This window comes from Camarhynchus parvulus, chromosome 1 (assembly GCF_901933205.1).
Source record: "Camarhynchus parvulus chromosome 1, STF_HiC, whole genome shotgun sequence".
NCBI classification, from domain to species: Eukaryota; Metazoa; Chordata; class Aves; order Passeriformes; family Thraupidae; genus Camarhynchus; species Camarhynchus parvulus.
In genome coordinates, this window is record NC_044571.1 from 63,905,683 (window position 1) to 64,040,852 (window position 135,170).

Consider the following 135,170-nt stretch of genomic DNA (forward strand, 5'->3'; position numbering starts at 1 on the left):
CAGCATCACAGCAGGTGTATTATGTGCAAACATAATCCACTGCGCTTCAAAGGGTTTAATAAAGTAGCCTGTCTATTTATCCTGTGCTCATCCTCCTGTTATCTGGGGTCTTTACAATTTCCACCATACAATCATAGGGGCGACTTGTGATTTCTAATCACCAGTTTTTGGACTCTGTCCCCTTTTGGAAGTGTTGACACAAAGGCAATATGGGTCTGAAAGAAGGCACTGAGGGGGAGTGCAGTGACCTGAGCTGCTGTCTTGGCTTTGTTTCTGACTTTACAATTTGAGCATAATGTCAGCAAATCCATTTAGGAAAAAAAATAAGGCAAAGCTTTTTTCATCAGCATAGGGAAACAAAAGATCAAAGATCACTCGTAACTCATAAAATACTGCAAGGCCATTGGATCAAAGGCACTATAATAAGTGCAAAATACTGTGATGCAAGTAAAACATCTTGCCATGTATTCCAGACTCTTTCCTGCTGCATGGATTTCTTTACTTTCTCCTCTCCATTACAACAGAGGAAAGAGATTTTTTTTCCTCAATTCTTTTTTTCTACTTTTGAAGGTTAAATCGTCAAAAGATTGTGCTCATAGTGGAAAAAAGCCTGGCAATAGATCCACCAATGTAAGGTTTTTCAGATGTTAAATACAGGCAGCAGGTGAGACTGGAGTTTCAGTCTTCGATTGAGCAGACATTTCAGAGCAGACATTTCATCCACCTCACTCTTTTTCTTCTCCATCATTTGGAACATACTTACAGTATTGTTTTCTTTGTTACCATGTGTGATTTATTTCCTGGTTCATTCAAACCAGACCCAGTGCCACAATGCATTCACTTGTGCCAGCTGGTACCTTCCATGATCAGTGTGAAAGATGCTGCTGGCAAGACTGCACACCTCTGCACTTAGCCCCTCTACAGTGGCACTGCCTGAAGCTGAATGCTTGCTGTCAGAGTCATACAGACCAGGACCAGACATGGACACAGGAAGCTCCTCAGCATTCAAAGGAAGCATTGCCCGGTCTCACCACAAGAAATGTAACAGGTCATGTAAGCTGCAAGTGTCTGGTGAAAAAATGAAGCATCTTTCATTTATTAGACTGAATACACACGTGACTGTATCCTCCAGAACATCAAAAAAAATCTTACCTACAATAAAAATTGCCCCAATTACCCCAATTGTACACACTTCTATTAAAACAAACAAGGAGAATATTTAGAGTTTGGATTGTTCAAAATAAAATGTTTAAAAACAGCCCAGAAAATCTTTATGTCACACAAATAGTTCCCTTTTTGCTGTCCAGAACACAGTCTGATTTCCTGAGCAAGGGTTTGTCTTGCTCTCCCAAAGGCTTTGTCACTACTCCAGATGGCAGTGTGGCTGTGAAGCATTAACCATCGCAGACCCCAGCTAGCATATGGAAAAGAGGTTTAGCAGCAGGTTGATCAGAGCCCAGCCACAGTGGCGGGCAATAACTCTAAGCAGCTGGTTGTTCTCAACACTCAACATGGGTGCAGAGATACCCACGCTGTGTGGAAATTGTCTTTCCTCAGTCATATAGATGATACAAGTTAACTAGGAGGGACCTTTTAGTCAGTTTTTAATTCTGAACACGAAAAACTGACAATTCCTTTCTCTTGGGCCCTTATGTCATGACCACACTTACCATAAATGAATAAGGGAAAGCAGGAAAATTCATTACATGTAACACTGTCTGATGTAAATGCTCCATAAAATCCTTTCCTATCTTTGTCGGCATGTAGGTATCCACCATTTAAATCACAGACTTTATGTCATGCAAATAAATATAACAACAGTCTGAGATAAATTAGTCTGTTGCATAAAAATGGATAGAAAGGGCTTTTCTTAATGCAGTTTCTGCACAAGGATAGATTCATCATGTAACAACAGTCCCTGAACATTATCCATGAACACTGGGCATGACATGACATCTATGGGGCTCTCAGCTGCTGACGGGCACATTAAGGAGCTGGTGCTGCTCTTCGCTGTTTGATGCTCCGTCTCCACTGCTCTCAAGCTGACTCGCTGACTCTGGAGAGCGGCCTCCTGCCTGCCCGCCGCTATCCTCTCTAGTCATCAGCCAGGACGTGCTGGCCCGTGCCTGGGCAGGTTGCCCTGACCAACGCCCAGCGGAAGGGGAGTGATTTTCGCGGAGTGTGCTGAGTTGGAAAATCCACAATGGTCCACAAGAATCGAGTCCAGCTCCTGGCCCTGCACAGGGCCATGCCCAGGAGTCACACCATGTGCCTGACAGCATTGTCCGAACGCTCCTGAGCTCCGTCAGGCTGGGGCTGTGTCCGCTTCCCTGGGGAGCTGTTCCGGGGCCCAACCACCCTCGGGACGAACTTTTTCCTGACATCCTACCTAAACCTCCCCTGCCACTACCTCAAGCCATTCCCACGGGTCCCATCACTGGTCACCACAGAGAAGAGATCAGTGTCTGCCCCTCTGCATCCCACCCTGAGTACGCTGTAACTGCGATGAGCTCTTCCCACAGTCTCCTCCAGGCTGAACAGACCAAGTGACCTCGGCCGCTCCTCGTAGGGCTGCCATACAAACCGTACGCACCCTGAGGGGAGCTGCCGGGCTGCCCCAGCGCCTTCACCGGGGCTGGCCCAGCGCGGGGGCGCACACGGGTGGGGCGCGCCCCTCACGTGTCTCCCCTCCCGCAGGGCCCCCCCAGCCCGGCGGGCGGGCGGGCGTGTGAGGGCGGCGCGGCCGCGGCGGGGCAGGGCCGGGCCGGGAGCGCCTCACGGCCAGGGGCGCGGGCTGCCCTCGCTCGGCGCCCGCCGCCGCCGCCCCGCGCCCGCTGACAGCCGCCCGCAGCCGCCATTTAACCCTCCTGCCGCCACTCCCGCCGCCGCCGGGCAGCGAGCGCCCGCCCGTCCGGCAGTGCCGGCGGCGTCTCCTCCACGGGAAGGACCGCGCCCTATCCCCGACCCGCCGGCCGCTCCGCCCGCGGTGTGGAGGTGAGCGCGGGGTGGGAGCCGAGCCCGGGGGTGCCGGGGCGCGGGCGGGTCGCTGTGTGCCGCGGGGTGGGGCGGTGCGGAGCCCCGGCCGCCCCGGGCTCGGAGCCGGCCGGGGGTGGCTGTCGGCGCGGAGCCGGCGGGCACGGGCGGGGAGAGCCGTCGGTCGGAGCGAGCGGTGCCGTGGGATCGCGCCGTGATCGCCGTGACGCGCGGTCCCGGAGATGTTTTAAAACACCCGTGTGCCGGCAGGTCCCGGGTTTGCCCCCGCTCCGTATCCTCTGTGGTCGCCTCTGCCCCGGAGGCAGCGGCCGTCCTGCCCGGAGCCCCGGCGCTGCAGCGCTCTCGGAGTGCCGGGAGCATCGGCACGGGGAGCGACTGCCCGGCTTCCTCGCCCGAGTCCGTGATAGGTAGGAATAATTTTAGTGTTTTTGAATATGTTTGCTGATTTCTACTTTATATCAGTCGCTAGACCGGTCGAAGCCGTGTGAGTGCCCGGCAAACCCAGGGTAAAGCGTAGGGGAAAGCTTCGCAATTCTCTTTTTAATACTGATACTTCACGGTATTTCAGACCTACTTCTCTGACAAACTTCTGATTATATCAGCTGTGCCATGTATGTTCTCCATACGAGGATCTTCATTATAAACTCCACCGAAAGAGGAATTCCAGTAATAGTGGACAGTATATATATATTTTTTTTTGTTGTTGTTAAAGAAACTCTGAAGGGGAAAGGAAAGAATGGATGACTGCATTCCTTCCCTTATGCCATGAGCTCTCATCTAATGTATATAATTCTTTGCATTCTTTATTTATTATTGCTCGAACATCTTCCCAAATCTCCTTTGCTGAGTAAACTTGTTTTCATTGTACATTTTCCAAAGTAAATATCATCCCTATACGCTGTTTATTGTAAGCCCTATAGTTTCAAAGGTCAGATGTTGCTGGCCAGTCTGCTCTTGAATTGCTATGTTAATATCAAAAAGAGCTGAGAAATCCCAGGATTTTGTGAGATCTGACCCCAAATATTAATGAAAATAGGCTTTACCAGCTAATTATTGGTTTTTTGTTGCACATGGAGGATCTGGTGCTGTCAGTTTCAGCCTAGTGAATTTAGATGCATAATTTTAATAAAGTCATTATCTGATAACAATGTAAAATTGTTGGATGTGTAAATAAGAATGAAAGATGCCTTTGAGGATGTCAGCTCCAGCCCCCTGCTGTGGCAGACATCACATAGACACTTTCCTGGCTAAACTAAATATCTTCCAAGAAGTGGCATATTTTTGGCCCTGACCACTCTGGCTGGTCAGCAGTGATTAGATTTTGATAAAATGTGATGAATAGTTGAGGTGTTCTCTTTTTACTGTCAAAGTGAAGAGATTATATGGAAGGTTCTGAAATTCCCAGCAGGTGGTAACACTTCAATAGCTGCCTAATCCCATTGCAATAAGCATATGATGGTTGAAAATAATTAATCTCTTTTCCAGCGTACAGATAAAATATGAAGAAATCCATTTGAGGAAATGTTGCAGATACACATTTCTTTTTGCTGGTAGTGCTGCTTGTGAAATGTAGGGAGGATTTAGGGACTTTCAGGCTTTTCTGTCTGTAGCCTATTTTGCCATGAGCCTCTTATACATAGCCAGAACTGTGCAGATTTTAGGCTGCAAATACAACTGAAAAATGTTTACTAGTGAACAGCTAAAAAGGATTTTTTTTCCTCCTCAATTCTAATAAATACCCAGACTGTGACTGGTTGCTGGGTCCATCAGAGTGCCTGGGGTAGGTGCTGCTTCTTGGGGCAGGTTGGTTCCAAAAGGATCACTCCTCAGCCTGACGTCATACTGCCCCCACACACACCCACTCCTTCTCCAAGCCCTTCTCCCACCTTGCTCTCCTGTGTGCCCTAAGTCAGGGGCGTTTCTGTGCCATGGATGGGTCCATTTTCACCTGCAGCTGTGGGGCTGGTGGGACAAGCAGAGAGCAGGGCTGTGCTCAGAGGAGAGATGAGCAAGAACAACCCTGTCACTGAAGGAGGACGGGAGCTAGGGCAGGGGAGGGCTCAGCTCTTGGTGAGGATTTGCAAATAGGAAGGGGACTGAGGGTATTTGTGGGTAGGTGAAATATGGGATCCATCAGTGGCACTTCTCTGCATTACTGAGGCTCCAGAGCACAGAGGTTTTGACTGCCATGGATTTGTGTTCTCATTAAACTCCATGCTTGGTCATGGAGTGTCTGATTAATTCCTGATGGCCCTTTCTTAACTACAAGGCTTATTTGCCTCTCATCTCCCTAATGAACGGGGAGTAGGCACTGAATGCAGTGCCATTGCACTTGGTGAAGGTGGTTACTGCCAAATCAGCAGGTGACAGCTCTCAGAAGAGGTAGCTGGTGTCTGAAATGTCATGTCTGTGCTGCAGCCTTGGATACTGCTGCAAAAATACCGGGAGTCATAAATCCAGTGGGCTTGGAGTTTTTTATTTATTTGGTTTATTTTAGTGGTGGTTTTTTTGGTGGTTTTTTTTTTGTTTTGTTTTGTTTGTTTGTTTTTTTTGTAAAACCAAAATGATCCCAATATATTTTATGGTTTTAACAATGTAGGGAAATAGGGACATTTTTTAAATAGATTAATACATATGATTCTAATAGGCAGTATTATAGCCTATTCTGTTACTTACTTGCAAAAGATATTGTAGGTACAATTTCAGATTTCGTGTCTGGCTCTTACCTGGTTAGTGACACTGTGTGCTTGCAAACCACACAGCTGATGAGGATTTACTCTTGTAGCCCCCATACCAGATAGTGAGATACAGTCTCCAGTGGAGAGCTGTGCCACAGGAAGAGATGTGACCAAGATAGCACAGGAAATCTGCTGCAGAGCAGGGACTCAAAGTTTTCCTGTGTCATTTGCGTTGCACACAAGCCTCTTGGTCTTTGCTTCCAAAGCGCTTTATGGCTTCTGCCCTCCTCATCTGTCATTTCAAATTCCCTTTGGAGAGGAAGTCTTCCACTTCCAGTCAGCCCATTACACTGTCTCTTGGAAGAAGAAAGCATCTTTTTATGTTGCTGTGCTTCTGCTGCATTTTGCACAATAGAGCCTCAGTTCATGCTTGTCCACGAGAGCAATAAATTAAAAAAGCCAATTATTTGAAGTCTGATAGCCTTCTCCGTTCCATCATTTTTCATCTCATTAAGTTAATGAACTTGAGGTAGAAGATCTGAATAGAGTAAAAACCATTTAAATGTACTGTCTGCTTCAAAAACCAATTTTATAGGAGTGTGAAAAGAGGAAAAATATTTGAGCAGGGGGAAAATATATGAGAATTTGGAAGAAGACCTAAAAATGAGGTGAAATCTAGAAAGAAATTGGCTTAGAGAAGATAGGCAAGGAGACAATTCTGAACTGAACTTAGAGGTCAGTGTAAGGCCTCATAACTGAGATGAGGCAAAAGGAAGGAAAAGTGAAGGAGGGGAGAGGAACAAACCTGTGCAAAAAGAGAGGAGTACGAGGGCACTACTACACCAGAAATGGGCCAGCATTGCATTTAGAGGTGCTATTGGAATTGAGCTAGCAAAGGTGCAAAAGCTCAGGGAGGCTTCATGGAGCACTTTAATTGGAGCTTTGGTCAAAGGTAGGGCTGCACTGCAGCTGGTAGCCTGAAGTAGCTGTGTGTGTGTGAGGTGGGAGGGCTCCTGCTGCAATCCGGTGCTGCAGAGGCGTGCAGAGGGTGAAGTAGCCCTGGGCTAGGCTTCCAGAGGTACCTGATCTCACTAATTGGAAGTTAGTTTTGGTACAGTTTCAAACACTCCAGTTCTAGCCTGGGTGTTACCCACACTGCACACCACAATCTTTTCCCAAGAGAGCCAAGATAACACAGGAGGAAGGGTGAGAGGGAAGGAGGTTTTGGTGTGACAAATGATTGGTGTTACCGAAACACCCAGGGGCTCTGGCGCTGGGCTCCATCTCCGGCTTGGTTAGAAAGAATCTCTGTCCTGAAAAGTCTTTACTATAAATACAGAGCGTGAAAGATGGGGTGGAGAGGAGGGGAGCAGATTAATGCTGCAGTTTGCTGACATTATGTCTGGCAGTGGCAGGAATAGGAACAGAAGTCAGGTCTGGTCCCTGTGCCTCCCGCTGGCACCCTGTCTCATGAACCATGCTGCTTTTTGCTTGGTTGGGCTGATGTGCAAATTAAGATGTAAGGCGGGTACCTCAAGAGTGCTCTCCTACACAGACTTTTTTCTTTTTTCCTGAGCATTTATTCTCCTTTCCATAGCTTCATTTCCTCTGTGCAGTGTGTTGCTCATTAGACTGAGATTAGGATTATTTGAATTTCATCTGTCAATGTGTGACTTTCTGAAAGAAGTATTTGTAAAAGCCATTTGAAGAATCTGCAGCTAGAAAAGCTAGGAATGGAAAGGACCCGTTAAAGTCATCCAGCACAATTATGGTAGTGGCCCACAAAGCAATTTTCCCCCACTTTATTTCAGGGCAGTTTACAGTGATGCCACATATCTTCAGATTTTCTTTGAGGAGTTAACTCTAGATGCCAAGACATCTATCACAATTAAATTTTTTAAACAAAGCCTGCTTTTTCTTCTTTGGACTACTTTGATTCCTTGTTTCGATTAACTGATTAGTGATCAGTAAAGATACAGGCAAGAAATTATGTTCCTGCTGTGATGCTGCTCCTGCTGCCGGCAGCTGGAGGAGCTCGGGAGCGGCCGTCCCTGGAGGCGGGCTGGCTCCTCGCCGCCCTCCGTCAGCAGCCGCCCCTCTCCTGAGGCACAAGGTTTGTCTTCCTGTAATTTACAGCGTATCAAGTGAAATTGAGGGTGGTGGCGGTATCACTGTCCCTATCTAATGTTTTCTGGAGCCCTGTCAAGTTCCTGGGCCAGATGATGATTATTCCTTTCAGATATGTGCAGCTATTATTATAATGGGCTTTTACTGAGCAAGGCTGTGCCGCTAGTCTCTTCTTAGAAATTATTCTCTCCAGCCACTTGGCACAGACAGCAGTTCAAAAAGCTTTCAAGTAACACGTCTGCTGCATCTTAGTTCAACAAGCAGAGCAGTGTAATTGCTGAAATATCTTGTGATTTCTGAAGACATACGTGATCTTTGCCGTACTTGGTTCCTGTGTTTCACCATTATCCTCCACAGTTTTGTTCATTCCGAACTTCTGCCTGCTCCAGTGCCAGATTTCTCTCATAAAATAGGTTGTAAACTTAATGGATCAAGACCTTTCTTGCATGTTTGTGTGATGGTGAGCACAGTGACACTGACCTGTAGGTGCTCTGTGAAACGCAGGAGAGCAATTATTATATTTTGAAATGGCCTCTGAGTAGAATTTCTCTTTTTAGAATCCCTTCTACTTACATTTCTGAAAGAAACTGTTTGGTTTTGCTGCTATCATTGTGCTTCCAACCTCTTTTATCTAATTGTTACGAGACTCATAAAGACTAGTTTAAACCACGTGGACATAAAACTGGGAAGCTTGCCAAAAGAAGTCTATTTCTATTGGCTTAGCAAAGGCTGTAGTGATTGTAAACTTAAAAAATTATGGAGGAAAAAGTGGAAGTTGGCACCTTTTCCATCTGATCAGTCAGAATGACATAAAAGGCAGTTATAGATCTCTTATAAATCTGGTAAGATCACTAAGTGTATTACTAGACCTGAATAACAGAGGGAGTTCGATGACCAAAAAGTTGTTTCGATGACCAATTAGTTTGCTGCTGAACTGCTTTCATACTTGAAAGCAGCTGACAAATGATGTGAATTGTGCACCAGCAATAAATCTCCAATATCAATATGTCCTATGTCCTGAGCTCAGAGTTGTATTTTGTATAAAATACTCATTATTTTGCTATTATGAGCCTTGGTCATATTATATGATATCCATAGCAGCAGTTCCTGCAGTGCAAAGATAAAATTGTTATCTGTCTTTTGTTGTTCTGGCTCAGGAGCTGCATTTCAGGATGGAAAATTATTGTACAGCGAGTTGTAGCTGTCCTTATTCAGATATATTAATAAGTGTTAGTAGTTGTTAAGTAAATGAGAGAAATGTTAATTAATAGTTAATTAATAGTTTTTTACTTATTAATGATATGTCTTTCTTCTTGTATTTTATGAAGCAAAGTTGACACAGCTGTAATTTTTTAACTTTTAGGTGTTCTTGGAAAGTGTGCTGGCACTTTGGAGCTGAAAAAGGACATGAGGAGTAAAAGGACCCAGGATCTCACTGGTCAGAATGAAACATATGTTGAAAGATTTTTCAAATCTATTGTTAGTAGTGCTCTGTGACTACGGTGAGTATTAGAGCTGTCAAGGGAAAACTGTGATGTGCATCCACAAGGTGGTTTTGAATGGTGGTGTTTCCAGGTGATCTGTGGAAATGAAATGCTACAGAAGCCACCACTGATAGGCACAGAATTTAGTCTAGATCTTATGCAATAGTTAAATGCAACTTGCATAAACTGTCCCTTTAGATCAGTGTCAGGATTCTTTCCTGATGTAAATTTGCTCAGGGAAATGAACAAGACAAATTAACAAATTTCCATGAGCATCAAGGGACTGGCTGTGCTAGAAGCAGTAACTGGAACTCTGCTCTCTTGTAAGACTTATATTTCATAATATTTAATGAACATCATGGGATATAGGCCTGGTTTAGGTATCCATAGTTGGATGGGTGGAAATATGTACAGAACTACCTGTTTCTCTCTGTTACTAGGAAAGGCACCTGGGTGGTTGGATCATATGTAAGCATCTACAGTACAGCCAACCTCCTGTGGCTGAGTGAGCCCCCATCTGAGCCCCCCATCTGCCACCCAGAGAACTTTTGAGTACAACAGAGGTGTTCTTTACTCTGACTGTATAAGAAGCCAAAGGATGAGGTTCAGACTCATTCAATCTTAGTCAGATAAAATTAGACAGGTAGTCAGAGACAGTCAGTCTTGTTTGATTAGTCCATACATATTGAAAGCAGCTCTTACCCATCTGCAGCTGAGATGTGTAGAATGAAAAAGCCTCCTTTTCACCATCAGCTGCCAAGGAGGGAAGTTAGACATCCTAAGTTCAAGTCAGAAACCTGCAAGATGCCTACAAGCTGAGGGGCATCATATGTATGGTGTCTTATCCTTTCCAAGAATGTACTAAGTAGGAAGTAGGTTTGCAAATTACTTTCTTATTGCAGAGTGAATTAGAAATTTTGAAAATGGGACTCTTAATTCCTAAGCAATTCATATGTTTTAGAAAATTTCATTCCTAGTTTAAAAGCCAAGATTGTTTTGACAGCTGCAGTACATTGTCAAACCATGCTGAAGGATTAAGCTGTGCACTGCAGAAATAAGTACAGCGTGGAAAACATGGGAAAAGAAGTGGTTAATCCCCACTTATGGAATGAGCTGTAGCAGGTAGTTCTTGCATCAAACAGCTGAAGTTGTCTTACAAAAGAGAGAAATGGACAAAAACATATGCAGTATGCTGTCCTTGTATAAGTGAGAAAAATGATTATAAGTAATGACTGGTATGCTACTTATTCCTCTATATAGCCTCTATATCTGCTGCAGAACAAAGGATCCCTGAAAGATCCTAGGTAGAGAACCTAGAATTGCTATCTTTTAGATGAACTTGGTTCTAGTAGAAGTAAAGACTCTTATCTATAGCTTTTAGTACAACTCCTTTTTTAAATAAGACAGCTAACCAGCCCAGATAGAAACACTGCACTGAGTGCGTAACACAGTGAAGGTAAGTAATAAATTCACTGGAGCCAAGATGTGAGATGAATGATTACAATATCCACTGGTTCTTGGTGAGCCAGTCCTGTAGACATTCACAACTGATTGACTCAGAGGTAAAAGCTATTATTCATGAACTTTATAGAGTGTGGTGCAGCAAGTAATTATGAGGTGCAGTTAATGAGCTAAATCTCTGCTACAAACCTTAGGTGCATCAACTTTCACCTTATTTCCAGTTAAAGGGCAGCCCATAATTCAGAAAATTGCTTCCAAACAGTTCTGCATATACATATTTTTGAATTTTACTGTGTACATCAATTTTAGATAACTATTTCATTTATATAGTTCTCTGTTTCAGGCAAGACTATTTTTAAGTGATCCAGTATGCTCTGGAAAATTACTGAAGTGCTATAAAAAGCTCTAACATCCAACTAAACTGTATTCTCATTTCTTATCAGTTTTACTGATGTTTTTGTTCTACTTAGCTCTGTGTTACCGATGGCTGACAAGGCAACAGCACAACCCAAGCTGGCTTAAAAATACTTAAACATAAATAACTATCTGAATAGCACCTTCAAGTAATTCTTCTTGCTCTTCAGTGAAATCAAAGACTTTTAATCTTTTAAAGTGTGAATTCTTACAAAGACTCCTCTGGCAGGTTGTTGGTACCACAGCCAGACTTCTTTCAATGGGAGACCATTGTAATGGCAATGAAAATGATAAACGATTAGGATGAATTTTGGCATGTGGCAGAGTCATGGGCACATAGTAGGCTGGAGGGCAGCTGAAGGAGCTTGCAGTGGAAGCTGTCTCCTGACTAGTGTCTTTTGGAGCATTGTGAAAAACTGCTATGTGGGCTGTCCAAAAGTGCAAATTTCTTATTTACCAAATTGGGGGAAAGGATGCTGCGAGCTGGGGTGCACCAGCCAGAGCTCTGCGGTGCTGTAACAGCATCCTCCAGCAGTGCTCACTTTCCTCACATGTGCACTTAGGGTTGATGGACTGCTCCACAGCAGTCCCCTGCTCTCCTGTCCTTCTTCCCTACATACAGAGTGGTGTTACTCCTCATCTCAGCCATTCCAAATGACAAACAGTGCAAGAAGGTCAAGACAGTTGTAAAAGAGAGTAAGGACAATAAAGCAGTAGGTAGAAACATCAGTGCTTTTCATTACTATTGCTTGAATGTTTTTGTTGTAAGTTTAAAGCTTAAAATTGAAATTTTTCATGCTGGGTTTTTGCCATGGGCTGATTTCCTTTTCCTTTAATGTTTCAGCACATTGATTCTAGCTGATTCCCATGTAGAGAAATGCATCATTTTGCCCACTATCAAAGAGAAAAAATCCCCGCAACTCACAGCCATTTCACTGGGAAACTCACCAGCTGTGGGAACTTCATCTTTGTTAGAGTTTTCACAGTGGCCTGGGACATGCTTTCTGCTGTCCCTATGAAGACCCTAGATCTGGTCCAGATCTAAATCCTTGCAGGTGACTTAGAGATGAGATTCTCTGAAAGGTCGAGTGTGCCCCAACTCCCCCTGGCTCCTCTTGCCAACCTCATACAACACTGTGCATGCTCTAGCTCAGGGCAAGAATTCCCCATTATCGGACACAAGAGTTGATTGTCCTGTGCTCCCTTATGGAATGCTAGCACTGAGCAAGGAAGGTGGGAATGTGCTGGAGTTAATTGCAGGCCCAAGGAACAGCAGAAGATAAAAGAGCTATAAGGTAAAGAGATGAGTGCAGGAGTTTGAAGAACTGTGGTAACAGTAATGGAGTTGGGTTAGTACCCAAGAAATACTGAAAGCAGATGGTGGTGGAAACAGGACTGTAAAATATGGGCAGGCACACATGACAGAGCCAAAATATGAAAAACAAGGATAGTGTGTTGCTGGGCAGTTCAGAGGGACACTTTTCACAGGTGTTTAGGGTCTGCCTCTTACTCTCTGGGCGTCCAAGTTGAGATCAGGTTTGCCATGTGCTTACCACAGCTGCAATGAACGGGATCCTGCTTTCGATGTCTGAAGGACCATTGTATTTAAAATCAGGTCCTGGCTTTCAGAGGGCACCACAATTAGTTGATACTTGACATGTTTTACCTTCATGCCTGTGCCTTGGTTCCTAACACACTAAACAAGAATAGTGACCTCCTCTCATTTTTCAGAGATTTTAGAAGGATAAAGTAATTTATATTACTAATGCACTACAATAAGGGCACAACAGAAGAGTCCATGGGGGAAATGAATAATTCTGTATTATCAGAATGGATTTTGGACGGTGTGCAGTCAATAATACATAGGACCACCAACAGAAGACTGAGAACAAAAGAACCCTCTGATAATGAGCACTGTCAATCTGCCAAATGAAGCAGTGTCTTGTGGAAATGCAAATGAAAGGCTGGAGTTATAGCACATACATGTAAGAGTATGTGTATGATTTATATGTGTAAGGCTGTACGTGCCACCTTTACTCAGACTTTATGTATGTATGTATGTGGTTGGAGCTGGTTATTTAAAGGACATGTTATAGCTAGTGGCAAGTAATAGGCTCTTTTTTCCCAGTGCACACTGCACCCTGCCCAGATGTAAATGTCTATACCCAGTCAGATGAATTTCTTCCTGAAAACCTTTCCTGCTGAGAAGAAAGTGAATCCAAGGTGACTAACTCAAATTGAAGCTTAGAGTAGTAGGCGTCTAATATTATGTGAGATGAGTCCTGCTACTCCTGACTGCTAAATGCTTGCCTTGGCAGTTGCAGTGTTTTTCCAGCAAAGCTTTCTTTGAGGTAATCTTAAGACATGTGTAACAGATTTAACAAGTCAAAGTATTGTTACTTGATACTACTTATGAAAGGATTGCTTTAACCAAAGTTTTACACTTCCATCTAAGACTTAGAAGCCTTTCCCCAGACAATTAATTTAATAAAGATGTCTCACAGTACATTCTGTATCTGGAATAGATATATGCAGTTCCCATTTTTCAGATAACCTTTCTGTGTTTGAAATCCTTAAGGTTCAAGCAATGCAGAGAAGGTAGCTGAGCTAAGAACGGAAATGTGATCTTCCAATTTATTGCTTTAGATATCATCACTAGTTACAGCATGTCTCAGGATAATTTGGCAACTTGCACAAACATGGTCATGCAAGAAGTGAATTTGAAAAGACTGCACCATTTATAATGAAATGATGTCATTTAGACATGTTGCACCACATCTGAGACAAGAAAAGTGCTGCAGTCACCATCACTGTTATTTTCAGCTCTTTCACTCAAGTGTCTGCGATGCAAATGAGCAAAATGAAAGATTCATAAGACAGAGCAAGAGAAAAGGCTTCAAAAAGCATCATGCAGACTTCCTATTCTATTTAACTTGGGGGACATTTTTCATCTGTCTGTATAAGAAACCACTGTCCTTTTTTTGCTAAATTACGGCTGAAGCTGAAAAACAGCTGGCCTCTGTGGAGTTTAAAAATCTGTAAGTCGAAGTTGAAAAGTTTGAGAATCTATTCTGATAAATTAAGGTTTCTGTTCATCTTTTGGGTTGTTTGTGGTTTGCTTTAAAATACTCATTTTTACCTTCCTGAATGTGTTACTGCAGTGGATTTTGAGCTGCTCCAAATCACATCCCTGCACAGAACAAAGCTGGTGAGATCTAACTGCTATTGCTAGGACCTTTTCTTTTTTTGTCACCTGGTTCACTTGAAAAAGATTGAGAACCACTTTTAATATCCATTTTTAAAATATTTGTTTTCTTCCATAGGAACAATCACTTGTCTGTTTCTTAATACTGTTGTGGAACTTTTCCTTTCAGTTCTCGGCGAAGTGGAGTATCTCCTGTTGGAGCACCCGGATCATGTAGCTTTCAGCAATGACACAGTGTCTGTGGAATATCAGTACTACAGTGGTGGTAATGTGACAGCAGAGCATGTGTCCATCCTTTTATTGGATGCCAGCACCAGTGAGATAATTGCAAGAAAACAGCTTCCTGCAAATCAGTCCCAGGGGATGGTGGTGTTTGAGTGTTTCCATTTCAAGAGTGCTGGTGATTTCTTGTTCAGTATGGTCTCTCCCAGTGACAACAGCAGTGCTGCCCAGTGGAGCAGAAGCAGCATGTCCACCCTCCATGTGGAATGGCCTGTATTTCACATTGATTTGAACAGGAGTTCAGAGGTGCTTGGAAGCTCTCTTCAGGTTGGACTTTTTACAAATGAGCAGTTATGTGCCATGAACAGGACTGTGATTTCACTGGATGTGATATTCACCAATACCCTTTACGAATTCAGAAGAGTATGCTCTGATGAGACTCTGGGCATTAGAACTAGCAAAGGAATCCCCCTGTCTAGGTCCCAGTGGGTAGAGTTTGATTGCCCACCTCTCAGTCAAGAAATATACATCACTGTGTTACTGAAATCATTAGAAACACATTCCATCATTGCCTCCATAGGACCTGTAGATCTCCTCCACAAGTTTGGATACAGACTAGTTGTGGCAGCAGAAGACATATGCAAAACTTTGGTTCAGGTCTTTGTAATCTCTCCACCATGCACTTCTATCAGTGGAAAAGTTATTGTTTATAAAGAGGCTCTCAAGCATCCAAATCAAAGAACAACTTGGCTGTATGAAAACATCCTTCACCCAGGAGACAACAGGACAGAATTTAACTGCACTTTGTTTGATGTGGGGAAGAACAAATACTGCTTTGACCTCCTCAACTTCTCAAACCGAAGCTATTTTCCAGCAAGAGTTAAGGAGTGTATACTGATCCAAAGGAATATGGGTTTGTACTGATTTTTTTTCACTTTTAGCCAAAATCAGGGCTCTTTCAGCCAACATGGGTAATGATTTTGGGTCTCCTGCATCAGACAAAATAGTTGTAATGCCATACTCAGGTGGGAACAAGATAGACTGTTATGTAGAGGACACAAGGACTTTGATAACAAGTGCAACTGTGGTAGCTTAAGGCTGCACTAAGTTAATGCTAGGCACCAACTAGAATCACTTAGGGCATTCTGAATGATGTACCTATCTCATTGGGCTGAAAATGAAACTTGTCCCTCTCAGTGAGGTAAGAAGCTACTGCAGTAGATCTGGCCCACTGGAGACTCTAAAGGTAAGATTAGTCTTACCTGCATTTAAGTGTGTAAAAGCCAGGGGCCCAACATTAAGTAGTTGTGTAGCTTTTTAGTTGAGAGGCATCTTGCAAGGGTGATTCATGGGTGTTGAACATACAGAGGCTGAGTCCTCACATGCGTGTCTTTTTCTCTACCTATTTGGTGTAGAAGTTTAGAGCTCTTCCTGTTAGATGCATTAACTCTGGTGAGATGAGTCAGGATTTAGCTACAGTGAAGGGCACAGCTGTGTCACTTGGACAGTTGGCAAGTTTTCTAAATCAGTGTTTTGAGAGATGTGTCTGCTTAGAACAGACCAGGATGCATTTTCTGACCCATTTTGAGAGATGGGTCTGCTTAGAACAGGCCAGGGTGCATTTTCTGACCCATGAGGCCTTCTGGCAGATCATGGGCCATGTTCACATAGCTGAACCTTTCCTTATAGGAAAGATTAGAATAGTACAATCTGCCAACTGGGAACAGTTGGTGGTCTATATAATCCTTTGGATCATGATCAGGCATGGTCAAGCCAAAACCATGTATATGTATTACAGCCATAGCGTTAGAAGTGGCAGTCCATGGTTTGACAGTCTACAAACCACAGTTGCATGGCAGAGGAAGCAGATGAGCCAAATACCCTTCTCATCGCTCATTTGTGGAAGGCAGCCACAGAGAGGGATGGGCCGTGTGTGCACGAGGGAATTGGGATTGGGTTGGGTTGTGTTGCCTACACCCTGGAAGGTAAATGTTCTCATTTGAAGCAGCTTGTGTCTATAGGTAATGAAGTACTCTTTTCCAACTGCACACTTCAAAGAGTTTGGATTGAAAGGTTTAAGATGTGCATCATTTTCCTCACCTTCCCATCTTGGTTGTCCTGAAAAGAAAGTGCAGAATCTCTAGCTAAAAAATGGCTGTTGAGGTTCATGGACAGGTATCTGAGAGGGATAATGAGAAGACCAGGAGTGTAGGACATGCTCCTGAGCACACAGTCTCAGACACAGCCTACCTTAATGACGTTCCTAGCATCATGTGGTCTTATTTTGTGCTATTTCACAAATTCTAAAACTATTAGCTATTTAATTAACTCTCTGTACTAAAAAATACCTCTATTTTCAGCACATGCCAAACCCAGTGCATAGTTCTCTTCATCTTAACTTCCTGTCTACATTCCCTGTTGGCACTCCCTCTCTTCCTCTGGCATAAGAAAGTCTATCTAAAAATGAAAGCATATTATTTTCTCAATGGAGGTAATTCACAAGGAAAAAGGAAGACAGAATCCTAGTTTTTCATCTGTACCTGGGTGGTATGTTACATTGATATGATCTAGATAATTACACTAACAGATAAATCATTAACATATGGTATAGATATGATACTGTGCCCAATATTTAACTGTTCTAATTGATGAGATCTCCATTGAGCAATGGTTCCTTGCAGTCTGCTCTGTTTCCCCAGCAGCCCCATCCTTACAATCACATTGGAAAGAATCAGGCTATGCCTCTTGAAGAGCAGAGTTACGTCAATAGCTGCCAAGTGAAGAGTATTGCATCTACAAAGCCGATGAAAGCAAAGCCACACCATGTAGTTGTAAATAAAATGTCAACCTGAAATTAATTAGGCTGCAGCACATCTGACTTTGTGCCTGTGTCTGTGAGACTTCAAAGCCTGCAGGCAGCATTTGAAAGGAGCAGGGTGTTCTGGGAGGGGCACATCAGCCTGAAGCCATGACAGACAGAGCAAACCTGCACTGTCTGTGATGGCCATCAGCCTTCTGGCTCCTTTGGGAGGGGCTCCCCTGAGCTCCCTCCCCCTGCTGCAGGGCAATGAGAGGTGCCCTGCTTACAGCAGACCCCCAATAGCTGTTTATGTCAAACACACAACTGCTGCAAGTCTCCTAATTTTTGCTTTGGTCTACCTGAAGTTTAAGGCCAGGAGAGGTGATAAATCTCTAGTGTGGGCTCTTGTGCAATGTGGGCCATCATTTTTCATTCAGTTACCCTGGTGTTGAGCCCCACAGCTAGTCTTTGCCTCTGACTGCCACTTACCCTCCAGGGAGTTATCCAGTCTTCTGCTGAAGACACCACAAAACAGACTTACCTGGTAATTTGTCTCAATACTATGCTCTGATTTATTTATTCTTTTGAAAAGGGAACCTTTGAATGTTTCATAACTAAAGTTAATCTAGCTTCATCCTCTGGTGACTGAATTTTACTCTGCTGCTTTCTGATAGCTGTTTCCTGTCTACTGTCTTTGCCTCACAAAGACATTTGCACATCCAGGTCATCTCACTTCTACCAGATTTTCTCAGTGATCTTTTTAACAAACTGAAAAGATTAAGTCTTTAATTGGAAGACATTTTCTTCAGGGTTTGATTAATCTACTGATTCTTTTTCGCTGCCTTTCTGTTATTTTAAACACTCATGTTTTTTTGACAGCCAGGGTACCAGCTTTGTGTGCTGCCTTCAGACATCCTTCTCACTGATGCTGCCTGATCAGTAGCACTCTCTCTACCCCTACCTCTGCTTTCATTCCACTGATTGCATTTGCAATTTTCCATAAAAAACTTTACTTTTGCCCTGTAAACTCCTCTTGAGCTGTTTTAGTATGGAGTCTGCCATCCTGCAGTTGCAATTTTCATTCCTTCTTCCTACACTTCTTTTTTGCTTTGCTGAATTAGGATCTATTTTCCTTTAATTATCCTAACTTAGCAAGTACCCTATGTTGCTCCATACAACTGCACTGTCTGCTTGTGTCATTACAGGAGGGACATATTTTCTCAGTAATGGTTTATATTTATTTTCATGTCAACCAGGGAAGCACTGAGCCTTATACTGATCCCTCTGGAATCTCTCCAAATGCATTCTCACTCAGTGATGGTTTTCTGTTGACAGTTGCATATCCAATCTGTCACTCAGCCAGTTCTTACTTCATTTAGCATATGCTCTATTGTTATGAAGCAGAGATCCTGTTTTGTAAATGATCAAAGTTCCTAAATCATTAAAATGATCTTCATCCAAACCACAGATGATGAGATAAAATATGATTTTGCCACATCTCTTTTCCATAAATCAGACATGAGTTATATTCCTGGTGCTTTGTCAGTCCTGCTGTTTTCTTGTCATTCAGGCCAAGCTTAGTACAGCCTTTTGGAACAGGAATCTGACTTGTGCTTGGATTAGGAAGCAGAAAGCTGCCAGTGGCCCTGAGTGGGCCAGGTCAGCAGCTCTTCGAGCCCAGGTGATCAGTTTCAGAATAAGTATCACAAAAAACTTATGCTATCCAAGACTGTGAATACATCTATTAAAGGTGGGGAATAGATCCATTAATTGTGAGACAGCACTTGTGCAGTTTTCTCTAGACCCTAACTGGAGAATCTGTGAAAGTCAGTGAAAAAATTAACAGTGAGATGTGAGTCACTTCATTCATCTTGATGGGCTCTTCATTGTTTCACAGAGGAACGTGCAGCTCATTTTTTCCCCAATGTTTGACTGGATTATTGGGATGTCTGAGGCAGGAAACTCTGTTAGATCATCTTATCCAGCAGCAGATGCATTGCAAGCTCGTGCTTTTGCATGCTTAATCCTGTGCTTTTCTCACCTGGGATTTAAGTGTTCCCAGCAGTGAGACTTCTGCTCTGCTCTCCTTAGAAGGTTGTCCCATGTTCTAGTCTGTATCCTGCTTGAAACATTCAGGACAAGACTGATAATATTAATCAGTAATGCTAAAGCATAGAAAAAGGTGTTTTTTCATATTTCTGATGTTAATTAACTTTCTTTTCCAGTTCCTAGTTACACTCTGGAGACTAATTTCAACTTTGGTGTGACTTACACTGAAGTCTCTTGCAGTTGCCTACAGCACAAATGAGTTTTGTTCATCTGACTTTTGCTTTTGGCATGTTGGCAGGGCATAAGAAATGCAGCTATTGCCTGAAAAGGGAAAGAGGAATGTGGGGGAAGACCTTCTGAAGAGAAAAGTGGTCAATAAGGGAGGAGAGGAGCAAATGGAGCATCTAGAGGTCAGGCAGGGACGTACAATTTCTGTCAAATTTTTGCTTCCTGAATAAGACTGTGTGAGTCAGATCTGCTTCTTGGTGGGAAATTCTGAGAACCAATTAGCTCTGTTGCCTGAATCTGTACCTGGGTTGGGTGTTTATTTAGAAACAGGTATATGCAGGGGATTTCGGTGTGCTAGGGCTGGTTTGTACCCCATCCACTTTTTCTGTGTCAGTAAATCCTTGATCTCCACACATTAGGAATAAATCAAGTTTTACAGACTCACAGACTCGGCTTCTGGAATTTTTTTTTTCAGAATGGAGGCTGTGCCTCCCCATTTCTTAGCAATGCCTGTTTGTGGGAAAAGACTCTAATTTTCCCAGAGTCTAGGATTTCTTTCTTTAAAGGGATCCTTTTCCTTTTGTTGTCCAAATTAAGCTGTTGGAACATGCCACCATTTCAGTGCACCCAAGCTTCATTTCCATGGAAGGGTGAGAGGCTGTTTTCAGGACCTAAAAACTGATCTCAGCTTCCAAAAATATCCTGCAATCCCCTAGGCTAGCACAGATACTTACATGAACCTGTCAGTAAATTAGTGATTTTGTCCCACACCACTGGCCTGGTTGAAGCGTTCAAGGCTGGTCATGTGTGTCAGGCTGGAAGGATGATGCTGAGTGTCCCTTGCTGACTGTGCTGATGGACAGTGCTGCATGCACAAAATCTTGTGAATGTGGAAATCTGAGGGGAGAAATTTATGCAGAGCAATAATTAACACAGTTAATTGCATTTATCTTTCATGTTGGCAGATCTGCCAACTGTCAGCTATTTCAAAATAACTCATCAGTTAGATGTCTTCACATTGATAATTGATTCCTCAATTGTGTGTGAAGAAACCTCACGCTTATTAGAGCTAGTTTGCAGTGCATACCTTCTGTTTTTTCCCCTGGCATTTTCAATCTGTTTGTCTTAAATGGAGGTTAATAATTTCATTTCCTTGGGGGAGAATAACTGTGCTTCATTTTCTTTTACATTCTGGTAATTGCAGGGGATTGCAGAGCAAGATGCAGGAGTTTAAATCTCCCATCTTCCATGGGAGCTGGAACATTTCTTGCTCTCCTGCTGTTTGAGGCACATTTCTTAGCCCCAAAGCTATGGATGCCAAGTGTTTTTGCTAAGGAACTCTATACCTTTAGCCAAAGTCCAAGTCAGTGAAAAGTGTCCTGGAGCAATGGGCACGTCAGGTTTGACGTCAGTGTTGGGAAATTACTCATCCTAAATGTTCTTGTATGTTGAAACCCACAGTCATCAATGTGGAGCCTGTTGAGCACCCTCCACTATCACCAGTGTTAGCACTGGAAGCAACCAGAACCTTTCTGAGCTTGGCTCTGCATCTGACTTTAATTAACAGAAGTTTAGATGAGCAGGAAATGTGGAGAGAGGGAAACAAGTTAGCTCATGCACTGGAAATTATGACAGAAGCTCACAAAGCTGCTCACACAAAGAGTCTGTAGGTCTGCAAAGAGGTAGGTCCTTCAGCTAGCCTCTACCAGTGGTGAGGGACACTGCTGGAGTCCTTCATGATCCTGATATGAAGAAAACTGTTGGGAGATCCTATGGTGTATATGATACTATGAAGTCTTTTTGAGAAGGTATCAATGAGCCCTTTACTGACTATTGATTGTGAACATTTTTTCTTCCTGCCCTCAGTAATACCTTGGCTCACTAACTGATGTGGTTTTGCAAACTGTTGATGGTCTGTCCCTTTTTAGGACTCCTTGTCCCAACAAACTTCCTCAGTTACCTGCTTGTTGGCATCCTCTGATTCTCTTTTCCCTTGACATCATACACTTGCTCCATTTTGCACTTCATTGGGAGCTCACATGGCTGCAAACTGAAGGAAGAGTCTGAAAGCTCAGCCTGCCTTTGGGCTCATCACCATCTCCAGAGACAGAGGGGTGAAAGCAGAGAGGTGCACGAAGAGCACAAAGTGAAATACAGCCTGGGGTCTTTCATGTTGCAGTATTGTGGTGGAGTGGGTGACAAACAGCCAGGGTGGTCACTTGATGTTGTGTGGGCTTAGAACCACAGCAGCACCAGGCCCAGTGTTGCCATGCCTATCTCTCCTCTGCATTAGGCCAGGCAGATGTCCTGGGGCATGCAGGGACACAAATGTGTGTGAATATGTGCCCACACATTCGGCAGCCATGGCTGGCAGCACAAGTGTAAGCTCAAACTCTGGGGCCCCATCCTGCAGTGCAGGTGAGAACCTGCACCAGGTGGGCAGCTCCACTGCTCCTCTTAGGCTGATCACATTAATGCTGACATGGTCACAAAACTGTATAGGACAGAGCCCAAAGCAGTTACAATTTAATGTTTATTGAAACACAGCTGTATTTATTCTTGTTTGAGACATTTAAAAATAATAACACACTAGGAACAATACAGCTACCAATAAAACGTGAAATCATAAAGCCATTTTCAGTCATGCAACATTCTCTAGTGCTTGGACATCATAACTTGGTTAAGGGCTCAGAGCATGCTAGCAGCAGTAATAAAATTAAAAATCACAGCTTGTGTTGGCAGTAGCAACACCATAAATTGTCTTAAAGAGCAGAGTTTAACCTGATCTACTTTTAAAAAAAAATTATTTAGCTGTTTTTCTACTTTATCTGTGGGCAGTGAAATGAAGTTAAGAAGTCTATTGTTCTTCTTTCTGTCAAAGTTAGCTGAAGCATCCCAGGGGTTTTATCTTTTAAGATTGCACCTGAACTCATGCAGTAGTTTGGAATTTAAAGTTGTGGCCCTGCCTCAGTGTCACCGCTGTCACACACGGACACGAATGGTCCCATCTTTACCTTTCTGGGTTCTCACTACTGTAAAGTTTGAATGTGGAGATCACTGGATGAGGATGTTGTCTAAGAAAAAGAGGGATTTTATTACACATAAAAAAATTATAATATAGTGTTAGAACCTGCATCTGCCTCCAGTTAAAATAAATAAATGAACATGCAAATTCCATCCATGAGTTAATTGCCTAATCATAAGCAATAAAACAATAGAGACCTGCCAGATGAATGATTCAATAACACGCTTGTGTGCTGGAAAGAAAATAAAAGAGTGAACCAATGTTGCCATTTCATTAGGCCTTGTAGGCTTATCATCCTGTCACAGTCATATAAATCAGCAGTAACTGTACTTCAGTCAATCAAATTATCCTGCTGTAAATGCACTGTTTGTCAGGCAGGAATTGGATGAATATATAAATTACCAGCCCACTTCAAAGATCTGTGGATTCATTTCCTTTTGCTGTTGTTCCAGGCAGAACCTGCCTGCCAGTTGACTGACTACTGTGTTGCAGGCTGACACTGGGGTGAAAAAAGGAAAACAACAAGTGGAAGCTTTGGCCCATCCCTGGATGCTGCTTGCTATTTTGGTCTTGCTGTTTGCATTGCTTGGTTATTTATTGCTGTTTTTCTCAAAAAAAGACAATTGGCTGTGTCTTTAAAGGTAAGGAGGCAAACACATTCCTCATTGCTGTGAGCTTGTGTATTTCTAGAAACGTGGAGCCGGTGGCAGCCCTGGAGCCCATGCAGTGTCACTTGTGGGGACGGAATCCGGGAGCGCTTCCGAGAGTGCCTCAGCTCCTCGCCGGCAAAACCAGGCTGTGCTGGATCGCCGAGGGAGACTTCCCTGTGCTCGCTGGAGGAGTGTGTGTGTATGTAGCTCTGCTCCTCTTCCTTGGTCCTGTGACCACCCTGGCAAAAGCAAAGTGTAAAATGGAAACATCCTGTCTCTCTTTCAGTCATTCTGATTTGGGGGGCTGTCACATTCCTGTGGTTGATGGAGTAGGGCAGGAGCCTCTGTGCATCTGATTATGGGACACTGGAGATAGGGCTCCAAGGCATAATATTTCTGAATGCTGTGGGTGCAATGGAAGCAGTTTAAAATCTCCAGGATTATCAGAGAGTGGAGAAGTCCTGAAAGAGAGATCTTGGGGCTATCAGAACATGTTCAGTAGTGAAAGCGTGAAAGTGACTCCATTGGAAACTTAATAGAAAGCTAAAGTCAGTTTTAAAAGGTTGCTGATTCCAGCTGGGATCTGTGGTGTGATGTTGCCATTCTGTGAGTTTTTTGAGGAGGTAGTGCCAGCTCTCCCCCTGCTCCAGCCTGCCATTGCTGCTGGCCTGTGACAAGGCAAGCTGGCTGTTACTGATAGGTAAGGCTTTATAAAGCTTTTATAAACCCTTACCTATCGGTAACAGCTAGCCACTGCTGCTGGGTGGCAAGTGGGTGCAGATACAAGAGACCTGACCCTTCTACAAGGTGGATTACAGCAGCCACATGGCCTCCAGTGGGGCTGGATGAAGCTGTGCCAGCACCATAGTTGGATGCTGACAGCCACTGCTGAGGGGCATGAGAAGTGCCCTCTTTTAGCAGGGTACAGGTGCTCAGTCTGTGCAAAACTTTTGCTTCTTGCAAACTCCCTGCTGAAAAGGAGTGTGCTGATGCTAAGAGACCACAGAGAACAGAAAGCTGATCAACAAGCTCCAGTGCCTTTGTGTCCCACAGGGGGTGGGGATGGGGAAGGAAAGATACCTGGGAACTGTGCAGGCTCCTAGGATCTCAGACTATAATTTATCAGATATTTTAAGCTATTACAAAGTGACCAGCAGGCCTTACTCCTTGCTTTGGCTGCTTGCAGGCACTTTCTGCTTGCGAAAGTGCAGTATGTAGAACTGGAATGGAAGCAGCTAAAAAATGGACAGTTTGGGGATGTGGGGAATTGTTTAGCCTGTGGCCACTGCGGTGCTTATGCCACTGAAAAGGAAAGGACAGCAGGGGGAGAGGAAGTGCAGCTGGAGCAGGAAGAAGGGAGGACTATGTTTTTAGTGGAAGTATTGGCTTGACCCAGATTCACGTGTTGGGGATGAAGGCCTCAGAAGTATACAGGCAGGACTGAAATATGTTGTGGAACACTGCAGGAAATGGGTTGTATTTAACAAAAGTTTGGGTGAATGGAAAATACTAAAAATTATATTCCATCAAACCAGGTATTACATGTTGTCAGTGGTCATGAAGCACTGGGAATGTTTTAACAGGTCTAATGTTTTTAATGACTTGAAAACGCTGGCCATGTGGGTTTGCTTATTTAGTAAAGCTCTGAGTGAAGGCAGAGAGGAAGAATTTAGATGCTTTGGGTCCCCAGTTTGAACCAGCCCTGCTCTAGTTGTCTTCTCTATGCCAGACTCTCTGAGGCTGCTGTGGGCAGCAATGCTGCCACCAAAATACAGTGAGGTTGTTAGTGTTTTTCCAAAGCTGCTGTTGAGCTGTAATATTCCATGCCTTCTGTCTATCTTCTGAAGGGGTATGTCTGTAAGTATATAATTTTGTTTGTCTCCTTACCAGCCAGTTTCACTGCCCACCTCTGGAGCTCAGAGAGCAGTCCTGGTGCAGGGAGCTTGCTGGAGGGGGTTCCCTGCATGCAGAGCATGTGGTGGAAACACGATCTGTGTGTGGACTTTGCTTTGCATGCATGGAGGTGACAGCCTCTGGTGCTTCTCAGAGGGGTCACTCCTCCCATGCACGTGTGCAGCTGTAAAAGGTGTATGATGGTTTCCAGCTATCCTGTGCATACACTGTGCACACAGCTGTGGCAGTGTGGTTGCACTCAGCAGATCTGGACAATCCCCAGATTCCAGTGAGGTGTCTAGGTTAATAAGAAGGTTAATACATAGAGAGCACAGAGGAAAAGGAGGCCTGCGTCTGCACCACTGCCATAGGATCATCTGGGGGAAATACCTCACTTCTGTCTTGCACATGGTTTCTAATCCTCCTGCTCCCACATGGGGCAGCTTCCTTTACAGAATCACATAATGATTACATCCCATTGAATCTCAGCTTGATCAAGAAGGGGTTTGACACTCTGACTTTACAGTATTCATCTGCTGCCTGATCCCAAGCTGGGAGTGTCACCCTCACCCTTAGCACTCTCGCTGTCTGCAGCTTTCAGAAGCACTCATGTTCTGTTTCCAGCATAACTCTGCAGACATTAGTCCAGCAGATGGAGCAAATGGCTGAATGAGCAAGGCCTGTGCATGGTAGAGGGGCCAATGAGGTGCAGGGAGAAGTGAACCATAGGGACCCAGTCCTTTTTGGAACCTCTCCGTTCCTTGCTGTTAGCTGTGTATCCCAAACAATGCAGCACAGTATGCATTACAAATAGAGAATGGAGTATTTGGAAAATATCCATAAGCAAAAACGACTGAGAGAAGGATGAGAAATGAATGAATTGCTCTGCTGCAGTGGTGCTGAATAGAGCAAATGCTGGCCCTGCCTGCTCAGCTTGTTCACTCCCTTCTCAGGCATCCAGAGCAGCAGTGCTCTGGGCTATGGCACGGGGGCATTGGACTGAATGCAAATTTTAGAGATCCCCCTGTAAGATTCAGCAGGCAGCGGTCTTGTTTTTTAAGTTGGTTTCAAGCTCTCAGAGTGACACAAAGATCAAAGTTAATGCAATGGCAGGATTTTTTAGAGGATTTGGGATTGTTAAGTAGCCCTGAAATAGGGAAGTGAATCTCCTTCCCAGCCCAGCACCCTGCACTTCTGTTCTGTAGCAGCCTGAGACCTTCTAGCCTGTGCTCATCAGTGCATTTGTGCATCCTGCCCACCTAACAGCTGCACTACCAGCTTGCTGTTGAGTGTGTGTTCTCCTGAATTATGGGAAGTACATGGTGTCCAGTTCTTGTTATTCTGCAGTCACATTTCCTATTCCTGGACAGTCGCTGTGGTGCAGGCAGGAGCACCTGCCAAGTCTTACAGCTGGCTATCAGTCTGATGGAAGGCTTTGGGTTCTGGATAAAACTGGAGACTAGGGCAGGGTTGTTCAGTGGTTTCGTTTGAACTCACACCTTCTGGGCCAGCTCTTGTCAACTGCAACTAACCAGCCTTGTCCTCCAACGAAATCTTCATGGCTTTAGAGAGCTCGTGTCTGACCAGAACAGAAGAATTTGGGCAATGCTGACACATACTAAAATTAGCTACTGGACCAATTAATCCACTTTTGACCATGCTGTATTCTGTTCAAGATTGCCCCTGAAATGCTTGAGACCTTATTCAAAAAAAGAATTACCAATTTGTCATTGGTTCAGCCACGTGTAATGTGGTGGAATGAGCAAGTGAGTGGTTTAAACTGGGCTGTGGACAGCTCTGTGATTGTCACATTATGGGTTAGAATCACAGAATATCTCAAATTGGAAGTGGCCTATAAGGATCATAGAGTCCAACTCCTTGCTCCCCCAGGACAGCTAAAGCTAAACATATGACTGAGAGCATTGTCCAGACAGTCTGTGAATTCTGGCCATGACTTCCCTAGGACTTCCCTAGGACGTGTGTCCTGATGGCTGATTACCTCAGTGAAGAAGGGTTTGTCTCAGTGAAGAAGGGTTTGCAGAGTACTCTTTGCTGTTTGAAGTCTCATCTCCAGTCCACAACAGAAGAATGGTAGTAGAATGCTGGAGGAAGAGCAATGGCACTTTCAGTTGAAAGCTTGCTGTGGTGTGGGAAGGTTTTGTCCTCTGGGACTGTGGCACCAGACGGTGGTAGAAGCATCCTCAGAGGACTGCTTAGAAAAGTTGCATTGCCTCTCCTGATGCTGCCTCTCTCTTCAAATTAATTTCAGTTCTCACACCCACTTAAGCTCTCCTAAAAATAATTTAAAAGTGATACCTGAAGTACTAGCTGGGTTGAATTCTTTTTACCCCCTTTATGTCACTTTTCAACAGGGAATCTAAATGTACTTTATAAAGAAAGGCAAACAGAGTTCCTCCATTTTCCAGGTATTCAGTAATACCTTATGGAAATAGCAGAACAGGAAAAAAATAACTATTACATTTAAAAGGTCTGTGGCTTAAAGTCTTGGTTTAAAGTAAGTAGATGTTCATGCCAGTTTGAAATCAAGTAGTAAGTCATCTCCAATGAGCAAATTTTAATGGCAGACAACTTCCTGTACTGTGTTAATGGCTTATTTTCCTTGATAGTGAAGTATCCATTCTCAAATACCAAAATGCTGCTGCCAGTGCAACTCTGACAGATGTGTGTGCTCTTTCTTACAGCTGTCCAGCCTCCCACCCCACCTTCTGTTCAGCCAGGAGAGGACCAGAGAGCAAATAATATAGTTACCATCACGGGTATCTCGCTGTGCTTGTTCATCATCTTTGCCACTGTTCTTATCACCCTCTGGAGGAAGCTCTGCAGAGCTCAGAAGTGCAGCACTGCTGTCCGGCGAAACTCCGTCCATTCCCCTGGCTTTCGGAAAAACTCAGATGAGGAGAACATTTGCCAAGGCAACAAGCAACGGGACAGCTTTGCTGAAGGAGGGGATGCTCCTGTTAACATTCCCCTAACCTACAGGCGAAGCCTCCAATTTGCCCAAGAAGACGATGCCTCTGGAAGTGAAAACTTTCAGCCAAATGCCCAAAAAATAATCCCTCCAATTTTCAGCTACCGCCTGGCACAGCAGCAGCTGAAGGAGATGAAGAAGAAAGGCCTGACAGAGACCACTAAGGTGTACCATGTCTCTCAGAATCCTCTCACGGACACGGTTCTTGGTGCCACCACCATGCTTCCCCTGAGTGGGGAAAACCAAGAGGAGGCAGCAGCAAACAAATTTCGGATCAAATCTCCATTCCTGGACCAGCCAGCCAGTCAGTCCAAGTTCCTGGGAGAAGGCTCTCACCCTAGACTGGATTTTCCATTCTCACAGGCCAATCCTGCAATGAGCCCTACCCAAACCTTGGTAAGAAGAGGTCATTTCAAGCACCAGGATAACAGAGTGGACTTGCCTGAGAGGGGCTGTCACAGAAACTCGCAGTTCAGAAGAACAGCCAGTTTCCATGAAACTAAAAAGGCCAGGCCTTTCAGAGAGAGAAGCATGTCCACTCTCACACCCCGACAGACTCCCCTCTACAACTCCAGGACCAGGACGTGGGACCAGGGTCTGGAGGACAGGACACGGTCAAAATCGAGAAATGCTAATCCAGCTTGTGAAAAGCTGGATCAGCCCCATGGCACTGTGCTGGGGTGTGAACCACAGGGCCATGGCACAAAGCCCTACCACAGGGCAGGTCCCCCAGTGAGGAAGCTGGACCTGATCACAGATCGCCAGCCTGCTGGTCAGGAGAGGGCAGCTGAGAAGCCTGAGCCCAGCCGAAGTAAGAGGGGCCCTTTGCCTAACCCCAAAGGTCTGTGGCGGAAAGAAACCGGCCCAAATGGCAAAGATAATTCCCAGAGAGGCCAAAGCATCAGCCCTGCCCAGTATCGAAGGGACAAGTGCCAGAGCTTCCCCCTGGATCCTGAGTTTGCCTTTTATGACAATTCTACTTTTGGCTTAACGGAGGCGGAGCAGCAGATGATCGACCTCCCTGGGTATTTTGGCTCAAATGAAGAAGATGAAACAAGTACTCTGAGCATTGAGAAGCTGGTGATTTGAGTGACTCATCGTGGCCCTGCAGGAGTGCCGTGCGTGGGAGAGGATCTGCAGGATCGCTTGGCTTCTGGTGAAAGAAAGAACAGGAGTCACATTACCTCCACACAGAGCAGCAGGGAGTAATGCCCCAGGTCTGACTTGTGGGAACATATTCCTTTCTGATTACTGAAAAGTGGTTTCATATAATTATTTTTTGTATGTATGTATGTACAAGACACACAAAGTACCCTGGGAAGGAATACAGTAGTTAAGGTGTGGCTCAGGAATAGCCAATAGATTTTATTGTGTAAAGCACCATGTTTTGTGCATCATACATGATGAGTGCTGCTGACATTTCCCACCTTGTCCACTGTGTACTGGTAGACTGTGAGATACTGAAGCATCCACTGTCCAGCACCCTCAACCATCTGCCCTGATTAGTGAATCATTTCCCATCTAGAAAGCACAAAGCTCAATCTGTGGGCAGTTTTCATCATTTTTCTGATAGTCATCAGTGAATTGTGTTGATTTGTAGGTGTTGCTCAAATAACTCATATGGTGGAGGGTGTTTTAGCTGGTTGCATGAAAGTGCAAACAATTGATGCTGAATACTTGAGTGAATTTAAAATTGAGGAGACATTTTCATCATTCAAGACTTTGATATTTTCTTACTGTCAATATTTATATCAAGAAAATAATGTACAAATATTTGCAGGAAATTAGTACAAAAGGCATGCTACAGAGAGGGCAAAGAAAACAGGTTATCACATTTTAGTCCTCACAGAAATGTTACTGCAGCATGTTACCTGTAAAAAGCAGTGAGAGAACTTGAATTATGCATCCTTTCCATAGTCATCCTTTCCTTTATTAAATTTTTTTAATGTAAATACTTTGACAATGAAACTACTACAGCAAGCTCAAAATAAATTATGAACAAAACCAGCAAACAACAAGATTATTTGATTAATACCTGTTCTGGGAACAAAAAATCAAAATGGCTTGACAATATCTGGCGATTCACAAAGAATCTTATAGAATCATTTACATTGGAAAGACCTCTAAAATAATTAAGTCCAACCATTAACATAACACCACTGTGTGCACCACTAAACCATACCCCTTAACTGCCATATCCACACACCTTTTGAACACTTCCAAGGACAGTGATTCCACTGTTCCCTGGGATGCCCCTTCCCATGCCTGACCACTCTTTCAGTGAAGAAATTTTCCCTCATATCAAATATAAATCTGCCCTGGCACAACTTGAGGCCATTTCCTCTGCTACCATCACTTTTTACCTGGGAGAAGGGGCCAACCTACCCCCACCTTGCTGCAACCTCCTTTCAGGGAACTATAGAGAGCAGTTACAGTGAACTATAAAAGCCATGATGGGCTTTTTTTGTTGTGTTTAAAACCAGACATCACAAACTTGCCATTAGATTCTGCTGTAAGTATTCAGAGTTGGGTTGGAACTCTAATTAACAGCAGAAGCAGAGCTCAGGCTTTTGTGGATGACTAAGACTTTTCTTGCCATTTGTTAGGATAACCATCTCTCTTGGGACTTTGCAAAGACCAGGGGAAAGCTAGTGGGCAGAAACAAGAAAAGAGGAGATGCTGCCCATGGAGGTTGGTGTAAGAGAAGAAAGGTTTAGGCAGTGGACTATTAGATTGAAATCAACTCTCCCCTAAGGAGCCTAACCCTACATGCCCTTTAACCTGCCTTGTGGGTTGAAAGCAAAATTAGCATATGCTCCATTGTCATGAAGTAGGCTGCTATCTTTCTCAAAACTGGCTTTCTGAGCAGAGAGAAAGAGATTTCCCAATCCCACACTTCTTCCCCCCCAGCCCTGCTCCCCCACAAACCAACAGCAATTTTAAAGGAAGAGCAGCCTCGCTGTGTGTAAGCAATAGCACCCTGCTGCAGTGTCCAGAGCTGGCACAGGTAGCTTGACAGGCACATGGTGTTACCTGCTGTGACAACATAGGAGAAGCAAGCCTCAGCATTTGGCCACCAGAGTCAAATCTGTCTGTTTTAAAGGCCTTTCTGATGGGTAATGCTTTGCAGCTGCTGCTGGAGTGAGGGATCCGACTCGATGGGTGATGTGAGCTCCCTCTTTCCTGGGAGCCATGCCAAGATGCTGATGTTCAGCCCTTGGCCCAACATGGTGTTGGTACCAGCGATGCATTCCCATGAACTGTCAGCTTGAAAAGCTGTTTAAAGCATTTAAAAACATGTTCATGCTTGAAGAGTTATCCAAAGGCAATCAAATGTAATGAGTCTTTAAATTGACTTAAGTGAGCTGGAAATCAGACCTCTGAAACAATTGCTGCTGAGCTTACTTACCCTGCCTGTACTAAGGTGAGGTCTGTGGTGTGAAGTACCTTCTCCCTGAAGTTCTCCCTGAAGCAGGGATCCATCATTATTGGAGCTGCAGGGCTACAGTATCTGTTTAAGCTTTGTTGAGCCTCTCAGCATGGGAGAGGGACCGTGGAGAAACAGGAGATCAAATGCGCAGTGCAGCAACATTCAGCAAGCATTCCCCTAAGCTTCAGCGGGAGGGATTGGGGCTTGGCAGTAGCCCTCAGATCCAGTAAGTGCTCAGCTAGTGCCATTCTACCCTGTTTATTAAGATTAAGATTAAAGGTGGTTCTGGAATGCTTCCTGGGGTTTGCTGTAGAATTTGCAGGCTCCTGCACAAAGCCCTGTGACCCTTGCATTTCAGAGGGCATTTGCTTTGCCACAGGAGGGCAGAGAAGGGGCAACATTGCTCTAAATCAGATGCTGCTTTCTGCAAAGTTGTCCCAGTGTTGGGCTCTGTTATGCATTAGATGTACTTACGTACATTTTACATCAAAGGCAGCAAGGCAAACCCCTTCCCTCCCAGCTTGTCATGCCTTGGCCTCCCTTTCTATCTCAGAGACAGGAGAAACACCCTGACATTGATGCTGGCTGAAGGCAGTCCAGCTCTAACGCCTGCCCCTCCATACTGACACACAGGGAAACAGGCTCCATAGTCTGCATTTGACATTGCTCATTGCTCACTCACTGGGGAACTGGACTGGGTGCTGGTTGTCTGATTAAGCCCTGCTGACTTCATCTTCACTTGATAATCCTTTATCAGATGGGTTACCAGATGCTTAATGAACTGCCAGACCACAAATGCTGTCCCCTAAGTGCTGTAGTTTCCACAGTCTTTGCCCTACTTCCTTAGTTCTCTACTGAAGGATGGGATTGAACATCAACTGCCAGAAGGCATGAACTTATTTCACTCACATTTCTCTGTGTCTTCAAAACAACAAAAATTATCCTTTCTGCCCCCAGCGCTCCTCAGAGGCCGCAGAGTTATGTGTGCAAAGTCGTTATGTCCCAACATGCAGTTACAATCTTGCACTGAGATTTTACCATATCAAAATACAGAAGCAGTGATCAGAAGGGAAGGAATAAGTGCTGCCTTTTTGCAGCCCGTTCTTCACAAGGGCAATCTCATTTCAACCATGTTGGTGAAAATTTCATTCCACATGAGTATGCTTGAGAAGAGGGCAGGGGGACAGTCTAGCCAAGGGCACAGGCTCTGGGAACACAGCTCCCTGGAGTGCTGCCCATTACGCTGGGATGTTCATGCTTGCAGTCACTGGGATGTCTAGGAAGCAGAGGAACCAAACCAAGTTTTAAACTGAACCTTCACGTCATTCCTCTGCATTGTCTCCAGGACATCTTGAGCCATGAAAATTAAACTTACCTTGCAGACCTTTTCAACTACCCAGGACAACAGGTGAAAAAGCACCAGAGCCAACATTGAAAGAATACATTTCTCATATTATGAGCTTTCCAAGATTTGGATCCAGATTTTTGTTCACATTCCTATAGTTGAAAACCAGATAAAAAGTATTAAGTCCTACTCAGATGGTTTTATTTCACTCTTTGTCGATAAGTATACAAATTACAGTATGTATGGATATAAAAGCAAATAAATGGAAACGAAATACCAGTTTAAAAATTATTATAAATCAGACAAAAAGGAAGCAGGATTATTCTACAGCATGGTAGTTAAATTCTTTGCATCAAGCTGATTCTGCTGTTCATTTTTAACTGTTGTTTTTAACAGCTGTAGAAAATAAATTTTCAGTATTCCATTTCTTTCAGTCATTTGTGTTGCTCTTTTTCACCCCAGTGAGACAATGAAAGCAGTGTGCCTTGTGGTTCAACCACTTTCTGATTCCTCTTCACTAATGCAAAGTCATTTGGTAAATTACAGGAGAATGTATGAATTATGACTGCATTTTAGGAACTCCTAGGAATATCTCTGTTCACCTTAGTTTTAGTAAAATCTGCATAATTTTAATCTGGGGCTTAAATCTGGTTGGCAGGATTGTCTTTGTCTGCTTTAATGTCTTGTGGTATACTCTAGCAGTGGATCTGCAGCAGGAAGCTGTTGGGATGGGATTCACACTGTCCACATTGTGGGTGTTTTCTTTGAAGCAGCCTTAGTCTGGGTGCAGATTAGCAGTTGGAGCATGCCCATCCACAGGTTTGGTTTCACACACTCCAGAAGCATTCTGCAACTGAAGTGGGGCAATTAGAACCATAGGGAAAGTTGCTTAAAAACATTCTCCTGATGCAGAGCAAAGCACTAACAAAGGCACACCAGATGAAGTCCAATTCCCCATCTCCTTGTTCTTTCCATCCTGATGTTGTCATAACTGAAACACTGATGGTTAAAATGAAGATGAGAAAGGTTTAGACCTTGAAAAGCATAGATTGATTAAAGGACATGCTTGATCCTTCTAAGTCCAGAGAACTTTCAATAAACATTCTTCAACAAAGTCTTGAAGACTGCTGAAAAAGAAATCTCTGGTTATTCCATGACTGTGATCCATATGTTTTTTTATTAAATTGTTGTCTGGCTGTGCTCAAACAACTCGTGCTGTTAGCCTCAGGTAGCAGAAGCAGGTGCAACTCCAGCTATCAAGTGCAGGTTTGGCAATTGGCAGCAGCAGAGCACTGGCTATCAACTTACACCATTCTTTTCAGCCTGTGCTTTTCTCTTTCCAAAGCAGCAGTTTCAGCTGGCCTGACTGTTCTCACCATCTCCGCTCTCTCTGTCGATAAAGAATGGAGCCCTGATTTTCATGGCTGAGTATTTCAGTGAGTACCACATCCCGTGCCATGTAGACCAAACCAAGCCGTCATCATGGGGTCCACTGTACTTCCCTCTTTTGTAGTATCTCCCATTGAGGTTTACAGCATGGCACCTTGAAACAATGCAGGAAAGACAAGAAGGGAATTCAGTTTAGCATGAGAAAATACTGCATCATTGCAATGAAGTACCATTCTCACACAACAGATATCTAGATATGCCAGGGCGGGAGGGACTAAATGGTTATTGCTTTTTAGTGGAACACAGGAATATGTGGGTCATCCTAAAGCAGACACCTGCACTGGTCAGATAATTCTGCCTGTTGACTCCTTCAGGTGTATTAACCATGGGCATTAGAACTGCAGGGTCTGAACAAAGGGGTGTCATGCCATTTGGTATGCCCTAGCTCAAGCGTAGGCAGCTCCATATTGACACCTAAAAATGCAGATGTCTTTTCATGGAGGTAAATCCTGCTATTGATGTACATTTTTGTAGCTCCACCAATTTCAATTGGTATGTGATGAGAATCCGGTCTAAGAAGCTCATCCTGTACTAAAGCAGAGAAAATCTGAGAGTTACATCCCGGATTCCAGGGCTGTTAAACATGAATCCCTATCCATTGATGTGTGGCATATGGCCAAACAGCAAATACACCCTCATAACTGTTGTGGGGTAGCTCTGCCCTTAGACAGAGGGTCCACTCTAGGGGAATGTCCTTACACACTTCACCTTACCATGGCTACAGTTGTTTTTTTCACTGGAGTATAACACAAAGCACTTTCAGGAATTTTAACTGAGCTCTTTTCCTTCCAGGTCATTGTCCCCTGTGCATTTGTTCTGACCCATTTTCTTAAAGTGAATTCAACTTCCCTGCTTTGCTCTAATAAAAGTAGTAAATTGTTTTCCTTTGAGGATCTGTAGGTCTGAACATCTAGGTTTGGCTGTGAGAGGTGGCAAGTGCACACAGCAGCCTTCAGCTGCTGTAAGGCAGGCAAGTCCTCTCAGTTGTGCAGCCACCCACAACCTACACATCCAAGAGGAATCAGCTGTTTTCCATACCTGTTAAACCACCAGCCACCCTTGTTCTCTGATGCACAGTTGCCTGCCAGGAACTGATCGTGATCCTTATCAAATGTGGTGAACTGCATCCCTCTGTGAGAAGCTGACCACTGATCTTCAAAATTGCTCCCACCAGACAGAGCGTCGCCAGCATTACCAGAATAGGTGCCAAACCATAACCTGTAATTTTCCTGCAAGAATATGTGAAACATGTATTTGATATCCATTCTTTCTGCCTTTCCTCACAGTTTTGAGGCCAAATTAGCTCTGGATCTTTCATCCACTGTCAAAGGCAGGACTGTTGAAGTCAAGGGTGACTTTTGTCTCCATGCTTTAATGATCCTAGTGTAGATCAATGTAGGATTTAAACTTCCAGAAGGGATTGGTAATTGCTGCTGCTACAAAAGGCTCCAGGTTTATTGTCATTCAAAAACCATTTAATACACTTTACAGCAAGATGGAAAGCTCTTTCTAGCTGATCAAGAGCAACTTAGCAAAAACTGCCAAGCGTCAAGTAATTGCCTTCATAAACAGATCAGTTCTTCAGCTAGAATAAATGAATAGGCGTTTTGCTCTTCAAAGGAGTAGAAGCTATCTGATTTCTATGCTCTGATCCTGGTAGGAATATTTAGAATAATAGTTCCACTGTGCACAGCTAACAGGTCAAAGAGATATTTGATATTAAGTGGATGGTCACATTTGTGTTGTGGGCTTTCTCCTGTCATCACTGGCCTCATTTCTTTATGAAAAATGGCAGTAAGGTATTGAAATGCAGCTGTTCAAACTTTTCATAAGAAACTTCTAATTGCAAGCTGAGTGTGATGTGCACATTTCTGGAGCGGTGATGGAGTTGGAACTAGCATTGGTCCATGCAGTATCCTTGGTTATTTGGGTTGGTTACATGTGGTGTTCAGGAAGGCAAAGGTATTCAGTCTGCAAAGAACAGCACCTGTATGGAGCTGGACATTGTCTACAGCTAGAAAGCACAGCATGAAAATACAGGATGTGTCTGTCTCTGGGCTTTCTGTGTCTGTGGCAGTAGGTATAGTGCTACAGGTACCTCTCTGCAAGATAGGAACTTACAACTGCTCTTTCAAAGCTTTGATTAGAATTCGCTGTTTTATTTTAAAATAAAGTTGAGAGGATTTGCTCTGACACTTGCCTTTTATGTGACAGTCCGAAACACTCTCTTAGGAAGCAGGAGAACAGGGTTCCATTTAGTTGCAGAGGTTCAAACACTAAGGGTCTTCTCACTCACAGAAGACTTTAAATCATGAGGCTAGAGGCAAATATATGTGGGAATCCCTGTGCCCTGTGGCAGGGAACTGTCCTCTGTTCAGCCGCACAGTTAGGAAGAGGGCACAAACATGTGATCCTGTTACCCATTGACCTGGGTACTCAGTTGTAAGGAAGAAGTCCTGCGTTTATGTCCCTGATCCCAGGGCTGTTTGTCAGTCACACAAACTAGGAAGCCCAGGAAACCAGAGCAGGTAAGTTTTGCAGAGCTGTAGATACAACCCTGATACTGGTGTGATGCTGTGTATGCAGCTGCCCCACCCTCACAGACCAAAGCAAGCAAATCACTGCTCTCTCCATTTCTTACCTGCTCATTTGCAAGCTGGAAATTTTCATAGATTGCATAGCGTCTTTCCCCATGCCAGTCCATCAGGTCAATCTTTAATGAGTACTCTCCTAAACATAAAGTTGTGTCATGTTAGATGAATACCTAATGCAAATTAGAGAGAAATCTAAGGAGAAAAAATACTTGGACCTCTAGCAAGCAGGTCATGGATGTGGTCGTTGCCCAGCCAGTATTCATCATTCTTGCCCTGGAATTTCCCAAATCCCAGTTTGTAATCATCCCATTTCCTGCACAGAAAAATTTATAGATATAAATTTCATCATGAGAGGGGATTAGATAGTTTGTGACACTTGAGTATGGTAACAAGTAAAACTTCACCTGTATCTACATACTGTTTACTAAAAGTATCCAACTCATCTAGGAGTAAATACAACTTGCAGCTTACCTTTTCCCCTGCTAAACTGTGCACAGACATATTTGGGGATCAAACCTTCAAACTGCTAGATGCAGTGCTTGCAGACTGATGTTTCCAGTTAAATGGAAAGGGAAAGCAGCAGCTGTCACACTGGTCTTCAGCAAAACACCTGATATTCAGATGTCACTTCAGCAAGTCATAATTCACCTGCTCTATGTATTACCTTTGATATTCTCATATACTCCAGTGTGTGTTATCATTTCGCGCTTAGTAACCCTGTGTTTATTCCTTTTCTCGTGTTGTTGTTATGGATATTCATTCTGCCTGACCTTCATACTAGTCAATGCTCCTCTTCAGGATATTTTTATTTCACCTGAACTACCATGGCTAGGTAGCTATCTCTGTGTAAGCTGGCTTAGAGTCACTTGAGGTAGCTTTGCAATGCACTGCATAGACTTTAGAAGGCATTAGATATGCCCTGATGTTGTGTGTGCTGTGATAGTGAATTAACCTTCATGAGGACATTTCTTCTGAACTGTGCTACCACAGCATCTCTCCTCCTGTAAATTTCAGTATGAAAGTCACCTCGCTGGGATTTTGCATAGGAAAAGGACAATCTGGTTTGGCATTTTTAAAAGTTATCTGAATACGATAATAAATGTTACAACATGTTGAACATAATTCCTCACATCAGAACAGATCTGTTCAACAGGTCTCAGTCTGTGCACTGGTAGCAGACACCTGTCAATTTGGAGCCTTTGACAGTCTTCAATAATGATAAAATATGCATTCAAATGCAGAGAACCCATGGAAAAGAAGTTACAGATCCATTTTAAAAATGGCCCCCTGCTGCCAACAGGTACCACCAGATTGTCCTAATCCTAAATTATCATCACTAATACATAGTCTTGCACATCCTGTTTCTCAAGGATGGGGGTTTGCCTGGCAGCAGGACAGAGGTAGGAGCTGGTGGCCTGACTGCAAGCCCTGTTGATGCAGAACAGTGCACCCACCTGTTGAAATTCTCCCTGCCGTTACTGCGCCGCTGAATGACGGTCCAGCCCCCGCCATCGGACATGTCACAGAATGCCAGGAAGGGCTCTCGGTCTGCTCTGGGCCTGATGCGGTAGTAGCCACTCGTGGTGCTCTTCCTGCCATACACTGCAGAGCAATCTGGGCAGAACGGTATCTGTCTGTTAAATGGGCTGGGGGCAAAGCCAAGGGCTGTGTGCCACCAAGAGGAGATGTCACTGAGAGGCTCTATGGGACAAGGACACTTGGCCAGCCTGTGCATAGCTCTGCAAGGCCTGTGAAATCAAAGGAAATGGTGCAGCGATGTAGTAGCTACACCAGTTTGCAAACTGCCAGCCTGACAAAGAGCTTTAAGGCTTGAGAGCCTTTACAGCCATGCCCTCTGAGGGAATAATGCCCAAATCTTTGGTGAGATGCAGGGCTGTATCATAAAAGCCTGAGACTGAAACTTTATCTGTCAGCAAGATAATTTGCAGGGAAGCTAATTTCCATGTGAAAGGTAAGGTACCCTTAGCTGTATTTCTGATAAGATCAGGGAATAATATTTCTAAAATAGGAGGCTAAGCTCCTGTGTCCAACTCTACCAGGGCTGTATCAGGAGAGAGCCTTTCAGGATCTCAGTGCTTCACACTTTCAGTGTAATGCCCAAAGGCTAAAACCTTGGCTACAGGAAATTATGTCATTTATGACCATGTTCTCAAAGTAACACCAAGGGACAAAGTATGCATGCCTGTTCCTGTGCCACAGAACTAATGGTGGAGCTGAGGAACAGGGAGGCTTGGCTCATCCAAACAGCTGCAGCTGAGCCAGGCACTCTGGGCTCCCCTAAGCCACGCAGGGAATATGGGCTCTTCACAAGAAGGACCCATCTCTTCCTAAAACAGACGCCTAAAGTAAATCTGATGGAAAACATGAGAAGCGATTGTTCCTCTCCGCAGGCAAGAAGCCCAACTGAAGATGTCCATTTTGTACCTGGGTAATAGCTGCCCACAGCTCAGATAAGTGACTCTAGCCCCAAGGGATATTTTTTAGTGTCAGGGCAACCAGTCAGCTCTTCTCCTTCCCATGTATCTGTATTTTAAATCACAACCCATTTAAAAATATTTAAACTTTTAGCAGACATAAAATATGACATATGGGACACTGCAGGGAGAAATACACATTGTGGCACACTACTGCAAACTGTACCTTGGTCATAGACTATCAAATTTCCACTGGTTGTGGGTAAAAGCGTCTCATGCTGCACGCTCCTGTTGCCTGAGAACAGTTCACTTTTCGTTCTGTGGTAAGTGTTCTCCAGTATGTCCTTCAGCTGCAATTCATATACGTAAAGCAAGTCTTGAAGGTGTTTTAACCTTTGTCTTAATTTATTGTTGTCTAGGAAGCAGATATCTTTATCCTATGGAGAAAATAAAACAAAACCCCCCACAATTCAGTCAGTGGTAAGGAGGGACACAGAGAAAGGAATATCTGTCTATTCTTCACCCTAGCATGTCACACTGCCTATGTGGATCAACATGATGTCATGGTGATCTCTTCCTGAGACATCTGAATCTTGCACAGCGTGAGCTGTTGAATTGAAACCAGTGGAAAAGGGGTTTCTGCAACAACCTTGGCATTGATCAGAGCATGCCAGAATATGATCAGATGCACAAAAAATTTACTTTGGATGAAAATAATTTGTCTTGACCCCACTCAATGAGCTCAAGAGGAAGTTTTGCAAACTATGAAAGTGCTCAGGCTGATAAGAGAGGGAAAACTTGGCTCTTGCACTGCAGATGGGTGAAACCAGCAAGGTTCCAGAATTAGTTTTGTGTAAAACTGGAAAAGAGCTGATATTTTGGCTATAAAATACATTTTTAAAAAATATGTTTTTGTTGTTGTTTTGAATTCTTAGTAATGTCAGTCTAGTCTCCCAGACAGCTGCATAGCCCTTAATGCTATGAAAATCATCTATTATCAGGATGACATTCCTTTAGCTTCAGGCAGATGCCTTTTTGCTCTGCTCCTGCAGCTCTCCATCCCTCCTGTGGGGGAGTATCCATCTCTGCATGACTGGGAATGGTGAACCATTGAGAGAGTACAGAAACAGCTAAAAGATACACACCGAAAACCTGGGTGCAGGTGAGCCAAAGCTGACCAGAAGGAGCAGCAGCAACCAGTGCATCATCACACTCATTTCGTATCACCTGAAAAGAGGCATTGACAGGCTGTAATAGAAGCTTTTTTACTTCCTCTCACAACTTAATCCCCTCTCACACTTATGTTTAATTCCCCAGGAGATGCTGCAGGATTTATTAAGGAGGTTGCTTGAAACTACAGGCAGGACAAAATCAGGGTAAGATGTATATTAAGGAGTAGCTAAAGCACCAGTGCAATATGCTGACAGGGATAAAAGCTCAGGTCTGCTCCTGATTCCCCACAGAAACAAATACTCTGTGTGATTTTCCAGCAGCCTCTGTATTTCCTCCCAGGTATCCACACAGGAAGTTGCTCAGCAATCATGTCTCCTTGAGGACTTTTCATCAAAATCCCACAGAGTTTATTGAGTTCATACTTCTCAAAGTGAAATTAAGAGGAATTTGCCTCCTGGTTAAGTGACTGTAGACATTCCCCTCCTCATCCTTGGAGTGGTCTGTGAGGATGGGATTACCTTGGAGGCCAAGTCACATATGTGACAAACTGGACATGAGATAATTTTCCTTAGATTTCAGGGGAAAAGATATCTACTGCCAATCTGCTCCAACACACAGATGTGGTTTTGATTGGAGAGTCTTAGCTAGAAAATATGCTAAGTGACTGCCACTGGGAACATGCAGCTGAATGTGAGTGAACAGTACAAATTGTTCTCAGTGTGCTTGCATCGTGCTTTTAAAAAAACACAGAAAAATCAGAAAGGAAAAAAAATCTGAAAACTAGGCTAAACCCAACTCCCCTGCTTCACATCTGGAAGTGCTGCAGAAACTTGGCTCCTCAGCTCTATGCTCTGAGTGATGTGCATTGTTTCAGCGATGGCTCTATCAGCATCCCTGCAGCAGCTGATGCTAGAGCTGCTTCCAAACCACCAAAGCTGCTGCAACAGAGGACCCCTCTGCCAAGATGGGCAGGCAGGGCTCAAAGCAAGCCTAGGGAAGAAGATCTCCACAGAAGCTGCCCATAAAAGATGACATGCAGGTAGATGCTCCAGTCTGTGGCAATTTTTCAGCTCATAGAGAGAAGAGTTCAACATTGCAGCAGGGGAACCCTGTGTGCCCAGGAGCACTGGTGCTGTTCACACCACCTCACAGTGGTGCCAGTGGCTGCAGTACTGGTGCTGAGGTCACATTTAGACCCCACACAGTGCCCATGGGTGATGGCAAAAAGCTACCAGGAAGGGTGGGATGAGTGACAACTCCTGGAAACCAGACAGTGCAGAGCAGAGAGAAAGAAAGTAACTCCATCTACACCTTTACCAAGACACATGAAATGCACGTACCTGTAACTTGCCTTTCTTCAGACCTCCTCCCGGAAAGATTATCTCCCTTAAAAGTCAACTGCAAAAGAAAATTATCATAAACCTGGCTGCATTTCAAGGGGTTGATGAGATTTTCCTCTCCAGATGACCTACATCAAGGGCACAGAGGAAGAATGTTTCACAGCACTAGGCAGTTTCACAGAAAAGGCACTCTCAATTCCTTGTATGAAAGAGTTACCCAAACCCCAAGTTTTCTGTTGTTACCCAGTACTCATCTTGCTGCTTCCCAGTGAGAGTAAACAACAGGAGGCTTCTATCAGCAGTGTTCTCTAAAGGAGAGGGGAGAGGGGCTCTGCTGCTGGTGTACTATTACCTACCTTGACTAGGAAGCTCAACCAAGACTGACTTTGAGTGTTTATGTGAATCACTCAGAATAACGCTCCCTGTGGGAGTTTCAGCTCATGTTTTAACCCAGCCAGGATCATTTCAGTAAGTCTTGCAAGGTGGAAATAACACAGCTTTTCCATTCAGCATTCCTTTTGCTGTTTAATCTGTTTTATAAGAGCACAGCCGTAATGCCAAAGAAGCTACAAATCTGAAGCAAGAAGCAAATGTGGGAGTATTAAGCAAGACTTGCTGATAGACTGAAATCTCAGGAGAGTTGTGTAACTCTCCTGTGAGCTGGATGATTAGATTTGCTGGTTAATACAAACAAGGACATTTGTGGAAAAGAGAAAAAAAACACAAAACCAAACAGATGGGTGCCTCCCTTTGTGTTATGGCCAAGGAATTACAGATTATTTTAAAGAAAACAGCAGGAATGTTCCATTTTACAGAGCTTTCTTCAGAGAAGAGACCATGGGCACAAAACACAAGGCACATAAACCCATGGTAAATGTCTGTGCTGCTCTTCAGGAAAGCAGGACTATCCAGCTACTACCAGCTACAGGAATGCTGTTTATTCCTTTAAAACTGCATTCCTCTTCTCCCACAAGAACCCTGATTCATTCCACTGCCAAAGGATTATGTAAGCAGTGCTTTTCTTCTCACTTGTTTTCTAGCCCCAGTTTAAGACTGGTTTTGACAGCTATGAAATTGAGTGAAATGTTTCCTCTTCTCCCTGGTGGATACTTGGCCCTTTTTTCTGCCCCTTTGGCCAGGAACTGCAGCTGGCGGCAGGGTGTGCAGGTACCATGCACTGGAGCACAGGGAGGCTGCACATCATCCCCTGGGGCTTTCACCAGCAGCAGCAACTCTTTCTCAGCTGGAGCCATCCAGACAGTGCTCAACCTGCTGGGCAACAATTTATGCTCTTGTCTAAAAGGTGGCCAAAAATCTCATTGGCCTGTGAGCATCTCCTGATCCCGGGTGGGATCACAGACAGGGCTGAGGCTGTGGTGTCAGTGTTGGAGTTGTGGTGTGGCTGGCAGTCAGTGTCTGCAGCTGTGTGCAGGGCCATAAGATTAGGGAGCATCAGGCCTCATAGCATCAAGTTCTGCTGGTCCCAGGGCAGAAGGGAGCATTGAAACTGCAGTGCCAGTGAAACTCACATGTGTGCTCTGTCACTGCAGCTTTGCAGGAACAGGACTCAATCTCCAACCCTCGCTCAGGGGCTGCCAAAACATGTCGGAGCCAAGACATCTGGAGCACTCACGCTGCCTCTAGGCCTCCACCAATGTTCGCCTCAGCAACATCTGCATATGAAAATCCCACTCAGCTGGAGCATGGTTCTTGCATACCTGTTTCATGATTAACTTATTTTCCCAGGCTAGAGAAAGCTTTAGGAATATCTGAAGCACAAGAGAGGGGTTGCCATGAGGTTGAGTTCACATGAGGGGGGTCTAGCAGGAGAGTGTCTTCAGGTACTGCTCCACTGGCTTGGAGCTAAAATAATCAAGTCATCATAAAGAACGTGGACACTGTGTGATCACCAGTGTTTCCTCACAGATGTTGAAATCCCTAGGCAATGTGACAATAAATACTGGGTTGTGGTTTTTTTCCTGGAATACACATGCTTCACAAATATTCTGGAATGCAAATTCCTGTTTAGTTTCTTGGAAGGATATCAGAGTCCCTTTTCCTAAGATACTCAGTGATCTTGTCAGCAAAAAATAACAGTCTCATTAACTAAAAACCTTCCTACCTTGCTGTCCTCCACCTTCCTTCCAGAAAATGTATGTAGGTGCTGAAAAAACTATTATTCACACATTAAATACAATACCAGCACACACAAACTGGTGGGTAAATGTGACTGAAGAGCATGGTTCTGGGGTAGCTCTTGATATTCCTACAGTTATGGGGGAAAAATGGCTTGGAATGAACACAGGAACATGACACCTGATGGATATTAATGCCTTCAGAGCCTAAAGGAACATCACTGCAGCTGGAAGGCAGTAGCGGCATCTCAAAACTCTCCCAAGACCGGTTTCTTGTTGGTTGCTTGTTCTTAAAGGGGAAAGGCAAGAAAGGAGGCAGACTGCTGCAGGCTCCAAGGGAGGTAGAGAGACCCGAGGATTTCACAGCAAGAGTCTGACTGCCTACCTGTGCTCTAGGAAAATACAGGGTAGTCTGGACCCAGCTCAAAGACAAACAGATTACTTGCACTGAATCCAGGTGCACTATGCATTTGCATTATTTTTATACTTTCCCATCACATGCCACCTTCCATGAACACCCTGCTCACTGGGAGAGACTGCAGACCAAGCTCCTTTGCAGGCACTGCAGGTGTGGAGGTACCTACCAGGGGTCTGCACATCCTTGATGTTTGAGCTAGTGCACATCTCTGCAGGAATCTGAGCTGCCAGCTTTTTTAAAACAAAGTTAATATATGAGATCTGAAACAAATATTTATTGTTTTTTAATCTAACAATAAAGGGTTTCATCAAAAGTAAGCTGAAATTAAAAGACCAGGATGACATCAGCCACCACAGTTTCAACCTGTGAAATAACCGAAACCGGCATTTGCGCATGAAAAGTCTGTGGTTGGTAAGCCAGGAGTAACCACAGAAATCTGTGTACAAAGCAGCAGCAATGGTGGCAGACCATGAAACATGCTAGATCTGAATACTTTGATAACTTTCAAAGAGCAAATACATAATTCAGTTTAACTAATGAGTCTGCATGCAGCCTATGAGTATCTAATGGGTTGACACAACAAATGTAATTATTTTGTAAGTTCCTGAGGGCAAGCACAGGTCCCAGCAATCCCACGTCAGGAATAGCTGTACCAAAGGGAATTAATCACAAGACTAGAGGGGCTATGTGGATTCCATGATCTTCTACCTACTTCAGGTCAGAAAACTTCCCTGACCTAATTCACTCCCATTTGAACTGAAACATCACTTTGATTTTGCTGCAGAATATTTAGTGCAGAAGAACCAGCCACAAACCGTAGGATGTTCTCCCACTTTTTAGTTACTTGCATTGAGCTTTTTTTTTTTTTTTGCCCTGAGTCTGAATCTCCCAAATCTCATCCTGCAGCCTTTGAATTTCATGATGCCTTACTCTGAGAAGGGGAAGAGCCCTCTACTGCCAAAAGCCTTTTTCCCTCCTAAAGGCTAGGTCCAATCACAGAAGCTGTGTGCTTGCTTGGGGCTGGGAATCCAAAACCCCATGATCTGCTTTGGCTGAGGGTGTGTGTGCAGGAAACCCAGCAGGGTCATGGAGTGAGGGGCTGCTTTGGAGCTTTTCCTAGGCAGGGCTGAGGAACATGGCACAAGCACAGCACACCTGTGAGCAGGGCACTTGGCTGGCATGGAGAGGAAAAGCAGGAACAAGTTCTGCTCCTGGAGAGATTTCATTCAGGGCAGTTTAATGTAGAACAAGTAGACAGAGCTGAGAAGAGCTGTGGGTGGTGTATGACAGGGTGTGGTGGAGGTGGTCTCACTGGGCATGTTGAGGGGGCTCCAGGAACTGCAGTACTCTGCCTGGATTTGGGAGCCTGATCTGCCCTAGGCAGGGACAAGCAGCAGAGATATGTGGTCAGGACAGGAGCAGAACTGCAGGTTCTGGAGGGATCTCTGCAGCACAACAGAGAAGTGCCACATCAATTTAACTGCCTCAAAATTAGGCAATTGCTGAACAAATACCTTTGTAGTCATAAGTGTTGATGGTGTGAGTCTGTGTACACCCCTTCTGGGGCACCTTGTCCTTTTTCCAGATCCAGCCCTGTCTGATTGTGATTAAGTCACTCACATTAAGAGCCATACAAAGAGCTCAGATAATATTTCCAAAATCTTTCCTGTTTGTGGATCCAAGGATCTCGCTCCTTTTGTCACAGGGCTACATGCCAAAATCATCTGTCACTGGCTAATCCCTGCTGTTGCTCCAGGACTTTTCGGGATTACCTGCCTTCCTCTGTCACCGATGCTCCAAGTGTGACCAGGGTGTTACCCAGTGCAGTCAGGATGACTGTGATTCACAACACCTGAGAAGTTAGTCCAGAAATGCCTGCCAGCTTTTCAACATGTGCACACACAGGCCATGCAGGGTGGCAGGTGCCTTCCAGGGAGTTAGAGGGACTGTAAGCAGACCTAGAATGTTTTTAACACATGTTCATGGTCCTTCTGGTACCAAGGGTATCGAACATCATCCTGAGGTCTTGTGTTCTGAGATTGACCGTGGATGTAAGTCACACTTTACTCAGTGCCAGGCAGTCGTTCTTATTCTATCTGACCATGGTTACAACCTCTGCGTCAGCTGAAAACTTCATCACTCAGAATCTTATCCAGGCCATGATTTAAAACAAAACAACACAACATTAAACAGTGCAAGACAACACCCAATCCCTACAGAACCTCTCAGGAAAATAATTGCTTAAGAATGGTTTATCTTTTAGTTATTTTAAGACTAGTGTGCTGCACTTACATCAATGTGAAATGGGTTGATTGAACCTTTTTAATCAGTTATTTTCTAGCCAGTGAGTTGCTTACAGAAGCAACAAAATATTTTTATTTTAGCAGTAAAACTTGCAATCTTGTTTTAGAAATATAGTGAGCACAAGTATTTTCCCTAATTGCTACGCTGATTTACAATTATTATTAATATAATTATTTTTTGCTTCTACTATTAAGCTTCTTTAATATTTTATTAGTCTAAACCCTCTTTCTAATCTGCTCTCACTTCTCAGGGAGCAGAACCAAGATGAAAAGCTATCACCATCAGGTCATCTGGTCTACCTGTTTTTAATATTGGCAGAGAATTCATTTTTTACCCACTTATCTTCATATTTCTGCTATCTCAAGACTTAATAAAAATGTAATATTTTTCTTGTCTGTCTTAAAAGAATCAGATACAGAAGAGCAATACCTACCAATTTAAAAATCTGTCAAGTTAAGAGATTCTGTTTACCACCTTCTCTGTTATTTTTGGAATGCAAAGTGTGTCATCACCCCTCCGAGAAATGCACACTTAATCCTTCTCTTCAGCCTGTATGTAACTGGATTATTTACTAAATACTTAAATCTTTTTTCATTTTTGACAATTCAGCTATTTTACACTGATGGAAAATTGTCAGAGGATCAGAACTGGATTCTCAAGAATTATTAAATACCAGTATCATGACTTAACCAGCAAAATATAATGAAAAATATTTACAAGTCTTGAATGTAAAAAACGTAACACTTTCAATGCTTCCTTTTTATTTTGTCTTTATGAACCTTGGATCTTGTTCCTATGCTTTTCTCTACCAGCTGAGAGATAGAAATTTAATTTTATTAGTAAAAAGTTGGTGTTTTTATTTTAGTCATCTGAGTCCAGAAGCAAGGGTCTTAAGAAAATAGATCAACCACCAGGAAACTCAAGAAACTCATGAAACTCAGTATCACTGGCAATGCAGCATCTATCCATGTGATGAAAACTGGGAAGAGCTGTTCTTCCTTTTAAAGTGCACCTTTAGCTGGCCAGCCCTGGAATTCAGCCCGGGTGCCAAACTGGAAGCCTCCCACCTCCAGCCCCTCCTTTGGCTGTTTTTTACAGGTTGTCTGGTGAGCAGTCCAATACCTAAACTGCCTTCACACCTTGCTGCTTCCAGAGCCTAGGACAGGGGACAGGGGAAACTGGACTTTTGTATTTCTACACTGTTCTCTGATGTGGGCCTTCCACCCTGAAGGCGCTCCACAGGTGTAAACTCCTGCTGAGAGTAACTCACAGGATCCCCACCCGGTCCACAGGATCAAGCCTGTCCTAAGTAACCTGCACTGCAAGCGCATGAGAGAAACACGGTCCCTCATCATGGTATAACCAGAGATGTTTATTAAAAGTGTACATAGCTTCTATAATATTTTCACCATTGAGTTAGAATAGCATGAGCCTGGATAGCCAAGAGTATAATTATTAATAAGCTTGCTAACAAGTAATATTCATGATCAATTCCTTAATAGCAGCATCAGACTTTTCTCTCAAAGATAAACACTTATGGAACAGTCCTTTCTACAAACTACTGTGCGCCCGCTACTTGTTACATTTTTACAAACTTTGTTACATCTTTCCTACCTTGACTAAATAGTCTTTTCTAGCTAAATGCTCTTTGTTCTCTCAATTACAAGTTCCCTTTGTTTTATTTCCCTACACTGCACATGCAATTTTTTTTAATAACTAAGAAAAAAATTAATTGAATGTTTCTTCTCATCATCAAACTTAGTTTCCATCCTTGTTTAGCTGCTTCTCAAATACATAATTATCTGAATATACCAAACATACTTCGGACCAACCTCATGAAGTTTAATAAAGACAAATTGTCAGAGTCTAGGCAGGGGAGGGGTCCTGGTTGATGGCAAGCTGAATCTGAGTCAGGAATGCCCTGACAGCCAGGAGGGCCAACCCTGTACTGGGGTACATCAGGCACAGCATGGCCAGCCGGGAAAGGGAGGGGATTGTCCCATTCTGCTCTGAGCTGGGGCTGCCTCACCTCGAGTGCTGGGGGCAGTTTTGGGTGCCACAAAATAAACAAGACATTAAGATGTTAGGAAGTGTCCAAAGAAGGGCAATGAGGATGGTGAAGGTCTTTGAGAGGAAGCTGTATGAGGAATGGCAGAGGTCACTTGGTCTATTGCAGAGGTCTATTCAGCCTGGAGGAGACTGAGGGGAGACCACAATGCTGTCTACAGTTTCTCATGAGGGGAAGGGGAGAGGCAGGCACTGATCTCTTCTCTGTGATGCCCAGTGTCCGGATCTGAGGGAATGATCTGAAGGTGTCTGAGAAGGTCTAGGCTGGATATTGGAAAATGGTTTTTCACCTAGAGGGTGGCTGGGCACTGGACAGGCTCCCCAGGGAAGTGGTCACAGCACTAAACCTACAGACCTCAAGAAATGTGTGGACAACACTCTCAGGATTCTTGAAGTGTCAGGAGTGGGACAGCAGCTGGACTTTGATGATCCTTGTGGATCCTTCTAACTCCAGATATTCTGTGATTCTATATTTCTGTTACTTGCTACCGCAGTCTGTATTAGAAATTTATGTATTTATACATGTTTGAAGGGAAGAAGTTTCTCTTTAGTCTAGTGCTCAGAAATGTTCCCTATTCTCAGCATTCACCTTAAGGATTTTATTTCTCTTGGGCAGGGAGCATCCGGGCAGGCTCCTGCCATCAGTTACAGCATCTCCCCCTGCCAAGCCCCAGCAGCCCAGGGAGCAGCGCTAAAAGCTCGCTTTGGGCTCCCTCTGGTGTCGATCGCCGTGCAAAAAGCCTCCCCAGCGCAACCCTGGCCTCAGCAGCTACAGCAGCACTGCTGCACCGCGGGATGCCCAGGGACTGCTGCTCACTTGCTTGCTGGCAACGAGGTAACGTGAAGCCTCTGCAGAGCACAGGGTAACGCATCACATTCTGGAGGCTCTGATTCTGCGAAAACCTAAATGCTCGATGCCGTGTGAAAATCCAAGTGCTCATTGGAATGCTCTGCCCTGGATCATGGCAAGAGCTGCCTCAAGCTGTGGGGATTGTCTGGCCTGCAGCCCCTGCCCGACCTGTGCTGGCCCTGCCTCGAGTGCAGCCCCTCAAAGCTGTCACGCCATGGGAAAGGCACTGAGAGGCATCAAACCACAGCAGCAGAAAAGTTTACAAAAACTGCGAGGCTGGGACTCGGAAGCAGATGGTGGGGCTGGCTGGGGTCTGGTGGGCTGGGAGCAGTGTGGCCGCAGAGCTACAGAATCAATTAGAAAATACTTGGAAAGTCTTGGAAAAAGACTTCAGCAATCATCGAGCCCAACCTATGTCTGAACATCCCCATGTCAATTAGACAATGGCACTAAGGTGCCATGTCCAGTCTTTCCTTGAACACTTCCAGGGATGGTGAATCCACCGACTCTCTGGGCAGTCTGTTCCAATGTCTAATTACTGTGAAGAGTTTCTTCCTAATGTCCAACCTAAACCTCCCAGCTTCAGACTGTATCTTCTTGTCCGCTCCCTATTCACCTATTCACTTGGGAGAAGAGGCTGACCCCCACCTGGCTCCACCCTCCTTTCAGGCAGTCTTGAGAGCGATGTCTCCCCTGATCTCCTCCTCTTCAGGCTAAATAACTCCAGGTGCACCTTGTAGGACTTGTGCTTGAGACCCATCACCACCTCTGTTGCCTTCTCAGGTACACTCCACCACCTCAGTGTCCTCCCTGAATTTAGGGGCCCAGAACTGGACACATTACCGGAGGTGTGGCCTCACTGGCGCTGAACTCACTGCCCTGATCCTGCTGGCCACACTATTGCTGGTATAGGTCAGGATGCATTGGCCTTCTTGGCCACTTGGGCACACTCTGGCTCACGTTCAGCCGCTATCATCCAGCACTCCTAGGTCCTTTTCTGCCCGGCAGCTTTCCAGCCCCTCTGCCCCCGGCCTGCAGCGCTGCCTGGGCTGGTTGTGACCCAAGCGCAGGACCTGGAATTTGGCCTCTGCAGGACCTCATGCTGTTGGGTGTCAGCCCATCGTTCCAGCCTGCCCAGATGCCTCTGCAGGACCTTCCCACCCTGCAGCAGACCGGCACTCCGACCCAGCCCGGTATGGCGCACGAACGCCCCTCCGGGGGCACGGGGAGCCCCGCTGCCCGCCCGCGGCCTGTGCGGGCAGTGCGGGCGGTGCGGGGACGGCGCGGGCCGCCGGGGCCGTTATCATGGCAGCGGGCGGGTCCGCCGAGCCCAGCCCGGACCGGGCCGGCCCGGCCCAGGGGCAGCCGGACAGCACCGTCGAGCCCCTTGTCCGCACCCCGGGGGCGGTGAGGCGTGTTCGAACTCCGCGCCACAGCTCGGTGGGTGAGACGGGCTGGCGGCGCGGCGCGGAGGCGGGAGGAAGGGAGGGAGGGCCGGCCGGGATACAGCCCTCAGGAAGTTTAACCCAACTTTCCGCTGAGTCCGCGGGGCGCCGGGGGCGGTGTCCAGGCTCGGCTTGGAGCCCGGCAGCAGCGCTGAGGTGAGGTAGGGGGAGGGCTCCTGGGGGTCTGAGCCGGCGGGATGCAGCGGGAGCAAGTGCGGGCCTCCCGTCCGGGCAGCTGGGGTGCGCCGGGAGGCAGCGCCCGGAGCGGCTCCCTGCGGTTCAGTCCGCGCCCGCAGCTCCCCCGGAGATGCCGGCTGGGGCTCCTCTGTGCTTCAGAGCTTGAAGCAGGGCGAAATGCTTCATCGTGAGGTACAGGTGCTGTTATCGCTGTGGTATGTTTGGTGTAGTCCAAACCCCTTCATCTGAGTGCTGAGTGCCTTGACTCTCATTAGTGTTCCAGCTGAAAGATTGAGCTTTGTCAACCATAGGGGGAAATAGTTGAAAATGAAGCAGTAGCCTGGCTGTTGGGATTGTGAGGCTACTGTAGGATGCTGCTATTCACAGTTTCTTGTACTGTCTCACTTCAGCTCGGTGTGCTTCTCTTCAGGTCAGCAGAACAACAACAACAGCAAGCAAAATGACAGCTGTGAGGTATGAACAAGGGACCCAGCCAAGAGAATCATCTGGGTGAGTGAAATGAGCTGTGCCAGCAAGGGGGCTTGGGATTGAACATGTGGTGTGTCTTTAGGTTCTTGGTGTTTAAAATATAACAAAGGGAATAATGATGGAGTGTCTGAATGTTACATAGTATGGTCTTTTTATCTCCCCTCTGCCACCAGTGCTGTTGTCTGAGAGGAGGGGTATCTTTGGGAGAAATACGCTGTTTTGATTCACTTCTTGTAAGTAGTTAATAAGTGATTAATGAGTACAAGGTCCCCATCCCTGATATAATAAGTCCATGGCATTAAAGTGTGTTCTCTTTTAGCATCCAGACTGTCAAGAGACTTACAAGAGTGTCAAGGTCTCTTGTAGAGCAAGGCTCTTTCTGTGCTTGCTTTAAAAGCCTCAAATTTGAGGTTGCCTTTAGCTATGAGCAGTCAGAAAAGCTTATGCTCTGTATGGAGTGTGTGTATGAAGGAAACAATTTCTTCTAATATGTCCTCCTTTTACTCTCTTCCACCCCCATAGTCAAAGCCTGATTGTAATAGCTTGTGGCTGAACACTTGTTCTGTCTTGGGCAACAAGTAGATGTAGAATGATCAGCAAAACAAACTCCCTCTGAGGAAAGCATTATCTAGAACTGAATTTTTGTGTGGGAGCACTATGGAAACAGTGTACTTGGGCTTCTGTTTTATCTTTGTATTAAGGATTGTCTTCCTAACTGAAAACACTTTTGTTTCTCATTCTTTTTGTGGCATATTTTAATCACAGTAGAGGACAAGAAGGTAGCATTTGGTGCCCTTCATGTGTCTGCAAGTATAAGCAAGTGACCTGCAGCAAAATTGCTGCAGCAGTAGCAGGCTTTAATAAGTGAAGCATTTCTGCTGTTCAGTAAGTGTAAACACCCAAGTGAATATTCTGTAAGAATAGCTGGGAAGCAAACCTGAATGTCTATCCATCACTAAAGCTGTGCTTGAGCTCTAGGAACAAAATGAGGCAGGTTTCACTGGAAACACTGGAGCTAGGAAATGAGGCTTGAATGCTAAAATTGCTGCATGAGAATAATTCTTCTGCTGAGCCTGATACTGAGTGCAGGTGGTGAAGCATCAGTACTGGCTCCTGAAACTAGGAGCTAGGAACGATACTAGGAGAAGCATCATTCAACTTCTTGCTTAAAAGGTGGTTAGCCCAGACTGCAGCAGCAGTGCTGGTGCATGGGTCTGTTGTGGAGGATGAAGAATATTTGAATCCTCAAAATTCTTACAGTGATGAAAATTCTTACATGCTAGGCTGCCTCAGAACAGAATGGAAACATCAATATTGAATATGTGTGTGTAGCTGTTCCTGCCCACGAAGCTGTGAAACCAGAGGCAGGGCCTCAGCAAACACTGTGGCTGTGCTATTATGCATCAGAGTATTTCTGTGGAGAAGACTGAAATAAGGCTCCTGGATTTTGATGCTATACTTTTTCTCTGAAATTGTCATGTGGCCTTCAAAAAAACAAAAACTTGATCTGAAGAGACCCTTTTAAGGAAGTTATGGCAAGCAGCCACTACCCCAAAAAACTGCTGTTCTAGCACTAGCTCAGCTGCTGCTCTGGTGTTCCAGTTTCCGGTCTGGTATCCTGCTCTGTGCAAAAACACCTCTATGGTATGGCTTTTCCTGGTGAAAACATTAATTCTCTGTACAAGAAGGTCACTGTAACAGCATTAATGTCACTTGGACACTCTGAAACCATTTTGCATATGCATATTTCTGGCACTTCTAGAGCCTGAACTGTTGAGTCCTTAGCAGACTCGTGGATGCCCTGCTTCAAAGCCCTTTATCCTACTGCTGAACTCATCTGTCTCTTTTGGGGGGGGAAAGGGAAAACTTTTGAGAAAGGGGCTGCTAATAGGAAATAGATCAGCACTAATCAAGGGGTTCAGCTGTGCCAATATGGGGGAAGTCTTTCTTCCCCTGGTGCTGGGCCTGTGCTCTGGCTCAGGCTGCTGTTCACTTGACAGTTAATTCTTTTTTTTGGAACAACAAATCTTAGCAATATGCAGAGTTGACACCTCTATCAGTGTGTGACTTGTATTATTTCTTTGCCAGCTCTGCAACAGCCGAAGAGGCCACAGTAAAGATTGATAACGGTTGTGATGAGAGTAATGGACCAGACAGCTGTTCCAAGTAAGCTAATGATAGACTCAATTTCTTTGCTTACCCCCCAGAAGTGGAATCTGATGAGCCAAAATAAGAAGGCAGGTGGCTTGTTGAAGTAGAGATAAGCCCAGTAAAATGCTTAATATTGACATTTCTTCTAGTACATAGTGAAGACAAATAAATTGTGGAAGCCTCTTTATCCCTCTAGAGATAAAAGTCCAACCCAAGAACACAAGTCCATCATATTATGGAGAATGGGTAGTACAAACCACATTGATTAAATTTTCCCAAAGGAATGAGTTTGTGAGAGCACAGAAGAACAAGTGCTGGTGAGACAATGAAGTGAATGAGAACCTGGGCATAAGAATAAGCATTGTGGCACACAGCAAGACTAAGTTATCTGAACCTGCTAGTAGTTAACTCTGTTCTTGAAACAGTTATTTCCTGACAGTGTTTACCTCACGTTACTCTTACAGCAAACTTAGTCGAGTCAGTGGCAAGTCCTGCAGCTCAAAACCAGTAAGCCTAAGACTGTTATTTCAGTTATTCTATGTGACAACATGTTTTTCTAGATTTCAGAATTTACAAATGTATTTCACTGAAGCTTTAAGCTAGTTATGTAATCAAATGTGCCACGTTTCCTTCAACTGATTTAAGATGTTGGCAGGCCAAACTGGAGTGGTGTGTGTATATATTTTGGTCTGTAGTGTACCTAGTTAGATGTACTTGTCCACAGACTATGGAAGTTGAAGTCTTGGTGTCCTCATTACCAATTGTAGGTTTGACTGGACAGACATAGACCAGTAAACCATTAGTGTCACTATTGCAGTGTTTCCTTAGATACTTGGCATTCATAAATACCAGGAAAACCTTCTATATGTCAAGCTGCCTTCAGGATAAGACATGTCATTACATGCTTGACTTCTGTAGGAATAGTGAGTACTACAACCCACGTGTACACTTCCAGCTTAAGAATGCAAATGTTTGCTGGTTAGACCTTGTACCTTAGTTTAGAGTAAGAACTTAATAATGAAAAATGTAGGTTAATTCAATAACCCCAGCAAGATGCTGCCTCAGCACTTCAAAGGTAGCCTTGTCTTAAACTGGGTTATTGAAGTGCACTAAATCTATCAGTACTTTTTGTCAGTATGTTAGAACTAATGGAAGTCCTGCTGCTAGTGATATGCTCGAATAAAGGTGTTTTCTTCCAAGTGTCTAAGAAAAGACTTGATGCTTACAGTAGTTATCTTGGAATTGCTTAACAGACTGGAAGTCTGTTTTTTCACTCTCAGCACTTGAATTTTGGAGGTTCTACACCAAGAACTTCTACCTTAGTTCTTGGTATAATCTAAAGAGGCTTCGAGCCAGAAAGAGTTACATAAAAGCTTTGTTCTAAACCAAAGGGCTTAAAGCATACCAAAGAGGCAGCAAAATCTACTGTAATTGGAAACAAGAGCTGTGACCTTGCCAGGACTGAAGATAATTCTCACAACTGGAGGAACTTGGCTTCAGAAACACTTTTTTTTGGAAAAGATTATTTGGATTTTCAATCTGAGAGCCAAACTGATGGTTTTTTTTTAAGTAGAAGTGGGATTTCTATTCCCCTTTTCCAAAGGCATGGGAGCTGTTAACAAGTGCAGCTCTTTTCAGGCCTAGGGAAAAAAAATGGTCCGATACAATAAGCTAATATATGGAATGAAATATATTAAGACATGTTTGTCTTCCAATCTTCCTTTTGACCAATATAAACCCACTTCTTATAGCTTACTAAGCCAGAGTTCAAGTGTCACTGGAATTGTGACATGGAGTAATGTTAGAAATAAGTACATACTGCTGTATTTCTAGGGTCTGGAAGCTGATGAATACTTTTTCTAACAAGTGATCAAAGCGCTGTTTTCAGGTACTCTCTTAACCTATATACTTCATGAATGCAGCTGAGCAATCTCATTTTAGAGAAGCTACTACTATGCAGAATACTAAAGCTAAAGGAATGTGACCAAAAGTGCTTATATATGTAGCAAAATGTCACTTGTCTTGATGTCAGTTCTCTTCTCTTGCAGTGCAACTAGAAGAAAAATTGCCCCATTTGTGATGTCATTTGGATTCAGGTAAAAGCTTGAGCTTGTAATAATATGGGAAAGGTAAAAATAGTCCTCATTTCTGGTTTAAGAACTTAAGAACCCATAAACATCAGTAACTCCAGCTTGCTTTGTCTCAAAGTACTGAATCCTTTGTCACCCCCAGGGAAAGGTAACTTGAGAAAAGTACTGGAATTGAAAAATAAGACTTAAACAGATATGACTACATTCTCCAAGAAGAGCTGAAAGTCAGAACTGTAAATGTCATTGATTTGGATAAAACCTCTTTAATGCATTATTCTTCCTGGCAGCCTTTGAGCAAACAGTTGGTCAGTTGTCTGTAGTCTAGGTGCTGGGACAAGGCAAGCCATTAAAGACAGGTATTTTTAAGGGACTGTATTAAGTCATGAGAGAGAGGGAAGCTGAGTAAGGTGAAAGCAGAAATGATGCTTATGTGCCTTAAATCATTCATGTTTGCACTGCTTCTAGGTAGCTGTGAAATCATAAACTAATAACTACAGCTGTGTCTGAGATACATGTATGGTTCCACAGAGATTATGACCTCTGTGCATATCGCTTAAAAATGCAGTTGGAAACCTTCAGCTTCTAATTAAGCAGGCTTTAATCTATGTAAGAGATCACACTCTTGCTGGAACAGCTTAGAAATCAAGGTTTGTGCTGTTCAGTTGATAAGAGTTCATTTCTACTTCTCAAACTTCCTTGTATTTTTCTCTTTGCAGAGTATTTGGAGTTGTACTTATCATTGTGGACATTATAGTTGTGATTCTGGATCTGTCTATCAGTGAGAGGAAGAAGGGTACAGAGATTCCTGAAGGTGTTTCCCTGGCAATAGCACTCTTCTTTCTCATCGATGTTCTCCTGAGGGTGTTTGTTGAAGGGTAAGACATAGGCAAAAATTAAGTCCATCTGGCAAGTCTTCAAGCTAGGAAGGAAGCAGAACTTCAAGCTTGAACTATGAACATGGTGTCCTGTAGGCTAATTGTCTGGTCATAGATAATAGCTATGTCTTTTCTTGGCTGTGTATGTTGGTAGTTACCCTTCTATAAAACAACCTTTAAGTATTTTCAGTATAAGTGAGCACTTGGGAACTACACAGCTTTGCCATAACTTGTGTGTAAATCAGGGCTAAGATTGCTTTCTTAGTGAGACTTTAGCACTTAGTGTTAAGAAAAACTGCAGGAGAGCTTGTCTTGAGCAGTAGCGCTGTATAGATTGTTCTCTTCTTGAAGATATATTTCAGTCTTTGCTACCTATAATGGCATCTAGCTAAAACTCTTCTTGGTTTCAGCTTCAGGAACTATTTCCAGTCCAAACTGAATATTTTGGATGCATGTATAGTGGTGGGCACCCTGTTAATTAATTTGACATACTGCTTCTTAGATGTTGATGCAGCAAAGGAGATACCAAGGTAAGAGTGGTATGGCAGCTGGTAAGTGTGAGCTCTTTTCTTGATACTCTTTTAAGAATTTTCTTGGGCACTTCTAAGCCAGATTTGTGTATTTGAGATCACAGATGAGACTGTGATATTTTGTCATAGTACAGACCAATGAAGGATAGGCACACGGCTTTCATCGGTGGTTATGTTGTAGGCTGTCCCTGCCTCAAAGGCAGAGGGGATCTGAACATACTAGTTGAGGGAACTAAAAGTGGGGCCATCAAATGCTCTGACTCAAGCACTTTTTGGGGAAAGATGTGTAGTAGCCCTATAGAGAGGAGGGTCTGAAGAAGGCAGAAAGAAGAGTTGCATTATTGTAGCAAATGGAAGGGACAACAAAGGGAAGATCTCTGTCTAAAGGATCTTTCAGTAGAAAGAGTTGCCAAACTGTCTTGTTTCCTTTGTTTTGCTGTCCCAAAAGCCTCATGGTAATATAAATGAATTTTTCAGCCATGCTCTGGGGAGAGGAGACTTACTGTTTATGTGCATAAGCTGTTTCAAGTCCTGTTTCCTTCTGATTTCTGTATCTTGATTGGATGGTAATCTGTGAGATGAATCCATTCCTGATGGAGACAGAACTGCAACTTTAAGATGGGTTTATCTGCGCTAGATTTGACTTGGAGAAACTTTCTTGCCTCAGCCAGGAAAAAGTTGAGCTCTTTAAAAAAACAAAAAAGTCACCCCCTACTCCAAATCTCCAAATTCAGCTGACTAATGGGCATAAGAGGGGAACATTTCTTCTGGAACCTTATTCCAGAAGAAAACAAAAAGTTTAGTTATTGAAGGATCCAGAGCTGGACAAATACCTGTAAATAATAATTTCCTCTTAGAGTGCTTGCTAAACCTAGATGTCAAGAAGTAAAACTGTGAAAGGAGTGGCTTTTGCAACCTAGTTTCCTCCTAGGTTGTCTTAAACAGTGATTGGAGTTTTTAATTATTACTTTCCATTTCTATGGTCACATTTTTCTAAAACAGCTTTCATCTTATAGCAGCGCCCAGATAAAGGAGGGGAAAAGTGCAGTGTGACACAGTTATCTGCACTCTTATCTCTACTGGGCTATGCTAGTAGTAGGCCTGATTCTACACTGGCTGTAGATCTGTGTGTGCAAGTTCTTTGTGTTCTGACTTGCTGAAGTTGATGGGAATCTAGAATAGGTTTTTGGCTCACATAAAGAGGACTTCACACTACTGCTCTCAGAAGACACTCAGCTGGGGCCTACCATCTTACCCATTCAATTTTTGAGGCCCTCTGTAAGGCTTCCCTTGTTAAAGGCTCTAAAATGGTGTTCTGACCAAAATATTGCTCTCTGACAGTAGATGATACCTCAGATTTGACCAAATCCCAAATCTTGAGATGGTGGTCATCCTACCTAATACAGCAGTGGTGTCCACAAAATCCAATTAATTCTCAGTAGCCTTAGTGGGGTTTATCACTTTTCTTTCCTGAGTCCTTAATCAAGAAGCAAACAGTAATCTTAAAGCATCTGATCATCTCAGAAGAATTAGAATTTGAGCAGCTTTTTTGTGGATAAGACCTTATATACAAGTGACATTTCAGTGACAGACCATAATGTGCCCTGATGGAGGAATATGGCTTCTCTTTCTAATCTGGTCTAGCTGGGTGTATGTAGGGGTGAGTTAACTTTTTTCTTGAAGTCTGACCTATAAAAGGACTTTGAGGAATGAGAGCTGGATATCAGTGTGGGAGCTAATGCTTAACAGGCTGACTTCCTTAAGGGCCTTTTATCTTGAAGAGTTACTTCTCAGAGTTGTGGGGAGAGCGGTTATGGAGGTTTCACCCCAGTTTTGGTTCATCTCATTTGCTGCTAGCTCCAAGGAAATTCTGTTTTGAAAACAGGAGGGTAATACTGAATTTGGAAGAAGCTCAGGGAAAAACTGAAACTTTTCTCCAGGTATCCAGGACAACTTTACCTTGCTGACTTTAAGCTCCATATCAGTGGGGGGCAGACTGAGCAAAACTGGAGTTTTGTCTCCCTTACTGTTGGTATTCACCAGCATTTTTACACAAATGTATCAAAACCTAGAATGTGTGTGTGCTGCCTAAAATGTATGCTCACTTACCTCTTTAAGGAATGAATTGAATATTATTTTGCCCTGAACCAGGACAAATCCCCTAGGGGTGGGGGAAAGCAGCTGCTCCTGTTCAGTTGTTTTGATAGAACCACTCACCTAAGCTTCTTTGTTGCTTCAAAGTTCAACTGTAGTTCAAAGTTCCTCAAACCAAACCAAGTGTTCAGGTTGCTGAATGATTAAACACAGGATATATACTGATTTGTTCTCAGGTTTCTTAATCAAGTCATGATGTACTTAGCCTGTCTAGCTTCTTTTTAGTTATTTTTCAGGTAGCTACATATGCTTTAGTATGGCTGCATACACTTAAATGTATAGCTGAGAATAAGCTTCAAGGAACAAAAACTTGGTGATAATAACATGGGTAATATTAATGGAATTTGTTGCTTTCTAGCCAGAGGTGCCTGTGGAAGTCTGTTTGAGCAAGTAGGGAATTTCCTAGTTCTGCTAGCTGTTGAGAACATGTACTCACAGAAAACCCTTAACAATAAACTCATTATATTGTATTTGTTCCAAAATCAGCCTGAGATGTACTAGTTCAACTTATGAAACAAAGTTTTAAACTTTCCCTGAAACAGCTTTTGAACAGCTTTAATCTTTGCCTCTAAGTTTATTTGTGTCCATTTTCTTCCATGCTGAATCTGTCTCTAGAATGGTTATTTTCCTCCGAATCCTGAGAATTGTCATCTTGATAAGAATATTTCGTCTGGCTTCACAAAAGGAGCAACTTGAAAGGGTGACCAGGAGAATGGTAAGTTGGCCTCTTAACATATCTAGACTACTTATTAGTAGTTTCCAGCTCATTTTTCAGGCAGCATCAGTGGTAAGTAGCAAGACTGACCATGGCCTATTGCTCTGCTATTGCTAGTGTTCCCAAGCAGCACATCCGTTCCATATCCCTGACAGGGCTCTGGAGCTTTGCCCCCAGCCTCAGTAAAGGATTGTCATTCTTGGCTTTGTTCAAGTAAGCAGCAACTTGACGTGGAAGGCTGGCATGTCAAAGTGATTGCAACACCCCCTGTGTCTCAGCTGACAGTTTCTAGCTTGTGTGGCACATAGACTCTTTTCCCTCACATGGGGGAAGGTAAGAGTTTTAATGCATCTGATGCTTTATTTTGGGTACAAACAAAGCAATCTTGCTAAAGCCCTATCCACTGTCAATGCCTCTTATTTTCATCAGGGGCATTGAAGTTGTGCTTAAGCTTCAGGTATGTCATATTGTTTAGGAAGAAGCAATCCTTAACTTTATTCTTTTTCCCTCAGTTTTCAAACAGTCAAATAACAATGACAGATTCATGCTGCAGTATTCATAGAATCTGTAGTGTTCTTTTCACTAGAATAAATTTTGGTATTTAAGGGTAAAAATTCTATATAGAGCTTCTACCTAGAAGTTAATACAAGGAATTTGCTCTTGGATAATGCTGTAATGAAGTGAGGCTCTGCTACTCAAGCTTAACTGGAGAGTCTACATGGTTGAATTTTCCTACTAACAGGCAACAATTGGTGATTGTTGGCATTCTCGTGGAAGATTAACTCTCTTTTTTTTTTTTTTTGTCAGGTCTCTGAAAACAAAAGACGTTATGTGAAAGATGGCTTTGATCTGGATCTCACTTATATTACTGGTTTGTGGAAACAAATGTCACTTTGCAGCATGTTATGTCCTGTGAAGACTTGTTTTACAGTTAATAAGAGCTTGTAATGAATTACAGACAATGTTTTAGACTCATGAAATTTAAGTATGAAGTCAAACCAGGCCTACTCCTTTTCTGTGGGATTTTGAAATATGGATTCCCGACTGGCACTATTCTCCAGAATTAGCATTCTGGGAGAGTTGTACATGCTGTATGTAATGATAGAAATTTATCCTAGTTCCCTAGGCCTAGGGAACTGGTTGGGAAAATATTTACTTACAGTATTTTTGCTTCTGATTCTATGGAGACTGACACTTGATGGTGGCTGATGCTTTGGGAAGCATTATTTGTCATGCTCTAGCTATGCTAAATGTAGAGGAAAGCCTACCAAAAATGGGTAGATTGTTCTTATAATTAGGGTAAGAATAGACATTTCATAAGGATGTTTCTCAGTCATGTAGCTCCTATGTGCAGGGGGGCTTCCTGCTGTTACTTGTGATTGCTGTCTTCTCAACAGATCGAATTATTGCAATGTCATTTCCATCTTCTGGGAAGCAGTCTTTCTACAGGAATCCCATAAAGGTAAAAATCTTACCTACCAAATTCACTGTTTCTGAAACCTGTTTCTTTTATAGGTTCCCACTAATTTACATGTGGCCTAGATCATGTCAGTCCTAGTTTTGCTGCCTTTGCTGTCTGGAATGACTGACTGATGATCTGCAATGTGCTGCACTGCTTATGTTGTAGTGTCTCAGCTAAACCTAGTAGCTTTCTCTCACTGGGGACACTCCAGTGCTTTGATGCTCCTGTTCTTTGGGCATGTTTTGAAAAATCAGGGTGGTTCAGGCTAGTAATGGTGATAAGATCTATTCACCTAAGTAAAGTTGCTTTAAAGGTCTGTATACATAATGTTCTTTTTAGAGCTCTGCTTCCTGATATTGTAGAAACATATATAGGGCCAGGGAGATAGCTGCAGTAGTACTTTTATTCCAGATGAGAACCTGAGCTGTCAGGTTGGAAAGGCCTGCTTTCCAAGTGCTGTTCATGAATGCAGTTGTTGATCCCCCCTTGGGGGTGGGGGATTGAGGTGGCAGTGGAAATAACAAGTAGAGCACTAACTACTCTAAACTCATTATTGCTTAGGAAGTTGCAAGATTTTTGGACACCAAACATCCAGGCCACTATAAAGTCTATAATCTCTGCAGTAAGTATGTTTAGCTGCTGACTATATTTGAGATAAAATTTAATGTATAAGTGAAAAGTATGAAACCAGAAGCTAAGCATGCATGGCTTTAGCCAAGTTACTTCTGGTTTTTTTTTTGTTTGTTTTCATTTTAATCTGTCTATTGACACTGCTGTATTTTAGACACTAGTACATGCTCAGACCAACCCTTGTGTGTTACAAACCACTTTCTTTGTTACAATCCTTCTCTCTTCCTGGCGTAACTTTACATCTTTCCCCATAGGTGAACAAGGCTATGACCCCAAGTACTTTCACTACAGGGTGGAAAGGATCTTCATTGATGACCACAATGTCCCAGCACTACAGTGAGTCTTGTCAAGAAATACATACATTGTAATAGTTCTCTGTAGGCATTTGCCTTGATCCACTAACTTTCCTCTTATTTAGGGACATGCTGAAATTCACTGCCAGTGTCCGTGAATGGATGAGTCAGGATGAGAAGAATGTCATAGCAATTCACTGTAAAGGGGGCAAAGGTAGGATTTCTCATGTGCAATCTGTGTATGCTACAAATCATGCTTCTTTGTTATTGTAGCTTCTTTGATTAGAGTTTGGCCTTAAACCGTAGTATGAGATGGGTTTGTGATGTAATTTGACAAATACCGCAGACATGTGATGACTAGCATGACTACAGTACTCTGTTTAGTATTAAACAACCTCATTTTTAGGTAGTCTAAATTGGTTCTTAGTCTAAGCTGTTATTATGTCTCCTAAAATGTTCTTCAGTAACTTTTTGGTGTTCTGGCAGCTGGGACAGCAGTCCCCCATGAGAGACTGGGAATAGGGAGGCTACTGAAATTACTACTATTAAAAGTGTAATAGCAAAGGCTGTTGCTTTGGTTTCTGGTAGCCAGGCGCCCATGCTGAATATTGTGCACTGTAATATGACTCAAACTATCCATTGTTTAGGTTGGAAAAAGACCTTTAATATCAAGTCCAACTGTTAATCCAGTACTACCAGATCTACCACTAAACTGTGTCTCTCAGTGCCACATCTGCACATCTCTAGGAATACCTCTGGAAGGGGTGATTCGGCCACTTTCCAGGACACCCTGTTTGACCTAAGCTTGATGACCCTGTTGGAGAAGAAATTTTTCATAATATCCAATCTAAATCTTCTCTGGGACAACCTGAGACCATTTCCTCCCCTTCTATCACTTGTTACTTGATGGAAGAGACCAACCCCACTTCACTCTGACCTTTACAGTGAAAAGGTCTCCTCTGAGCCTCCTTTTCTCTACGCTAAACACTGCTGCTCTCAGCTGCTCCTTGAAGACTTGTGCTCCAGACCTTTCCCCAGCCATGTTGCTCTTCTCTGGACACACTCAATGTCTTTCTTGCTGTGAGGGGCCCAAAACTTAATGCAGGATTCAAGGTGCAGCCTCTCCACTGGCAAGCATAGAGGGACAATCACTGCCTTGGTCCCACTGGCCAGAATATTGCTGATACAGCCCAGGATGCCATTGGCCTTCCTGGTCACCTGGGCACACTCTGATTCATGTTCAGCTGCTGTCAGCCAGCACCCCTCAAGTCTTTTTCCAGTGGGCTGCTTTTCAGCCAGTATTCCCTGAGCCTGTAGCACTCTATGGGGTTGTTGTGACCCAAGTGCAGGTCCCAGGCCTTCACTTTATTGAACCTCATACAGTTGGCCTTGGTCCATTGATCCAGCCTGTCCCTGCCCTCCAGCAGATGAACACTCCCACTCAACTTGATGTCTTTTTCTTCAAACTGACTGAGGATGCACTCGGTTTCCTTGTCCAGGTTGTTGGTAAAGACATTAAACATAACTGGCCTCAAACTTGTGCCCTGGGATCACCACTGGTGACCAGCTGCCACCTGGACGTAACTTCATCCACCTTGATTCTCTGGGCCTGGCCTCCAGACAGGTTTTTACCCAGTGAAGAGTGCACCTGTCCAAGCCATGAGCAGCCAGTTTCTCCAGGAGAATGCTGTGGGAAATGGTGTCAAAGGCTTTACAGAAGCCCAAGTAGACAACATCCACAGCCTTTCCCTCATCCATTCAGTGGGTCACCATCTCATAGAAGGAGTTCTTGTTGATCAAGGCGGACCTGCCCTTCATAAATCCATGTTGGCTGGGTCTGATTCCTGGTTGTGCTGTATTTTTTGTGTGATACCACTCAAGATGGTCTGCTCCGTTACTTTACCCCTCTAGAATGTTCCAGGTACTGCTGGATCTTAAATCAAGATACACATGATATTAGGTGATAGAGTACAATGAAGTTTTATGGAAACAAGAATAGTGAAAGTTACCAAACATATGAGCTAACCTGCAGGTGCTACCTGAACCAACAGTGGTGTGGGAGCTGTTGAAATGCATAAATATCTGCAAGTAAGCCAAGTTTCCCTGCAAATGTCTGCCACACCTTTAGCCACCTGCCGTTACTACTGCAGCAAATACTTGGCTTAAAGTAGGTAGTTACTTAACATTAAATAGTTGCCCCCAGGTGGAGCTCTGTCTTAAAAGGTTTTGCAAAACTGGATGTTGAAATTACCTGCAGGTCAAAACCACCTTGAAGAACAAGTGTGGGGAGGGTGACTTGACCCCTGAGATTTTTAAACAAAGAACTGAAGCTATATAGGCATCTTCATGCTAGCAGACTTGATGGCTTCTTAGTAGAGTTGCAGGGAGAACAGTTGGGACGGAGAAACAACTGTCCACACTTACAGCATTACATTACAACTATAAACACTTCAAAGTTTCAGTTTATAGCCTCATTTAGTAGAGCTTGACTCTATTTCCTGCTGGAGTATGCAGATACTGACCAGCTGCCCAGGTGTCTCTAGTAATGAAAATGTGGGGACAAGGAACAAGTTGATACCATAAACAATACTACATACTGTGATATCTTGTCTTTAACTCATTCTTCTCAGAAATACTTGACTACTTGTTAGTCACTTATAACTCTTGAAATAGATAACGGGAGATGACTTCACAAAAATAATCTCAAATACCTTTGAACTGCTCTAATTTAACTTGCATTGTATGTCTAATACAGGCAGGACTGGAACAATGGTCTGTACTTGGCTCATAGACAGTGACCAGTTTGAGAGCGCAAAGGTAAAAAGTGCTGGGTTTTTTTTTATTTGTTTAGTATTCAAAATGTCCTCTTAGGATTTCCTGAATTGGTGAAATGCACTAATACTCTGCAAAAATTCTATACTAGAAAAACAATTCTCTGAAAAGTCTGGTTTTAAAAAAGTTTATGAAAGTCTTGCTACAGTGTAAATTCTGATGGAGACTATTTGTGATCTGAAAGGAGTGAGAAAATAACATTTAACAGGTCACCAACTTGAAGGGGTTTTTTTGGAGGAATAATGTGTCTAGGGTCTTGAGCAACAACTTAAGCTGTAGGTGACTTCTGAGCAAGCTCTCCCAAAGATAGTATCACTAGTTTTAAGTGGTTTTAAGCATTTTTTTTTCCTAGTCTTCCTCCAAGTAGTGTGAGGCATCAAGAATTGTCTTGTCTTGACAGCCAGCATTACAAAAGGAAGCTCTTCTAGGAAAAGGGAGAAAGATCAAGTCCCAGCCAGGACAGGTGCTGATGCTGCTTTAGTATCCCAGGTCTGATATATCAGCTGGAGGCTGGGGATGCAGAAGGCCCAGGACACTCAAGGTAGTCTGGGCAGACTGTATATCCATTTAATCACTTGTTTTCCTCTGAGTTTGCTTTGTGAAGAGCTAGTGTTCAGCTTGGTCTGCCACAGACCACTTGAGAAATATAAATGGTTTTAAAGCAATTGCATGAAAGTTGTATTGCTCTCCTTCACTCTTTCATGAATGACAGATTTATGTGTCTGACTGTCTAATTAGTACTTTCTTCTTGTAGTTAAAAGTCTCCTTTAGAAGGTACCAAAATAATGATTGCATATTTCCACTTGCATTCTTTTACTGGACTTGAGTAGTGTAGTTCTAGTTTACTATCTGCTTCTCAAGAAGGAGAATGGTGGTGGGATGGATAGCTTAACCCTTGAAAATATCATTCTACGTAGGAAAGTTTGGACTACTTTGGGGAGAGGAGAACTGATAGAAGCACAAGTACCAAGTTTCAAGGAGTTGAAACACCCTCACAGGTAAGCTCATGCAGGTTCAGAGAAGTAGTCAAACCAATACTAACCTTGTGAGTTCTTATGCTGCCCTACTCCCCTGCCTTGTTTCAGAGATGTAGGTTCCTATTACTTGCTTAACTCCTGAACTTTCTGTACTCTTTCTTTGAGAGTTGTAATATGAACAGCTGACAGGGTTGCCCTGTATCTTTCCCCTTCCCCTTATACCTTTCTCTGATCTGAAGTATAGTATCTAGGATAACAACAGAATTCTTGAGATTGGGAAAGCTTTCCGTCCAACTCCGCTGTTCAAGCAGGGTGACAGCTGTGTCTGGTCAGGTCCAGAATATGTGCACAGATGCAGATTCCACAGCATGTCTGGGCACCCTCACAGGAGTGTGACTCTGTGAGGCAATTGGACTGTTAACAAGGATGCACAGAAGCCTGTAGTGAGCCTGGGATGGGGCCATGGCGCTGCTTTGACTTGGGTGGAGAAATGCATCTTCTCCAGACTGCATTCACTGGGAAATACTACACAAGTTTTTGCCTCAGACCACATTTTTGCACATCTTGATTTACTGCTCTGCGTGATGCAGAGTTGGGAAGTGAATCTTGTGATGGGTACTTAAAATTGCTGGTATAAAATAGAAATATAACTGTCCTTCAATAAAATGAAAATTTCTAGTATGTTTAAACATTTGGCCTCGTAAGGCTACAATATAAAATATCCTCACTTCTTGCTGAACTAAAAAGTACAGAATTCCTCTTAAAACATGAAATGGAAATGCTGTTTAAAAATGTAGACGTTGAATTTGTCTAGAAGATTGTTTCTGCAGGGGAAAGGAAGGAGAGTAATTGTCTTTCTTCTTAGCTTTGGACTTTGAAGAGCTAAAAACTTGGAGTAAAAGAATCTATTTAAATCCTACTTCTGCCTAGAATTAATCTGTGGTGGGTACAGAAACTGCATAATGTGTCTGGGTTTTTTGCATTACAGAGTAGGTATGTTGGGTATTATGAGATCCTGAAAAACAAGTATAACTTGGAACTCCCACCAGAGAGACAAGTCAAAATAAAAAACATCAAAATCCACACTATACATGGTAAGAACTCTTGTATTTGGGCATTGCTCTATCTGGTAATGATTTCCTATTACAGGCAGCTGATAACTGTCTCTCTTGCTAAGCCCATGATTGGAATGTAGACTTACTGGGATTTGAGGATTTAAATGACACAGAACACAATGAAGAGTATTTTGTAGTCAGTTGCTCTATGTTGTGTCATTTTCTAATGTCTGATCAAATGATGGCTCACATACAACCTGCCCTTTTTTGGAAGGGGAATCACTTTTTCAGTGAGACTAACTCCTGATGTGGGACTGGATCCACTAATGTTTCTGAGCTTTAGATACATGCCTGTTACAGTGCACGTATGGTGATAATCTTGATCAATGGCTGGAAGTTCATCACTCCTTGTTCCAGGGGTGTTCAAACTGCTGTTATTGTTCAGTAAATGGAACTGGATTTTACATTAGCCTGTTCCCCTAGTGAGGGGAACTTCACAATATAATTTTCAGCCACTGAATCCTTTAGCTTATCTTTAGCCTTTGAGTTCTCTAGAGTCTTGAGCAAGGCATTCTGGAAAGAATGCAGTTTTGAATGAGATTGCACTTGGTTTTTGTGACTACTTATGTTTCCAGCTAATGTCTGTGCCTCTGGTATAATGCAACACTTTGTTCCTAGGAGTTGGGAAAGGCAATGGAACTGATATGAAGGTGCAGATAATAACAAGGAAGAGAATTGTACTACAATGTGTATGTGGCAATCAAAAAAACTGCAGGGTGAGTACTATGAAGACACTTAAGTTGAGTCACAGAAGCTAAAAGCTGATTTATAGGTTAAAAGTGTCTTAGTTTTGTCCAATATTCAATTTCTACATAGTCTTAACTAAATGGATGGTATAAATTCTAAGAGGATGAAAAAGCTAAACTTTGCCAAATCTTAGGAAATGTAGTGGTGAGATAGTGAAAGATTTCCCTGGGAGTCCTTTAAATGCAAATAGTTCACTCTGTCCCGAGCAGCTTAAACTGTTGTCTGTTATTCTAGCACTGCTGTTGTATTTGTGTACCATGAATGAGTAGTTAGGTCTTGTCATGAATTGGTCCCTTGTCTTGCTGCAGAGGTTTTCATAAAACAAATTCTTTATTCTGTTATCCAGCTTTTCTTAGATTCTGAAAGTGACACTGTAGTCATTGGCTTGGAAGACTGCCCTGTTCTAAGTGGTGATGTGAAAGTCAGATTTGAATGCAATTCTGTAAGTACGCCAGTGTGAAGACCTTCAGTTAGGTATGGGGAGAGGCTGCAGTGCAAACTGCAGTGGGTCCTGCCTGGCTGGGCAGCACAGGGCAGAATCTGTTCCTTCCCAGTGACTCCCACTGTGTGTCACTGTGCAGTGAGGGATGCAGCAAGTGGTGTAATATCAGCCTAGGCAAGCAGGGGAAGCACCTGGCTGTTCAAACAGCAGTACAACCCAGGCATTTTAGTTGGGTACCTGCTGCTCCTAACCATGGGAGTCTCACCTCATTGTATTGAATGACTTGGTACTGAAATAATTGCAGAGAAAATAGTGATCTGTGTATGATATGGGGCTCTTCAAGTGTAGTGATTCTGACACTGTAGCTTTTTAAACCAAATTAGTGAAGAAAAGTGGGTACCCTTGCTCTACAAACAACAGTTCTGTTGTGTAACACAGTCCTTAAACAAGGTGTTTGTGTTTAGGCTCTTCCAAAAGGCTATGATGGCTGCCCATTCTTTTTCTGGTTCAACACTTCCTTTATTGAAAATAACAGGTAAGGATATTAGTGAATGCCTTCAGATCCTAACTTATGGTGTCTGCATAGAGCTGAAAGATCATAAGCATAGTACTAAAAGCTGAGATAGGGCAGGCCTGATCAGCCAGCTAACTTTCATGTGGGTACTAGTCTTTGATCCTCAGCTGTAACTTGTGAGCTGGCAGTTGCTCATGACAAATATTTTAAACATATGGAAGCTTTTTATCTTAACTTACACCACTGGATTATTTCCTTGGTGCTTTCTAACCATTGTTAATAAATTTGAATTAAAAAAATGTAATGCTAACTATTCAAATCTGCCATCCTCTATAGTATGGCTGCCTGAGAAGCAGGAGCTCAGTAGCTTAGCAGGCAGACATTAAGACTACAGTTAGAGGTATTGATGCTTGGAATCACAAAGAAAGGCCTTCTTATGGCTTCTCATGTTCTTGATAAAGTTAGAAATTTTGCTTTTGATTTTGCTTGCAGAGACTGGAACTCCTGGAGAAGCTCCAGCTGGTGAAAGTTGGGGCTTCTCTGGCTTGCTTTGGGAGTGATGTAAAAATGCAGAGACAAGAGAGCCTTATCTTTGGTCTGCCTTGCTTGACAGATTTAGGTAGAGGAACAGTGAACTTTGCATAGGAGATATAATTACTGTGTTCTCCATGACTGGAATAGAAAGAAGACAATTTTCACTTAACTGATCCTGTTAGAGCCTGAGGAGAGGTAGCCATGAGTCTCTTTGTAACAGTTAACTTAATATGCTCAGCCAGCAATGCACCTTGCAGTCTTGATGCAGACCAATTAAACCAAGCCAGTGTCAGGAAAAATGTGTGCCAGCTGTCTGATGGCCCTGCAACGTTGCCATCTTGAAGGTTTTGCTGAAGAGCTTTGTTTCCTCCAGAACTATGGAGGATGCCCCACTAGGCTACCTTTTGAGTAGTGAATCAAATCCTTGCTTTTAGGAAGGTTGGTTATTAAATTCCTGGCACTTGCATCATATCAGGAGGCCTTGAGCTGAATGCAGTAAAAATTTCTCTCTGTCTTGCACTGTGGGGCTCTGGGAGGGTGGTGGGGAGCCAGTCCACAAACCCATCAGGTTGCCTTTTTTTCCGAGATGACTATGCAGGCATGGCTGATGTCTGTTTAAATTCAAGGTCTGGGGCTGGATTTAATATTCTAGGGCTGACCTAGAAGAATTTTCAGCTGGCTGAAAGGAAAAGCATGTCTTAGGCTGTAAGATATGCTACTGAATTTTGTCTTTCAGACTCTACCTTCCCAGGAATGAGCTGGATAACCCTCACAAGTCTAAAACATGGAAAATCTATAGTGAGACATTTGCTGTGGAGATGAACTTTATTGATGCATAAGGGAAATCTGAAAGAAGGAAAACATGTAAAATTAATCTCTTTCCTGGAGAATGTCTTGCTGTTTCAGTATAAAGTGAAGCAGTGTCACTTGGATGTGTCTACACAGAAACACACTAAGTACAACTTCTCAAATAAAGCTACATGAAGTTCTGTTGCACGGGGCCAAAACACTCTGAAGAGTTACTTAATGTCAGTTGACTGTCACATCATGGGCTGCTGGATTCCTAGAGTTTAGGTATCTCTGCATACAGCTAATTCTTGTTAGAGTAATCAAAAACAATTACTTGTCTTTAAGCATGAGCATTACCATGATGGTTGAAGACTAGCAGTTTGCATGAGACTGGAAAAACCTGACATGATTCTCTCAGCATTGAGGTTTTCCACAAATCAGTAGAATATGGGAATTTTGAGGGAGAAATATTAATCTCCCTCTGTTGGATTGTTGCTTCTTGAGCAGAAGCCTTGGTATTGAACTGCTCTTCATCAGTAATCAGTGATTTAGTGCTTTGAGCAGCACCTGGCCTGGGAGCTGCCTGTGGAGGTTGGAGACTGCACAGCTGCTTTTCTACTGCTGTACCTCCCCACAAAGGGCTGCAGTGGCCACTTGCCCTAAGGCTTAAGACTGGCTGTCATCAGCTCCTGAGCATTCTAGCTGGCTGGGATCAGTTAGTGTGGTTGCCTTAATACCTGCATATGAAGGGTTTGGTCTGTGCACCTGCTCATTTGAGCAAATAGTGCAAATGCTCATTGGCTCCTTCTGAGTTGTACTAAGACCCATAATGCACAAACTTCCAGGATGCTTTTTCTACTTCCAGCTATTCTCATCAGTGCAGCTCTTCTGTGGAGACTGTGCCTTCATTTGTGTGAAATGTGTTGAGGTGTTAGCTTCTTGGTTCTGCTGCTTCATTAATCTTTTTGTTCCTGGGAACCAAAAAGTGGAAGGGAAATGACATAGATTTCCAGTTAATGAAATAAGCAGAGAGGTCACATACCTCCTTGTGCTCACTTGAAGGTAGTTATGTACTCTGAAGCATATCATGTGTGGGCTCAACTTCTGCTATTGCTATGTATTTACCTCAGTGTCTACATGAGTGTGCCTAGGGGCTAAAAAAGGATGCCCTTCATTGCAGCTCCAAGTGACTGATGCCCAAGTTCATTTTGGCTTAGCTCAGGCAATTGGATATCTGTCCACTGCCCTAGGGTGCCCTCTTATATAGTTGGCAGGGCACCTAAGGTGACCCGTCTTCCTGCTTAGGGAGCAAGCCAGTTTGCTCAGGCAGCAGCAGCAGAGGCTGTAGCAGCAAGTCAGATTTTCTCAGCTGAAGCACATGCAGTTAGGTAAAAACTAATGTGAAAGTAGCAATGAGGAACAAAATAGCTGTACAAAGGATATACTATGTTTCTCTTGGGAGATCCAGGCACCACTGCTCAGAAGAGGGTAACAATAGGCCCTGCCTCCCTGCTGCACTGACCTTCACAGGGTAGTGGATATTTGTCCCTTATATTTGTGGAATTTAGGTGACGCTGGACTCCTGGCGTTCTTCTGACAGAAAACCTTACAGCCTGTATCGTGGTAATCTAGCAACTTGAAATTTGAGGTGAACATTAATACTAGAACTGACTTTGGTACTAACAAAGCAACAAGCCAAGTGCTGAAGTATGGGTTTCATTTTCCATAGATGTAAAATCAGCAGTTTTTCACAGCATGTTACTCTAGCTGCCCCCTCTCCCTCAGTTTTGAGGGCTTTATATGTTCTTTGATTGTATAGTCTTTTTCTTTCATTCCAGAAAGGTGGTGATGCTGAATTCAACATTTTGTTTCTCAGCTAGATGAGCTTGTTAAATGGCATAAATAATTATCAGGTACTCAGTTAATCAAATGAAACTTTATTTCTGTGAGTTCTTATACCAACATCATGAAGTTTTTAGGTGAACAACTGATACACGTGTACAGCTTAAGCAGCTCTGAATGGAAAAATTACTGCTTACATCAACTTCAGAAGGTAAACTCAAAAATGCCACCAGCTTCTTGCTGTAGGTTGTTTTAAATACCCTGCTTCTCTTGAAGCTTCAATTTTTGTATTAAAAACTGCAACCATGAGCTTTAAAAAATGAAAGCAAAGACAAATCTTAGAAATAGATTGAAGTATTCCACTGAGGTGGAGTCTGTCCTCACCTTTTCATAACTATTAGAAACATGTACAAATATACTATTTATCTTAGCTAGACAACTCTGAAAAGAAGGGGAAGTCTAACAATTCTCAAAGCCTCAGCCTCCTACCTGAATCATTTAAACATTTGGTATAAATTCCTTTTAAAGTACTGGCAATTCAGAGTAGTGCTGCCCCTATTGTACCAGGCAGTCAAGCTGTATTGATGCAATAGACACTGAAGATTCTTCAGCCATGCCCTGCTTTAACTGCCTTTTCTCGTGGTGTATGAAAGGGAGATTGTTTTTTCTGCACTTGGAGGCTGGAGGAGCAAGATTTTGTGGAACTGGAGCAACCACCTTCCATCAAAGAGGCTGTAACAATGCAAGGAATGAGCCAGTTTAAGTGCACCCTGGCTCCACTGCAAGAGGCAGCAGGTATTGACAGGAATTCATCTATGCCTAAAGCTTGTTCCTATTTCTGGGATCTGAAAGGGAAGCTGTAACATGCAAAACTAGGTTGTTCCAGCACTGTCTCTGACAAATGTGGTTGCTGTGACAAGCTGCTGATCTCCATGTAGCTGTGATGATGCCAGTGAGTTAAAGGGCTCTGCCTGTGCCCCCCACTGCCCCCACACTGGTGGGCTGCAGTTAGAACACCCAGGCAGCACCTCTGGACAACTCAGGACAAGTTTGTGCTGTTCTAAGACCTGCACGACTTATTCCAGGATAAGGCAGTAGCTACTTCTTACAAAGCAGAACATGCTTGTAGAAAGAGCATCCTACTTGAAGAACAAAAGGGGCATCTGGAAAGAGGTGTCACTGCATCATTTTGGGTAGTACTGACTAACTGCACGTTTAATCAAATAACATGACCAAGCAGGCTATGCCCTCCAGGCCTGAAGGTGATACAAGCTATCCAATCATATGAGCTTTTCCCACTCAGCTGAAGAGACACAGCAAATGGCAAGACTCCAGCCCCAGCAAGACTGCTATGTCAGAGACCATGGTGTCAGTTAACAACTCACTTCTGGCTTTCTGTTCCTCTTCAGCTTTCTGTCCTTCCAGCATGTGCCCTATTTATGCCACGGTGATCTAAATGGGAGCCTGCGCAAAGTTACAATTCCATATTCAGAGGCAGCAGCTATTTTCAGCAGTGTCCCTTACGTTAAGTGGTGCTTAGAACATTCCAGCACTTCTTGAAAGGATTTAGGAAACAATGGAATGCAGCATAGCCTCCCTAATGTTGTTACTGTGCTTCTTTTATAAAAAATGTCGGCATATCTTGGGCTATAAGTCTCATATAAGGTAAGGGGTGAATGCTTCCTACTTTTATAAACCCATTCACTAGGATAAAGTCAGGCCCTCTTCCATGACCTTAGCAAGTCACAGAGCAGCAGGGAGCCAGAGCAGGACAGGGGTGTAGCTGGAGAAGGAAAGGTCTCCCTGGGTGAGGTGTATGTCCAAGTTATCTATACTCAACAAGATTAGACAAGAACTGATGTTATTTTGAGTCAGACATCAGCAACAACTGCAAAAGGTCACAACTGCAGCACAGTTTTAAAACCAGTGCTTTGCTGTAGACAACTCACAACCTACTCTTGCATGTTACGTTAAACCCCACAGGTCAATGTAAATATTTTTAGCACCAGTACAGGTCAGGAAAGACATTTATGACATGCAGTGTACCTAGTGCAGAATCTGTAAGAGGGAGATAGTTCTGCTTGTGCAATTCAAGCAACATATACACACCTCCATAAAATCACCTGATTTTAAAAGATTACAAATCTTAAACTGGAGTTCAGTTCCTAAAATTAGGTCGCTGATTTGGTTCTGCTCAGACCATCATGTGATCTATGTGTTTTTCATCATTTATTTAAATGACCCTTGAACAATCTCTTGTTCTTCGTCTGCCAGGCAGTATCAGTAAGAATCTATTTGTTTCATCAGAAGTTTCCTGCTGTACTCGTAGGCAAGGAACAGCGCCCCGTTGGCCACGAACGCACGGATCATAGTTGGTGTTAGTCCAGAATACAAGGCAAGCATGCCTAGAAATGAAACCAGAGCCAGTTAGCCATTTATTGCTGTGGCTGTCTGCATCAACCCCTCTGCTCTTACCTGTGAAGGATACTGAAGAAATCTTCTACTTAGAGGAGCATGAACACAGAGAGCCGAACTCACTGGCGTAGCTACTGATTGCAGTGGTACTGGATATTGATCTGGGAGTATCTAATGTTGTAACAGGAGTTTAGCCATGTAAGGGCTTATGCTAGATGCTTATTTCAGGTATGATAAGGTCTTGGCCAGCTGAGATAACGTGACAGTGGCTGTGCCACAGCTGGCAAGGGGGCAGCAAGACTATATTAGAGCTGTGCCCCAGGTCAGACTCCAGTGCTAATGAGCATCCTACCTAGCAATGAGGCCAGGATTCATGTCTGCTGCCATGTATATTCTTAGACCCTCTTCTAAAGTGCCTGGCACAGGCCTTTTGATGCTAAGGCAGATGCCTCAAGTTGCCAGGCTGGATAGGGCTGTTTGATAAATCAATCCTCAACCATATATTAACTTCTAGAGGTGAAGAAAACTTCTGCATAGAACTTACCTAGTCCCTTCAGTTTTCATGTATAGGTTTGGTCACAAGTAATAGAGCCCATTTCTTTATCTGCTTTTAATGCATAGTAAGCTTCTGTTAGGTTTAAGTGAATCATCTCCTGAACCCAGAGTCAGGGAAGATGAAGTAGGTCTCAGTTTCTAGATTCCAAGCTGTCCATACTACATGAAGTAGATATTCAGTTGATCCGCTTGGATACTTACCTTCAGTTCTCACAACAGTTACAAATGTTCCCATAAAGCCTGCCTGTTTTCCAGCCATTGAAAGAACCTGAATTCTAGATTTGACACAGTCCACAGGATACACAGCAATCCACAGACAGCTGCCTCCAAAACCTCCACTTAGTAACAAAGGGATGGGACCTAAAAGTTAAGAAATACATTTTTATACCCCACAATATTCACTAACACAAATATAATATTATTTCATCTACAGGATTCAAAGGGAACAGAAGAAGCTGCTTATGCCAAAAGAGCAGTTGCTGTTCTCTCATTAACCTTTAAGTTAATTTCAAGCCACTGGTAAATTGTAAGTCAACTAGAAACTCAAAGATTATAAAGAGTGCCTCTTAGATTATTGGCAGTGTTAAAAAATTATAACTCAGAATTCAATTTTGATTGTATTAACTAAATTCACTTTTTTAACACTTGTAATCACTTTCCAAGGTTAATTGTGAAATGGTTTAGACAAAACATAATATAGTGTTACTAATCATATATAGAGAATTTGGTAGAGTTACTTTGTAATCAGTCATTTCCTTCATGATGCACTCTGATTTTGTATTTCCGATCAGATGTTTGTAAACGTTTTGTTACATGTCCAAAATGCATGCAGCTGAAATCCTGACTCCAAGCAAGACTGGTTCTGTCTTTTAACAGGAGACAGGCAGTCTTTATTCTGGCATCACCATGGTTTTTTCCCTTCTAATTTTCAATCTCAGTGTTCTCTTACTATCATTGTAACTACGTCTAATGATCAGCATGCGGTTCAGCATATACTTGAACACACTGTTCAAGAGAATGCAGCTAAATACTTCAAAATCACTCTGAATGGCAGCTGAAATGAAACAGTTCAGAGTTGTGTTACACTGTGGGGTCAGATATTTCAGCAGTTTTGTAGTGTTAGCTCAGTGTATTAATTCTCTATTTATGATACATCCCGCTTCACTGGAAAATGGTCACATCAATAATTTATTACTGTGTATATACAAGATGCAGCCCTCCATATTTAGTATGCCTCATCTCCTTCATTTACATGTATTTTACAACATTATTAGTATATCTTCAGAGAAGATATGCCCCCCTTTATGTCCCCCATGACAGCATGTCAAAACCCACCCGTAAAAAGGCACCATACCTAATTCATCTTTTGATCTCCCAGAGGCAAAGAATGTCCGGCTCAGTTCATACCCTCCAAAGAAGAAAAAATAGCCTGGGACTTCCCGCAGCAAAGTGCTTGACAGGCCACGATAAAATCCAAGGGGACCATCCTTTTGGATAACACCCTTCACTACTGACCAAACTGTACTGAGAGAGGTTGACCCAGTTAGTGATACTTATTAGCCAGATAATGAGAAGTAACAGACCAGTAGGCAACTGCAGCAACAATTAATGGTGAGACCTAGCGTGCAAACAATTGAATTTATGTAAGACTTAGAGCAAGATCCTGCTGGGAGCCCTTCACTGGCATCCAGCTTTACTATCACCCAGAAGGTCAGCAGGCTGTGACCCTCCCAGCCACAACTCTTCTCTGGTTAGCAGTGCACTATAAATGTGACACTGAGCCAATACAGGATTTGAAGAAATAATACACAAGAAAGGGTTTCAGGGATATTGAGCTGGGTGTATACTTACTTGTGTCCCTGGATTATCTTTCCTGACAACTGCATTTCATGCATGGCCTGTAGCCGGCACTTCACCAGCTCTGTGGGACAGAGGACAAGGGTGGCAAAGGCAGAGGCAAAGGAGCCTGCAGCAGCATTCTGTAGATCACTGCAAGAAAGAAACTGCAGAAGGTATTTGGGCACTGACCTTCAGTGCAGTGGAGCCACTGCACCAGCAATGAGCTTCCTGAACCTGTACCCTAAGTATCATCAAAAAAACCTGGCAGTCTTGGGGGAAAGATTCTTGAGGGCAAAGGGCAGTTACTCAAACCAGAGGGAGGAAAAACCTAGCTCATTCCATATTCTTATACAGCTGAAAGACACCCTTTTGACACCAAAGAGGTGTGTTGCAACCTCTAACCTTTTAGCTATACTTGAATAATTGGAGCAGAAGAAAAGCCAGGAAAGGAAGATTTGATGGCATTTATGAAGATTTCCATAGACTTGTTTTACTAGGCAACTTTTGGTAGACCAGAAGCAATAATCACCTCATATAGATAGATGTCAGTATTTTCAAATTCACCTTACCAGTATTAATAAAGGCCTTCAGTGGAAGATGCTAGAAAACTGAAAGGCACAATGGATCACTGTACTCTTTGTATGGATGTGCTGCTATGAATGCAACCATGTGAATCAGACACAGCACAAACATAAACCACACCACCAAACAAGACAGCACTGTCATCTGCAGTGACTCAGTGTTCCAAAACTGGGGCTTATTTTGTGGTGACTTTACACATACCACAGATTCTGGGTTGCTAAACTGCCAGGACTCAAAAGGCTGGTACTCGAGGGCAACACTGCTTTATGATGAATTTTAAACAGGCTCCTACAGACACTGGTGTTTTGGACAGGAGCTGCATAATAGCATAGAAGTGGAGCTTCTCTGGGGAGTCAGCATAGCTGAGACTGATCTCACTGCAGCACAGAAATTCTTTCCATCCAAGGGAGATGCTTGCCTTGTGCCCAGCAGTTTGATACATCTATAGTATCAGAGATTAAAGCTACAACTTTTCACCTTGAAGCATCACAAAACTCAAGTTATGACATGAAGCAAAGCTCCTGGCATTCAGATATGGCAGTAATGAGAACTTTCAAAGTGGAAGATATCAGTGACTGCCTGCAGAGCAGCAAATGGAATTTAGCACTTCTTTTTCCAATTTGTTGTCTCACTTTAGACTTTATGATGAAATCTGTTGGTTAAACTAAGCATATGTTAAAAGATAAAGAGAATTTAGCATTTCTCCCTTCATCTCTTTTCTTTGCGACTTATGCATCAGTGATATGTACTCCTTTAACTGAAAAACATTTTGTAGTTTGTCCTTTTCTGAAGGTGTAACAGTACAGTAACAATGGGTGGGGATGTCCTGGACAGACCACATGTTCTCATCAGGGCCCTGCTGAAGACCATGTTGATACAATTCTCTCTTGCATGTGCCTCATAAGGTGCCCCCACAATAATCCAGATGAAGAGAATAAGGAAACAACACCAAGGGACAATCTTTCCAGTAAACTTAAATTCTTTAATGTTTTGTCCTAGAACAGCTCTGCAGTCACACTATTTGACCTTGAATCAACAAGGCATTAAAGAGCCATCTTGGATCTGAAAAGCACCATTACCTGACTAAAGAAATAATTACTAGATGGCAAAGGTGCTTGCTATTGCTACATACTCACATTCCCATTCTGTATCCAACACCAAAGACAGAGTAGTACACCAATACACTGTTTCAAAGTTTCCTGCACTACCTTCCCTACATCCCCACATGACCATGGTGCCTCAGTCACATGAGATGATCCCAGGACATCTGCACATCTGTGGTTCACCTCCCAGCATGATCATAAAAGACAGTGAAGAAGTGAAACACACTGCTGGTAGGCCTACCTCTTACATTTTAATGGGTAGGAAAAGGTAAGGGGTTTGTAGGGTGAGCAAGCTTTTGAACCTTAAATAAATACATTTTTTAAAGCAAGACAATATTAGAAAAGTGCCTTTCTCCCTTAGTATGCCTCCTTGTAAGAAAAGCCACTACCTCCCGTGCAAAATCAGAACAACCTAGATATTAAAGGAGTACAAGCTTTCAGGTGTTGAAATGCTCCATCCTATTGGTAAAAATGTTCCAGGTGTTGAATACTCCAGTTAAGCTGTGATCATGTAAACCAGCCAGCTGCAGTGACTGGTTAGTAGACAGCTCTGTTATATTAGACGCTATATTGTCACACTAAGGCCTATATTCCAAAATTTACTACACTGTACACTGTCAGAGGAGAACCTGGGACCTCACTTGCACCTGACAGTACAGTATTGGCAAATAGCAGTTGCATTACATTTTATATGCTCATTTATTTTAAAATACAAACCAGATATTTATTACTAACCTGAGCTTTGTTTTCCTGTCTACTCCAACAATTCTTCTCACAATTTGTTGGCAAAATCCATAGCACATGAACAGAACGGAGTTTTCTGCAATGTTGGCTACAAGTGCTGGTGAGGTTCCCTTGTAGAAGCCTCGAAATCCCACTTGCTTATAGGTTTTGACAAAACAGTCAACAAGTCCTTTGTACATGCTGGGGAACGTCTGCATCTTCACCTTTGCAGTGTCAAAGGGCTGGCCAGTCACCACACAGGCTGTCCCACCTAGGCAAGCAGTGGAAGTTAACAGTGGCTGAAGGTTATCACAACTGCAACACCTATGCTGGAGCAGCAGTATTAAGAAAATCATACAGAAAGCAAAGATTAATTAATTCCCTGTAGGAAAAGACAAGTGCACTGATTTTAGCACAATGGTGTCAATTGTCACTGGTGAATTTAGTTACCTTAAGAAAAAAAATCAGGCAAAGGCGTAACATCATGATTCTCATTAAATATTTTTTTATCGCATGAAAAGCAAGCATCAAAATGAATCAGCTCACTTTTAGAGACTTGTACTGAATTAGAGGTATTGTTCTGCAATCAAGTCACTTGTGTCAATGAGTTAAACAACATTTTCCTTTGCCCATTAATGCAGGGGTTCGGAAGGCATCTCTGATTTTACATTCCAATAATAACAAAAAAAAATCTCAACCCTGAAAGATTAGTAATCAAGTGATTCCTCCAGGACAAGAGGAACACTGCTGAGAGTGCCAAACTGATCATACATAATAAATTGATAACCAAAGACTCAAACCCTTTACTTCAAAACTCCAAGTGGCTGTTAAGCACATTTCTTTCCAGAGACTGGAAGTGTCGAGTGTAAGCTGAAAAAGGGGAAAAGGGCAAAGTTTCTCAACATGTTATCTTTTCCAAACTGAACTGCAAGATCAATACCCTGAAAACTTGTGTGATATTTCCATCAATGTCATCAATAACCATTTTTCTCACAGTGCAGTGTTCTTCTGCTGATCTAACTCAATTCTGTAGTCTGCAGGAAGAGCTGATATTGCACTTTTTCAGTAAGAAACAGTGTACAGTGATAGCAATCTATTAGAAGCAGATACTTGACAGGAAACACATGATAGGTGTACCTTATATAGGGTTCATGGTTTTGTTTTTTAGCAAGAGAGAACTTTACTAAAACAGAAGCTGATCTTTAACCAAAGCACAATTGACATGCACATACCTTAAATTATCTGTAAATACAGATAGGAAAGCAACTGAAATGGAAACAAATTTGTGCATCCAATTAAGATTAGGTTTTTTTTGTTTTTTTTTTAAGTGGGGAGAAGAGTAACTATTTGTTTAACTAGTGTTATTAGCAGTCCATTTTACTCTTTGCAAACACATTTGCATAACATTGTTCTTGCTCCTCTGCAAAGAGGTACTTCAGGCCTTTGAGAGAAACTCAGGATCTAGCTGCCATAAAACCTCATTCTCAACCATATGGATCATTAAGAGCTTCAGAGCAAATCATGCAAGGAAGCATGAAGAGTTTCCTGCTCTGGAAGGATAGCCAAGGAGAAAAGTAGCTGGCTCAGACCAGTAACACCCATGTAAACTTCAAATGAAAAGCAGAGCTGGGAAGGCTCAGCCAGTGTTATTTGCAGGGAAGTCAGGTAGATATTAATCTACAGGACAAATGCTAGGTTCCTGTAATAAAATAATGGCTGTTGGAAGATGTCCAGGGAAACCAGGAATGTTCTTGCAAATGTAAAGCTAAAAAATTGGGAGTTGACAGAATGGCTGTTCCAAAAAGGCTGTTAATGACATTGGCTCAAAAAGCCTAGTAAACTGCAACTTTGTAAGCCTCAAGATAAAGACCAAGAGTCCTAGTTATTATCTGAAATATTAAGAAAAAAATAATTCTTCCAGCCAGCAGTAAAGAGTCACAAAAAACCCAGACCAACTACACAATTAAAACAAATCAGAAACCCAAAAAGTCAAATCTGTTTGAAAATTCAGACAAATGTGGTCCTAATATTATGGCAGTGGTGGGGAAAAGAGTCCTACTGAATCAAAGAAGGTATTAGAGGTTGCTTAGATCATAGGCAAAGGACTATGACCACAGACAGACAAATGACTTATTTATTCTTGTCCAGAATTTGCTTGCCTCAACATGTCAAGACTGTATCTGGAGAGGAAGGTAAAACCAGGTTATGCATTTTCTGGAGGAAGAAGCTGTTTGCTTACTTAATTACATTTTCTAAAGAGCGCAGAGGGTGCCACACTGCTGTTACCCCTTCTTTCTCACTGCAGTGTTAACCTCCACTCTGACAAATGACTGCAAATAACTACCATTGAATGCACTAAACACCATTAATACTGCCATATTCACAGCATTAACATTGCCATAAAAGGACTGACTGCAATATTTATTATGTGGGAAAGAAAAAAAGATCACTAACATTGTCTAAACTGCTACTAAATTACAAAAGTAAATTAGACAAATCTTCCACCTTTTCCATATAACCATTGTTAGGTTAGAAGTGTCAAAAAGACCCCTTTTCCCTGGCAGAGTTCAAAATGGCATCCCTGAGCCAGAGACATTACCAACATGGCAATATCAGTGAGAAAGTGCAATCATATCCACACAACTGGTCCAGCAAAATTTTACAGCACAGAGTAGACTGAAGTGGAAGTCAGTTATGCAAATGCATCATCAGTTCTACTACTGAGCTTCACAGGTTTTAGAGATTCACACCAGGATGTTGTCTGAGCCAGAAACCCTTCAGGTAGCCTTTTGTCCCTTTCAGTTAGGGACGGTTCCTGTGACAAAAGCAGCACCTCAATCAACCACACACCAACTTCCTTGCAAAACTCTACTGATACTCTGACTGATTCATAAACTCATGTCAGCAGAACTTAAACCTCCTTATAGAAAATGATTAGTCTGAGAAAGTTGCTATGTCTTCTTCACTGTGTGGCAGGGGTTTCGCCAGGGAGAGCAATAGTGATACAGTTGCAGCACTGGCTGAGGTCACTGCTTCTCCTTATACCCTTAAAACACAGAGGGTGAGTCTTTTCAGCAACAGCAAACTGCTTTTATATTTGTCAAAGGCATTGAAACTGTCTCTCAGAAGTTTTGTGCAATTAAGCATTACCTGCAGCACCTGCTGTGAGGTCAATAGCAGCCTGAACAGCAGAGTTGATCCTCATGCTTCACACTTGTTTATCAATTATTTCAGAGCAAAGTCTCCTGTTTCCTGTTAGGTATGGAGATACTTGTCTCCTGAGGGAAGAGAAAGATAAAACATACACAGTTTACAATAACTTGACAGGCAAAAGCGTTACAGGAACACCCTCAGATCCACTCTTCCATTTAGAGACAGAAAATGGTTGTGCTCACGAATGAGACTTAGCATACTTGTATCTTGACTGATTTTGCTGCATTGGGCAAATCTGGAGTAGCATTGCCTAGCTTGAGCTTACTTGGGTTTTCCAGCTTCTTATCTCCCTGGATCTCTCAAATGAAAGCAAAAGAGTACATCCAGGGAACAGTGCTGAAGGTTACTTTTATATTGATTATAGAGGCATAGTCTTCCCTCAGGTGTTTAAGGCTGAAATATTTCATGCTTGTCTCAGCTCCTCACCCTCAAAACAGAATCTGCTCTCCTCATGGTGAAGAACAGCTAAGAAAACTCTACCCATGATGATACACTGGGTGGCTTTCAGAAGAGGAGTAAAAAGGGAAAGAACATGAACATCTTGAATTGTGTCTGGCTGTCATGTTCCTAGTGCAAGTCCCCCCCACAACAGAATATTATAAATAAGAATTACACCTCATCTCTCAGGAAGGCAGCTGGAAAGAAAAAATACAAATTTGACACTTTGAAATAAAACATTCAAATTAATTCAGTTCTCAAGTTTGCATCAAGATACTTTCACTGGGCAAGCAGTTAAGACAAGCTTTTTTATCTGGGGTAAAATAACTCGGCCAAAGAGCTCCCACTGTTTCAGAGCCATGCTGCTGTCTGGCAGTACTGTCAAAAAGCTGCATGAGTCTTAAAACCCACACAAATACACATGTGAATTAGTGCCTCACTGGCTTTTAAGCCTGTCTTCAAGCACAGTACATCAGTAAACAGAACAATTTTCACTCCTCTACCTACTGCAATGTTTCTTTTGAAGCCTGTTACCTCCCAAAATGTATTTTGGCATAATCTGAATGGGAAACATAATTCCCAGTAGGCTACCTTGAAAGAATCATAGAAAGACACATTGTATAAACCACATCCTTTGTACAAAAACCATAGACACTTGGATACAACCAAGGCTTTAAAAAAGCCTGTCTCTAAACAGATTTATTATTCTTGAACATTAGAAAAATACACAAGTAGGCCAAATATTGTCACTCAGTGATTTTACCCATCCAATCTGTTACGTAAATCTAAATGAGTTTAAAATAAAATAAAGCATTGCTCTTGCAATAAATGGCACTAACACAAGTAATTTCACAATTGTGGCTTCAGATTTGAACTGTTTTGTTACTGACAGCATGGCACACCAGGTGTTACTTCAACATGGAGGCTCCAAGGCCAAATTATGCTTGGTTATCCTATATATCCCATTAGAGTTCACACTGCACTCTGAGTTTTGCTCTTCATTTAGGGGAGAAAAAACCAAATCATTGAGACAGACTTTGAATGAAAGGAATTACTAGAGAGCAACAATTGCCTGCGTTCAGTAAAATGTACACTGGTTTCATCATGCTGAGTGCTTATCGATTCGTGCCAGTCCTCAAAGGGAGCATATGCCAGATCACCCACAGAAAACTTGGCAGCAGAAGGAAAAAAGTATATACATATAAAAATAAGGACCTTTTAAGAGATAAGGAAGTTTAGTTGTCTGATCCATATCAGCCCAGTGCCACTTTCAGAAGATTTAAGTCTTAGTCAAAACTAAATTAGCATTATATCAGTACATACCTTTTTTTTCCTGTTTGTAATAATACTACTATATTAAAAGTTGAATGTTGGCAGAACGAGGCAGCAACTGCTCTGTGACTTCCAAAGCAAATCCCAACCTCAAACCTGGAAATACAGAAGCATTAGTTAGTGTAACAGGTCCTGCAGAGTCCTCTGCAAGCAGATGTTATTTCAGCTCCAGATGTTTCTCTCTGCCCATGCAGTCTCCAAAGACTGAGACGCACGCAGAAGGCAGCGCTGCTCCTTGCAATAGCCGCGTGGGCAGGCCGTAGCTCCGCTCCCCAAGGTCACAGCAGGCCGGCATGGGGCGGCAGCCGCGGCAGGGCAGCAGCGGGGCTCGCCGCCGCTCTCACACGTGCTGCCGGCGGGAGCGCACACAGCGCCAGCCCCAGCCTTCCTCAGGGAGGAAAGCTGAGCACTCCCGCTCCGCCAACACCGCCCGTTTGGAGCAGGAAGCCCCGGCCTGCGTTCGGCGGAGGCCCGCGCTGGCAGAGCCCGCCCGGCCCCGGCCCCGGCCCGGCGCCTCTCCCGGGCGGCCGCACCGCAGCCGCGGCTTCCCGGGGGCCGCTCATCCCGAGCCCGCCACGCATCCTGGCCTGGGCGCGGGGCCGAGCCGCGGGAACCGCCGGGCCGGCCGCCACTACCCCCGCCCCGCCGGCCCCGCCCACTGCCCCCGCTCACCGGAGCCGCCGCCCGCCCGAGCGGCCCCGCCGCCTGTATCCCGAAAGAGGCGGCGATGGAGGCGGCGCGGCCCCGCCGCGGCCCCAGGGAAGGCGAGGGCCGGGCAGGCGGCGGGGGGGGCGGCGGGGCTGGGCTCCGCTTAAGCTGGGGCTGCGCTGTGTTTCAGCTTACTGAGCAGGATGCTACCGAATTTATGAATTAAAACATTTTTTTTTAATTTTCTTGGGGTTTTTTTAGATATATGTTTGTTTATTTTTCTTCTAGTTGGGTGATTCTGCCGTTGTGTTTTTTTTTTTTTTTTTGTTTTGTTTTAAAGGATTTGTTTAGGAACTGTGTATCCTGAAACAGCAACAGTTTGTGTATACAGTGGAAATGCCGTGAGTCCCAAGACATTTTCCTAAGCTGTCACTTTCATGATCCTGGCTTTTCGGGACTTTGAGGTGGCATACAATGACCTAAGCCGCTATGGCAAGGGCTAATACTGCTTTTCTCAGCTGAAACTACACAACACTTTGTTTTTTTTTCCTTTTGATTTTTCCCCCTTTTGATTTGCAGTTACCTGAAGTGCTTGCAATAAGGCTTATCAGGAACAAGGTCTGGTTGAAAGCAATAGGACACCGTACAGTGTGTGGCAAGGTAAATGAACAGCAGCCATAATGTGTACCAGTGATCAGTCATATTTGAGATTCTCTGCCAGACCAGGCAGTGTTTCTGGGAAGCACTATAATCCCTGTTGAGCTGCACATGTGTTTGCGTGCAGACCTACATACTTTATCTTAGATCCATGGTGTTTTCCACCACATAAAACCGATGGATCCTACTTTCACAGCTCAAACCAAGGAAAAAACAGCATAAGCAAAATTATCAACTTAAATGTATCCTTTTTTTCCATCACTTTAAATTAATTGCAGGGTGCAGATTTTATTTTCCCATATGTTTATGTAACATATTGGTTGGAAGGGAGCCTAAAGACCATCTAGTTCCGAACCCTAGTCCCTGCCATGGGCAGGGACACCTTTCACTAGAGTGAGTTGCTCAGTTTTATCCAACCCGCCCTTGAACACTTCCAGGCATGGGGCATCCACAGCTTCTCTGGGCAACCTGCTTCAGTGCCTCACCACCCTCACAGTGACAAATTTCTTTCTAACAACTAATCTAAACCTACTGTCACGTTGAAGCCACTCTCCAGCTCTCTTGCTGGCTCCCTTCAGGTACTGGAAGGCTGCATTTTGGTCACCCTGAAGCCTTCTCTTTTCCAGGCTGAACAATCCCAATTCTCTCCTCCTTTCCTTGTCGGGGAGATGCTCCAGCCCTTTAATGAGCTTGGACTGATGAGCTTGGAATGAGGAGGATGTTCCTCCACTGGACTTGCTCTAACAGGTCAATGTCCTTCCTGTGCTCATGACTCCAGAGCTGGATACAGCACTCTGGGTGTGGCAATTGTTAAGAAAGAACAGCCTAGGTTACAAATGGTTTTAGAAATTGAATTGTAATTTCTTTAATGTGAAAAAAAATATTGCTGATTCTGTTGTAATTAGCGATTTGGAGTTAATTGTGCATCCCAAATAATCAGCAGTACTTAGAGATTACTGCTTCATTGCAAAGAATTTTGACCTGTGTGCTGGCTTTTTGTTAAGCAGAAATGCAGCACTGCTGGAAGATCCAGCTGGTGAAAGCCATCTAAGCTCCTAATGCAGTGAAGCTTTCAATTAAGATGCCATTAAACCACATTCTGCCTTCCATAACCATTTGCCAGCTGGAATATCAGACCTTGAGCATCTCAGGGTCCTCCTTCATAGCCACGTTCCTCGGGCACACCACCAGGCCTGATCTGCTCTTCTCTGTAGAAAACTTGGAGACGGCAACAGCGCTTGGAATGTTTCCTGGGAGATTTTATAGCCCTGGAATGTGGCACTTCCACGAACATACCGCCACCACGCGGCTTTTTCTGCTGCTTGCACCCCTGGCTGCTCAGCCAAACCCTGCTTTTTGTGCTGCTGTGGAGCATTTGTTTTGTTTTAAGGAAGACATTTATGTAGGAAGAATTTATGTAGGAATTGCATACCACGAAGTAACAACACTTGGTGTGTGTAGGGAGACCATGGAAGAACTGCCATGACTCCCGAGAGACTCTCCTAAGATGAGGTATCAATTTGTTTGGAGTTTAACTTCAAGCTTCCCCTCAAAGGATTTAGGCACGGCAGAAATGGGATATGTGTGCTGAGACCTTAACTCCTAAGAGCTTTGCAGGAATGTGGAAGCGCTTTCTGGCACTCAAGGGGTCTGGCTTGGGGTATGTGTGATTTGCTTTGGGATGTGATGTGTGACAGAGCTGCACAACTCTTCAACAGAGTATTTTGGCATGGAGGGATGGGTAACCTCTGGGAAGCTGACAGGGGGATGCCATGGAAACTAGTCTGATGTGGGAGAGCAAAGGGATCCCTTGCAGGCTGTGTTTCTGTCCATTCTACAGTCCAAAGCTACACCATCCCTACTCCTGGGCCCTACACCATCTCCAGCCAACCACAGGCTAACCATTTGCCCCTGTAAGCCACATGGCATTTCCTAACTCATATGGAAATCCTCATTGTCCAGGAGCATGAATGGCAGTTCTTGGCAAGTGCTGTCCCAGAATAGCAGCCAGAGCTGCAGGAACATCAGAACTCCCCCAGCACCTTGCAGTGGATGCTGTTCACACTGTTTGGAGAGGGGGGTCAGGCAGGACAGCTCCACATGGAGGAAAAGTGAGATGGCTTCTGCGGGTCAGGCCTTCCGCAGGTGACACTGGTGTGTGTACTGATATACTACAGTCAGCTGCAGGAGATGGGACAGTGCTCACCTTGCCAGGTGTGAAAAGTGTGTATTTTATGATTGGCTTTTCACATATAATATTAAAATGAATATTATATGTGCTATGTTAGAAAGTAATGCTGTATTAATTTTCTTAAGTAGTGTGTTAAATATAGTTTTAGGTTATAATAAAATGTTAAAATAGAAACTATGCTATGTAAGATACTTTTTTAAAAGAAAGGACTCAGTGAGATAGCAGCCACAGGACACCTAAATCTTTCAGAGAAAAAGAATTTATTGTTCCCTTATCAGAAGAAACGAACTTCTTCCCACCTCGTTCAGCCCTGAAGATGCTGTTAGGTTTCAAAGAAAGAAGCTGACGATGACCAGACAGAATCCTGTGTTTGAACGGAATTTATGCATCATGTATGGAATGTATGAATATGCAACAGGCTATTGCTTATAAGGGTTAATCCTCTGTTAACGGGGGTCCTTTTTCGGGCTCGTGCTGCCCAGAAAAAGGTACCCAGACGTCCATAACTCTTTGTCTCTATTGCCTCATATTGTCCTAATCCTAATTGTCCAAAATTTTTATTACTCTAATTATATTGCTATTTTATAACCATTTTATTACTAGTAAACTTTTAAAATTTTAAAAACAAGTGATTGGCGGTTTTCACACAGGGTAGATGAAGTGAAGGCTTGGGGACATTTTTGAAGCATGTTCCGGGAAGACGTGAGCCTTAACGTCTCTCTTGCACGGAGGAGCCCAGAGCTGGGCACAGCACTCCAGATGCCGCCTCAGCAGGGCTGAGCAGAGCAGGACCTGCTGGCAGTGCTCTCCTCACACCCGAACTCCCGGCGCCGAGGCCTAGGCCGCGAGGAGCGTTCCCGCCGGGTCGGGCCAGCTGCGCCGGGAGCGGCTGCGGGGCGGAGCCGGCCGGAACGCTGCTGCGCGGAACGCCCGTGCACGGCGGGTGTTGCCGGCCGGCCGGCGGGCGGGGAGCGCGGGCCGCAGGCGGCGGTGGCGGTGCGGGATGTGGGGCGGCGTGCGGGCCGGCGGCGGCGGCCTGGCGGCAAGGCTGCTCGGCAGGGCCCACGGCAGGGCCCGCAGGTACCGGCCTCCCCCGCACCCTCACCTGGCGGACGGCGCCGGCCGGGCATTGCTGTGAGGCCGGGCCGTGCCCCGGGGCGCGGCCTTCAGAGGGACGGGGCTCACCTGTCCGGCGGGGCTGGGTGGCCGTGACACCGGTGGGCAGAAGGCAGCGGGGAGTGGAGGCGGGTGGAGGGGAGTGGCGTGGGCCGTGTTTCTCGTGTTGCTTTCCTTGCCGTCCTTCCCGTCTTGGAACGGTGTGAATGATCCGCATGTGTGACCTGACCGTAGCTTTGCTCCCTGTATCAGCAGAGCGGCGCTGCCTGCTGGGTGTTGTTGTTTCTGCACAAAGTACGGGCTAAGAGCTGCGTTTGGGAGTTCTTCGTTTTTACTAAAGTATTTTAAGCTGCTTTTAATGACACCTCAGTTGTGCGTTCATTCATTGTTTTTTAAACTTCAAAACTCCTCGATATTTTTGAACAAGCACCGGTGCTGTGATGGCCTCATGTTCAAAGCAGCTCGGGTTCTTTGGGAGCTGTGCTTGCTTTCCGAGGCCGGGCTCCCCAGCAGAAGGCAGACTTGATGGTAGGTGAAATACAGGGATGCTGACTGCAGTGTGCTGCTGGCTTTGAGTGCCTGAGGCTTTCAGCCTTGCTGTGCTTTGCTGCTGCTGTAGGCTAAGGTAAGGCTGAGAAGATTGGAGCTGTTCAGCCTGGAGAAAAGAAGGTTGCATGGAGACCTCATAGCAACCTTCCAGTGTTTGAAGGAGGCCTACAGGGAAGCTGGAGAGAGACTTTTCTTCAGGAATATGAGTACAAATTACACGAGGAATAAAGGGTACAGATGGAAGAAGGAGAAATTTAGGTTTGGTATTACAAAGAAATGCTTGTGCTTGAGGGTTGTGAGATGCTGGAACAGGTTGCCCAGGGAGGTTCTGGATGTCCCAGCCCTGGCAATGTTCAAGGCTTTGAGTGACCCAGTCTAGTGGGAGGTGACCTTGCCTATGGCAGGGAATGTTAGAGCTAGGTGATCTTTGAGGTCCCTTACAACCCTTTAACAATCTGTGATTTCTGAATGGTTACATAGTTTTAAAGAGCATGCGGCCTGAATTAACAAAAAAGGACCTTTTTGTTAATTCAGGCCGCATGCTCTTTAAAACTATGTAAAGGTCTCTTGACTAACAAAACAAGTTAGTCAAGGACCTTTGGGGAGCAGTGCAGTGTAAAACAGCAGGGCTCCTACCATCTTCTCAGTAATAAGGTTCTGAAGCTTTCCTTAAATTTTCCTGTTGCTTCTCAACATTGAAATTTAGGTTTTAATGCTGACAATTTATCAAGTGCAGAATGACCTAAGTGTGATGCAGTGCCTGCTGAAACTGGCAGATTTTCCCTTTTTAGCCAGAGAGAGATGTATGTGAGGAGGAGAGGTATGCCACAATTCCTTCAGATTTGTGGAGTTGTTTTAAGATCTATTGAAGTTTTTTATTTTGAATCAGAATAAATATTTATTTTTTCATTTCTGTAACTTGAAAGTGATTTTTAAGCAAAGTAGGCGTGAATGTAAAGGTTGAAACACTGCCTTTTAGAATGTTATAGAGAACAGCTCTTTGAATTTTATGATAGTTTTTCTAGAGAATGCAGCTGTGTCTGTTGCAGAATCTCCTGAGCAGCTCCTTGCTGTCCCTGGTTTCACATCCTTGGCTGCGCTGTGTCAGTTTCAGCTTCTTTGCAGTGATGTGCTAAACTAAGCAGAGGAGCTATAACCCAAATAACTTTTCTGCTTGTTTCTGGGTTAACTTGTAGCAGAATCCATGTTGCAGAGTAGGGGAACGTGATCTGTAGTAGTGCCACAAGTGTGAAAACATGTGAAGTTACGTGTGTGTGTGTGTGTGTGTGTACAGTCTTTTTTCAGGGAATTATCTATTTATTCACTCATATTAAGAGTTTTGGTGAGTTTTCTATAGTACCAATGAATTTAAGTATCAGGTACCAGTAAATTCAAACTCTGTATTATTTCCTCCACAAATAAATGGTGTGTAAAGTTGTTTACTTTGTGTTTGTGATGAGGAAATCAGAAGTAATCAAGAGTTTGAAATGGTGTCTCAACCCTTCTCAAAAGTCAAAAGGTACATGTTTGACATGTACTGAACACACTCAGGTTGCACTCAGCTGGGCCTAGACAGTTGTAACTGTTGTTCTGGGGTTTTTGGTAGGTTTACAAAATTCAGCCTTGGACCCTATTTTTAACTTCTGCTTCCTAACTTTGTGTATCATCTAGCAAACAGGAACTCTTCAGCACAAGCAGCGTGCTTTCAAAAGACGAAGATAAATCTGCTGCTTCCAAAGGCAGCACACCTGAAGGGGCAGCAAAGAGGCAGGAGGATGGAGCAGAAACAACAAAGCAGCAGCTGTTAGACATTATTGGTAATATGAAGGTGGAGGTGAGCTACAGGAAGAAGCTCCAACAATTAAAAGCCAGTGAGAACAAGAAGCAAGCCGTGAACAAGCTGGAAGGCCCGGACAGTGAAGGTTCTGTGCCTCAGGGAATTAGAGAAGACACCCAACGGTAAAGTAGAGCAAACATTTCTTGGCCTGTTTTATCCTTATTTCAGCTTTTTTTCATTATTTAGGACATAATAAAGCATTTCCAACAGTGGAAAAGAATCTTGTAAGGGAGTGTAGTGCAGAGTTGTAGACTGGAGTAAATCACAGGGGAGAATCTGAGCAAAAGGTGCTGTATGCTGTCAGCCTTATGCTGCCTTTTTCTACATTGAGATTGTGGAAAGGTAGCACTAGCACCTGCCTGTGGAAAGTTATTTTAATGGGAGAAGGGAAATACTGTTCAGATAAAATACAGCAAAACTGAGGAAAAAGAAAAAAAATTAAGAATGGCATAATGATTGTTGAGTCTTTATGGCTGCTCCTGTCCGCATTGTGTTACATCATATTTATCATCCCACCGGTCTGTGCTGCCAGTGGTCTCCAGGCTGTGCATTGGCACAGGGCTGCCATTTCACCAGGCTGGGGAGCAGGAGCTTGTCAGAGTCCTTCAGCATTTGATAATTAGGGCAATGTAGGGCAAACCTGCCTGTCCCACTGGCCACCCCCAGTTGGGAAAATACCTGATGAGCTTCTGAGTTATTAAGATATAAAATGGCAGCACAGAAATGACAAATACACTAAAAGCTTTTTTTTCCTGGTTTTTTTTTTTTTGTTTGCTTGTTTGTTTCTGTATCTGTTGTGTCTCTGTTTACAGTTTAAATCCAGAACTGGTGAAGGCTGCTTCTGCAGTTGCATCTTCCCTTCCACGCAACAAGAAACAGACAGAATCAGAACTCATTGCGCAGCTAAGAAGACATGAAGAAACCACAGATAAACAGAAGAAGGGGGGAACTATTAACATACGGTCTGTGTATTGATTGTTTTTCTCAATTACGTCAGAAATTCCTGTTTTGCAATGTCATCCTGAAGGGGACTGCCTTCTGTGTTGGGAAGGTGCCCCTAAAAGATACCTTTGGACAGTGTATCCTTAGGATTCATGAATACTGGTAACATTATTGATCTGGTTATACCAAACTCTCTAAATTTTGCCGTCATGTCTCTAAAGTGGTTTTGCAGAAACAGAATTGCTTTCATGCCCAGGATCATTGCTTTCTTGGACAGGCTAGCAAAATAACAGCTCTTTTTGTGAGTTTGGTTGGGTTTTTTTTTTTTTTTGCCACAAGCTTCCAGAATTCTCACACAACGGATGGATTTGTAGATGTTTCAGACGTTCTGTCTGGACTGGTGAATTTTCATGACAGCTCTGCAGAACTGAACTAGAGCAGCTCTGTTTATAGCCCCACCCTTCTTTCAAAACTTTCCAGTCAACGCATGAAACTCATCTCTTGGCTTAACTCTGTTTCCAGTGTGGCTTTCAAACAGATGAGAAACATTTGTTTGGAAACTCAAACAGTTGTGCATACAGCTCTTTTGGATGATGGTTAAAGGCAACTGTTTTTTTTTTTTTTTCACCTAGTATTCAAATACCTGCTCAGAAAATAAGGCATTAAATCCAGGTGAAATGCTGAACAACAGAAAATTGGATCTTTACCAAAATATGAGTGTGAAACCTTTCTTTATGTCTGTTTGCAGTGCGAACTGCAAGCTGCCTATCTTAGTTTTATTCTGTGAAAACGAATTTGCCCCAACTGAGAATCTAAGCTTGACCCATCTATTATCATCTGTAGGTTACATGTATTTCTACTTGTAGGTATCAGTAAAGGATCTGCTGGAATGATTGTCAGTGTTCTGCAAAAAGAGCTAATGGTGTCTGTGGCTGATGTCTGCCTGAGTGGAAATTAAGGAAGAGAGAGATAGATGCTTGCAAACAGGTTGAGTTAGATGATTGCACAGACTGGGGTGTACAATGCTCAGTGAATGACTTCATTAAGCAAAATATCTGTTCTTCAGATATAAGGACTGTTTATATAGAAGATATGTTCATTAGACTGTTACCTACTAGGGAGTTTGTTCACTCTCTGTCACCAAGTTTTTTAGAAGGGCAGAGTACACAAATGTCTTTAACAGTGGCATAGGCTGTGGGTGACCACCTTAAATGTAATTCAAACCTTCTTGAATACCCAAGATGCTGGAGGAGCACAGAGATACTGAGCTGACACGTGCAGTGCCCAGCCTGAAATGTGCCGGTCTCCCTTCCTTAGGGTGCACACGCTCTTGTCTAGGTGTGGTTTCTTTGCCTGCTGGCATCACAGGCTCTCTTTCTCTCCTTACCTACGGTGCTTTTCCTGAAGCACTGACCCAGCTCTGGCTGCAGTGGAAGAAAGACAGTGACTAAGGAAGTCGTTGTCAAAGCAAACATGTTTTTTTCTCTTGAAAGAGAGTTTAAATTCTTCAGAAATTTAAAAGCTGCAGCTATATAGTGCCTCTATATTTTTGATTGGTGGGTTAAGATGTGGTATTACAATGTTTTATGACATGCTTGTGGATGAAGCACTATCATTAGAAAAATGCATTTTCCTCAGCCAGAGCCAGCCTTTTTGGAATGTCATGGCTGGCTTGCTGTGCTCTGAGTTGGCAAGTTCTATTCCCTGAGGCAGCTTTGTGACCTAGCTTGTTTCTCCCAGCAATACACTCACTCCTCCTGCTGCCGCCATTTGCTGAAAAGTTGTAGTTTCCTTATTCAAGAGTTAGGTAGCAGAAACTTTTTATCAGTGGGTGAGTTTTCAAGAAAGACCAGCAATTTGTGCTGATTTTCATGACAAAAAACTTGGTTATAGTAACCTTTTAGAGTTAGTATGGACCTCTTAGTTCTTTGAGATAAATACAGTCCTCTTGGGTTTCTGACTAGTGTTTAAAAACGTTGATTTTACAAAGCCCAGCAGCCTCAGACCTGATTTGGTGTGATTTATGCTCCATGATACCTCAACCCACTCAATGTGTGAAGATGTTTTTAATATATTAGAAAGCATTCACTTTTGTTCATGCGTGATTATTTTGTGTTGAGTTTTATTTGACAGTAAGAGAATACATGCAATTTAACTTTCCCTTTTTTTCTGTAGAGGTTTTGCATTCAATATACTTACATATTTTAAAAGCCAATATATATTTCTCAGTTATTTACAATATTTAAAAGCAAGATACTTTCACAAGCAGTAGAGCTACATAGTGCTGAGCTGCAAAAAACTGAATACTGCTATTGTGATTTATTATATGAAATTTGTTGAATGTTGTCCAGATCTTTTGTACAGATTTTTTTTACCAGGACTGTGGCAAGACCGCCAGAGGTCGCTGTTGTATGCAGTCATCTCATAGCCTTGTAGAAAGCACGGGGGACAGGGCATTCACTAGGAGGGGAAAATATTAACGATAGAGGAATTTATTTTCCTCAGTGTGGGCTGAAGTTTTGCTCAATGGAAATCACAACAGCACTGCACCGAAATAAAATCTGCAGCTCTACGATTTCAGCTCCTGTTTTGGATGAGCAAGAGTAGTAATTCAGAGCTTTGGCTTGAATATATCCAAAGCTCCTTGGGTCTCCGTTTTAAGTATTATAATTATTGGCTGATAATCAGGAAAGAGAGAGAGTCTGTGGTTGTTACAAAAGTCCTACCACTTCCCATCTCTGAAAGGCAGGTGTATGTAGGAACTTCAGTTTTTAATGTGTTGGAACGAGGGAATACATAATATCTAACCACTATCGGTACACTGGCATTGGAGTGTGACTTTTTAAACCAATATTTTTTGTTTCAAAAGGCATTAAAAAAATCTTTGTGGTTCTACTTTTGTTAGTACAGTGCACTTTTCATGATGGAGCGATGAATGTTGCTGCCAGAAATGTTCATATGCCGATGGTAGGGTGACATTAGGATTTCGTAGCATGGAACATGATACCATTGACTGTGTGTTCTGATAGCTCAATCCACATCCACATGCTTTCCACATCTACAGGGCAAAACTGCAAGTAATTCAGGAAAGAGAGCAGCTCTGAGCAATCCTGACTTCCCTGAAGCACGGGAAAACACCAGTCTTTTAGGTCACAGCTGAGTCAAGCTGTTGGGCTGGGCTGTGTATGGCTGACCTTAGGAATTATGTCCCTTTGACCCTTTTAAGTGTGTCAAGCCTCTGGCCCAACACCAGCTCACTAATGCCAGTAGCCACTTCACAGAGTAATTTCTAATGTGACATATGCAACTAATCGGAGATTGCTTTTTATTTAAAATGAAAATAAAATTATTTCAAACTTGTTTTTAGATGCCTTTATTTCAGAGTAGGTACTGGAAGAGCTATGCTTGTTCTGCCGTTTGAAACCACATCTAAGACTGAAGAGAAATCATGCTGTGTTTCTGTGGCAATTAGCTTTTACAATTTTCCAGAAGTATTTCTTTCTTGTCAGTAAAATCTCTTTTGACTTAAGCTGCCAAGAGCATAGTTTGAATTTCATTTGGATTTTCATAAAATGGGTAATGCAGTATTTTTGCCTTGGCCTATTTTTATTTTTTTGAGTCCATATTTATGTCTTGAAACTTAAGTGCTGCAACTTGGGATGACTGTGTGTGACTGGAAGTGGTTGGGTGGAGAGGAGGCTGTGAGGAAGAGCTACCATCTTGGCCTTTCCCAGCCAGTGGAGTTGCCGGTGAAGGGAGCTCCTGGGCAGGGGCAGAAGGGGACTGTGATTTGCCCTTTGTGATCAGACCGAGCTGTGTATGGTGCTGGAGGAGATCAGAGCATTTGCTCTTCACGTATGATTTTCACTCCAGAATGACGAAGGAAGATGTGGTCTGTTAATGCTGTAATATGATTATGCAATGCAACAGATTGCAGTGGATCAGGAAAGGTGACCTACTTATTAGGGTGGCATGATTGGCCCATGTCAGCTGATGTGTGAAGGCAAGCTTCCTTTTGGTCTGCAGCAGCACAGCTCTCTGTCCCTGGGCAGTATTGGTTCCTGTCCAAAAAAATGGTGATTTTTATCTGCCTATTTAAACCTATTTTTTGTATCCCCATTTGCTTAAGCAAAACATGCCTAGTACACTCTGTGAATATTAGTATAGAGATATATGATTTTTTTAGTTGAAACTGAAATAATTTAAAAGAAAGTCTTCACTGTAGGTTTAATAGGCTAAAGTACCACTTTTATACATAAATGTAACAAATGGTTTTAAACAACAGCCTTGAATGTTTGATGGATTAAAGATGGGTGTCTTTTGTGAGGAACGTAAAATTCTATCTCATAGAAGCTTATGAAACCAATTGAGAATAGAGTTTCTAGTTAATACATATGACAAACTTCCTTGCTTTGTCGATCTGCTGAGTTTTTACATTTCATGTTTTTCATTTCAGCAATGTTATTTCAGAAATGACAGTTAAAAGGCAGTCCCCAGAGCAGTGGGGTGCAAGGATATCCGGTCGCATTTCCTTGCAGTTGGGTGAGGATGGTCAAAGAACAAGGCCTGAAAGGTCATCAGCTCAGATGGACTCCAGAAGGTATTTTTGTGCTGTTCACCTCCAATAGAAGGAGCAAGCAGTTACTAATGGATAATACTTTAAATTTACTTGTACATATTAATGTTACAATGCTTCAGAGCTTAAAGAAATTACTTAAATATTTTTCAAGATAAGTACTGTTAAAATTGAAATAAATTGTGAGAACAAGATAGTTAATGGCAACCAGCTAATCAAATAATGTGCATTTTCTTAATATTACATTTTATAATTAAACATACTTGGTGCTGAAATGTAATTGTTCTTGTTTTAACTAGTTTAAATTATTTTGACCTAAGCATAATACAATATTTTTTCATTTTCTTAACTTCTTGGGAAATGGAGGTTTTGAAAGCTTGCTTTCCTCCTCTACAAAACTTGACCATGTTCTATGTTTAGAAAAGTTTCATCCATTCTGTTGGGATTTTAAAGACATATTAAAGTTGGTCTATTTATTTATTTACGACTTCATTCTGTAATTGATTTCTTTGTTATCTGTGATAATTGTTTATGAAATTAACTTTATAATTTAGATGTGATTTCAGGGTACTCCTTAAATTTATTTTGCTGCTGTATTATGTGGCCACTCTCGTGAATTAAGGAGTGCTCTTATATTTTTGGTCTACTCCTGTAAGCTGGGCTTTTTTTGCCTGTAATCTTTGGATTTTCCCATGGCAGCTCATCATTGCATTCCTTCTCCATGTATTCTTTCCATAGCAGTTTTTTAGTAAGATTAACTTCTCTCGTATCTAGTTTACTTTGTAAATTAATCTCTGTTTTGGGGGGTTAGGGCCTGAAAATGGAGGGAATAATTTGTGTTTAGATAGATCATGTTGACAGCAGAATTTGAGTAACAAAGGACAAGTGTGAGTTCATGGGTGAGTAGATGTACAGTATTCTCTGTGTGGTGGAACTGTGCTTGGTATATAACTTCAGAAACAGCACCTTAAAATAGTTTTTTAAATCGCTATAGTTAGTAAACTGTCTCCAGTTTCAGGCCTGAGTTCCCTCCTGCATACCTGAATATCTCATGTATTTGCTTATCAACTGATAGTAGGAAAATAATGGGTTAGGAAGAATACCTAAATTTAAGTCAAGTTAGTACATTGCAATGAAACGAGTGATGATGCTTTATAGTAATTTAAACTTGTAATTTAAAAATAAACTTTCTTCCAACACATGCAATGTATCTTTGGCCAGTGTCATTGGGAGTTACACACAGATTGGAAAATATAATCCTGAATCAACATTCTTTCAAGGCTCTGTAACTAGATTGTTGTGTGCTGAAATAGCTCCAGGGTAGTTTCATCACTAAAAGTAATATGACAAGAGCAGGTTTGCAGAAGTAGTTGAGGCCATTAGAAATCTCCAGTAAATCCAGAAGGGTAGAATTTTAAGGTCAGAAAGGATAAATCTTGCCAGTGGATATGAAATAACAAAATGAAAGAACTGTTAGAATTTCAGTGGAAACCTGGAAGATAATACGATTAAAAACATAGTTGATAATAAAGACATTGGGGTTTTTTTGTTTTCATCTATAAGAATTTGACTACATGTTGAAGTCTTGTAATTATTTTTTTAATTTTTTTTTTAATGTAAGATTATGGTAATGATAAATGTGATTGAAAATAGATGGTCAGAGTGAAATATTTGTATATTCAGAAGAGTGAGCACCAGGGTGATTCTATTGAAAACATATCGTATGGTTAGACTCTGACTGTTTGCCTTATGGCAGAGAAGGTGGCTGTGTGATCTTCCAAAAGGTCTATTTATGTCATAAAGCAGGAATTATTTGATTTAGCTGTTGCCTTTTCTGTTCCTGAATTGTGCAATATTTTTTTTACAGGGAAAAAACCCAAGTCTTCAGATAGTCGCAACTTTGTAAAATCACTTAGTACTGTGGTTTGATGCTGTTTACCTTTTTTCAGATCCCTAAATATTCCAGTTAAAGTTGACTGCAAATATAGTGCTTGATTTATGCTCCTTCTTTCACATGGAAATGTTTTGAGAAGCTCTGTTTAAGACAAATAGTAAAGCCAGAAACACTCTCTGATTAAAAGCCTGAAGATTTAGTGAGAATCACTATCCTTTTTTTTTGTCTCCAGAGATCTGTTAGTTCATGAAAATATTTTGTGCTTTTTAATTTGTTATCTGGCAATGTTGTAAGGTGTTGTGAAATACTAAATATCGGTTTTCTTTTTTTGTTTATAGAAGTCTCAAAGTAGGAAAGAGGCTTAATATATTCACTAAGGCTTCTACAGAACCAGAGCATGCACTGAAAACAGGTTAGTGGAAATTCAGTAATGAAATATGCAGTGAGGCTAAGTTCTGCATTTTTAGAATATCAAGAGATTTGTTTTTATGAGGAGACATGACCTGCTCACTTTCTGCTTTCAGCCTGATAAAAGAAATGACTACTTTGATGTAGCTCAGATTTTTACCAAGTGAAACTTCCATGCAGTGTAATGAAATGTTTTCTGTGCTGATCAGGGCACTCTGTTAGTGAATGTGAAGGGTATAACTGGCTTTTTGTCACAAAGGTCAGTCTTAATTCTGTGAGTGTAAAGCCAGCCTGGAGGATGGGTGTGTTGACTCCAGCTTATTTGGTCAAGTTGCAAGGAAATGTGAGGCTGTGATCCCAAGGAAACAAGCATGCCCTGCAGGTGACTAAGTATAAGCAGGGTAGTAGCAGCCCAAGACTACGCACTAGATTGCTGTGTGGCCTTCTTTTGTTTAGTGTTCCAGATGGAGCTGGAAAGATCCCATTGGCAGCTGACAAATGACACCTTGCTTCACCTAATGTAAAGTTATTCATATGTGTTTAGAATCATAGAAAGTTTGGGTTGGAAGGGATCTTTAGAGGTTATCTGGTTCCAACCCCCCTGCAATGAGCAGGTACTTCTTCCACTAAATAAGGTTGCTCAGAGCCCCACCCAACCTGACCTTGAATATTTCCAGAGATGGGACATCTACCACCCTTCTGGACAACCTGTTCCACCACCCTCATTGGAAACAATTTATTCCTTTTGTCTAGTCTGAATCTCCCTCTTCTGGTTTAAAGCCACTACTCCTTGTCCTGTTGCAATGGACCCTCCAAAAAAATTTTGTCTTCATCTTTCTTTGAAGCTCCCCTTAAGTATTGAAAAAATTGAATAAAGTCAACCCAGAGCCTTCTGTTCTCCATGAGGAACAACCCCAGCTCTCAGCCTTTCCTCTTAGGAGGGATGTTCCATCCCTCTAATCATCTTCCTGGCCTTCCTCTGGACCTGCTCCAAGAGGTCCATGTCTCTCCTGTGATGAGGACCCCAGAGCTGGTTGCAGCATTCTAGGTGGGGTCTCAGGAAAGCAGAGGGGAAGAATCTCTTCTCTCAACCTGTTGGCCATGCTTTGTTTTATTATTCTAGTTGGCTTTCTGGGCTGTGAATGCACATTGCTGGCTCATGTCCAGTTTTTTATCCACCAGTATCCCTAAATTCTTCTTGGCAGGACTCTGTCCATTCATGAGCCTGTGTAGATGCTGGAGGTTGCCCAAAGCCAGGGGCAGCACCTTGCACTTGGCCTTGTTGAACCTCATGAGGTTTCCATGAGGTCACTTCCTTGAGTTTGCCCTTGAGGTCCCTCTGGATGGCATCCTGTCCTTCACATGTGTCAACTGCACCACTCAGCTTGGTGTCACCTGCAGATGTGCTGAGGGTGCACTCAGCCTCTCTGTCTGTGGTGATGATGAAGACACTGAACAATACTGGTCTCGGTGTGGATTCCTGAGCAACACCACTTTATCACTGATCTCCATCCAGGTGTTGAGCTTTTGACCATTGAATGCATGGTCTGGATTGACCCCATGAGCCCTGGACCATCTGGATGTGATGACCCAACCAGTTCCTTATCTACTGTACATGCCAAAACTCATGTGAGATGAAAGATACCAAAACTAAATTCAAAACAGGTGTGACACCCCTTCATATTCACTGCATGGCACAGCTGTGCGGGAACAGTCTTAACAGGGATAGCTTCCACTCAGGAAGACTTGGCTTTACTACAGGCTGGGTTTGGCCAGGAGTGTGTGAATATGGGCAAGTCATGTAAAGAACGTTGTCCCTCACCTTTCTTTATGAACAGTGAGACTGCATTGTTAGTATTGATCTTTAAAATGCTGATTTTCCTCAGCTATTCTGAGGACCTTTTAAAAAACAGACTTTATTCCATTGTAGTGACTTAGACCTTTATGTAAAGTTAGTAGCAGCAGAAGAAATAGTACTCCTGTCTAAAATCTTACAAAATGATGAGTATTTGTTTCTGTTTCAAGAGTAGAACTGTGAGTTTTTTGCCAGATTCTAGCTGAGTAGTTTATCTTTTTTTTGCACTTGAAACTACGGAAAGATATTAATTTGATTACTTAATTTTTTAGTAAAATGTCAAATAGTGCCATTTGCATATTTTCAAGCAGCTGTGAACTTTCTGAATACAGCCACCTCTATGAAAGCTGTTTATTAGAATGGGATTCAGTTTGCTGTGTTTTAAGACTGCCAGTATGATTAAAATTGGTCCATTTTACATGAAAAAACCACAATGAATGACATAGTGTTTGTTTTTAGCTGTCTTAACAAAAGTGGTGTTGAAAAAAATGGCTTTTGAGTAGAATCAAATTTGCTCAGGTAAAAGAGTGAGAAATAAGGTTTCTTTTTCTCATGAACAGAATGCATACACTGGATCATCGTAGTCACCCCAGGTAAAAGCTGAGATGCACTTTTTTTTTTAAACATAAAATTGGAATGTGTACAAATTGTTTCAGAGAGCAAGTGGACTTTATTGTATTTGTAATTAGAAGTTAATAAGTAAGCTTCTTTCAGCTTTTTGTTTGGTGTTTCCTGTTTGATTCCAGGTAGTTTTGAGGAACTCTACAGTATATTCTAGACCAGGAAGCTGATTACTTGGCTTACTGACTAAGCCTGATGACAAACATTTTTTTGGGCATTAACCTCGGGAAATACCAGTGTGATAGTTGATACCTTGATTCATTTGTTTTCACTGTCGTGGTTCATATTTCAGGAGATAATGGGTTATTTTTTTTATACATAACAGAAAAGCAAGTTTTGTTTTAAGTATTGAATATTGGCTTTGAAAACTTGAATGTTAACTGGAAATTGTCATCCTGAAAATACTCTTCATAACTGTTAATGTAAAATGCCAGTATTATTTTCTGCTTCATGAGGTGAAATTATAATCTTTATCACCTCTACTGCAAGCTTGAAAAATGAAGTACTGCTTTCCACTGTTAGAGGATTTATTAGTTTCTTTATGATGTGGACAACAATTTCATTCTGGTATGGTTTCTCATGTTGTCTTGTAGCTGTATTTTATTCCTGTCTCCAGCCCTCAAATCAAAGTACTCAGCCTGGTAATATAGTTCTGGAAAATTCCCTCTTGAGGAATAATTTGAATAATTATATTATGTTTTAACACAAAAAAAAAAACCCTCTGAAAACACTTTTTTGTATGTAAAAATACTGTTTGCCCTTTCATTGTGTTTTTTCTTAAAGGAGGGGGGATTTTTTTAAAATTCAGTTGAGTTGTAAGCCACTGAGCTGAAGATGAAATTATATCTTGGCCTCAAGTACTTTGACTCAGGAATAGTAAAATAATAGGCTATTGGCTATAATCCACTCCAAGTGGACTGTAATACTCGAATTCACATGAAGATCTGTGTTCCAAGGATCTTAGGATGAATTGATAACAGAGGGAGGCAAGAAAACAAAGGGGAATGCAGCTTAGGCCAGCTCACTCGACAGCAGCCCAGGGCGCTCCCAGAGGTCCCTCCCTGTCCTGTGGTAACAGCTTGTTCCCTTCAGTTCAGCGAAGCGGTTCAGTCTGGGCTCGTGACCAGCTCTCCTGGGTGGAGGGACAGGAACTCCTTGAGAAGAGTAACTGCTGCAATATGGGTGCACTTCGATTAAAAAAAAAAAGGCATCAGAAAAGATATATCCCTAAAGGAACTGTTTAGCTTTGTGAAAAGAATAAGAAATCATGGTTTCTCAACTTGAGAGACAAAAACTGGCACATTTAGGGGCCTTGAGGAAGGAATTGCCATCCTTTGAGTTGTTTCCCTGAAGGAGAATGTAGTTGTGAAGAACCTGAAAACTCCTGTAGAAGTAAGGGTCCTTTAGCACAGTGCACCAGTCAAGTTCAGAATTTGCTGTGTCCTCATTTTTTGAAAGACAAAACCAAAGAATGATTGTGGAAAAATTAAATTATTGCTTTATGTGAAAGACATAAAAATAAATATTCCCCTAGGTGTTCAGAATAGATTTTCATCGACATTTGAGAAGTTAATGAACTTTCATGTCAACAGAGAATTCTCATTTGAGAAAAGTGATGCTGGTATCTAAGGTAGAAAAATTTGCACGGCTGAAGTTATTAGTCTCTGTAAAGATTGATGTTAAAGGACTTTGTCTTAGCTGTTGAGAAGTGTTTGGTTGCTGACAAATCTTAACAAAATTTATTTTTTAGTATCTTCGCCAACAATTTGGGATCTGGAGTTTGCAAAGGAGGTTGCAGCAGTAACTGCACAGCCACCCCGAAATGGTTTTGAGGAGATGATCCAGTGGACAAAAGAAGGAATACTGTGGGAGTTCCCAATTGACAATGAAGTTGGTATGTGCATCGTGAGCTTTTATTATCTGTCTCAGTTTATCTTTTCTGAAAATTAGAGCATGTTTGACCTTTGACTGTTTTAACATAATGTTTCAGCTGTGAGTCATGCTTTTGATAGTAAACAAACATAATTCCCTGACTGTCCCAGATCAGAGATGCTTCAGATGAACTCATTCTGGCACTCTTCAGGTGAAGTCTTGCAGGTGGTTTGGCTGATCTGAGGACTGGCTGCTGCCAAAAGGGGATGACTCCTTCCCTCCCCCCCTCCTCCCCCCCGATGTGTTTAACACCAAAAGGCTGTTCAAGTCTCTTACATAATACCTTTGACTCTGCATCTTGTCTAAATTAAGCTCTTAGCAGAAGTTGGGGAATCTTAAAACTGCTGTGCCTGTTTTATAATGCTGATTGTGTTCTTTGGTGTGGCTCTTGGACCAAGTGTCTCGCCAGATCCCAACCAGCTATCTGCCAGTTCTGTATCTGGGCAGGCCGAGTGTTAAACAGTTGTTTTCTCCCTTTGTTCTGTCTGTTTCATAAGAATAAACAGTCACAATATTCACTCACCCTGGGCATCTATGTTAATTAGGCATCTTTTTGCACAGTATTTTCTTTTATTACCATAAAAAAAGAGAAAGCTCCGTGTGAAGTTATGCCAGCAGAGAGAGTGAATGTTAAGGAAGTGAAGAACAACTACACAAAGTGTGCAGTATAGGAAAGGGGACTTCATAACTTCAGGGAGAGCTTGGCTGTGGGTTTTGGGGTTTTTTTAAAGACTTTAAAGACATCAAACAAAACTGCTTTGTAATGTTTCAGTCACTGAGGGCAAAACAGGTTAGTATCTGAAGCTGGGAGTCTTTGAAAATCTGTCCTATACTGAGTTGCAAATTGAATAATGTGCTTCATTGTTTCTTAATGTTTATTCTCATCCTATTTGGCAGTTTCTTCACAGAATTTAATCACTGCTCCCAGGATTGATCTGTTCCATCATGTAGAAATCCAAGTATACTCTAGTCATGTTTTTGCAAGCTTAAAACCACTGTGGCCAATGGTTTTTGTGTTGTTGTAATGTGGCTGGAACCCTGCTGTCTGGGGCCCTCAGTTGACAGTGTGTCTTTGGCGGGCCGTGGTTTCCCTGTGGCAGCCGAGCTGCTGGAACCGCGCTGTCTGGGATGGGCGGCCAACGGACAAAGAGTCTTTACATATAGTTAAAACAAGAATCTTGATTGATTTGTCCACAAAGACTAGTCATGTGGAAAATTCCAGTGAAGCCTTCCAAAACCTGTCACCTCTCAGGTTGAAATACCAAGTCAGTAAGATCTGTCCTATCAGACTGCCAGCCACAGGCTGTTAATCACCTCAGGTGTATCAAAGCACAGTTAAAAGCTTGAGAAAACCTTGCTCCAAGTATATCAATTATGCTGTAATTTCAGTTTCTCTGCAAAAGAAAGATGCCCCTTTCTGCTGTTAATTTTGCAGGTTTGTAACAGCCGTTTCCCTCAATAGGAGGAGATTACTTCAGCTTGTTCTGTATCCAGAAATGTGTGATTATTCTGCTATGCCAAAAACATGTGGCTTTAAAAATATAAGTGTAATTAAATTTTCTGTTGAGGAAGCACGTATACTCAACTTTCAGCTCCAGAGCATCTCTGGTGTTCTCATTAGAGTGCTTCACCTAGGCACTGTACTGTGCTGTGTGGCACCAGGGCGAGGTCATGGTTTTTGAAATGATTTTTGTGTTAACATCTGGAGATGTGGCTAGACATACTGGCTTGCTACAGTGGCCAGCAGCAGTCTTCCCCCCCACACCTTACTGCCCTGTTGTTTGCTTTTACCTGCATGCCCTTGCCCTTGTCCAATGCCGTTGAAGTCACTGTTAGGCAGAAAATTACCTTTTTTTTCCCCTCTCCATCCTCTGATTAATTTTTGCCAGTTTAGCAAACCATTAGTATAGCTTGCGTAACATTGTTCTCACCACTCCTTCTTTCTGCCTGTCTCTCATACTTTTAAGTAGCTTTAATGCTGCTCCATGATTGCCATGGCAAAAAGTTGGGAAAGACAATTACTTGTGCCTCATTTATTATTTCTGTGCATTTATACCACAATGACTCAAAGAGCTGGAAAGGACAGAGCAGATTATAGGTGAGAATTTGCCTTAGCACCTCGTTATGAGGAGCAAATGCTTTTGGTGGGCCAGAGATTGTTACTGCACAAGTGATAGGAAGGTCTCAAAAAATTAATTCCTCAGTTGCCTCTGATGGCTTCTGCAGGCAAAAGTTCACCAAGTCCTGTACTAGTTGCTGGTTAGCTGAGCTGCTGTTCCCAACAGAGAAATATTGGATCATCTTGCCAAGGGAGTTGGCAGAGTTACACAACCATTGCGTCAGGGTTTCTTTACTATCTCTGTTCTAGGGACCTTCTGAAGAGCATGATTGATGTCATTCTATGCTAAAAGGATAGAATACCTTGTGTTGAGGGGGACCTTTAAAGATCATTTAGTCCAAACCCTCTGCCATGGACAGGAACATTTTTTCACTATATCTGAATACTCAGTCATCTTTACAGCATGTCAGCAATGCTCGCTGTAAGGGATGGACATCTGTGTCTGGATTGACATCTTTAAGACAAGGTTGGTCGTGTCTTGGAAGGATTAGTGTTTTAGCTAGAGGAATTCCCCAGACTTCCTGTTTTGTAGCGTGTAGGGGGTTGGAAATAGGATATTGAGAGTAGGTGTCTTCTTGTTTTGATGTCGAAAAAGAAAATTCTCTAATTTAGACTTCTGCCATACATATTGTTTCAGATTATGTTTCTGAGGACAATGCAAGAGAGGCTGAGGGACAGGCTGGCAGCAGGAGTCAGGGCTTGGTAGGGGTGAGGGAAGTCATTATCTCATCTAATCTGTTCCCACCAGAGGCTTCAGCCTCTGATGCTTTGGACAGTTGTGGTCTCCTTTTCTGTGATGCACACTTTACTTTTTTGAGGACTGAAATACGTGGTCTAACTGAAATATTTGGACTTAACACTTCATCCCCAAACTGTGTAGAGTCTTTGACAAACAGGAGAGCAGAATACATATGTAATATTTACTTATGACCTGCATTTTTTGTGAGATTCTAAATTGCTTATTTTGGGTTAAAGATGAAAATTGGTGAAATTATTTATTAGACAAAATCTTTCCTGATACCCTGTATCTGTCCTCAGAAGAAGAGCATTCAGAAGGTCAAATTTTACTGTCAGCATTATTCAGATTCTTTAAGTAGTGATTTTGTTTGGTTTAGTTCTCTTAGATTTTTGAGACCACTGAAAGTAAGGAAGTCTGGAAAGGTTGTTAGTTTGAAAAAGCAACCAGTAGCATCCAGGTACAGTAAGATTCTACGTCCCCTTGGTGGGGGAAAGCCAGCATGGGTGGATAGTGGAAGGATCGTCACTACTTCTGTCTGTGGACATAGTTTTCCAACCACAGCAGAAATACACTTTCTGAAACTGACATTACCTGGTTTTTATTATTTTAACTGTCAACATAAAGGAACAAGGAGAGAGCTTCTGAAGGTGGAAACGTGCTTTTTTTTTTCAAGAACCACAGAGATAAATGTGGTGTGCAACTGTGGTATTGATACACTCACACATTTCTAGGAAAAATACAGGTATTTCTCAGCTTCTTCAGCTATTGCAATACCTTAAGTTTAAAGCAGGAAAAAAGTAATGCAAACTTAACAAATGCAAGTGACCTTTTAGTGACTTCTCCATCGCAGAGATGGACATAATTTCTTCTGAAACTGTAGAAGCTCTACCAAAGAAGGAAGTCTAGAACTTACGTGGCTTAATTACCTCAATTTTAATACCCATTATTTAATTTTATCAAATAATTTAGGAAAACATGTACACCATACTTATGTGTGTGGTATAGGCTTCTTTCTCATTTTTGTCATCTTGAAGTAGTGCAATATTTTTCTGTAATAACAGATTTTTATTTAAGGGTGCAAGCCAATTGGTATCAAATAAAAATTTTCATGTATATCTAACTGAAGAAAAATCTTTCATTACAAATCACAGATTGCCTTTTGGTTTTTTGCCCCTTAAAATTAGGAACAGCAAAAGCAGCCTTTTTTCTATATGGAGGAATTTGTGTTCTGAGTCTCTACCATCATAGCATGAACAACAGCAAAAAAATCCATAGGATGAAGAATAAACGTTTGCCCTATCTGCAGTAATCCCTTGTACCATGTCCTGCGGAGGCTTTTGAGTGCATCATCTTTGGTGATGGTTATGACTTAAAAGTAGCTGGTGAGATACCCAACACTTTTGCATCATCATACACTCACACATTCAGAAAATGTCAGAAAACAAATTTCTGTGCCCATTTGATAGCAACAGGATGTTAAAAGCACGGCTTGCAAGGACACGTTATTGTTAGCTGTTCAGAATTTGATACTTTATGAGGTTGCCTTATTTGTTCAAGACTAGTTTTTATTCTTTAATCCTCTGCAGAATTTAGGCAATCAGTGTTCTCTTTAAAAATTTATGAAGAAAGTGCCTGCAATCTAAAAGGTGGCACCGATGATGAATCAAAATTTTCAAGTATTGAACAAATCAGATTTTAGCAAGAAGATTGATTTATGGTTATAATTATTCCTCCTACTTCCACCCCAGCATCAGGCTTCCATCAAGATTTCAAGCCAGAAATTTGATTTAAATATTACATATTCTTAGAAATGTGAGCAGAACCATTAATTTTACTAATTTAAGATTATTTTCAAACTATATTATTTTTACTTTGTTAAACTTGCTATTATATTATGATAACAACTTTGTCTTTCTTGCTTTGTCTTTCTATTAGGGATGGAGGATGATGCTGAATTTCATGAACATATCTTTCTGGACAAGCACCTCGAAGGCTTTCCCAAGGAAGGACCTATCCGCCACTTCATGGAACTAGTCATCTGTGGGCTTTCAAAAAACCCATACCTCAGTGTTAAGCAGAAGGTTGAACATATTGAGTGGTTTCAGAAGTATTTTGAGGAAAAGAAGGAACTTCTTCAAGAGATTTGAGATTTGGGAAAGTGCTTACCCTTGAAATGAAGAATCGTTATGTGTCAGTGCATAGTGATCATGTGGCTGAAAGTTGTATTTTAAACAATAAACTCAAAGGTCGTCTTTTGTTATGTACGTGTCCGTGTGTGTGTGGATACTTTTGACAGCAAAAGAAGGAACTGAAAAGTATGGCTTTTGTAGAATGTGCATTTAAAATTTAGTTTATCATAACTGGTGTCTTCTAAACTAGTCTTTCAACAATACAAAATCTTAGGTCTAATTCCACTTCCTCCACCCTTCACAGTTGGACTGTATCTTGACAGGTTGGATCACCTTTCCCATTTTGGAAAACTTGAAATGCTTTCATTTTGCTAATTTATGAACCACACTGGTGTTTGGATGGTATTAATCCTTTCTCCCCCCTTTCACTAACTGTATTTACTGGTTCATTTTGAAGTTTTTGGTAATGACAAAGTGATTTGAATGGTATGCTTTTTGGTTCATGTGCTCAGTGAAAGGCTGTTGTGTTCCTGAAATGTGTACATAGCATAACACTGGTGACTTACAGAAAATAACAAGGGAGTAATGTTCCTTAGGGTTTGCTGTTGGGACTGGTGCCACCCAACAATGGCTTTAAACTGTAAGAGGGATGATTGACATTAGAGGTTAGGGAGAAATTCTTTGTCTTGGGAGTGGTGAGGCACTGGCACAGGTTTCCCAGAGAAGCTGTGGATGCCCCATCCCTGGAAGTGTTCAAGGCCTAGATAGGATAGGGTTTGGAGCAGCCTGGTCTGGTGAAAGATGTTCCTGCCCATGGAAGAGGGGTTGGAACTAGATAATTTCTAAGGTCCCCTCCAACCCAAACCATTCTATGATTCTGAAGTTATTCTCCTGCCATCCATACATCCATTCTGAGGCTTTTGACTAACTTCCCATCAGTATTGTTTAAAAAAAGAGTCTGAATGTCAAGTAATCCATAAAGTGCTGTTTCACTAGAGCAAGCAATTTTTTGATGACTTGGCTTGGAGGTGAGACCTTATCTTCCACATCTGCAGGACTAGAAAGAGGACTTGGCATTCCTGACAAGGAGAGTTGTTGCCTACAGATTACATGATGCCACTGCTATTTTCTGTCTAGTCCAGCTTCATATTTTCTAGATAACCCTTTATTCCAATTAAATGTGTATGGTCCTTCATATCTATTGAACTATTGCAAAGTATTTTACTTCAGTTATCTTTTGCTAAATTTTCATCCAGAACTACTCATTCATAATTCAGGATTCTGAGTGATCATCTTGCTGCTTAAATTTGCTGAGCATTTCCAGCCCTGCATATTGTGTTCTTCCTTGTTCTCCCCAATCACATTAGCAACTATTGGCCCTATAAATACACTCCTGTCTGTTTCTCACCTTTCCTTGTAACTCCAGCAGGAAGGAGGATTAATACAGAATTTGTTATAGATTGAAGGTAGAACACCAGCTTTGTATGCAAATTGATTTTTAAAATGAGAGTTATATGAAAGAGAATGAAAAATGGAGAGTTAGCCTTTTTCTATTAGTTGAAGTATTGTTGCTGTGTTCTGCTCATCTCCAGGATGTGAGTTTGCCCTTCTGGCAAAGGGAAAGGCTCAGGCTGTGGAAAGGAAAAGCAACTTTTTGACTTTTTGACTGTAAGAACAGCAAGATTCAAGTTTTGCAGAAATTTTTAGAGGCTTCCTGGCTTCAGAATGGAGAGAGTGAGAATTATATCAAAATATCTCCATTTGGTACTATGATACTATAATAGTTTTAATTTTTGGTTCAATGCCCAGATATGTTTTGCTTAAAAAATACTGTTCCCAAATTTCTACCAAACTGTAGCGCACAGCCTGCGTCCTGCTGTTTTCAAGCCTTTTCTAAAACAAGGTACAGTGACTTTGAAGTCAGTGCAGGATTTTAGAAATAGCTCCTCTTGTGTATTTGCCTGTAGTCTGTGTTTTGATATGAAAGACAGGACGCTCACAAACTCGGCTCTTGCTGGAAGAGGTTCAGGAGTGCATGAACGTACTGAATTTCACTGCACTGGGAATGAAGTGAATGTTATCGTTTAAACAGATTCATTGGGAGGTCAGTACTTGGGTAAGCTCTTAACAAGAGCTCTTGATGCTTAGGGTTTTTAGAAAGCTGTAGTAATTCCTACTTAGGTGCTTAAATATAGATTTGAGTGTTAATACTAGGCAACAGGATTTGAATAATCAGACCTAGCTGCCCGTAATGTATGGAGGCTTCTAGGACTGCTCAAGGCAAATTATGAGAGCCCAAGTGGCAGGACTTTTATGTGGGGGGATTTTTGGGGTGTACACTGCTTGGTAATAGGCTTTGCTGCCTTTTCAAGCATTGCTTACAGATTAGTCACTTTCAAGCATGAAAATTCCCCATTTCTTTTGAATCCCAAAGGATAAAAGCCGTCTGCTGTTCAGAGTGGAGCCAGTGTTGCAGCTAGTGCTTCCCACTCTGGAGTAATTTGGGCTTTTCTTGGGATGATTGGTTTTCCCCCCTCTTGGAACTGGTTAGGTGATGCTATGTGGTAACTTAACGTGCTCAGCATTAGCATCTGTGCCAGGTAAAATAGCATTTGTTACATTCTGCACTCTTCCTTTTCCATCTTTATGCATGAAGCTGAGGTGTTGTGCTGCTTAATGCTGTGCCTCCTTGGAAAGTTGTCTGGCTTTGGTGGGGAGCTGGGGTTGATGCTGCCCTGAGAAGAGCAAGAGGATGGAGCAGACTGGCCCAGAGCCATAGTTGTGGGGAACATTGTCCATGTGCAGTTTTGGGGTGACAGTTCTTCCTCTGAGGCGACTCAATGGGTGCATAGCAGGAGGAATTTTTGTTGAGTGGAGATGGCTGCGTTACTGGGAAGTTGCAGGCAAAGGCTTAGGAGGTTCATTGCTGGAGGCAGTGGTGGCTGTTGTCAGCACTGTGAAGGACATGCATGGCTTCCCTAGCCCACATGCTGCACTGTGAGAAGTCTTTTTCCCCACTTTCTGTTATGTCCAAGTAGTCTCCATTTTCCCCCTGTGTGGTGCTACCCCAGCAGTTCCAGAGGGTCTCTGGCCATCTTGGAGGAGATGGAGCATTTGCTACTAGATAGTAGTAAGAAAAAGCTGGAAGAACAGTTGTATGGTTGCATTGTGAGATTATCTGTGCTGGGATTCCAGCTCTTGGTGTTAACCCAGCTAAGGAATTTCACTGCAGCATTACTGAAGCCTGTGCCTAACAGGAGGCTTGTACTCCTTGAACACTTACCCTGAGCACTGGAAGAAAGTAGGCAGTGGCTTAATTAAACCCTTTGGACTTGGCAAGAAGGGCTAAAATGAATGGGGTGAATATGGAGGAAAATCTTGCACAGGTTCCCAAACTGCAGGCAGTTTTTTCTTTACCCATGCATGTATTTTTAGATGAAGAGGAGCATCAAAGGAGTCCTTGAGTGCTACTTTGGTCCATTTTTTTTCCAGCACTTACAGAGATAATAAAATTTCAGCATGAAAATAAGTCTTCATCAGAAGCTTGTGCTTTGAGAATCCTGAAGCAGCAGTTATGTAAGAATGGCCACAGTATTGCTTTCAGTGGGGATTTAAGAGTAAATAGTCTTGGTTTAGTTGGGCTTGTGAAGATCACTTAAAATTATGTTTGTGGACTGAGAACAATGACTTCTGAGGCTGCAGGATCTGGTTTTCACTGCAGGCACAGCTGCAGCCGCTTTGGAAAGTCCAGCTGCCTCTGTGCTAGTGTCCAGCAGGACATGGCGAGGGTGTAAATCCCACCCTGCCCAGTGGCTGTGGCATTTTGGTCTCAGGATCTCCACAAGATGTCAGTGTAGATTTATTGGATTAGATATAAAAATCCTTGTGCTGTTCTCTCTAATAGATTAAAGCAAAAACTGTTCTAAAGCTGCACAATAGGTTTGATTGTGCTCTGGAACGTGTTGCCTGTGGAAGATGGAAGCGGCCAGCGCTGGCATCGAGGGAGGAGGGTGAGTGTCACCCTGAAACGGGAGCAGAGCTCTTGGCTGAGACTGGCAATGCTTTGCTCACATCAGCATGCCCTTATTCCCTTGGGGACAAGCTGCAGATGCACTCGTGCAATAAAGTGCTCTATATTGTACTCAAAGAAGAGCTGCAAGCCTGAAGAAAAACTAGAAAAAAAACTTCCTCCCACCATCCAGGGTGGCAGGAAGGATGTGAGGATGGTTGGATCAAGTAATGTACTGGAGAAGTGTAATTGTTGCCTGGGTGGTATCCAAAGCATACTTGGTTTCTTTCCATAGGAAAAGCGGACTTGCCGTGTCCAACGAGCTGTGATCCTGCAGGGACTGGTACACAGCATGCAGCCGAAGGGAGTTCCCCTTGACCTTCTACCTCTTCTGCACAGCGGTCCCAGGCGTAGCACAAGGGTGTTTGAGAGCCAGCCAGCTCTCCTCTCTTCTCCTTTGAGTGCCTGGTGTTTTATCCCCATTTCCCCAATAAAAGCCAAATGCAGTGCAGCCCCCCCGCTCTCCTTGCAGCTGGGGCTGCGGTCCCCCGCCCCAGGGCCGGGGCTGGCGGGGGTGCCCCGCTGTCCCCGGAGGGCTCGGGAGCCGCCGGGTGATGGATGATTCATTGCGGTCCCGGGCGCTGCACCCTGTCACCCGCCCGGGAGGGAGCGAAAGGTGACGGTGTTTGTCAGCGGTGGCAGAAATAGCCGCGTTTCAGATTTCATTGGGGAAGTGGGGAGGCAGGGAGGGAGACCACTGCGGCGCTCAGCCCCAGTCCCAGAGCGCCTCGTAAGCAGGTGGTGGCGAAAGCAGAGCTTCATCTTCCGGGCGGGCAAGCATTCGCCCTCCTAAATTTGAGGGGATGCCAGCCACTCCTAGCATTTGTATTGTGCAGATCAGGTGGGGATGGGGATGCAAACTCCCTCTTTCCTTAGTGTGTCCTCTTAGCTCACCCTGGAGATGGCTGAGATTACTTTCTGGGGTCAGGGGACTGCCGAGGAGGCACTCATGATTTCTTGCCTCCTGTGCTGCAGCACGCATGGGCCTCCACTTGACCCTTGGCCTCACTAGAGAATTATTCTGATTTTGTTGATGGCTAAGGAATTTTGCCTGTTCAAGGGCTGGACTCTGCCTGCTGCTTGTTCCTGGCAGGCATGGGCTCTTAGGCTGCCCAGGATGCTCTGCAAAGCTGGGCAGTTTTCAAAGATGGGATAATCTTATCTTTTGAGATCATTTTTAAAATAGAATGGATCCTGTTGCTGAGAACCACAGCAGCCACATTGGGACAAGAGAAAAGGTGCGAAGAGAACAGCCCCTGAGATTTAAGGGCAAAGCCGTGATCTTGTTCCTCAGGTTGGTGATTACCCCCTGAAATCAATGGGATTGCTCAAGCAAGCTGCCATTTTAAACCTGACAAAGCTTTACTCTGAACTCACCCTAAGCCTGTCTGGTGAGGAGATATTTTCTTAGTGCCTTCCAGTGGGAACAATGGAACTGGAGACACACACCAACAGCTGCTCCTAAAAACCTCCCAGACTCTTAGACCAGGGCTTAGTCCATTATATAAATATTACATATGGTAGCAGCAGGTGCAAAATTTTTTATAAAGCTGGATTTAAAACCCCACAACTTATAAGAAAAGTGAGAAAATAAAAAGGTGGGAAATAAAATATAAGGCATTTTTTTCAAATTTAGCCTAATTTTAAGTTGAAAATGACCATTTCTCCAATGCTGCTATCAGTGTGATCTGCTCAAAAGGCCCTGTTATCATAGAGCTTAATGCCCTGGAAAACATTGTTTTAATGAAATTACTTGAAGTAACTTTCCCCCCCTTTTCTCCTGAAAGCAACTTAACATTGCTTTTATTTTTTTGAGAAAGGTTGTTTTAGGACAGTCACAAGATATCCAGGCCTGAGTGTGGCAGTGCTCTAACAGATTGGCGGCGATACCGAGCGGCGATATCCAGACGCGGATTGTGCCGGTGTCATGGGGGTGTAAATCCGAGTTTCCGATTGCTTCAAAACCAGGAGCAGCTGCCAGGGGTGGGAAAGGTGCCTGCCTGAATCCAGGACTGCAGCTGAACTGGTTCCTGTGTCACTGCAAGCTGTGGCACTCAGGAGTGGCAGAGAGGGATGGAGGCTGCCTAGGGCCACTCAAGGCACCCCTGGGGCTGGTGGGGCTGCCATGGGTCCTGCTGGGATACAGCGGGAGAAGAGGGACTTCCCGGTGCTCTGCAGTGGCCAGCTGTCTGCTTCCCTCTGCTCCAGACCTGGAACATCTCCTGCTCCTCGCTGAGGGCCTTCTGCAGGTGCTTTAAAAGCTGCTGTTAAGTTTCCCAGCTTCTGTTCTCCCCCTCCACAGAGAAAGAATCATAATCTCATGGGTGTTTGCAAATGTGAAAAATGAAGCTAAGGCTACTTCCTCTGCCTAATAATTTTGTTAAATTTGGTGAAACAAGCTTGGCTGTTCCTCTAGGTTCCTGCTGTGCCTCCTCTGCTTGCCCAGAGCACAGTGCTGCTGGTTATCCCTCCCTGATGGAAGCCAGGGAGGAGTGACCCTGCGTGCCGGCTGCCACAGGAGCTTTGCTGTTGTGTTACTGATTCCAGCACCAACTCCCATGGAAGACAAGGCCACTACCCTTGTATGGAACCTCAGGCTGGGGCCCCCCTGCAGGCAGATCCCTACTGGAGGAGAGAGACCCTGCGGCTGTGCATCTGCCAAGGAGAGATGTTGGATGGGCTGTGCCTTCTCCCAGGCTGCACTGAGTCCCTGGGTACGTGTGTACCCTGCAATCTGTGGCTTTGGTGCCAACCTAACTGACACCCCAGGCAGTTTTTCTGCAACGTGGTGATAATAGGACTGACCAAAACTGTAGCTCAAACACCCAACTGGGATGTTTTGCCTCTGTGAACCAAGGGGCTGGGAATGGTTGGCTTTCCAAAGCCTTGGCCTGGGCTGTGTTGGATCATTTTCATCATGGAAAAGTGATGGATAAGAGGGGAGGGAGCAGGCGCTGTGCTTTTGAGGGAGCTCATTTCAGCTTGGCATCAGATAGCCAGGGAGGTGGGCTTGGTTGGCTGATGCTCAGCCCACAGCCCCCTCCTCCCAGAGGCATGATGTGCCCATCTGCACTCCCAAAGGCTCAGGGCTGAAGTTCCTGCAGCTCCTTGTGCCCCAAATGTCCCAAAATTTTAAAAGAAACTTGGATTTCTGTCTTGGCAGTAGTATTATTTGGAGTTTGGATGAGGCCATGCAAGGCTCATCCCCAATTCTCCATGAACATTTGCAATAACTTGTTCTTTGTCTCTTTTTCTGCAGCACATCCTCCAAATGGGTGTTTAATCAGACTCCAAGGTAGGGAGCAGACAGGTTTCACCTCTTTAATCACCACCACTGAAGTATTTCCACCATACTGCAGTGCAAGGGGGGATTCTTTATCCCTCCTGGAGCCATCCCCATCTCCTTCAGTTGCCAAAGCACTGCGTTGGTAACAGGAGCAGACTTGGGCGTGGCTGAGAAGCCCAAGCTGAATCTATTACCTGGTCAGGAGGCTAAGGGACACATCCCTGCTCCTCTCCAGGATACCCAGTGCCTTGAGACCCAGCAGCACCATCCCTGGCCATCATCCAGAGCTGGGGGTGAATGCTGCAGCTTTCCCTCTCACCCAGCCCTGGGGAAAGCACTGAGACCTGTAAGTCAGATCTGCTCCCTCCTCTCACCAGATGGAAATGGGGAAGGAAAAACCTCAATCCCTCCTCTCCTGGACACAACAGGAAAGAGAAGCTGTCTTTACTTTCCACTGCCTGGCAGCTGAAAGGAAGAGGGGAAAAGTGAGTGTGGAAAGGGAGAAAGGAGAGGCTTGGGGCAGGGAGATTCCCCTCAGTGACCCCTCTGGAACCTGAAATGGGCACGCTGGAGGAGCAGTGTGCAGTATGGCACCCCTGCCTGCAGGGACAGCTGTTCCTGGCTCACACAGTAACAGTGCAGGGCAAACTGGGAAGGCAACCCAGAGAAAAATCTGTCCCCCCTGTGATTGTGTCAGGGGTGTTCCTGGGTGTTATTTATGACATTTAGTTATTATTTTTTTTACTTGTCCCAGTTCTTCCCAGGCAGAGAAGGTCGCTCCAGCCATTGCTCAGGAATGAAGATGGTATTAAACTGGTAAAAAAGAGCTAAATTCTCGTGGTTTTTTTTTTTGTTTTGGTTTTTTTTCATGGTTTTGCCATTCTCACTTTTGTGAGCACACCTATGTACCTCACACAAATGAGAGTTGAGCTTGGCATTTAAAAAAACAAAGGGTGGAGCAGCACAGAAAAATGGAAGTGAGCCTGTGTTAATGCTTGGCAAATAAAACCCCAAACATTAAACCAATTTCTTGGCAAAAAACCACCAGGAGCATGTGCCAGGGTGGTGGGCAGAGGGGGGCAGGCATCTGGGCAAGGTGAACCTGGCAGAGGGAATACAGCCCCTGCCTGTTTTTGTGTGATGCCTGGAGCCTTTTGGAGAAGGAAAATCAGCCCTTGCTTACAGATGGGATGAGTCTGGGCGCCAAACAGGACGTGCTGGTCCTGGAGAGGGTCACTTGTGGCAGCAGCTCCAGGGTTATGGCCATGATTTGCCTCTGCAGTGTGTGGGAGTGGTCAGGGACACTGAATGGGCACCACACCTGTGTCCTGTCTGTGGCCTGAGGTTGTCACCATCATGTACCCAAGCTGGGAGGAGTGGTTACTGCTGTGAAAGGATGCAGAATCAGGCATAAAATAGAAAGAAATGACAATCCTGTGGCAAGTTTGCCCTACTTCTTTTGCTCTCTCTATGGCTAAAAAGAAGAAGTTGAGGGGCTTGGGGCCTTCCACAAGTGTTCACCTCAGGCTGTGGGCTCACAACCTGCCCTGTTTAGAGTGTAATCTCCTTTCTTTGCTGTGGTCTGGTATAACTGTGATGTGGGATGAACACACTCCTCTGCCCTGGCAGCACGACCCTGCCCAGGAGTAAATGACTGTGGTGACTGTCAAGTAAATGCAATAAAAAAATTAAATGTAGCTGTTAACCCACCCCTCCTCTCTTTGACTCTTATAATTAGGTCAGACAGAGCAGCTACTAATTTGAGTAGTTTCTGTGGCTCCCCTCAGACAGCCTTTTTAGCAGCAGTCCCTGATTTTCAATTGGGCTATGGAAAGGCATTGCCCTTTTGTGAACCATTTGCTAGACCTGCTCACCTCCACAGACAGTGACACATGATTTTAGTGCACAGAAGCCAAAACCAACAAATCAACAACTAACTCGTGGTCCCTGATAATCCAGGTGACGTGGGTGATTAATTGCTGAGACACTTACAGGAAGACACTCGCATGCTGGGTTTTGGTCGTGACAAACGAGCTGTGACTGTCAGGGTGCATGCTCTGCCTTCTCACAGCAGAGCAGATAAAGATTTGAATCTAGGACATCCAGGGCTAGGTCAGTTCAAAGGTCCCTGACAAGGGTTTGTCTCTGGGATGAGTGTGTGTCCCTTCCCATCAAAATGGTCCAGCACAGAGGTAGCTGTGTTGCACCAAGATGCTTGCAGGGGAGTAAGGCTGCCTGTGCCATGCCATGCCACCCTGGAGTTCCTGAATCTCCCAGGTGAACAAGACCTGTGATTCATGCATCACGAAATCAAAGGGAGGCAACATAACTCTCTAATCTGATATGTGTGCAGCGCAAGCTGGGTGGCTTATTAATTTCAACTAGAGAATTTTTTTTCCCTTTTTCTTTCTTTCAGAAAAAAAACAAGTAAACAAGCCAAAAATTTGTGACTTAATGGTTTCCAGTGATGGAGAGTCCGCAGCATGACTAAGTAAATTGTTGCAGGGCTTAATTGTGCTGATGAAGCCAATGGAGTTACTGTAAACTGAAGCTATGCTGGTGTGACTGAATAAAAAAATTTGGCCTAGTTACCCGAAAGGAGCAGCACTTTAAAGTCTCTGTATGTATTTAAATAAAATTATTCTCCAGCAGAAGACGTGGAAATGCAAGACCTGTCTTCCAAAGCATACTACAGCAGTCAATCGGTCTCCAGCATACTACTGGAATATTAATGCCAAATCCAAGTTGCACCCATGTTTAAGACAGTTAATTGGACTTACTTCATCCATCAGTCTGTCTGCTGTCGTTAGGGCTTTATTGCTGCTGGCTGTGATAACATTTTTATCTGTTAACTTCCAAGCTGCTACAAGTAACATCAGCTACTCACTAAATGAGTCAGCTAACTTTCCTTTTAACTGTTTCTTCTGCTCCCCGAAGGTGTTATGAATGTTGTGGTATGACAAGCTGGTCAGCACTCATTCCTTTAAAGCTTATGTATCAATTTTATTGTCACAGTAGGCTTTCTAAAAAATGGGATCAGTCTTACGCAGCTGGGCAAGATCTATTTGCCAGTTCAGTGCAAAGACCTGAGTGAAAACAATTGTTTTGATTTATTTAAAAAGCATCTTATGATGGAAATTGGTGTTATGATATCCAGGCTTTTACTCCCACAGGAACAATTCTTACAGGCTATCTGAATTATCCAGAAAGTTGCAAGGCAGATTTACACTTAAACTGGATTATAAGGAAATACACTGCAAACCACCACAACAAATCATTGCTAATCACAATCAATGGGAGTGATTAAAGCTCTGGAATCTCTCCTGACGTTGCGTTGATGGATGTGAAATTGCACTCAAGTGGCACTGCAGTTCCCAGTGCCAGCCCAACACTGTGCCTCTCATCCCCCCTCTCACCCAGCATATTGCAGGGTTTTCCCTTGAACCAGTGTTCTGATAAATGGCTTTTCCATCCTGGATGATATTTTCACAGGAGGACTGAAGACCTTTATCCTAGAGAAAGAAGGAACACTGTAGGTTGTTACACCCTACAAAGATTTTAGCCCCTACACATTAGTCATGCCCTTACTCAGGTAAAATACAGACTAGTTAACTTTTCACAAGAAAAAAATGTCTGTGGTATTCTTCTTCACTTCCTGTGCTTAACTGCTGGAGCTCCAGCTTAATGTTTTTTACATACATTGCAGACATATTTTGAAGTTTAAGAAGTCTCTTGGACTGTGTGTGTTCAGTGTTTCAATAACCTCCTCTGAAAACTCAAAGGATAATTCTTTTTTCTTGTCCACAAGATTTTACTTATTCCTCAACTCAATGTTTGCTTCATGCTGATTATAAGGGCCATAACACCATGGCACTCAAATGCATAATTTCCAGAGGTCATTTGCTCTCTTTTTGGGAGAAAAGAAAGAATTACACCCCAGAGGATGTTTCCTGGCTACAGGGTGGAGATGGCTCTCCTGGGACTGCAGAGGGGGGGGTGACAAGATGTGCTGTGCCAGAAGCCCACTGTCACCATCACTGTCTGGGAGCAGAGGGTGATGGATGTCCCCAGGCATGGTGCTGACAAATGATGCTGACAGCATTGGAGGAAGGCCCCTAAAATGTAATCCTTAATCTGTCTCCTCAGTAGCCCAGAAAGGCTGGTGTAGTTGGTGGGATATAAGAGAAATGGAGCATCTCAAAGCCAGAACAGGACGTCTTCCATGCCCACTGCACTGGTGTGACCTTGGTCTGCACAAGAGAAGACTTTCATAATGTCCCTGTGTTTTACCCTCATCAGGACCCACCAAAAAAGAGAAAATGAAGTCCCAGATGACCCATCCCCCAGCTGCCATGCCTCCTGGGAGACAGATGGGAATGTCTCCCACCTGCTCTGGGTGGGAGGCAGAAGATGTGCCCACAGACAGCGGCACCTGGGAGAGCAGTGGTGTAATTGCTGAGTGGTGAATACCTGTTTGTCATGTTCTGGAATCCTCCCCCACCTACACCCACTTTGGGCCTCTTTCCTGTTTGGAGGGGAGATTATCCCAGCCCGTGAACACCCCGGCAGCACGACAGCTTTGTGCAGCTCTCCCCGTGTGGCAGAGCTGATGGTGAGGATGGTGCCCATTGTAAGGAAAGCTGTGCACCGCAGGAGCTGCCCCCCAAATGTCCTTTTGGAGTCACCATCTTCTCCAGCTCCTGTGCTGCAATAAATGGCACCCACACTGTGTGCGCAGCACCGAGAGCACCACCAGCTCGGGTGGGGTTTGCAGCCACTGAAACAGACCCTGAAGAGGTGCCAGCAGTGGCTTTAGGATGTTCCTGTATCCCAGCACAGGCTAGGGGAGGTGACCCAGATCCAGTGCACCCTATCTCCCCAAAGGGTGTTGCTGCAAAGCAAAGCGGCACTTGATGCAACTGCTCCTTCGTGACAGGAATTAGGGAGGTGTGCTTTAATGAAGAGTGGCTTTGGCTTCATCCTGAGTCCCTGTGTGGGAGGATTGCTCTGCTGTGGGCCAGCGCTCTGGGTGGGTTCACCCTGCTCCTCCACACAGCCTGTGGCTCCAGGCATTGCAAGCCCACCCCTCTGGCTCCGGCCAAAAGTCACCTGAAATCACTCCTTGCTGGTGGTGCTGGGGAAGGAGGCAATGGTGACCTGGACTGATCATTGTACCTTCTGCTGAACAATGGCTAAGCAAACGTTTGAGAAGGAAGGAAGTAGTGAGGGGAGAAAAGAACTCCTGTATTTCTGCCTATTTTTTGTGATGATTTCTCATGGTATCAGGATACCTCAGCTGACAGGCCAATATGGGCTGCAGCTGATTCAAACCAGAAGATTTTAACAAGGCAAAGGATCAGCTGGCCATGGAGGCTGTTCATCAAGCTCCTGTTGTAAGTCCTTGGGATGTCTCCCTAGTAGGTCTGCTTGGATTTAATACTCCCTGAAAGCACTCAGGACTGCCTCCACAAGCATTTAATGTGCTTAATGTTTCTGAAGCCTACAGTCCATCCCTACTGTACAAGGTACTGCACGTGCCATGTGTACAAGGTTCTGCACGTGCCAGAGTTACAGCTCATGGGGTATCACAGAGCCTCCTCCGTTTCTTTTTTTTCATAGTTTTTGTAAGTATTCCCCCATTTTTACCCTCAGCTGGCACTTATTAAGTTTCAGAGGATACTCATTCCTGGCTTTCATGCCAGGTTACCTGGATGATTGCCTGAGAGCCTTCAGGTTTGTTCTTACCTTCACAAGCTTTGTCCCAGCATATCCATTCCCTGGGAGAAACCTGGCATGTCACCCTAGGACTGCTCCTCTGCTCCTGTGACCATTTCCACAGTTTGCATGTTCAAGGCTGTGTTCTGCTTTTCTACCATTCTGCTGGAATGATCCTGTAACTCTCAGCTGAGCACGAGATGCTGTGTTCAGCAAACTCAGGTCTGTCCTTCAAGTCCTTTCATGCTGCCCCTCAGTCAAGCATTGCTTTCCAAGTAAGTGTCTCACTTCTAATGGTGAAGAGTCCCATTCCCAGTCAAGGTGATATTTGTGGCACTGGACATAGCTGTCTCCTGAAAAGTCTATCCTGCTCCTGTCTAATATTTCTCTTTCTTGCTGTGCAGGTTGTACATGCTCTGCTTCTCAGTAAGTACTAGAAGCCCTGGTCTGAAGGCACTTGTGAAAAGGTTTTCTGTCTTTTTATCTTTTAAGATCTTTCTGGAGAGTCAGACACTGATAGTGTGTGTGTCTTTCCATCCCTTTGACAGACTTCCATGCTGTTTTCTGTAAGTTCATCCTTGGTGCGTCTTGCTGGTGTCTCCCTGGACTCTCAATATCCCATTTCTGCACACATTGCCTTAAATTAGTTCTTACTACCTTCAAGAAAAGACAAAAATACTCTCACATTCCCAAGGTGCTTCAGCACCCTGGAATCCCTGGTTCCTGCCACAGGGTTCCCTCTGTATCCCGTGCCCTGCCTCACCATTGCTCTTTGCCCTGCCTCCACCTCTGATGTGAAATCAGCTGCTGCTAGGTAAGGTAAGCCCTGCAGAGGATTGCCTGATGAAAACAATTCTTTGTTAAAATAACAGGTTAGCAGGTGAAGGGAGCAGTCTGAGAGGGGGAAACCTACCTCTTGTAGGGCCAGTACCAGCTGACTCCATCTGCAGCTCTTCCAAACAAGAATATTCTGGTGTTCTAAAGGCCATTGGTAATTCTGACTATAATTTGTGCAGACTTCAAAGTCATTGTCAGTCTTCTCTCCCTTTCCCAGCCCATTTTCAGGTTAACATACTCATTTTTAAGTTGCAATTAGGTCTTCAACACTGGCATGGCATTTTAAAGTAAATTCAGTAGCAGAGGTTGAACAACACCAAGAGATTACTAATTTATGTAGCTTTTATCAAAGTAAAACACAAAGATGGTTTAGAAGCATAGAATGGTTTGGATGGGAAGGGACCTTAAAGATCCTGTAAACTCACAGCTAAATGTAAATTTGTGTGTTTGATAGTACTGTGTCATAATAGTAATGATGGTATTAATAAAATTCTATTTTTAGTCTTTTATTGTAGGTCAAGGGAGGTGATTCTGCCACTCTACTTTACTCTCAGGAGACCCTACCTGGAGTGCTGCATCCAACTCTGGGGTCCTCAGCCCAAGCAGGATGTGGATCTGTTGGAGTGAGCCCAGAGGAGGGCCATGAAGGTGATTAGAGCACGAGCACCTCTCCTAAGCAGACAGGCTGAGAGTGGGGGCTGTTCAGCCTGGAGAAGAGAAGGCTTCAGGGAGACTCTAGAACATCTTCCAGTACCTGAAGGGGACTACAGGAGAGCTGGAAAGGGACACTGAACAGGGGCATGAAGTGGTAGGAGAAGAGGTAATGGCTTTAGAATGAAAGGGGGTAGATTTGGATTGGATACTAGGAAGAATTTTTTTACTGTGAAGGTGGTGAGGCACTGAAACAGGTTGTCCAGAGAAACTGTGAATGCCTTGTCCCTGGAAGTGTTCAAGAGCAGCTTGGATGGGGTTTAGAGCAACCTGGTCTAGAGGAAGGTGTCCTTGCCCACAGCAGGGGGGTCGGAACTAGATGACATCTAATGTCCCCACCTATCCATATCATTCCATGATTCTGTGAAAACAAAACAGAGGACTACTCAGCTCTCATGTCTCCCAGGCCAGGCTTTGGATAAGTGAATTTTCTCTGCCTGTTTTCCTTCCTCAACTACAAATGGAGTTAAAGGTGATTGGCAAGGACTAAAACTGTAAGTTTTCAATGCTTGAGTCATGGCAGGTGAGCCTTACCCACTGCTAAATAAAGCCACACACAGCTTCTTAAATGCCCATCTCCCCAGAAGCCTTGGACAGCAGAAAAAGAACTTGAAAGCTGCTCTTCCACCTTATGACTGGGAAGATTGCAGGTACTTTCCCCTTTGCCTGGAGATATTGTTAGAAGGCAGCAGAGGCCCATTTTAATGCCATAAAAAGTTAATTAATTCCATTTTGCCCCCCAACTTAGCTGAGCAAAGGTTCTGTGTAAGCCACATGCACTATACTGAGAAACAGGGCTTTTCTCCCACGTTCTTGCTGTGCCGCAGTGATACGGCTAGCAAAAGCTGCTGTCTTCCCCAAAGGAAAATCTCACATCTGAATTGTTTCCAATGGCCTGGGTTGCTCTTTTGGTTTCTAGCTAAACACACTGCATTAGAAGAAATTCCTGTCACGAATTGCCTGCTTCCCCCACCAGGCCCTTGTGAATCATCCACAAGGGAACAACACGGCTCCGCTGCCGTGCTGAGCGTGGCAGCTGCCAGGCTGCTCTCCTCGTCTGCTGCAAGGCGATGCCCAGCATAAGCATTCAGCAGCTCTCTAATATGGGTCGAAAATATGAAACCATATTCAAAATTTTTGACCTGTTTTTCATCCCAGTTGATTCAAACAAGATATGCCACCATGGTGGTTGCAGAAGAGGTTTCCAGAAACTTTCTCGCAGCAGGGCTGCCTATGACAAGAAGTGTAAAAAAGTCTCTGCAAATCAGGGAGCTTATTCCGTGGTGCAATCTGTGTAGGAAAAAGTTCACTCGCCACTTTTTGCTCGGCTCTGCCAGTGCAGATTCAACATCTCGCAGCTTCCATTCCCGCGAAGCACTCTCAAAATATTTGTCACAGTCTGCTTTTGCTTGAAACCCACGGAGCAGAGCAAGCTGTGCAGCACAGCGTGCCAGCACGCCTGTGAAAAATCCCTTCTGGGTGCCTGTCACTGCTCTGCTTAGCACTTTGCACTCTGTCTCTAGCCATTTTCTTGACCTTGTGTTTACCTCCATGGCACTTACCCACTTCCTCGCTCAGCTGCAGATCTCCTTGGCTGCCTCAGACGCCGCTGCGCACGCAGCAATCTGTCAGCTAGGCCGTAACCCCGCTGAGGAAGAGATGCGCTGATTTCATCTGACATTGGCACACGAGTTGGATTAAAATATCAAAGGAAGGATCTAGTGGTGTAGATGTTTTTGTAGACCCGTTTGCATGACTTCACAGATGTTGCTCAAATAGATGTTTTTTTTCTGACCACTGTAAGAAAACCTTGGTGGTGGAGGAGGAGCACTACCCATGGTGTAACAGTGGTGTGTGGGATGAGGAGTTGGGTAACTGGTGTGCCGGTGATCCCCAGCTCCTGTTTTGCAAACCACCCATCTGGCCGCTGAGCTACCCTGGCTGCTGATTTCACACCCCCAGCAACCAGTGAGTCTCCTTTCTCACCTGCAGCTGGATCAAGCTGAGGACAAAGAGGGGATGAAAATGGTCTGGGTGACTCTTTCTGCAGAGGCTTTCTTCTGGGCTGTGTTGGGCCACAAAATACTGTCTTGTCTCTGGAGAAACAAGAATTGAAATGAAAGGTTATAATGCAAATCTGTAATGCTGCAAAACTGCGGGAGGACAAAGACACATTCCTGAAGACCTGTCAGAAAAGCAAATAAAACTAAGAGCTGTTCTGGTGAGTCAGAAATATTTGGTCATCACTGTCTTCAAACTACAACCCTTGATAACCAGTCAGCTGCAGAGAAATTCAGCGTACTCAGTTGTGGGTTTTACAATCTCCCCACTCAGCTACCACATTTTGGTACATGATGACATTGTTTTGGACTTCTTCGCCATTGTCCTCTCTCTTTCTTGTCCTTGCCACCCTTCACAGAGACTTCTACAAGATGACAGAAAACCACCTTCTTCACTCTTTCTCCAGCTCTTCAAGCTGCCAGCTCACCGGTTGAAGTTGATGCCCTGGAGGGCTCTGGATAGTGTACCATAACAGAAGAGGTGTAAGACACAGTTATTGTCCATCGGTCAGTCTCCAGGATGAAAAACCTGGAGACTGTTGGTGACAATCCGAGTCATCTCCCAGCCTTGCGCTTCTGCCTCTGCAGCTTCCTTCTCTACTTGGGCTCTGGAGAGGATAAGTCCTTTCCTTTCCTCTGTGCTTTCCAGCAGGCTGAGGCTTGGAGCCCTGCTGGTTTGGGGAGCTGACTTTGAGTGGGTTACATACTGCTGGGTGGGATTTTGGGTGTTTCTCTGGAGGAGGCTGGACATCTGTTTCTCAGTCTGGGTGCCCCTCTGCACCAGTCAGACTGGTGCCCGTGTTTGCACTCCTGATTTAGTTCCAATGTCAAAAAACCCCCACTCATTAGATTCACATGATGGAGCAGCAAAGAAAGTGTCTATTTATGGAGGCCGAGGAAAATCCACAGAGATGCGGGTTGCAGTTATTTGTCTGTATGGCGCCTCTGACATCATGAGTGGCTGGAAAGGCTTGCTTAGGAACAGTAGAGAAGGCAGCTCTGCCTGGCTCTGTTAGAGCCTAAACACCTTCAGCATTTAGGATTGCATTTCTTGTTTTTCATTACAGAAGTCTGATTTTGCAGGAAATATGATGTGTAGAGAGGACAATGCTTTTTGAGGCTCGTGAGAAAAGTGTCCTTCTCGCTTGTTTGCGAGGTGACTGCGTCACAGACATTTTACAGAGAGTAAGATGAGGAGTGCAAGTAGGAAAAATGGAAAAGGCCTCACTTAAAAAAATGGTAGGAATTTATCAGCTGAAAGAAAAACACATCTCACAGGTCTGGGAAGTAAAAAAGGAGTCCTGCTTTTCTGCACTCAATTTCCTGTAATGTAAAAATTGATTGTACAACAGAACTGTGAAAGGCTCAAGTTTTTAACAAACGCATATATATTAAGGAATTCTTAAAAATTCAGTTTCATCCCTTGTCTATTTTTATTTTGACTCTTGAGTTTTTCTTCAAGTGTGTATCCACATTCGGTGACCATCTCTGCTGGGTCCTGAGTGGATGGATTGCAAGAATTGTTGAGGGTGCCTTGGCGTTTATTCAGGTGGGTCAAGGAGGGAGCAGCTGGCTGCCTGGTACAACACTTCATGGAGAGCTGTCAGTCCCTGAGACCCCCTGGTTGATGAGCTGTGCCCTGTGCCCAGGATGGACCCTCTCTGGGCAAGGACTCTTTTGTCAGCTCCAGATCTTGCCTCTTTTTGCAGCACTGAATGGAACACCACAGGGAATCGTAGCCTGGGGGTGCTTACTCCAGACTTGTGAGTGCTGCAGGGCGATGGCAGCCATGCCTCAGGATTAAAACGACAGGAAATGCTGACTGGCTCTTGCATGGCAGAAAGAGAGGCAGGACCCGCTTCTCAGTGCACACTCGACCAAGTGAACTTCACCGCAGTGTAGACTCTGGAAAAGAAAAATTTCCTCTAACTGCACCAAGGGCAGAAGCTCTGGTTCCATTTCCCCATTAAATCACAATGAACACCGTGGTGGGGACATGAAGGTGGCCTGGGAGAGCCCTCTGTGGGACACCCATGCAAACCTGCCCTGGACACCTGGGGAGGCTATCTATTGTCCCTTGGAGTTCTGGAATGACAGCATTTCAGTGTCTTTTAACTGGGTTTTTTGTTTTGCAAAAGTTTCAATTTGTGGTGCTCTGATACATATCGTCTTTCTTCATACAATGGACATTTCTCTCCTTGTTACCCCCTCATTTTCATCCTATTTTTTCCTTTTCTTTTTTGATAGTTTTTCCCTTCATTGTTACTTATTTTTGTGATTTTCTTATCTTCCACCACCCTTTCCTTCTTCCCTTTTCCCTCTATTCTCGCTCTTTCCCTTCATTATATTTTCTGTTCTCCAGCAGCTCTGGTAAGCTCTGGTACCCATTGGAAAGTGTATTCCCTGTGAATGCCTCAATTAAGAGATCCTCATCCCAGCAAAATCGTGCTAGAGAGTCCAGTTTCTGTCTTAGACTCTTTTTTTTTTTTTTTGCTTATGCATTTTTGGGGGTTTATTTTTGTTTTTTGGTTTTTGGTGATTTTTTTGAGGTTTTGGATGGATTTTTTGTTGCAAGATGCTTCATCAGCCAGCAAGGTTCATAGCCACAATGGGAGCGAAGAGTGAAAGTGGGTGGCTCTCAGGGAGCCACTGCAGAGTTCTGTGCAGCTGGAGCAGCATTTCTGTAATGTGTGGGTGGATGGATCTGAATAGCCCCACCATTTTCTCCTTTGCACCCCATGCCTTTCTCTGTCTCAGTCCCCCTCCTAAACCTCATTGGAGATCCCTGTCTGCTCTAGGGATAAAAAGAGAAGCCACCAAACTGATGCCCTGCATATGCCTTCTAATTATTGATCTTGTGGCAGGAACTTCTCTGGTCGTGGCTGAGGTTCACTCTTTGGGGCCTGGCAGATGTACCTGTAAAATTGAAACTACTGCTTGCTGCTGTTATCTGTGTGCAGGCCGGCGTGGTGTGCCTCTGCCTCTAGGCAGAACCTGCCACTGCTGGGACCATGCTGGTTTCGGTTTCATCAGTGTGTTCTCCTCCCTCACAGGCCAGGCACAAGCAAGGGCTGTGTTTGCAGCAGCAGATCTCAGAGCACTCAGTTAACCATCTCAATTAACTCAGTTAACCAGGGTTGCAATGGGTAGACATTTTTTACACCTGTTTTACGGAGAGGTGCAAGAGTGAAGCTGCCTGGGCTGCCATCCATGGGCTGTGGGTATTTACCCTGTGGACAGGATTTGCTCACTGCAGACCTTACCCCCTGAGTGTCCTGCCCAAGATTTGCCTTCTGTGGTGTGCAAATCACCAGCAGCTTAGGAACATATGCATATGTGTCAAAATACTGTCTTCCTATTATTGTCTAGGCAAGTTGCATCTATATAAATCTAGCATAAAATGCATATAATGTTATCATGCATATGTATTTGTGTAGCATATACATAATCACCTCTTTGTATGCAAATACAGTTTTATCCGTAAGCAAATACACTTTTCAAGCCTGAATTCAACAATGGAAAAAATATTTGCTTTTAAAAGTAAGCCTTTATTATGCCTTCATGCTGATTCTGCCTGTGAATTATTTTTCTTGTTGATAACAGGTAGCTATCAGTTTTCCAGGGAAACAAAAGAAAAGAAGATGAAATAGTTGTCAAGCTTTGCATTGTACCGTGCCATGAATTTTCCTTCCTACAGGCTGAAAAGAAACCACTGAATTATATCATAACTGTCAAACGTCCTGTTTTTAGTTTGTTGCTCAAACACAATAAAATTATTTAATATACAAAAGCTATCATGCAGAGCCAGTCGGTCTTTCCTTCAGCAATATATCCAGGAAAACAAGGAGTGAGAAACATACCTGAAAATGGTGAAACATTGACAGTAGAACGTTGGAGAATATTGTAATAGATCATATTTACGACAAAACAGAAACTCAACACCCTGGAAAACACACAGAGCACTTGAACTGTGTTTACTTCCAGGCACATTGGCCTTTGCATAGGGGTGGGCCGGGTGATTCAGCTGAATCTGAAACCTGATAAACTCTTGCCTTCTGTTTTTACATCACAGCCAGTGATTGCACATGACACATTGGGAGCAGATACCACTATGCAGGCATTACCTTTGGTATTTTTTGTATTGATCCTGGTAAAGATCATTCCTTGGTCATGCTGCACTTCAGTCTTTCACTTATGGGTGTATGCCTGTGGGTGCCAGAGGATATATGTTTAAATGTGAGGTCTTGTGCCTGGATTGGAAGTTGAGAGAAGAGTTTGTGGGAAATATTTTCTTCTGTTTAGCTTCTGTTTACAAACTGTGACAGCAGACTCTGGTTCCCAGTAACTTATGCCTCATTTGAGCTCATTCAGTGAATATGCTTTTGTCCAAATATTAAGAATCACGCCTAGAAGGAATTTGAGCTGCATTAATTGCACCAACCAGTAAAGTTGTCTTATTATTTCTTTTTTTTGATTGGAAAAACATGCAAGTACTTCTGGCATAAGTGCTGACATGAGAGAATGTAAAATTAAATTCTGATTCCTTATAAAATTGCCACTTAGAAATGATTCCATGAAACCTTGTCCTCAAATCTTTATTGTTTACATTTTTGCAGATATTGAGAACAAATGAGGTACGAACAACAACAAAGGAAACTGTTCAAAAACACACAGTAAATATTTATTGCGGCACTTCTTTTAAGCCAGGGTGGTCCAACGTCAGCAGCCTTTAGATTTTGGTAGCCCAACACCCAGCAGCTCCATCTCCTAGTCTGGGAAGCACAACCCCACCTTTGTCCCACTTGACAAGTCCTTTTTACCCTTCCTCCTGGCAGCAGTGCCTGGCAAGCCCTCTGGCCACTCTCTGCCACCAAAGCTGCTGCAGAGAAACTGGGGGAGGAGGAAGGAGTTGTCTGTGTCTTGTGGCTGTCTGGTTTGAAGAGCCACTGTCAGCTGCTGTTGGTGAAGAAGAGGAAGAGGAGGAGGAGAAGAAGGAGGGTGAGGAGAAGAAGGAGCGGCCATGGCTGTGTGAACCAGCCTAGCTCCCTGCAGCAGTCCGTGGGGAGATGAAGGGTGAGGCATTGGCTGTTTGGGCAGCTCTGCCATCACCAACCACGGCTCCCCATCTCCTCTGAAAACAAGGGGTGGGCTGCCTGAAGTCTTTCTGGGGGCTGGAGGTGCACCACATTGTGCGAAGATCTGTCAGCTCTCAACTCTGAAGTATGTCCAGAGGGGTGGGCAAGCAGTGCAGTCAGCACGTGGCTCCAGTTCCAGCCATATGGCTGTAAATCCAGAAGGGTCTTGCTGCCTCTACGGGAGCATTCAGGATTTTTCCCCATGTGTAGAAGGAGATGGACCTGTAGAAGGAGAGGGATTTCAAATCCCTCACCAGCAAGAGCCCTGACACCTCTGTGGTGACGTGATTTTTTTTATTTTAAGGACCTGGACCAAAGTCGGTCCCTGCCTATGCATCATCCATGAGGTCCTCTGCACATCATGTGAATTCACAGTGGGCAGGTTTTCCCCCCGCAAAGCAGGACAAGCCATTTTGCCTTTGTTTTGCCATCTCTCTGCAGCACCTTGTTAGCCTGTGAGCCATTGTGCGCACAGCCTTTTTCTCACTGTTGATGGCAGAGGGGTCAAAGACTGTGCATTTCCATGCACTATAAAGTGGGATGAGTGGGATTTGCTGGCCTAAAGTCAGCTGCCTGAAAGTGATGGTGAACCACCTGGATCAAGAGCCTGGCACCTAAATGTCTGATCAGCTCCACCATCTGGGGTGGTGAATCACCCATGGGAAGAACATATTTCTCTCCACTGACCATGGAGTGACCCTAAATGTGACACCCACCTCTCCCTGGGCCAGACAGACCCTGACCTGCCTGTGGGTGCTGCTGTCTGAGGCGGGAGGCAAAGGGCAGGTGGAAAGGGAGTGGGCTCACCAAGCTGTGGGGAGGGATCAGCAGATCTTTAAATTCCATCTGTGGTTTGTGCAGTCGGTGGGGAAAGATGCGCAGCCCCAGGAAGTAACTCACAGCAAAGCTCCTGCCCTGAAATGCCGTGCAGGAGGGACTGCTTTTCTCCAGTGGCTCTGCAAGAAGTCTCAGACCCTTTGAACTCCCTTGGCAGGGCAGTGTAAATGCCTTGTTCAGCCAGGCTGTGTCCAAACCCTTCTGTGTGGGGCAGCCACACAGAAGGGTTTGGACACAGGACGGGAGGTGAGGGGAGGTGGCTGAGGTGCCGTGCCAGCCTTCCGGTAGCTTGGGCTGCTCAGAAACATGCACTGCAAATCATGTCCCCTCTGAGGCTCAGGGGAGGAAACTGGGGGTGCTGAACTTCCTCATTCTTCCTCAGAAAATAGGATTTCTCCCAGCTCTGATGATACCAGATGCACACTGAGTGTCTCATTGCTGCTTTTTATGCTGTAGAAACATTTGTACTCTCTCACTATGCACATACGTGTAGAAAAAAAGAGCTGTACATAGAGTACGAGTGCTTTCAACTTCATGTAATCTCCTGCTGAATTTGATCAAAACCTCAGAACGTGAATTATACAGACAGTAGTAAAAAGACAGCACAGATCCTTTATTTTGGCTGCTTCAAACCCAGAATATGAATAGAAGGCTCTGCTTTATTTCAGTGATGATAAAAGGCAATCTTCAGGTCTTAAATTTGAAAAAAAATACAAGCTGATGTTAAGGTTGATAGGAGATATTGTATTGTAGAGGAGTAGAAAATGGGAGCAGGAGTAGGAGTAGAGAAATGAAAAGGTGGAGTGTAGGAGGAGGAGGGTGGGAGTAGAAAATGAATTGTGGTGCATCCATCAGCATTTCAGCATTGTGGGAGATGAGATAAACCTAATGCTGTCATTTGTAGATGCAGTAAAATTTCTTGTACTGAGCCATCACTGTGCTGAGCTGTTTGAGAAGCAGGAAGCTCCCCTCAGCAGCTGAATGGGTGGGTTTGTTCACATGACATTGCCTAAGGGTGGTCAGCAGCGTTGGAGTGCACTAGGAGAGCAGTGCAGGCAGGGTTAGACACTTTCATTGTGCATGGCATGTGTTGCTTTGACTCTAAAATCTGTTGATTCACTCCCCAAATTCTTGACAGAGAGAATAAATTCTAAAAAGAAAAGTGGCAGATCACATGTGTGTGGACTGGGGCCCTACAGAAGAACTCACTCACCTGGGTGGTTCTGCCAAAGTCAGAGCAAACTACCAGGATTAGTCATCCCGGGAAAGCACACAGCACTGTCTCATTGGCCTTCATCCTTCCTCCAACCCTCAGCAGACCTGGTCTCAGCTGTTGGCATGCAATAGCCAAAATCTCTGCAGCTCAGCTCTGCTTGTTGCATTGTGAGTCACAGGGCCCCGCTTGCTAAGCAAATGCAGCATTTGGAAGGTTCTGGTATTATCTTCTCCACCTGCATGTCCCTCACATCTCATTGCACACTGCTGTCTGCACTCTTCTGTATTCACTGCTAACTTTTGAGCTGCAAGAACACCAGTGACATGGGCACAAAGGTGGCAGAGCCCGGCCGAGAAGGTGAGGGGAGCGACAGAAATGTCATGTAGGGCCAAGAAAGGGGAATACCACCTCTATCCTGCAGAATGACCTGGGCTGAACTACAAACGCACCAGGGCTTCCTAAAATCCCCCAACAGTAGCTTTCTTCCCAGTTTTCACAGTTGGCATCTGACAAAGGGAAGCTTTCTTTTTTTCAACATCTGCATATACCAATAGAGTTCAGGGAATAGCATCCCTACTTTGGACAAAATAGAAGAGCAAGGACTGCAAGATTTAAAAAAACTCCTTAGAAGAAAGCCTGGGTAATAAATCCACTTCCTTTAGCAGGATGGGTGCCAATCTGGCTCTTAGACCCCCCCTTTTATTTTTTTTCAGACACCAAGGAAAGAAAAAGAAAATGTTTCTGTGTTCTCAAGCACTTCTTTTGTTTTGGCTCCCATTTAAACACATCCATTCGCTGCGCGTCCCTGGCTGCTTCTCACCATTATATAACCTCTGCTTCTCCAAGGCAGGGTGCTCTCCCTTATTGCAGGGCAACTACTGCAGCCGAGTTGTGTAACACTGCCACATAAAGCTGTTCCAAGCTGAAACGTGGCATGCAAGTTATTAGGTTGAACTGGGACTACTTTGCTTTCTTTTATTTTCTTTCTTTTTTTCTTAAAAAAAAAAAAAAAAAAAAGCCTGGAAAAAGGTGTTTTCTAAAATCCGTGGGCTAAACAATATAAATTTGTGGGTTGAATCCTTTAAAGGATTGACAAAACATAGAGATGACTTAAAGGCAAAGCAACTCTGAAATCTGATGAGCAGCCAACCTATAACAAGGTAAAATCACCTTTGGCATTTAATAAAATAAACATGACAAAAACAGTGCTTTAAAATGTGATCAGTTACTATACACTTATGTATATTTTGCACAAACTGTATAGTTAGGATTCACCACGTATCTTAAAAAGCATTTTCATAATAGACAGCGTGAGTATCTAGATGTATGAGCTGACATTAAATTACATGCCATGGCCTAAATCCAGCCTTGTATTCTCTCCCTTTCATTATTGTTACTCATTTTCAGAAAATATTTTTATAGGAACAATGAACTGCATTTAAATTACATTAACACTTTCTGCCTTGATGCAGAGAGGAGGAAAGGGTAACAGGTTTTCTGGCTCAGCTTTGACAGTTACCCAGCTCCGCTGGTTCATTGACATGCAACGTCAAATGCCATGGCTGGTTGTGAATTTTGTGACTTACGAAGCCATGTCTGAAGTATGTTTTTTAAAAGCACTCCTCCTACTGAAAACAAAACAGATTTTCTAAAATGTAGGGTTTGCCAGTTTGAACAAGGTGTTGAGTCGTGTCTCATCCTTGGGATTATTTCCCTAGCTTAGGCAAATATCTTCTTTTTACGTTTAAACAGAATAACACTTCTGTGTTAAGTCGAACATATATATAGATATATATGTATGTATATATGTATATATGCATATGTATGTCTCTTTGTATGTTGATGGGCAGGGGAGGCAGAGGCGATATGTCCTGTGACTGATGCCTCATTGAAAGGGGAGAATACAAACCTTACTGAATTGAGTAGCCCTGGGGTTTGCCGGGAAATATATAAAAGTATGTTCAATAGTTGACTTAGGATGAAATTATCCCGTGCTCCGTGCCTGCTCACGGAATGAAACACACGCTCACGGTATGAAAACATGCTCAGCCGAAGGGGAGATTTATCACTTCGGGAGGTGCAGACACTTTTTGGCGAGGAGCCGGCCAGGGAAGGAGGGAGGGCGGGGGGAGCGGGGCAGGGCAGCGGTCGCAGCCCCGGTCCGGCATGCGGGGCTGCCAGGGCCCCCGCGGGGCGGGCGGCCGGCGGCAGCAGCGCCCGCACGGAGCCAGCGCTGCCGGGGTGCCGGTGGGAGCGGGGAGACGCCCCCCGCTCCCGCAGCCGCCCCGCTGCAGCCGCGGGATGCTCCCAGCTCCCGCTCATCCCCGGC

General features: G+C 43.5%; 5 protein-coding genes across 8 annotated transcripts; 3 read left to right on the forward strand and 2 right to left on the reverse strand.

The window, feature by feature from the left end:
* Nucleotides 1-2,780: 2,780 nt before the first annotated feature.
* Nucleotides 2,781-33,411, forward strand: THSD1 (thrombospondin type 1 domain containing 1). Of its 2 annotated transcripts, XM_030956878.1 has the most exons (6): nt 2,781-2,994; nt 3,244-3,401; nt 9,163-9,301; nt 14,533-15,498; nt 23,378-23,536; nt 27,933-33,411. In XM_030956878.1, exons 3-6 carry the CDS (start codon nt 9,244-9,246, stop codon nt 29,306-29,308), a joined length of 2,559 nt encoding a protein of 852 aa, XP_030812738.1. In that variant the 5' UTR covers nt 2,781-2,994; nt 3,244-3,401; nt 9,163-9,243; the 3' UTR covers nt 29,309-33,411. The 2 variants fall into 2 exon arrangements, with proteins under 2 accessions (XP_030812738.1, XP_030812747.1); XM_030956887.1 differs by lacking the exon at nt 2,781-2,994 and having other exon boundaries at nt 3,174-3,401.
* Nucleotides 33,412-34,347: 936 nt separating this feature from the next.
* On the reverse strand, nt 34,348-40,689 carry LOC115907378 (fibrinogen-like protein 1). The gene is made up of 7 exons (XM_030955248.1): nt 40,618-40,689; nt 39,699-39,909; nt 38,492-38,651; nt 37,253-37,350; nt 37,085-37,173; nt 35,482-35,672; nt 34,348-34,537 (listed from the first exon to the last, which is right to left on the reverse strand). The coding sequence occupies exons 1-7, from the start codon at nt 40,687-40,689 to the stop codon at nt 34,348-34,350; spliced, it is 1,011 nt and encodes a 336-aa protein (XP_030811108.1).
* Nucleotides 40,690-51,291: 10,602 nt separating this feature from the next.
* On the forward strand, nt 51,292-72,493 carry LOC115904171 (phosphatidylinositol 3,4,5-trisphosphate 3-phosphatase TPTE2-like). 3 transcript variants are annotated; one of them, XM_030949378.1, is made up of 19 exons: nt 51,292-51,360; nt 51,812-51,891; nt 53,959-54,036; nt 56,070-56,117; nt 56,828-56,986; nt 57,397-57,516; nt 60,286-60,385; nt 61,193-61,256; nt 61,783-61,847; nt 62,409-62,469; nt 62,732-62,813; nt 62,896-62,984; nt 65,526-65,587; nt 66,520-66,600; nt 67,568-67,673; nt 68,313-68,410; nt 68,788-68,883; nt 69,348-69,418; nt 70,668-72,493. In XM_030949378.1, the coding sequence occupies exons 2-19, from the start codon at nt 51,842-51,844 to the stop codon at nt 70,768-70,770; spliced, it is 1,533 nt and encodes a 510-aa protein (XP_030805238.1). In that variant the 5' UTR covers nt 51,292-51,360; nt 51,812-51,841; the 3' UTR covers nt 70,771-72,493. The 3 variants fall into 3 exon arrangements, with proteins under 3 accessions (XP_030805238.1, XP_030805222.1, XP_030805229.1); XM_030949362.1 differs by lacking the exon at nt 51,292-51,360 and adding an exon at nt 51,392-51,579; XM_030949369.1 differs by lacking the exon at nt 51,292-51,360 and adding an exon at nt 51,392-51,573.
* On the reverse strand, nt 72,300-85,532 carry SLC25A15 (solute carrier family 25 member 15). The gene is made up of 8 exons (XM_030949390.1): nt 85,435-85,532; nt 84,754-84,858; nt 82,930-83,057; nt 79,792-80,050; nt 77,384-77,521; nt 76,887-77,056; nt 75,734-75,892; nt 72,300-74,967 (listed from the first exon to the last, which is right to left on the reverse strand). Exons 3-8 carry the CDS (start codon nt 82,982-82,984, stop codon nt 74,843-74,845), a joined length of 906 nt encoding a protein of 301 aa, XP_030805250.1. The 5' UTR covers nt 82,985-83,057; nt 84,754-84,858; nt 85,435-85,532; the 3' UTR covers nt 72,300-74,842.
* A 3,750-nt stretch (nt 85,533-89,282) lies between these two features.
* Nucleotides 89,283-109,106, forward strand: MRPS31 (mitochondrial ribosomal protein S31). Its single transcript, XM_030959031.1, has 7 exons — nt 89,283-89,338; nt 91,595-91,882; nt 92,573-92,722; nt 97,159-97,302; nt 99,511-99,584; nt 103,807-103,950; nt 108,782-109,106. The coding sequence occupies exons 2-7, from the start codon at nt 91,746-91,748 to the stop codon at nt 108,991-108,993; spliced, it is 861 nt and encodes a 286-aa protein (XP_030814891.1). The 5' UTR covers nt 89,283-89,338; nt 91,595-91,745; the 3' UTR covers nt 108,994-109,106.
* Nucleotides 109,107-135,170: the final 26,064 nt, after the last annotated feature.

Bases quoted from the DNA above. Each gene is read 5' to 3' on its own strand.
- THSD1 (XM_030956878.1), top strand. From the start codon at position 9,244: ATGAAACATATGTTGAAAGATTTTTCAAATCTATTGTTAGTAGTGCTC. The intron at 9,302-14,532 runs GTGAGTATTAGA...TTTTCCTTTCAG, and splicing joins AGTAGTGCTCTGTGACTACG to TTCTCGGCGAAGTGGAGTAT. The intron at 15,499-23,377 runs GTTTGTACTGAT...GTGTATTTCTAG, and splicing joins ACTGATCCAAAGGAATATGG to AAACGTGGAGCCGGTGGCAG.
- MRPS31 (XM_030959031.1), top strand. From the start codon at position 91,746: ATGAAGGTGGAGGTGAGCTACAGGAAGAAGCTCCAACAATTAAAAGCC. The intron at 99,585-103,806 runs GTTAGTGGAAAT...TTTATTTTTTAG, and splicing joins AGAGCATGCACTGAAAACAG to TATCTTCGCCAACAATTTGG. The intron at 103,951-108,781 runs GTATGTGCATCG...TCTTTCTATTAG, and splicing joins CCCAATTGACAATGAAGTTG to GGATGGAGGATGATGCTGAA.
- LOC115907378 (XM_030955248.1), bottom strand. From the start codon at position 40,689: ATGAGTGTGATGATGCACTGGTTGCTGCTGCTCCTTCTGGTCAGCTTT. The intron at 37,174-37,252 runs GTCCAAGTATTT...CTTTATGTTTAG, and splicing joins CCATGACCTGCTTGCTAGAG to GAGAGTACTCATTAAAGATT. The intron at 35,673-37,084 runs GTAAGAAATGGA...ATATTCTTGCAG, and splicing joins TCCAGCTTGCAAATGAGCAG to GAAAATTACAGGTTATGGTT.
- LOC115904171 (XM_030949362.1), top strand. From the start codon at position 51,559: ATGCTTCATCGTGAGGTACAG. The intron at 57,517-60,285 runs GTAAGAGTGGTA...ATCTGTCTCTAG, and splicing joins GCAGCAAAGGAGATACCAAG to AATGGTTATTTTCCTCCGAA. The intron at 62,985-65,525 runs GTAGGATTTCTC...TGTCTAATACAG, and splicing joins TCACTGTAAAGGGGGCAAAG to GCAGGACTGGAACAATGGTC.
- SLC25A15 (XM_030949390.1), bottom strand. From the start codon at position 82,984: ATGAGGATCAACTCTGCTGTTCAGGCTGCTATTGACCTCACAGCAGGT. The intron at 75,893-76,886 runs GTATGGTGCCTT...CTTAACTTTTAG, and splicing joins GAGATCAAAAGATGAATTAG to GTCCCATCCCTTTGTTACTA. The intron at 74,968-75,733 runs GTAAGTATCCAA...TTTCATTTCTAG, and splicing joins AACTGTTGTGAGAACTGAAG to GCATGCTTGCCTTGTATTCT.